Source organism: Bubalus kerabau, chromosome 17, assembly GCF_029407905.1.
Source record: "Bubalus kerabau isolate K-KA32 ecotype Philippines breed swamp buffalo chromosome 17, PCC_UOA_SB_1v2, whole genome shotgun sequence".
NCBI lineage: Eukaryota > Metazoa > Chordata > Mammalia > Artiodactyla > Bovidae > Bubalus > Bubalus kerabau.
The window spans coordinates 48,037,079-48,180,687 of NC_073640.1; the positions used below are offsets into that span (position 1 = coordinate 48,037,079).

The 143,609-nt window shown below is 43.2% G+C and overlaps 2 protein-coding genes and 2 pseudogenes across 5 annotated transcripts; 3 read left to right on the forward strand and 1 right to left on the reverse strand.

The window, feature by feature from the left end:
* Positions 1-1,003: 1,003 nt before the first annotated feature.
* UBA2 (ubiquitin like modifier activating enzyme 2) lies at positions 1,004-33,329 on the forward strand. 3 transcript variants are annotated; one of them, XR_008704601.1, is made up of 18 exons: positions 1,004-1,239; positions 3,135-3,218; positions 4,224-4,294; positions 5,404-5,468; positions 6,723-6,823; positions 9,649-9,770; positions 13,441-13,508; positions 13,975-14,096; positions 16,744-16,843; positions 17,760-17,926; positions 19,852-19,945; positions 20,043-20,155; positions 22,476-22,631; positions 24,224-24,320; positions 27,022-27,127; positions 28,596-28,732; positions 29,994-30,055; positions 30,420-30,477. XR_008704601.1 is itself a non-coding variant. In XM_055554405.1 (17 exons), exons 1-17 carry the CDS (start codon positions 1,102-1,104, stop codon positions 30,599-30,601), a joined length of 1,923 nt encoding a protein of 640 aa, XP_055410380.1. In that variant the 5' UTR covers positions 1,009-1,101; the 3' UTR covers positions 30,602-33,329. The 3 variants fall into 3 exon arrangements, 2 of the variants coding, with proteins under 2 accessions (XP_055410380.1, XP_055410381.1); XM_055554405.1 differs by lacking the exon at positions 29,994-30,055 and having other exon boundaries at positions 1,009-1,239; positions 30,420-33,329; XM_055554406.1 differs by lacking the exons at positions 1,004-1,239; positions 3,135-3,218; positions 5,404-5,468; positions 29,994-30,055 and having other exon boundaries at positions 4,276-4,294; positions 30,420-33,329.
* A 4,307-nt stretch (positions 33,330-37,636) lies between these two features.
* LOC129630625 (60S ribosomal protein L30-like) lies at positions 37,637-37,962 on the reverse strand (annotated as a pseudogene).
* A 2,013-nt stretch (positions 37,963-39,975) lies between these two features.
* Positions 39,976-65,432, forward strand: WTIP (WT1 interacting protein). 2 transcript variants are annotated; one of them, XM_055552486.1, is made up of 8 exons: positions 39,976-40,842; positions 46,700-46,801; positions 59,367-59,434; positions 59,592-59,654; positions 59,822-59,952; positions 60,732-60,783; positions 61,466-61,534; positions 64,976-65,432. In XM_055552486.1, the coding sequence occupies exons 1-8, from the start codon at positions 40,176-40,178 to the stop codon at positions 65,114-65,116; spliced, it is 1,293 nt and encodes a 430-aa protein (XP_055408461.1). In that variant the 5' UTR covers positions 39,976-40,175; the 3' UTR covers positions 65,117-65,432. The 2 variants fall into 2 exon arrangements, with proteins under 2 accessions (XP_055408461.1, XP_055408460.1); XM_055552485.1 differs by lacking the exon at positions 60,732-60,783.
* A 68,153-nt stretch (positions 65,433-133,585) lies between these two features.
* On the forward strand, positions 133,586-135,955 carry LOC129631389 (tumor susceptibility gene 101 protein-like; annotated as a pseudogene).
* Positions 135,956-143,609: the final 7,654 nt, after the last annotated feature.

Sequence of the window (143,609 nt, forward strand, 5' to 3'; positions counted from 1 at the left end):
CTTGGACGTGGGGTATCTCTTCACAGCTGCTCCAAAAAAGTGCAGCCGCTGCTCCTTATCTTGGACGAGGGGTATCTCCTCACGCGGCCCCTCCTGACCTTGAACTTGGAGTAGCTCCTCTCGGCCCAGCCTCCGCTCTTCGGGCGTGGGGTGGCTTGTCTACAAATTTCCACTTTCAGAGTTTGGCTTTTTTCGCTTGGGCACAAGAGGCCTTTACTCCATTACACATATGCTGCAAAGTATTTTTCAAAAAAAGAAAAGTATGCATCCAGCTCTTTATGTTATACAGCCACTTTCCACTATTTCACACGTGGTGGTGTGTATATGTCAATACTACGTTCTCAATTCATCCCACCCTCCCCTTCACCTGCTGAGTCCACAAGTCCATTCTTTACATCTGCCTCTCTATTCCAATTTAATTATTTTTTTAACCAGTGATAATTGCCATTGGATAAATTCCTCGAATTGGAAAGAATGAATCAAAAGCTATGCACAATTTTAGGGTTTTTTTTATATCAAATTGCCACAATACTCTCTAGAAAGCTTTGCCTTAGTATACCTGCAGTGTGTGGGAGTGCCTAACAAAAGTGTTACACTGTTTTTGCCGTTCAATGGGTGAAAAGCATTTGAAAACTATTTTGCATGTCTTTGATGAAATTTCAATATTGATCATATTGCCCACTCACGCACTTCGTGAGTGTCCTTCACATCTATTGTCTATATTTTTTGTGTGACATTCATTTTCTTGTTAATTTGTAAGAGCTCTTTACATAGAGGGACATCAGTTTTCTAATCTGTTAGAAGTTTTGGTCGGGAGTTCCAAATCACAGGCCAAACACCATCCTTAGGCTACTTAGGCCGAAGACCCGGCGGTGCGCGTCGCTGAGAAACACTACTAACAGAGGTGTGAAGCCCTTCGCTCACAGCCCAGCCCTATCCGGGGCCGGCGGACTGGCCACACCCTCGGGCTCCGCCCACTCGGCGCCGATAGGCGGCCGAAGTGCGCAGGAACGGAAGCTGGGCCGCCCCTCCCCCACCTGCTTCCGGCCGCGGCTCACTTCTCCCGCCTCCGCCTCCGCCGCGGCTCGTGGTCGTCCCGCCATGGCACTGTCGCGGGGGCTGCCCCGGGAACTGGCTGAGGCCGTGGCCGGGGGCCGGGTCCTGGTGGTGGGGGCGGGCGGCATCGGCTGCGAGCTCCTCAAAAACCTCGTGCTCACCGGCTTCTCCCACATCGACCTGGTGAGGGCCAGGCGTGCGCGCGGGCTGAATGGCGGGCCGTGGAGCCGGGGTCGGGGGGCTTGGGGCCCGGAGGTCGGGACTGGAGCTGAGAGCACGGGGCCAGACCCAGAGGCCCCAGGGTCGTGGCTGTCCACGGGGAGGGAGCTCTTCCACAGCGACGGGGCGGGCCTTGCCGCACGCCGGGCCCGCTCCGCACGCTGAGGCCGAGGGCCAGGGTCTTCCGGGCGTCTTGCGGCGGGCCTCCCACCACCCCCCCTACCCCTCCCACGCCCCGCCAATTTGTGGCGGCTCTGGGGTGTGGCGGAGCCCTCGTGCTTTCGCTTCAGAGCGGTACCCCAGTTTGAACGGGAGGCAGGAGATGGTTGTTTCCAGTCCCTTGAGGATGTTGCGAGTGTTCAATTCAAAGTCCCTCTTAACTCAATATCCAGAGCAGAGTATGGCGCGGTAATAACAATCAGGACCTACTGAGCGCTTGTCTCGAGCCCGATTCTCTCCTGAGGTTTTTACTCGCCTTAACGTATTTAATCTTCACTGCTATCATAGGCTTTGTAAACGCTGTTTTCATCCCATTTTATTTTTAACAAATAAGGAAAAGTGAGATGCAGTTTGGTAACTTACTTTGGGTCGCCTGGCAACTGGTAGGACTCCTTTGGGGCTTATGCTCCTCTCTTCTGGGTACAGACAATTTGCGTGACAATCATTTTTATCACCATAGATTATTTCGTTAAAGGTATTGGTTAGGATTTTAACTTTTGCATTGGTGTGCAGTGGCGAGAATCTATTGCAGTTTTGAGTCAGGTTATTTCTGTTATGTAAACTTAAGAGGTTTGGAGTTGTAACCTACAATTTGGTTGTGAGTTTATATAGCGTTTTAAGGTGTAGTGGAAACATGGAATTAGAGATGACTGACTGAACTAATAAATGAGTGACTGGAGGGAAAAGCATTTATGCATTTTCCTTTGGTTTTTATAGGGTTTGTCTTTGCATTCAGTTCTGTATCACAAATCCCAAATATAAATGTGGCATAGCTGATATTCCTTTAAAAGGTTCATTTTGTTACAGACATTGAGTTGGGGCACCTGAGAAATAAATGTTGATCTTTTTTTATTTGGTTTGATTTTTGTAGTAATTTAGAAAGCACGAATAAAAAAATGTTATGTGATTATATGTACTGGTAATTTTCACAAATTATAGCCAAAACCATGGATGTTATACAGAATATTTGATTACCTTTCATATAAATTTATTGAAATGGAATGAAAGTGGTTTTAGTTATAATTATTTATTCTTCCCTTGTATTTAACGTTTAAACAGCAATTAGGTAAGACTTAAAACATGAGACACTTAACCTTGTGTAGAAGGTTCCCTCCACAGGCCTAAGGTAATAATTGTAAATAAAATTGTGGATGGGTAAGGACTTCTGAATTAAAGAACATGGTAAAAATTCAATAAATCTGTTTGTCAAATATCATTTAAGAAAAAGAATAAGGCACAGTTTATTATATTGGGTTTGAAAGAGTAATTGCTGAGATTTATAGAGAAGTGATAGAAATTGAAAGGAAAAAAAGAAAAAAAATTGAATGCATTTTCAACATAATTCTGTGCCATCTGAGGAATTTCCTAATATATTTGCCAGGATGATTAAACAAGCAAATGAAGAAAAGAATCAGTTTTTTGAGGGGAGGGAGGATGTTATCTTTGAAATTAAACCTTGTGTTTTTTTTTTTTAATATGTATTAAATTATTTAATCAATTTAACACTTTGGTATTAAGAGCCTTTTCTCCACTAATGTAGCAAATACCAAAAGTTTTGGGTTATGGATGCAGAGAATAGTGATATTTATTGCTCAAACATACCAGGAAATTGGTGATTTATCTGGTCTATGTATTTGTAGATTGATCTGGATACTATTGATGTCAGCAACCTCAACAGGCAGTTTTTGTTTCAAAAGAAACATGTTGGAAGATCAAAGGCCCAGGTAATTGTTTTTCTCATATTGTTTCTATTTATCTGTTCATTATTATTTCTGCCCTTGGGGGATCTTCTATTTATGGCATTAGATTAACTTGGGGTTTCTAGTAGGAGGGAGAATATGGGGGAAGCCGTCTCTTTTTCAGCTGAGGGATTATGAAGAATAGAAAGATCTATCTAGTAAAGGACTGAAGGCTGTGCTCTCCTTTTTTTGTCTGCAGAGAAGATAAGTGCTTTTCCTGACCCTGTAAATGGTATCCCCTTCTTGCTTAAATTTTGGAGTGTTTACTTAGAGTGAGCCTTGTGTTCTACGTTCCCCAGAGGTTGGCTTCTCCTGTATTTTGAGCAGGTGAAGCTACAACTTAGGCCATTGTTCACTTTAGAAGAAGACAGCGTCCCCTGAGTTCTTGCCATTCTGACCTTTCTTTAGTTCCGTGAATGTTCCATCTTCATTCAAGGTTTTGAAATACCTTTTGCCTTTGCTTTTTTCTCAGCCTTTTGCGTGAACTTTCACTGTTTTCCTGTTTTCATTTTTCACATTTTCTCTAGTTCTTTCCTAAATCTCTAAATCAGATCTTCCTTTCATTACAATCTCTGCTTTTTCTCTGTATCATTATCATACTTTGTAGTTACGCTTATCTAGATGGTTATTTGATATATGTCACTTTTATTCACCAAGTGCCATATACAAATTCTGATATACGGAAGATATTTAGTAAATAGTTGTTGAATGGATGAATGATACTTGGTTAAAGCATTTGATACTTTTGCTGAAGCTGGCCATTCATGTACAAGGGTGTGTGAGAGGAGGCAGCTGTTCTGTTAGTTTATAAATAGGTGTATATAGCTTAATCTTGTTGAAATTTTCCTGTTACATTTTTGTATTTTATTTTTAATATAAATATTATATAAGGTGAAGTAGCAGTTGTCTGCCATAAATAGATTTTGTATATAATTAGAATTGTTATAGTAATTTAGTACATTAGTAATTTAGTGTTGTTTGTTTTTCCAGGTTGCCAAAGAGAGTGTACTGCAGTTTTACCCGAAAGCTAATATCGTAGCCTACCATGACAGCATCATGAAGTATGCTCTGATTATTATGTCACAAAATTGCATTTGCTGTGAATTTTTAATTAAACCTTCAAAGTATATTTTTATTAGCTAAATATATGAACTCAAAGTCATTCTCCTTTCTAAAAAAATGTTTTTCTGGAATAATGAAAATGCAGTAGGTTATGCCCACATAAGTTAAGTGGCATTCTTTTAGCAGTATATTTGTATATACATATGTATATATTCATACACAGACACATATGGTTTGAATGATTTAGATAAGTGAGATACTTTAATAAGAAAGATACTTTAATACTTTCAATAAATCATAAATAAGTTATGAAAACTTAAAAGGAACTTACACTCTTTATTAGGGCTGAGTTCTATAATATAACATTGGGGATTGTGATGGGCCAGTAATTCTGATGGTACATAAGTATTCTCTGATCTCTACTTAGAATAAATACATAATTTTGAAGGTGTTGGGGCAAAGGAACTCTGTGTCTAAAATATGCTTTATCTGTAGTTGTTGTCTGGCTAACAAGTATAAATGGTATTAAAAACAATGAATTCTTGTTTGAGGCCTGGAATTAAAGAAAGTCTTACGCTTTCTCAGGGAATTTATGTCTCCAGGTTCCTTTTAATTCTCTGGATGTTTGCTCTACAAGCTTGCTGATAGCCCTACAACCTTCTTACCCTGTGTTGCTTTCCCAGTGCTGCTAAAAGCAGGGACCCTAGGGGCCTGAACCCTGCTGATCTTGACCATGTGAGGTGAAGCCACAGGCTAGGCAGATCCTGGGAATGTATTCTTTGTATGTTCCCAGGCACTTGCTGCCCCAAGAAGGCCTGGTGGGACTCGTAAGTTGTGCCAGTTTGGGTTTTCTGCTCAGTGCCCAAGGTAACTGGCCAAAAAGGATGTGTAGTTATTCACAGGGATTAAGGGGAAATAATTTCTTTTAAATCTGTTGATGGTATTTGGGAATAGTCAGACCTATGTATATATGGTAGAGACCCCTAATACCAGTTATTTTTGCACTGTTATTAGTTTAATATGCTTTTTAGTACCCTGTTTTATTCTGTAAAGCTCATGTATAAGGCCAGTTGTTTTGGTGACTTTTTTTTGTTGTTTTACTTTGTAGCCCTGACTATAATGTGGAATTTTTTCGACAATTTATATTGGTTATGAATGCTTTAGATAACAGAGGTGAGATTATTTTAATAATTTTAAGTATTTCCTCTCTTCCGTAACAAGGTTGTTTATTCAGTTAGTGTTAATTAAAATATTTTCTTAAAAGTTAGATCTTAAAAGAGCTAAAGGGAAGTAAGATCAGGTTTAAAGATTGCCATTTGATTGTAATTTTAACTGGAACTGCTGTGAAATAGGGGAAGCTAAAATCACTAAAGAGGATGACTGTGAATGTTGTGTGCATGTTTGTTCCGCATTATCCCAGCACTTAAACACAGTGACTTCCTTTGTTTATGTGGAGATCTAAGAAATATCAGGGTCCAGATTTCACCTAAGGCCAATTAAATCAGACTCTGTAAGTGGGACCTAATGATCATATTTTTTTCATAGTTCCCCAGATGATCTAAAGGACAATTAGGGCTAAAAACCACTGATTTGAGAGTAAGGCAACAGGATGCCAAAGTTATAGAAGTCATGGCTCTTGAATTAGTTTAGGTATATCTGGTGCTGTGAGATACCAGACTGGCTCCTGTTGCATGTACACATTTTAGACCATTTAAGCTTGTAGAAGTTGGTGATATTTCATATATTAAATACTGTATAGCCAGTTACTGTTAACAGATCTGTGTGTCTGAAATATGGAATGAAAATACTTAGTCCTTTTCTGTAATTACTTCCACATGTAAAAGTACATCTATTAAGTGAGTTTGTAACAATTTCAGGTCAGGAATATCAAAAGAAAAGACATACAAAGTAGCTTAAGAAAGAGGCAGGATAACTCTTTTAACCAGGCTCATCTTTGTTCCCTTAATCTTGTTTTTTTTTTCCCCCAATCTTAAACTGCCTTAATTGTTCCAAGTTGATATTCCCTATTCTCCGTTCACTTCCATGTATTGTCTGATAATTTTAGTAGAATAAGACCAAGTTAAGGGCTTGTAAAAAAAACATTAAAACAATGTTTTAGCCAAGTTTAATAGAAGGTAGCCACAGCAGTAGAAGAGGAAGATGGCACTTTGGGATTAAAAAGTAGTATATAGGGGTGCTTCTCATATAGTAAATTTATAATACAAATTTCTTATGTTACAAATTTTACTGTTGCCTGTCTCTTAAATGTCTATAATAGTTGTATTATTCTGGTCATAGTTGTAAGAGAATTGTACATGAAATCAAAACAATAGAAAATGGTTTGGGTAAATTTGATTCTGATTACAGGTAACAATGTAATCTTTTTTTTTCCCTATGAACTCCTGTTAACTAGTATTTTTCTTCCAGCTGCCCGCAACCATGTTAATAGAATGTGTCTAGCAGCTGATGTCCCTCTTATTGAGAGTGGAACTGCTGGTTATCTTGGGCAAGTAACCACTATCAAAAAGGTAAAGAACATCTTTTGTTTAGTTTTGCTCCCCAAATATTTATTTGGGACCTTAAGGAGGGAATGCTTATTTATATTTATTTGGGGCCTTAAGGAGCCAAAGAATGCTCAAGCTGCTGCACAATTGCACTCATCTCACACGCTAGTAAAGTAATGCTCAAAATTCTCCAAGCCAGGCTTCAGCAATATGTGAATTGTGAACTTCCTGATGTTCAAGCTGGTTTTAGAAAAGGCAGAGGAATCAGAGATCAAATTGCCAACATCTGCTGGATCATGGAAAAAGCAAGAGTTCCAGAAAAGCATCTATTTCTGCTTTATTGACTATGCCAAAGCCTTTGACTGTGTGGATCACAATAAACTGTGGAAAATTCTGAAAGAGATAGGAATACCCAGACCACCTGATCTGCCTCTTGAGAAATCTGTATGCAGGTCAGGAAGCAACAGTTAGAACTGGACATGGAGCAACAGACTGGTTCCAAATAGGAAAAGGAGTATGTCAAGGCTGTATATTGTCACCCTGGTTATTGAACTTATATGCAGAGTACATCATGAGAAACGCTGGTCAGGAAGAAGCACAAGCTGGAATCAAGATTGCCGGGAGAAATATCAATAGCCTCAGATATGCAGATGACACCACCCTTATGGCAGAAAGTGAAGAGGAACTCAAAAGCCTCTTGATGAAAGTGAAAGTGGAGAGTGAAAAAGTTGGCTTAAAGCTCAACATTCAGAAAACGAAGATCATGGCATCCGGTCCCATCCGTTCATGGGAAGTAGATGGGGAAACAGTGGAAACAGTGTCAGCCTTTATTTTTCTGGGCTCCAAAATCACTGCAGATGGTGACTGCAGCCATGAAATTAAAAGACGCTTACTCCTTGGAAGGAAAGTTATGACCAACCTAGATAGCATATTCAAAAGCAGAGACATTACTTTGCCAACAAAGGTCCATCTGGTCAAGGCTATGGTTTTTCCTGTGGTCATGTATGGATGTGAGAGTTGTACTGTGAAGAAAGCTGAGCGCCGAAGAATTGATGCTTTTGAACTGTGGTGTTGGAGAAGATTCTTGAGAGTCCCTTGGACTGCAAGGAGATCCAGCCAGTCCATTCTGACGGAGATCAGCCCTGGGATTTCTTTGGAAGGAATGATGCTAAAGCTGAAACTCCAGTACTTTGGCCACCTCATGAGAAGAGTTGACTCATTGGAAAAGACTGATGCTGGGAGGGATTGGGGGCAAGAGGAGAAGGGGACAACAGAGGATGAGATGGCTGGATGGCATCACTGACTCGATGGACGTGAGTCTGAGTGAACTCCGGGAGTTGGTGATGGACAGGGAGGCCTGGCGTGCTGCGATTCATGGGGTCGCAAAGAGTCGGACACGACTGAGCGACTGATCTGATCTAAGGAGGGAAGAAGTAAACTTTGGCTATGTATTACATGGGTTTGTCAGCCTCCAGAATGTAAGGAATTTTTTTTGTGCTCCTCTAAAATTTAGGATGCTATGAAGGTACGAAAGAGTACAGGCAAAGATCTTATGTGTTAAAATCCTTGCATGTATTAAAATGTAGTTTGTGTCTTAAAATCCTTAGGTTGGCAAGCATAAGAGACTACATGATATGTTGATGTATGCTAAACCAGCTTCTAAAAAGTTAGTTTTGGCTAGAGTCCAGATTTATAGTCTAGAGTACTTTGAAAAAAATTTTTGGTCTATTTGTGAAGTATTTCAAGTATTTAGATAAAACTAAAGAGTAAGAACAAGTACCTGTATGTTCATAACTCAGTTTTCTATAATCTTAGTATTGTTGTTCATTTTCTGCTCAAATTTTTTTTCTCTTCTTTTAAGAAATTAAACAGATACATTGGAAGAATCATTTGCATGTTTTAAAACTAAAAGAAATTATATACTCTACTTGAAATTTGATACTTTTGTCTGTTCGGCAGTTTATCCAAACCAAAAATTGTGGCTCTGCTTCAGTTGTTTTTAGTGTTTAGTATTACTCTTTGGGAGCTTAATTCATATCATTCTACAAAGACTTGTAAATATTAATTTATGAGGGATGCACTGCTTGCTATATGCCTGGCCCCAAGAAAGCATGTTGGAAGAACACCAGAAATGGCATTATGGAGAAAACCCTGGATCTGCTGCAATTTTTATTAAAATGGTATTTGCAGGTTTGGGGTCTTTAACAATTATTGGGAGGACATTGCTCATTACCGTGATCCATCACTGAGACACTAGTATGTATTAAGGCTGAAATAGAGAACTGCCAGAATGAAGAATATTCATTTGAAGTTTTGAAAAATTATCACAGGTGTTGTAGACTTCATTCAGAGATTCCTTCCAGTGTAGATTTAAACATAACCCTTTAGCAATGAAATGAAGAGTATTTGGTTTAGCAATACCTAAGATTTTTTCCATGCATCTGATTAGCTCTAGAAATTAAATGCTTTAAATTCACTTAATCTTTAGGACCTTTTAAGGTAAAGCTATAAATAATATTTAAATAATAGAGTTTCACAACTTTGGAAGATAATTGGTTGGAAAGCTGTTATTTGTCTTTCCAGTAGTTTGTCTATTCACTATGATCGAGGTAAACTTGTGTTTTCTCCTCACTGGGCCAGGAATCAAGAGTCCTGGCTTAGTCTTAGCTGTGACTGGTAGATTCAGTTAGGTTTTATGTTAGAGTTTCTTATCTGTAAAGTAAGGATTTTGGGAGTCACTAATATTTTAAAATTTTCTTGATAGTTGGAATGTAAATGAAAGAATGAATTACAGTATTGAGAAGCCACTGTCATTGGTTAAATGTTTTTCTCACATCTTTACTTTGCAGGGTGTGACCGAGTGTTACGAATGCCATCCCAAACCAACCCAGAGAACTTTTCCTGGCTGTACAATTCGTAACACACCTTCAGAACCTATTCATTGCATTGTCTGGGCGAAATATTTGTTCAAGTAAGAGTATATATATTTCTGGGCATATTTAGTACTGGTGATGGACAGTGGAATTATTTATTTAAATACCATGGAGAAATTGTACTTAACAATAATGGAGCTTACTCTGACTGGAATAGGCATGTAATTAAATGAGTACAAATCTTTGTATTTGAAAACACTAAAACATACTTAGAAGTAACTCACTGGTTAAACAAGAAATAATGGAAGTTGAAAATAGTTTGTAATAATGCTGAAAATACTACATGTGGAACTTGTAGGATACGTTGAATGTGGTAGTTGAAAGAAGTTACAGGCTTACATAGATGAAGAGTGGTGAACATTAATCAGCAAAGGATCCAACTTATGTTGGAAAAAGAACAACATAAAGTCAGAAAAATTAGAAGAAGGATGTAATTGAGGTAAGAGTGAAAAATAAATTGGCAAGTTTGATCATAAAAAGGAAAGAGGGGGACTTCTCTGGTGGTCCAGTGATTGAGAGTCCACCTACTGATGGAGGGGACATGCGTTCGATCCCTGGTCCAGGAATACTCCACATGCCACGGAGCAGCTAAGCCTGGGCACCACAAGTGCTGAGGCCCGAGCAGCCTAGTGCCTGTGCTCCGCAGCAAGAGAGGCCACCACATCGCAACTGGAGGACCCAGCGCAGCCAAAAATAAATTAAAAAAAATCTAAATGGTATAAAACAAAAAGGATGCCCAGTTGTATTTATTCCAGGAATGCAAGCATGATTTAACACTGGAAAGATCTATAAATGCCATTTACTTCACTGAGAAAGAGAAACTGTATAATCTTCATAGATATAGGAAAAATGTTTGGTAAAATGTAGCAAACACCTTTTCATCTTCTTAGTAAAACTAAGAAGGGAATTTTATCAAGTTGATATCTTCTAGAAATCTGCAGCAAACAGAGTTTTATGTTTTGATTAAGGTATTACATACTCAGAAAAGTACATATATAATGACAAAATTTCATGAGAAATACACTTGCCGGTTTTATTTATTTGGGAAACTTTTTTTTTCTTTTTAATAGACTTTAGTTTTTAGAACAGTTTCAAATTTGAAAAGGATTGAGAAGGTAGCAAGTTTCCACATTAGGTTTCCTCTGTTGTCAACATCTTATGATGCTAATGTATGATGTGTAGGTAACAGTGGATCAGTATTGATGCATTCTTTATTAACCGAAGTCCAAAGATTATTTAAATCTCCTTGGTTTTTACCCAGTGTTTCTTTTCTATTCCAGGATACCACGTAATTACTTATCATATCTTTAGATCCCCCTTAAGGAGGCTGTGACAGTTTTTCAGACTTTCCTTGTTTTTGAGGACCTTGTTAATTTTGAAGAGTACTAGTCAGGAGGTGCCTGGAAGGCTGCAGTCCATGGGGTCGCGAAGAGTCGGACATGACTGAGCGACTTCACTTTCACTTTTCACTTTCATGCATTGGAGAAGGAAATGGCAACCCACTCCAGTGTTCTTGCCTGGAGAATCCCAGGGACAGCAGAGCCTGGTGGGCTGCCATCTATGGGGTCACACAGAGTTGGACACGGCTGAAGCGACTTAGCAGCAGCAGCAGTCAGGTATTTAGTAGGATGCCCCACTATTGGAATTTGTCTGATGTTTTTCTTAGTGTGGTTATAGGTTATTGGAAGGAAGACCTCAGAAAGACAATGTTGTTTTCCTCATATCATATGAGGGGTACATGTTATCAACATAATTTATGACTATTAATGTAGGCCTTGATCACTTAAGGTAGTGTTTGTTATCCATGTAGATTCATTGATACTGAATGTATTTTATGGTTACAATCTAATGGGTTTTTCCTCCCTGATAGCTCAGTTGGTAAAGAATCCACCTGCAATGTAGGAGACCCCGAATCTATTTCCTGGGTTAGGAAGATCCGCTGGCGAAGGGAAATGCTACCCACTCCAGTATTCTGGACTGGAGAATTCCATGGACTATATAGTCCATGGCGTGGCAAAGAGTCAGATGTGACTGAGCGACTTTCACTATAATCTAATATACTGTTTAATTTTGTTGCTCAGATTGTTCCATCTTTGGCCATTGGGAGCTCTTCAGTTGGCCTTGTGCTCTTTGATATGTAGCCATCAAAGTGTATTGGGTTTTTTTCTGGAGTAATTCCTTACTTTCTGGTACTGTAAGATGCTCCAGGTTCATCTTGTGTATTTCCTGCTTCAGCCCTAGAATTAGACGTTTCTTCAGGAACCCTGGTTTCTTTTATTGAAGAATGACATTAGAAGCCCGGATACAACTGCTTAGGCATAGATGTGGGTGCCATTTGTTTTAGACCTTCTTAGCTGACAGAGCAAAATATACATTTATTCTGGTTTGTGTATATAAAGTATTAATGATTCAGTACAGTTCTGATTAAAATTTTATCAGGGATTTTATTGGAACTTGTTCATCTGAGTATAAAATTTATATGGAAGACTAAAGTCTAAGTGGAACCAATGTGGAAAAAATTATATTCTCTACTTAAAACAATATGTGTAATTTAATAATGTATAGAAATTAAGTCCAAGTGGGTTAATTATTCAGATGTGAAAGGCAAAATTTTAAATTGTTCTGATACAGGAGAAAATCTTTATCTTTTGGGTTAAAGAACAATTTCTCAAGATATAAAAGTGGTAATTATTAAAAAGGATTGATACATTCAAATTCATTTAGTATTTCATAAGAGAGGTTCAGTGATGTATACACAATTAAGCTATTATATGGGATGAACTAACTGCAACATAAGGAACTAAAATTGTGGTCTGGAATATATCCCTGTAATAAGAAAGGGACAACCTGACAATACTAATAGACACTTTTTTTACTTAAAGGGAAATCTAGGCAATAAGCAAATAAAGATAATGTTCAACTGTATGATTAACTTGCAAAATCAAGAATAAAGCCACAGTAACATACTATTTATATTTTATACTTGCTAGTTTGGCAAAATGTTTTCTGGAGAGGAAATTAATCGGTAGGAACTCATGTATGCTATTTTGGGAGTGTACTTTGGGGGTACAACCAGTGTTGGAAAGAGATTGCCATTTTCTTGTAAAATGTATCAGGATCTTTGGGATTTTAATGTAAGTCCTATGCTTAATGAAAGGTTGAAAAGTTATTAAACAGTTTTTAGGATAGCTTGATTAATAAGAGGGAGTTTCAGCTTAATACTTTCCCGTTATTTCATATGACTTAAGTGGTAAAGATAGGTAAATATGCATACTGCTGTGATACAATGTCTTCCTGCTGAGTTTCCTGCAGCTTCAGCAGTGCCTCACACAATAGGTGTGTCAGTGTTTGTTTAATAGCTAGTTGCAGGTATACTTCACAGCTGTTATTCTAGAAGTGAAATATTGTCTGTGTTGGAATGTAAAGCCACTCACCTGTCTAATGATCAACAATTTTAACAGGAATTTGCAGAAGCTAGCCGACAGAAATGAATCTGGGTCTACTAAAATTTTGCCTTCTCTGTGTTGTGGTTCAAATGAGAATGCAAGCTGTTTTAAACAGATTGCTTAAATACTTTGAGGTTTCTGGAATATAATTTATCAATTACTTAATTTTCATTGCTTCTGAAGATTTCAGGAAGCTTGGAAAAGGTATCATTTGTTCAGAATATTTTGGTGTACATAAATATTTACTATTCTTAAATTATAGCCAGTTGTTTGGAGAAGAAGATGCTGATCAAGAAGTATCTCCTGACAGAGCTGACCCTGAAGCTTCCTGTGAGTAAACTAGTTGGGATATATTTTTTTTATTGACGACCACTGTCTTTATTTTGCTAATTTAATATTGGTAGCTTAAGGCAGGGGGAGGGGGAAATAATTGCTGTTATATGCTAGATAATGTATTATGTTCTTGTTTCATCTTTAAATGATGTTTTAAAAAATGAGTTGTGCCATTTTACTTGTGAAGAAACATGCTGCAGATAAATCTCACAAATCTAGTAAATAGAGCTGGGCAGGAGTTGTTCCCAGGTCTATACTTGGACTACTCTGCATGTGGCCTTCAGAAACTGAAATAGAAAAAAATGGTGATGAGCATGTTCTAATTCTTTCTCCTTGAATTCAGAATGTGTCACATGCTGGTGGCTTCCATGAGTGACCCCATGCCACCACACCCCTCAAAGGTGGATGAGAGATTCATTCTACACGAACTACAGTTGAAAATAAACTAGTGTTTGTTTTGTAGGGGAACCAATGGAAGCCGAAGCCAGAGCCAGAGCATCTAATGAGGATGGTGACATTAAACGTGTTTCCACCAAGGAATGGGCTAAATCAACTGGATATGATCCAGTTAAACTTTTTACCAAGGTTAGGATTACCGTTTTTATAACTGTGGATCAATTTTTATTACTCTGTTTTAAGGTAGTGTGTGATTTAATTGGGCTTCCCAGGTGGCACAGTGGTAAAGAATCCGCCTGCCAGTGCGGTAGACATAGGTTTGATCCCCGGACTGGGAAGATCCCCTGGAGAAGGAAATGGTAACCCACTCCAATGTTATTGACTGAGAAATCCCATGGACAGAGGAGCCTGGTGGGCTACAGTCCATGGGGTTGCAAAGAGTCGAAAACCACTCAGCACACACAGAGAACACAGCATTGTCTTAGTGAATTCATTGTGATGTAGTTGGGATAAACCGATTTGAAATCTTAACATGAATACTGAATCAGTATAGCATCTTTATAGAAGATAAATACAGAGGCTTATTTATGTACTCTTACTTATCTTTCCTTCCCTCACTTTCACTGATTTTCTTTATATTACTCACCTTTGGTTTCTGCTGTTCTCTTCTTAAATTCCTTTGCTGATTTTGATTATGCTTAAAATCAAATGTGCTTAACTCTGTTATGGATAGTGACAGTATTTTCTAAACTAGTGTCTACATACCTATTTCCATTCCAATTTGAGCAGTTGAACGCCAGAATAATCTGAAGTATGTCTCTAATCTGTTGTGCAACAGGTAACTTTAAGCATCTGCTGTGTGCCACACACTTAAAGTACAGAAGCTTTAACAGTGACGGAGACAGAAAATAGGGTCCCAGCTCTTTGTAGGGGAGAGAACTCAGAGTTTAGAAGGGAAGTCAAACATTGAACAAGCAGTTTTGAGTTCAGGGTGTAATGAGATTAAGTTCAAATGTATTGGAACCTGTAATAATAAGTAGACTTAACCCTCCTTGTTATTAAACATTATTACTGATTGGAATGATGGTACAGAAGAGGCTGTCCAGAGGAAATGACATTTCAACTCCAGATTTCAAAGAATAAGGGTGGGGATGAGAATGCAGCATGTAGAAAGTCAGTCTCAGGTTGAAGAACTGAAATAATTCCCATTAAAAGGGAGAGTGGAAGGAGGACTGTAAAGGTAAGCTGAGACTCTATCTGGCAGGATTTTCTAGGTCATGATAAGGATATTACACCAAGACAGTGGGAATCCATTGAAGGGTAGTCTGTAGGGTCAGTATAAGGTATAGGAAATATGCAGTGCACTCTTGTAGGACCTGGTGTTCCTCTTGTAACCAGTATGGGACAGTGCCTTCTGCAGTAATTGGAAGTAGAACCCATTTGCAATCCCATTGGAGTGTGGATTATCCATTTTATACAAACTGAACTTTGTATAACATGAGAAACCAAGAATACTTCCTGCTTTCCTGCTGGGCAGCAGGTGAATAGTGGTGCCATCTCTGAGGTAGGTAGGGAAACAGATGTGTGCATAGGGATCGGGGGAGTGTGGAAGGTGATAGACTTTGAGATTCCTCTATGGAACGTGAGCGAGATGACACATGGTTCTGTGGGTAGTTAACCATTTTAGAGATTTGGTTGAGTTAGGTTTATAGAAAGAGACAGAGTGTGAAGATCTTAGTATTTAATAATTGAACAGAGAAGGCTGTGGAGCTGGTGTTTGGAAATCCATGCTAATTCCCCACTACCTGGCAGGCTTTACAGCCAAGCACTAAGGTTCCTCTATAAAATGTCTCTAGCCAAATTTGTTATCCAAATCATACAGGACCCCTCATTTCCTTCCCTTTTTACCCATTTCAGATGTTACCAACTCTGTCCTTGTTCCTCAGGTAGAACAGAATAACTTAACAGTACTCAGCTGTGTGATTTTCACACTAAATTGTACTATTATTTGTATATTTGGCTGGTTTTCCAAAGATTAAGGATGTTTTATAGATACTCAGTTGAGTATATTTTGATAGAAATAGTTCTAACTTTTAGCCATATCTAAATTCATATCCGGTATATACAAAAAATGTGTGGAATAAATCAACAATAGGAAATACAGCTAAGGAAAATGTAAATCTATTAAAATCATCTGAAATTCCACCACATAGAAAGTGTGATTCGTGTGATAGTCTCAATCTATATGTGGTAATGTTTGGTTTTAGTTTTGAAATAGGAATTGTTTTGTGTGTTTGAGGTTCTTTGTGGGGGACAGGGGAGGCACATTTCAGAGGTGTTGCAGGTGGTTCTTAATTTCTGTTTGAGCACTTTTAAAATGTGTATGCTTTATTGGAAGTACCCACAAACTTGAAGATGTTGCTAACTGGTACCTGTAGGCTCACTTCTTGTGGAGTTGGTGTGTAGTTACTTAGTCCCTTGAATGGTATGATTGCGATTGCAGCTGATCTGAGGAGCCAATATGGGGAAGTGGTTTGGGAGGACGGGGTCAATCAGCACAGGTCAGAGCTCCCTTGCTCTGCTTTTCTCAGCATCTCTGATTTTAACCGTTTCAAGTGTAAGCGTTGTGTGTAAAATTTCTTTTTACACAAAGACTTTAGGTGCGCACCTCCCCCCACCCCCCCTTGAGAATTGTTAATCTACTGCTATATAGCATGTCCTCAGATCTTTAAATCAGATTTTATAATGTGAAGTCAGCAGGGTAATTTTGTTATATTTTTATCAGGATAGGGACAGTAGGGTTCGTGGAATTTATCTTTCTTCCTTTCTGTCTTAGCTTTTTAAAGATGATATCAGATATCTGTTGACGATGGACAAACTATGGCGGAAAAGGAAACCTCCAGTTCCATTGGATTGGGCTGAAGTGCAAAGTCAAGGTGAAGGGTACATTTTTCTCTTTGGGATTCCTAAGTTGGAAATTCTCTCACCTGAAGTCTTTACATAGCCTTGTTATTTCTTGGTATACAGTGGTTGTACACCCATGGTAAGAAATTGAAATAGTTCAGAAAAGTATGAAGAAGGAAAATCACTGGATGCCTCATCACCTGGAGAAATAATTACTACTAACGTTTTAAGGCTGTCTTGGTGATAACTGCACAGAGACACAGGCAGTTGTGTGGTCACTTTACGTAAATGGAATCATACTATTTACATACTCTGACTTGCTGTTCTCAGTCTTTTTTAACCTAGTCCCTTAACAGTTAACATTTAATTGTTTCATATTCTCCCTGATGTAAAGTGTTGTTCCTTAAACTTTGGGACATATTTGTAGCTTTGAGTGAGGAAAAACTAATGTAGTAGTGACTGCTTCCTTACCCGTCTCTTTCAACACATTGTGTCTCAACTTGCTTTGCATAGCATTGTTTAGCATATTGAAATTTAAAAGGTCCCAGGAGATTTAGGGTGTCAGTTTGAAGCAGTTTCCTGTAGTTATCTACAGTAACAAATACTTCCTTTTACAGCTCAATTCTAGTATTGCTGTGGTAGCTTCCACTTATTGATACTGTATTCTGGGCATAATGCTTATTACCTTGTCTACATTGTATTCTTGAATCCTCCAGTAATCTGTGAAATTCTGAGAGTCTCACAGCCTTCCCATGTCAATATTGACCATTTTCTTGCTTAGTTTTGCATAATATTGACCAGTTTCTTGCAAATGTATGCATAATTGTATCATAGTGATAATTACTTTAATGAAATTTGTTTCATATAATTTTTTTATTGTCAGGCATTGAATGTTAAACTGAGTAAAGGAAAGATGTTAGGAGTAAATTTCTAATACTTCTTTTCCAGGAGAAGAAACCAGTGCATCAGATCAACAAAACGAACCCCAGTTAGGTCTGAAAGACCAGCAGGTTCTAGATGTCAAGAGCTATGCATGTCTTTTTTCAAAGAGCATTGAGACTTTGAGAGTTCATTTAGCAGAAAAGGGGGATGGAGCTGAGCTCATATGGGACAAGGTTTGTGTCGAAAATGTGTGGCAGTTTCTTGTATATCAAATGTGTGTTTTAGTTCTTGAGCTATATCAGAACCTAGTAATGTTGGGATATTGTTTTATTCTACCAGATTTTGAGGACATTGTTTTGATGTTTTCACCTCTAATTACTACATTGAACTATGAATTTTCTATATGTGAATTTAAGCAATATCATAAAACCTCATTTTAGATTCTAATATGTTCATAGTTTGTAACTGTTGACTAGAAAAATAATGTGACTTTACTGTAGTAAAATATTTCTCTGACTTAAGAAAATAGCCTTAAGAGAGCTTCTTACGTAATAAAGATTTATTAATAGAAGTCATAATATCCTTTTGGAGACAACAGCTCATGGGCCTTATTTGGCCTTGAAAGTAATAAAATTGCCTTACTATTGAAATAGTTAATAATGCTTTGAGTTCTGAGAGACTTATCAGTACAATAAGGATATGTAATTATTTTTACAAGTTAAAACAATATTTAATAGATCTTGCAGTTAAATGTTGCATTTTGGGATTTAGTGAAATAATTTTACTTGTTTTTAATTGTACTCAATACTTTCTGTGACTATAAGTGATTAATCTGCTAAAGTTTGTATGTTCAGATTTTGGTAAAGATTTGCCATTAATTTCAAAGTAAGGAGAAAAGTTTGATCAATTTTAGAGACCTAAGATAACTTTTAGAGAAGGAAATGGCAACCCACTCCAGTATTCTTGCCTGGAGAATCCCTTGGACAGAGGAGTCTGGTGGGCTGCAGTCCATGGTATTGCAAAGAGTTGGACACAACTGAGCACAAGATAGCTTTATATGTGCAAATTTTGAAATGGGGGTTGAATCAGACATCTGAAATAAAGCTGGTAAATTTAGATTTTGGAGAGTTACAAACATTAGTCTTTAGGTTTTGTGTGCTGTAAGGGATCAGTATTAAAACTTTTTTTCATTGTATTTTTATAACTGGTGTAGTAGGTTTTCATCTGTATACAGGGACTCAATAACAAAACTTGGGACTGCAAATTGTTACTCTCTGTGAGTAAGATCTGTAACTAATGGATGTGATAAGCCAGCTGCCTGGGGAAGTACCTGATGGGCCCCGTTTTGGGTACTCTTAAGTAATCATACTTATCCTCACCACAGCCTTACAAGATGTTTATATAATTTTCCCCATTTAACACATTAAGCAATTTGGGGTCGGGGATTTATTTGCCTGTGGTTACTCAGCCAGCCAGATAAGTATGTGAAGAACCCACATCCTATCAGTGCTTTTTCTTTCATACTTGGGCGTTTCTGCATTATGGGCTAGGATAGTTTTTCTCAGTTCAAAGCACGAAACTTTTGGTGAAATCGAATTAAAGTAGGATATATGCTTAGAAATAATGGCAATTGTAAAGGGAAAACTTTCTTTGTCCTGCCGCATCTGAAAAGAATCAGCCAATATAGGACTGCAGTGTTTGTGAAGGGAATTGGGAGAAAGAAAGCAAAACGAGGTATTCTAGGTATTTCTGAGGCTTTAATGAAGTAGCTTTCTTAAACCAGTCTGTATCTTCATCCCTGAGTTCTGTACTCATCAGACAAGCTTATTGACGATATGGACCCAGGGAAGGTTTGCCACCATCAGTAAATAGAATCGGTGTTCTGATCTGTGTGCTCTTTGTCTCCAGTGCATTTGTGGACGCAGGAGTGAATTCCTAAAACCTGTTGGCTCTTGGCAGGCCACATTCCTGTATTCCTGGAGCTGATGATCCCAAGCAGGCCCTTGCTCACTTCTCATCCAGATCAGCCTTTCCCTGGAGGCCATTTCTTGTTCTAGTTGACGTGTTAGAAACTTGTGAAAGTGCTGTTCTGAAAGCAGTACTAGCCAAATTAGTAAATTTGTGGGGAGACTTGTTAAATTGTTTAAATTATTGACAGGATGACCCATCTGCAATGGATTTTGTCACCTCTGCTGCAAATCTCAGGATGCATATTTTCAGTATGAATATGAAAAGCAGATTCGATATCAAATGTAAGTTGTTTGTACTTCAGTTGTATCCTCTAAATTCTAAGTTTCTTTTTTTGTTTTTTTTTTTTTTAACAGCTAAACTTTTTTTTTTTTCTTCCAGCAATGGCAGGGAACATTATTCCTGCTATCGCTACTACTAATGCAGTGATTGCTGGGTTGATAGTATTGGAAGGATTGAAGATTTTATCAGGAAAAATAGACCAGTGTAGAACAGTGAGTGTTTCTATTTGCAATTTTAAAATTAAAACAATAACATTTGGTTTAGAGCAATGGGAAAGTAATTGTTCAAGTTACCTTGTGAGTTGCATGTTTAAGTAAGCTTCCTGGAAGTTACAAAAAGGAAAACACATTTGCTTCTCTTATTTTTGTCTAAAATGGAAGCAGAAGCTAGTTTGCTCTAACATTTCTAGTTTTATTGAACTCTTACAACTCATACTGTGGGTCCTTTGTATTAACTTTTCTTCACTGTTTTCCAATTCTAAGAGTATTTTGGTTTTAAAATTCTGTTTGGTCACTTTATAGTACCCTGTTCTTCAGGCATTTTTGTCAGTCTCCCTTTTTATTTTAAAGTTTGTTATTGTAACTTTATGTTATTTTTGGTTGTTTTAATGCCTGATGAGCTTATGTAATTTCTGTTAGATCTCTCTCATAGTGTTTGTTTGCTTATGTGATAGTGTATATATATATTTTTTTAAACAATTATATTTGTTAACACGGTATCTGTGGTAATTCTTTAAGGACCCACTGAAGGTGTATTTCTTCAAAGAGGATTTGTGTTTGTTTATGTCTGGGTGCCTGGGGTTCTACCAACTCGAGACCACTTTCACATTCTCAGTTTTAGTTTCTTAGCCCACATATATATTCAGACAGCAAATCTGCATGAACCCTATCTTACTGTAATGAATTATAAGGAAGATATTCTTCCCTCACGAAGCACCAAGGTTGAGATTTCTAGCTATTTCTGCAGGGAAGAAATTTTTCTCCTCTTTTTTTTATCCTCCCCTTTATGTGAACATCTTCTATCATGAGTTTCCTACATTAGTAGTGGTTGGACTGGGTTTATCTCTTAAGAATAAAGCCACTTGAATATTCCCTTTGGATTCCTGCTTTCTTCCTGAATTGAATTTGCATGTCTGAAGATACTTTGCTTTCATACCACTGAGGATTTAAAAAACTTCGTAAAAATATTGGAGCCAATATTTTGCTGTTGTTTTAGGTTCTCCTTTTTGCAGTAATGTTAAAATAAAAGGACCAGTTTACTTTCAGAAATGTCTTTTAAAAACAAAAGCAAAAAACCTAGTCTAGTCTATGATGGTACTCTTAACTTTTCAGTGTCATTATTAATGCATTCTTAAAATACTTTTTATTGTTTCCATAAAATTTCAGGGTAAGGGAATGTGGAATCATAAGGCCAGTCTGACATCTTGGTTCAGCTGTTTAAATTATTTTGGATATCATGTTTTTAATTTCTGAGAACTATATTTTTTTATGTCTTATCTTTTTATAGCAGCCTGAACAAGTGTCTTACTTTGTCCTGTAACATTTTTCTTATTTCTTTACTTGATCATCTCTGTTCCTCTCTTGGGCTAATGATACCCATATGTCTGGGCTTCCTTTGTTCCCATTTATAAATGAATCTCAGGATAGGTTAAAAGAAGTGTTAGCCTGAGTATTAGTAGTGTTAGCAGTTGTTTTTATTACTGTCGATTTCTCTTAGCGGAGTTACCCTCCCAGTGAAGATCAACCATTGTCCCCTATTCCAGCCCTGGCAGTACAAATGTATACGCCTAGTATTCATTGTGGGGAGAGGCTATAGGAGGCCTCTGCCTAGCACTTAATGCCTGTCAGGGGATTTACTTCTTTAAGTTGGGGGGAATCGATAGGGTTCTTCCTTAGAGATAATTCATCTTAACAGATACCATACTACATGGTAGTTCCATAGTAAGAATTTGTGTATTAGCGTCCGGTGTTCTCTTGACAATTGTAACTTCAGTGCAGTTTGTTTTTTATTTCCCTTGGTTCATGTAATTTTTTTTGTTTGTTTGTTTGGGTATTAGGAAAATGGTAATAGTGCCAGACATACATTATTTTTCCTTTAGTTATGTGAATGTTAATATCACAGTCATCAGAAAATTAGAAAAGAAATGCAGCTCATTTGGTCCTTGTATCTGTGCAAACATTAGAGAAATTAGTGCACTGGTCTTGTTAGAAATTGACTTAAAGTTGATAAGAATAACCACTAGGAAGGCACTCCAAACTGATTCAATGATGATACCACAGACAAGCCCTTATTCATGCTAAGTTAGTTTGCAGAATAGTCTAGTTTTCAGTACAATGAGATTTCAGTAAGCTCAGCCTTATTTACAAGGTGGCTAATTTGAAAAGGTTGGGAAAAAAGTCAGCCTTTTAAGGTCTTGATTTTCCTTATCCTTTGCCATCTGGAAGGGAATATTTAAGTGAATGTTCTATGGTATATAAAATTATAACTCAGATTCCTGATTTCTACTTGTGTTTTTTTTTTTTTTCGCCAAAGATTTTTTTGAATAAACAACCAAACCCAAGAAAGAAGCTTCTTGTGCCTTGTGCACTGGATGCTCCCAATCCTAACTGTTACGTATGTGCCAGCAAGCCAGAGGTGACTGTGCGGCTGAATGTTCATAAAGTGACTGTTCTCACCTTACAAGATAAGGTAAGTGCAGAGCCTGGTTCTCTTCCACAGGGTCACTGTTCGTAAGAAAAAAACAAGTCCCCTTTTGCCTTTTACAGTGTACTGTGATAAACTAAAAGCCAGATAATTACCCTGAATACTGAGGTGTGTTCCTTTGCCATCTGTGTCCTGTTGACTTTTCTCTCTGTGGTTCCAGAATGTGTGTTTCACATCCCAGAGAGGAATAGGTATATTTGGCTAGAATGTGGACCACAGGTGGCACATAGGTAGGTAGCATAGTATCTTTACAAGCAAATTCTGTGTTCCTTAGGTTTCTAGTGATGGTGTATTAAGCTAGTCCCTGAGGCGATGCATTGTTAGCACACCTGGATTCACCTGTTGAGCTTTGGTGTGAGAGATGGACGGTTAAGGTATGGTTTGGTACTATAGCCTGGTCCTACAGTTTCTCCTAGTATTTTTTTTTTTTTTTTTTAAATTAGGAAAGAGCAAGTGACCTGAATGGGTGTCACTTCTCACTTTGGAAATCACTTCACATAGTTCCTCTGATTGTGTACATTGTGATGTTTCATGTTTATATGCCTCCTGACATGAAGGACTAGACTTTGTGGCCCTCAAGGCTGCTTGAGAATGAATGGCCTTTCTCCCAGAACTGGTTACATTGGACAGGTTGATTTGACCTTATGTTTTGGATGGAGAGGGAGCTGGACTTGATATGTTGGCCAGCAGAGGGTGGTTGCCGCTTGTTCTTTCTTAGGAAAGAAATGATTATAATTGGTATCTACTCATTCTTGAGCTAAAGGTAATTCCACATATTTGGAGTGTAATTGGACCTTTAGAGAGTTATCTGTTGTTTGGTTTTTTGGCTGGTTTGTTTGTTTAGGATCAAGTAAGATTTAATAGTATTAATCACTCCTGATCCATCTTGGAATTTGCGAAGGGGGGTATGGAACTTGGGAAGAGATGGAGCTTGGGAAGGGGAAGACTATTTATCAGAGAATCAGATTGATGAGAAGTTTTTCATCTATAAAACATCTTCTAGTATGGAGTTGTAATAGAGACTAAGATAAAATATGTCAAGTGTCTAGCTTAGTACCTAATCTGCTGGGAAGGACAAAATACCAAGAGCCAGCCAAGAGTTCTTAGTCCCCATCTGGAGGAAGTGTTACCTGCTCTTTATCAGTGGTCAAACATGAGATAGAACGTGCTGCTGCTGCTGCAGCCAAGTTGCTTCGATCGTGACCAACTCTATGTGACCCCATAGATGGCAGCCCACCCAGCTCCCCCGTCCCTGGGATTCTCCAGGCAAGAACACTGGAGTGGGTTGCCATTTCCTTCTCCAATGCATGAAAGTAAAAAGTAAAAGTGAAGTCGCTCAGTTGTGTCCGACTCTTAGCGACCCCATGGACTGCAGCCTACCAGGCTCCTCCATCCATGGGATTTTCCAGGCAAGAGTACTAGAGTTGGGTGCCATTGCCTTCTCCGGATAGAACGTGGGCATGAGGTAATTGGGTGAATTCCAGTGGAAGGAGAGAGTTAAGAGCCATTATAAGAAGTCTAGGCTATTTGTGGTCTTTAATTCCATATGTTAACATTTTGAATTTTTTTCCTTACAGATTGTGAAAGAAAAATTTGCTATGGTAGCACCAGATGTCCAAATTGAAGATGGAAAAGGAACAATCCTAATATCTTCAGAAGAGGGAGAGACAGAAGGTATTATACATTGCCTTGTTCCTTCACCCTCACCCTGAGTGAAGGGGTGCACATTAGTTTTTCCATTTACTGTATACAGTACTGAGGATCACAGTGGTCAATCTGAATGGACTTTGAAGTTGCCATACCTCATCTGTCTTGTTGGAGAGCATCAGGATTCTTTTTGGCTATAGTTTCTTGCCCAGAAATTTGGGGATATTGGGTCATAAGTAATTGGAGGTCGTGCTTTGGCTGGCTAGTAGTCTGTTTTTTATTAAAATTCTAGTTAAATATGGTTTCACCAAAAAGAAAAAATGGCTAAATGTCCTCCCATTAGTTCTAGCCAGCTCTTTTAAAGGCTAGGACCTTAAAAATGGAAACTGGTCTAGAATCTCAGTGGCTTAAATGTGACCCTTTACCACAGAATACATGTGCTGTTGAGGGTGAGAGAGCATTTATTCCGAGCCTTTGAAGTGCTGTATTATAGGAGTAGTCATAGATATTTGTAATTCAAGGATAAATAAGATAATAGTCCCTGGCTATTTCACAGCCTAGAAGGAGATGAGAGATTAGCAACAAGTAGATTTAGTGTCATCTAATACCGTAGAGGGAAGGTGTACAAAGTTTGAATGAAGTTTTGTAAAGGGAAGGTTAACAGGGCAAGGGGGCATATCACAGGAGAGAGGACTCCTGGGCCAATTCTTGACGAAGAACTGAGAGGGGAGAGTCTGCATTTGGGCAGAATGAACAGCATCTGCAAAGGCGTGCACTTATAAAGCACTATAAAGGGCTTTAGGAATGACCAGCTGTTGGGTTTCCTGGAAGGTGGGTGCTGTGGGGTTGGCAGCAGTGGTGCAGCTTGAGGATTTTGTGTGTCATATGTGTAGTATATGGGTGTGTGTATCTTTCCCCCCGCCGATTCCCTGCTCCCTCTAGGGTTTAAGCAGGGGCGTAATGTGTAATCTGCAGAAGAGTAAGGCAAGGATGTGACAGTGGAGGTGGGGAGCCAGTTACAAAAAAACTGAGGGAAGTGAGGGATTTTTACTAACGCAAAAGCAAATGACAGTTTTGAGATTTGCAGAGTCTGAATGTAGAGCACTGGTGAGGAAGAGTAGCATTGTTAGGCTTGGACAGAACTATTGCCAAGACTCAGGCTTCAAAAGTCATGCTAATTCACCTGGATAGAATTGCTCAGAGACTGTTTCCCTTTTGAACATGTTGGGCTGTGGAATTTGAGTGAGTGTGAAAGAGCTTGGAAATGGAAGTCTGGGTAGGAATTAACTGTTCTGCAGAGACATTCCAGGTAGACCGAAAAGGTATAAAAGAAGAAGAAGAAGAAAAAGATAGTTGTGCTGTGCTTAGTTGCTCAGTCATGTCCGACTCTTTGTGACCCCATGGACTGTAGCCCACCATGCTCCTCTGTCCATGGATTCTTTAGGCAAGAATACTAGAGTGGGGAGCCCTGCCCTCCTCCAGGGGATCTTTCCAACCCAGGAATCAAACTGGGATCTCCTGCATTGCAGGTAGATTCTTTACCAGCTGACCTGCCAGGGAATCCATTGGATTATGTAGAAAACAACATAAATTTTAAAATTATAAGCAAAATTTAAGAATTTAAAATACATTTTACTTTGTTTGTGCCAGGCACTGTGACTATACAGATTCTATACAGTCCGTAGGCAAGAGCAAATTCTCAGTAAAGCAGACTGACTTTTGTGAGGAGACAGTGTAAATTGGGAGCTAAATGAGGAGGCGGTTTTGTAAATGAAACTTGAGCATTTGAACATGCAGCAGAGAAAGGATGGTTAAAGGCAGGAAGGCCCTAGAATAGGTAGGAGGAGATGGTAACACCAAAAGTTTGATTGGAGAGTTTATTCTTCACTGGAATATTTATAATCCATGTAGCAAAGGCTTACTGAGTGCTAGTGGATGCTTGGCATCATGTGCTCCATCCTGGGGCTATTCATATTTAGCAGAAATGACATGGAAGAGAGAATTGAGTTGGAGTGATTAGTTTTGGGGGACCTTTCTGGCTGTCCATTGAGAAATGCAGAAAATTTATGTTGAAAAAACTATTGAAATAAAGTTTACAATTCAATAACTGAATTGTAAAACTGGCGGATGGTTGATATTGTGGATAGCTTTTTTAGAAATAGTATATTTTGAACAATTCTAAAAGTTGTCATTGACTGCTGTAGGATTCCATATTAATTTGGTTTCAAAGGGAGAAGTTTCTCAGAACTTCTCAGTTTAGTTTCCTTGAAGTTTTGGTAGTTGAGTTTTCAGGGCTGAGTTCCTAAGTGCCTGATATTTTAGTGAACTAGATTACTAGGGCCATCACACCCAAACACACAGGGAAGTGACGTAAATAATACATTTTATCCTAGTTCCAGAAGCTAGAAGTCTTAATGAAAGGGTCCAGCGAGGGTGTTGGAGGGGTGGTTGACGGGTTTGGTTTCTCCTGAGGCCCCTCTCCTTGGCTTCTTCTAAGGATACCAATTAGATTGGATTAGGGTCCACCCCAACAGCCTCATTTTAACTTAACGCCTCTTTAAAAAAAAATACTGTCTCCAAGTACAGTCACATTCTGAGACATTTCAGCATGTGAATTTTGGGAAGATACAATTCAGCTTATAGCAGGGGGTTTATCTTGTAAAAACTAAGGTTGACTGCTTCATGGAGATATAACTAAAGCATCTAAATTTCTTTTAAAAACTTTTAGCTAATAATCACAAGAAATTGTCAGAATTTGGAATTAGAAATGGGAGCCGACTTCAAGCAGATGACTTCCTTCAGGACTACACTTTATTGATCAACATCCTTCATAGGTAGGAACTATTAATATTTTAAGTGTAAGAAGTTATTTGAATATATAAACTTAAAATTGGAGAGAAAATGTTTTCTTACCCTTAAATCCTACTTTTCATTTGAAACTGCACCATATATATGCTCAAGTTGGCCATTAAGTTCCCTGAGGTTTGACCTACAGAAAAATCTGAGAATCCAGAAAGAAATGTTTGAGGGTAACTCATCAGTGGTAGCTGATCAGAAAGACCTAGAGCGGGTAGAAATGCAGGTGTGTGAATAGTTATAATCAGGGGTACATTCCTTGTCATAGTTGAACTGAATAAAAAATTTGGAAGGAAGAAATATCTCTCCCCTAAAACAAATATTTCATTGTGATCTGGAACAGTAACAAGAGAGCATTAAAAATTACCATATATAGATTCCTGAGTCACATTTTTTTTCTTTTTACTTTATTTTATATCCTGCCCACTTTATTTTAAAAAGTATCCATACTGCTTGTATTACAGGATATTTGTACATATGTAGCACAGCTTAAATACAGATGGTTCTCCATTTGGTGTGCTTATCTGTTGAACAAGGTTGGTTCATGCTCATTGATACCTCTAAGCTGTACCCTGGCTCATTTCTTCAGGTTATATCTAACAAATGTGTTTTGCCAGTGTTGCCATCTATACCCAAATATACAGAACTTGTATAATTGTTCAAGAATATTACATTATATATACTTAGTTTATAAAAAGCAGGAAAGGGCAGGAAAAACTGAATGTGGGTTATTAATAATAGTATAAAATGAGACAGGTGAGTCAGAGATAGGTCTTGCTGGGGGTGATCTCTGGCCCCAATTACACACCAGTTGGATGTCAGTGGTGTGCTTGTGTTCAGTTGTGGAAGGACACGTACAATGAAATGGAAATATCAGTTGATGTCTAAAAGAGGAGGCATAACTATCATATCTTTTAGCTCTCTGTGAACAGAACCCCCCTTATAATATAAGTCTTTTGTTTGACTTTCATGCGTTAAATTTTTGTACATGTGTTTGGGAACTCATTACAAAAGCAGAGTGCTGCCTGTGAAGATGGAGGAAAATTGAGAAGCTGTGTAACTCTGCCCCCAAACACTAAATTACTGTGGTTAAGATCAGAAGAGCATGTATAGAATCTTTTCATATAGCTGAAGAAAGAATGCCTAAGAATTACACCAGGCCTCACAATTTTTGACTCAAGTTTTCTGCTTTAGGTATAAAAGTTAAAATTTTTTTCCCTGAACTGAAAGGACAGTGTTATTGACCATTTGAATTGAGCTTCGAATACATACAAATCTGTTATGTAGTCTTTTTTTTTAACTCTTTGAAAATCAGAAGCCAAATAAAAGGTGTGTATGTAGTATACACCTTTTGAGGTTTGAGGACAATTTCTCTTTGGTGCGCCTTTGCTTTTGTAAGTAGTCATAGCAGTGGTTCAGTGTTACAGTACGCAATTCTCCTTACAGTGAAGACCTAGGAAAGGATGTTGAATTTGAAGTTGTTGGTGATGCCCCAGAAAAAGTGGGGCCCAAGCAAGCTGAAGATGCTGCCAAAAGCATAACCAATGGCAGCGACGATGGAGCTCAGCCTTCCACATCCACAGGTGAGTCACAGCCCCAGCCAGCAGTCACCCACCAAGCAGGACTATTTACAACAAACTGATTGTCTTATGAACATGGACCATAAAATAGAACTACTCACAGGACTACTAAAGGTGTGTGTTGGTTCGGCATTGTTTTAATGGAACTTTGAATGTATAACCCATGAAGATATTTAAGACTGGGTAAAATTTTTATAGAAAATAGATACATTTTATTGTTTTTACAACTGGAAATGTCAGTTTACTAGCGCATAAAGATGGTTCATTCTGAGTAGTACTACTTTGGGATTTTATATGCATGTTTTTGCGGACAGTGAATCAGTGCATCTGACTATTTTGAGTGAACAGATGCTTGGTAAGTACAGCATTTCAGTTTTCTCAGAACCAGTGACTTTGGTAGACTGTATCAGAAGCTCTGTTTCCTGGGTTTTCAGTGTTGGTGCTTTACTGTACTCCAGTGTGAATGTTCACTACCTGCGCCACCCCCCACCCCCCCAAACACACACACACCTCTTCGTTCTTTAGTGTCAGGAAACCAAAAGTTACTCATTTTTTCCTTCTCTATTTTCATTTCTTTGACCCTGTGTCTTTGGTATTCTTTGGAATATCAGTGCTTCTTTGGTTCTGATGTTCTCCGAGCATTGTGAAAATGAATTTAGAGACGTCTAGAGCAGGGTTGCCCAACCTCTGGGCCATCAACCAGTACCCTGTTAGATCAGCAGTGGCACTAGATTTGAAATAAAGTGCACAATAAATGTAATGCACTTGAGTCATCTCCAAACCATCCCCCCATCCTCAATCTGTGGAAAAATTGTTTTCCATGAAGTTGGTTCCTGGTGGCAAAAAGGTTGAAGTCCAGACTGCTGGTCTAGAGTGTGTGGGCCATGGGTTCATGACCCTTCGCCCCTGCCACCGCCCCCCCCCCCCACCCCCCCCGAAAAATAGAAAGGTTCATCATCCTATTTTGAGGAAAGGACTGGTAGTTTACAACAATCATAATTTGCAGCGTGCATTTATTTTCCACTATGTGGCTAGGTTTTGGAGACTAGCAGTAAGGTAGGTACTGTGCCTTTGACTTAGTGGAATGTCGGGGGTGGGTGACACAGTTCCAACCATAGTGTAAGTTGAGAGCATGCACTGTAGAGCCCCACTTTGTGGGTTTGAATCGATCCCATCCTCTGCTGCTACTGTGTGACCTTGGGCAAGTCTCTGTACCTCCGTTTCCTCTTCTGGAAAATGGATAATAATGTTATCTTCTTTATAGGGTGGTTGTGATGATTAAATGAGTTGTATATGCAAAGTGCTCAGAACAGTTCCTGGCACATTGTAAGTGCTATGTATATGTTGTTATTGTTGTTGTTTATTACTATTATCACTGCTACGAATATTAGGATATGCACCCTCCCCTTTTCTGTTGGAGAAATAGAAACAAGGAACTGTAACAGTTCCTCTGAATTATATAATGCTTGTTAAAATTTTTTGTTTTGATTAGGAAAGAAATAGGTGCTTGTAACAAAACAGTGAAACAGTACAGAAATACGTAATGTATAAAGCAAGGGTTCCCTGAGGGTAGTCATTCTGAAGTTTGATGTATGTTAGAAGAGTAGTTTTTCATGTACATAAAATTGTAGTGAGCTTCTAGTCGCCCCCCACTTTTAACCATTTTCTTCCCCTTTTTTTCTGAAATAAGCACAAGAGCAAGATGATGTGCTCATAGTTGATTCGGATGAAGAAGGTCCCTCAAATAATGCTGATATCAGTGAAGAAGAAAGAAGTCGCAAGAGGAAGCTAGATGAGAAAGAGAGTGTCAGTGCGAAAAGGTCACGCATAGAGCAGGCAGAGGAGCTTGATGAGGTTATAGCATTAGATTGAACAGAAATGCCTCTGAACGGAACCTCTTACTCCATTAAGGCCTTCTGGGCAGAACCAGGTTATTTGTTACGTCCTTTGTTCCAAAGGGAAAATATTGACACCAGTGACTTGAAGATGATTCTGCTCCCTTTGAAAGCATTCATTTTGCTAGAACTATTAGAAACATTGCAGTATGCTGTATTGAAAGTAGGAATATAGTTTTAAAACCCTTTGAACAAAGTATGTGCATAACCAGTCCATGAGATGAAACAACACCGTGCATGTTGCCTTTTTAATGTAAATACCCTTCGGTATCATTTAACAGTTTTAAAATATTGTGGTTTAGTAAAGTTGATACCTGGTTATAAATATTATGCCTTTATTTTTGGTTAGAAGAAGAATTATTTTTAGCCTAGATCTAACCATTTTCATACTCTTAACTGACTGAAACAGATTCAAAGAAGTATCGAGTGCTATGCATTAAAACTTGTTTTTAAATGTTAACTGGCACTATGTATATTAATGTAAAACAGTTGTTAATTTACTCAAGTTTTCAGCTTGTACTGCCTGGTATGTCTGTGTAAGAAGCCAATTTTTGTGTATTGTTACAGTTTCAGGTTATTTATATTTGATGTTTTGTAAAACTCAAATACAACTATACTGTACTTATGGACCAAATAAATGACATCTGCATACTTGTTATACATGCCTGCACAGTTCATGTTTCTGCTGCCTTACTGGGTTTATACATTGTATTTGCTGCAGGCATACTATATTCTTTCCTTTTAGAAAATTAACTCAGAAATGGATTACCATAGATGAGTACTGTTTGCCACAGATGAGTACTTTTTAAAAGACAGCTTTTAAAGGCATGTTGCTTTTTAAATGATTGTAAACTTTTGGCCTTCTGTTAAGAACATTCAAGTGATCTTTGCTCAGCCCCAGTACCTTGGAGTCATGGATTTGAGATTCCACATGGCAAGTCTCCTCCACTCTGGGTGTCCCCAGGTCATCCAAGGCCCTTCTTGCATGTACCCTTCCGGGCCCAACTCGGACCAGCACCTGTGGCCAGGCCAGTCTGACGGATCAACACTCATATCTCCTGAACCTCCGAACGCCTTGGCCCCTAGGCTGCTCTCCTGCAGATGAGCCTGGAGTTTTCAAATAACAGAAACCCATGAAGCTGTTTTCCCCGTTCTGTACCTCTGCCTTGGTGTTTTTGGCCACAGTCAATGAAATTTCAACTTAGTAATTCATTATGTTGTTTGCCGTTGTGTAATTCTTACTCTGCCATCCAGCTTATGAAGGTTTCATTTTCCTCCAGAAAAAAAATTTTTTTGGAATTACAGAACTGTGTTACAGATAAAAATGGAATATCCTGAAATACCCTTTCAGAAGCAAATTTTGGTTAACTGGTTGGTCACTGATGGTCATCTCCTGTTTTGAAATTTTGAAATCTGAAGAGTTCTCGAGAAAATCTGAATTTTGGAAGGCTCTCCATTCCTTTAAACCTCATCCACCCTGCCTTTTTCAGCAGTTATCAACAGTGTATTTCTAGCATTTTGTTTATGTTCTATTTTCTTATGTGAATGTATAGTGGTATTAAATGCCAGTGTGATTTGCAGAGATGTGTTTCTCTCTTGGCAGACCAGCGGTTTTCAGTTTTGCAACAACTCTATTATTACTTTTCCAGCAGTTTCTGTTTTTATAAAATCTGGGTTTATCAGCAAAGCAGGCCTGACCGCAGTGGTCTTGTTTAACTAGACTAAGATCCAAACTGCCACTCAGTCCCTGGAGTGTGGAGGTACTTTAGATCTGGCCTTTGTATTCATGGTTTTCGCACCTGAGTCTTCTCAGTTTATGGAGCTGGAAGTGGGCTTGACAAGCATGTTTCCCCAGAAGCTTCAGTCTGACAAACCATATTCCAGCCTCATGGGGAGCAGTCTGGTGACTCAAGTCTACCTAGAGAGTCCATTGTCCTAAAGGTCATGCTGCGTACTTTGCGGGTACCATGAAAGGATTTGGTATTTTAATGAGAGCCTGAACCATTAACAGAATAACTGATCAGGCAAAGATCATCCATGGATGCAAAACCCAAATGGCTCCTAAGGAACAAAATCTTAGTGGAGTGCTCAAATGTTGCTATATAAACTTGCAAAAATGAAAAGCTCTCTGTCTTGACAATAGACTGATTTATTATCATTGTAATCAAGTGATCAAACCTGGCATCACTAATGGGACAGCCTGGTATGTGCTTCCTGATAGGAGATGATGATTTGAAGGATCCAACACCTAGGCCCCTCCCCACCCCAAAAAGGTAACTTGAATTTAGCATCTAGATTTCCAACTAACAGGAAGCAGAGGGAGTAGAGAAATGAGTTAAAGTTAAACATTAAGGGGGAATAATTGGATGAATATAGAATGTGTGACATTCTAGAACCCAAGTGTAAAATAAATGATTCTTGTGACAATTGGAAATTTGAAAATGGAACAAATTGGGTGATAATGGATTTATTTTATTAGCTATGGTATTGTTCTTATAGTTATGTAGGCCATTGTCCTTATTCTTGAGAGAGATTAGAGATGAAGCTCACAGTACCTACAACTTCTAAATGGCTCAGCAAAATACAAAATACAGGAAGAAAAACAACATTGGATCTCAATGGAGCCTATATATATTGTTTATTGTGTCATCTAACTTTTCTCTGAGAACTTTAATAATAAAAGTGGAGATATATTTTGTATTTTCCTTTAGTGCCTCTGTGACTTTTTCAAGTTTTGTACTGAGTATATATCCTGTGATTGGAATCAGAAAAATAATAAAGATTATTAAAAATGCCAGTTGGAATGAGAAAGTGTTACAGCAATTCCTGGGTTGGCATTGATGAACTCAGCTTTACTCATCCTTATTGCTAGGCTGTGACTTAGGAAGAAGTCTCTTTCATTTGATCCTCTAGTGAAGTCAAGAGAACCAGTTGCTTCCAGTAGATTAGTGGTCCACTTGGAAGCTGCCATAACACACTTGGTTCGTGATCGATGTTCCTGAAACTCGCCTGTTGGTGGCACATATGTCTGAGGTGGACTTGCTCTATGACCCAGTTCAGTCAGCCATCCAGCTGTCTCATCCTCTCTTGTGCCCTTCTGCCTTCAGTCTTTCCCAGAATCAAGATCTTTTCCAGTGAGTCAGTTCTTCTGCATCAGGTGGCCAAAGTATTGGAGTTTCAGCATCAGACCTTCCAATGAATATTCAGGGTTGATTTCCTTTAGGATTGACTGGTTTGACTTCGCAGTCCAAGGAACTCTCAAAGAGTCTTCTCCAGCACCAGAGTTCAAAAGCATCAATTCTTTGGTGCTCAACTTTCTTCATAGTCCAACTCTCACATCCATACACGATTGTTGGAAAAACCATAGCTTTGACTAGATGGGCCTTTGTTGGCAAAGTAATGTCTGCTTTTTAATATGCTGTCTACGTTGGTCATAGCTTTTCTTCCAAGGAACAAGCGTCTTTTAATTTCATGGCTGCAGTCAACCATCTGCGTGATTTTGGAGTCCAAAATAATAGTCTGTCACTGTTTCCATTGTTTTCCCCCATCATTGTTCCCATTGTTTCCTATGACCCAGGATCATGGGCAGATTTACACCTCTTGTAAAAAACAAAAAGCAAATCTTAAAAACCCAGAGAAATCAGGGAAGAAGAAACGTTGGCATGTGTTTCTAGTCATTGTGGCTTGCAGATGTGAAGATCTCCCACTTCCTTTGTAAAGTAATGTAGCTAAGGACCAGAATCCATTTGACTGTCTTGTAAGATATATTTAGCGAAGTATTTTTATAGACCCTTTCATGCTGGGAATACATTATTTGTATTCTGCATACAGAAGGGACTTTTTTTTTGTTTGTTTTTCCTGCATGTAATTTAAGTTCTAGCCAAAAATTTGAGAAATGTTTGAACTGCTTCACTAAATAAGCAACTGGGTTGAACTACAGGTTTCTGAGGCTACTGTGCACTTGCTTATATTTCTGAAGACAGTTATTTCCTGGTAACATTTTTTGGAAGTTTTACTAAATGTATCTCATAAAAGCTTTTTTTGTTTTTGTTTTGGCAACACCATGCAGCTTATGGCATCTTATTAGTTCCCCAACCATAGCCTGAACCCAGACCTTCAGCAGTTAAAGCGCAGAGTCCTCACCATTGGACTGCCAGGGGATTCCCTATAACAGTTTTAAAAACTTTAAATCTTGCAACAAATGATAACTTACTACATAGGGAAAGACTGAGGAAAGATTATATCAATATTAGAATATATAATGCTCCAAGAAGTTCCTCAGGATTTACTTTAGAAATCTTCGAGAGTTCCTTCTCAGAAGATCAGTCTCAGAAGACGTAGGCATTGTGCACACCATCGTTCACTCATTTTATAAACATATTGTTCAGTCACTCAGTTGTGTCCAACTGTTTGCGACCCCATGGACTGCATCACGCCAGGCTTCCCTGTCCCTCACCAGCTCAAACTCATGTCCATTGAGTCGGTGATGCCATCCAACCATCTTGTCCTCTGTTGTGCCTTTCTGCCTTCAGTCTTTCCCAGCATCAGGGTCTTTTACAATGAGTCTGCTCTTCGCATCATGTGGCCAAAGTATCAGAGCTTCAGATAGTAAACGTATCGCATCCCTACTTTGCACTATGCTTCATTTGGAAAACCTTGCCAAATTTGCCGGTCTGATAGAAGTCTTGAAAGTTGTAAGACACTAAGGGCTGGTGTACACAAAAACGTAACTTCTTACTGTAGCAGTAGGTAGTGGGAGGAGGATCTGATAACCCACATCCTTGGTTGGCAAGCTTTCCAGTTGGTCCCAGTGCGGCAGCTAGGAGTACTGCAAGTCATCAACACTAACCTCATGCTCAATGTGATTCCAAAAGCTGTAGCATCCCCAAATAGCTCCTCCCCATGGAGCTGCAGACTGACTGGGGGTTTTGCCCTGTAAAGTTAATGCATAAATTGCCATTCCTGAATGCAGGATAAGGTCCCAACCCTAATTCTTAGATTGGGAAACCAGCTGTCCATGGCTTTAGTTATCAATGCTTTGAAACTTCTGTGCCCCTGCTGCTGCTGCTGTTAAGTCGTGTCTGACTCTGTTGGACCCCACCAGCCTCCCCCATCCCTGGGGTTCTCCAGGCAAGAACACTGGAGTGGGTTGCCATTTCCTTCTCCAATGCATGAAAGTGAAAAGTGAAAGTGAAGTTGCTCAGTCATGTCCAACTCTTCGCGACCCCATGGACTGCAGCCTACCAGGCTCCTCTGCCCATGGGATTTTGCAGGCAAGAGTACTGGAGTGGGGTGCCATTGCCTTCTCCGTCTGTGCCCCTAGAGAGGCGTAAAGGGTGTCTAGGACCAAGGGAAGTTGGTAGACTCAATCTGGTAGGAAGAGTTGAACCTCAGAAAAGAGGGATGGAAAAATCCCTTTGGGCACAACTCCCAGTGGACAACCTCACAGTGGCTTAAGCAGAACATGCATGTTGGGTCTAGTGCAGTGTTTTAATAGGATTGGCACACAGGTGCTGAGCTGGGAAGGGTCCATATGTGCTTTAGGTGAAAGATTCTGCTCTCCCCAGGAAAACTTATTTTATAAAGGTAGACTGCAGCAAGCTCATGGGAGGGAGAGAAATGTGGATCTCAGCGATTCTTAGACGTGGTGTTTGATTGCATGCCATCCCCTTCCTTTGTAACCCAAGTTAGTCCACATTTGATTGACATCTGAGTGTGTCCCAAGACTGAGAAAACCCCTGAATTGTGATCATAATTGTGCCATTCTTAGTCCCTCAGTCATGTCCGACTCTTTGTGACCCCGTGGACTGTAGCCTGCCAGGCTCCTCTGTCCATGGGGATTCTCTAGGCAAAAATACTGGAGTAGGTTGCCATTTCCTTCTCCAGGGGATCTTCCCAACCCAGGGACTGAACCAAGTCTCCCGCATTGCAGGAGGATTCTTTACCATCTGAGCCACCAGGGAAGCCCTTGGGGTCCAGAAAATACAGACACTACAGACAGATAAGGGGGTCTTATGGAAGCTAGACTACAAGGAGAGACAATGGAATCTGTTAAAAAAAAAAAAAAAATCACTGTTGGTGTAGACAGTCTGGATAGGATCAGCCTTAGAAACAAAGATGGTGGCTCAGGATTTGGTGTGAGACTAGATTGAACATGTCCTGTTCTAGCCTTCTGAGTGTTGGTTTGTCTTGACAGAAGATTCTAGTTAACTTGAAAGAACCAGAAACCCAGCAGTTCTGTTGTGAAACTTTCCCAACAGTGGGATGCAGGCAGTAGTCATTGGAGCCATTTCTATTCTAGCTTTCAAGAGCCGATTATACCTATTTCTTTCCAACTCTGTTTAACAACACCATATTGGCAGTTTAAAGTTGATCATGGGGGGACTTCCCTCATGGTCCAGTGGTTAAGAATCTGCCTTAGAAGGCAGGAGACACAGGTTTGATCCCTGGTCAGGAAACTAAGATCCCTACATGCCATAGGGCAGCCAACACCCGATGCAGCCAAAAATAAATATTTAAAAAAATAAATAAAATTCACCCCAGTGAAGGACTTCCCTAGTGGTCTAGTGGACTCCTCACTTATACTGCAGGGGATGAGGGTTAGAACCCTGATTGGCAAATTAGAGCCCACATTCTGTGCAGTGCAGTGGAAAAAAATTTTTAAATAAAAACATAAAATTGACCATGGTGTTATTGGCAAATGCTATAAATCAGGGGCCCTTCACTTCTCAGGCAGAAAGAGCCAGCTAACAGATTAGACACACCTTTAGTGAGGAAACGAAGATGGGGTCTGGGACACTTATTAATGTATAAAGGAGAGTGTACAATTTCAAGTTCTACTATGTATCCACTTCGTGCTATGATGGTAGGCTTCCCCACAGCATTAAATATTTTAAAGGTATTTAAAATAATTAATGAGTTTCCCACTTCATGGAAGTACTTTAATGTTGAACAGTGAATATTTATTTAAACAGGTTCTGGCCGACTTTATTAAAGAATAATTTTGTGTGATTTACTTTTCACCAGTCTGTTTTGGTATGTTTCTAAACAGGATCGCGTAGAATAATGATAGCCAGTGTTGGAACTCTGTAATATTTTCTACCCGTTCTGCTCAATTCAGTATTATTGCCACTGCAGTAGTGATGGACACAAATTTTGGCCAACAGGTGTAGATCTCTATTTCAGATTTCCTCAAGGCTGGGCAGACTTTGTGGAGGATATCTGCTTTTGTTCTGCCTTGTCTGATCATTTTCAGAGTTGGCTTGTACCCCAGCAGTACTTTCCACTTTTCATAATGATTAGGAGCCTAGAGTGGACTGACTCCAGCAACTTTTTCATCTTTGCTGCCACCAGCTTCCTGTCTTAGATGTGGGATGTCCCCCAGCCAAGAACAGCTGCCAAGCCACGACTGCCAGAAAGCAAACATATTTTAGGTTGTTTCTGTTCCAGTGTGTCCGTGGTTATTGTCATCTGTCTATCTATATATTTGAGTAAGAAAGCCCTTTAGCTGACCCTGGACGCCAATATATTATTTAAATATTGAAAGCTCTAAGTGGGCAGATAAGGGTGGAACTTAAGTTACATTGGAGGGCAGAGAGCTGCCTCTGAGCTCCAAAGGCTGGAGATTCTAGGACTGTATGGATTACGTAAATAACGTGATAAACAGTTGTGCCTACACTGTCATCTGCGTTGGGATTACTTGCCCGGAATAGATTCTTGGAGCATTACTGCTTTCAAGAATGTTTTTGTTTGTGAGGATGTTAACACCAAATTGCTCTTTCTGACAGGAGGTACCAGCTTACACTCATTACCAGTAAAATGCACACATTTCCCCACAGTCTTGCCAGTATTTCCATTTTTAGGTGGTAGATAATGTGATCAGTGGAATAGATACCTTATTGTTGACAATTTATTTTCCTTTCGTGGAGTGGAAGATCATTTTTCACCAGAAGGAGCCTCTGGATTTTTTGCTCCCCACAAAGGGCTTGCCCCTACCTGTGCCTCCCTGCCACCCAGCCTGGGGAGTAGGGGTTGGAATTCTCCCAGCTCTGAAAGGTGGAAGGAGGGAGGAGTAGCTGGGTCAGACACTGCTCCCCTGCTAGCTGAGAATGGGCCACAGCCAGCTCCTCCTCAACGTTGAGGCCAGATGCCCTGGTCAGCCTGCACCGGGACCTTTCCCTACCCAGGCTCCCTGTTCCCCGAGGCACTGTAGTTGCCTTCCTTGAATTCTCTGAGGATTGAAGCGCCTGGAAGTAAGAGAACTCTTTCACTCAAGGTTGTTTTCTGGGATCCATCAGGTCCTGACAGATATTGGTTTGCTTTTCTTCCCTACAAGCTGTTTCAAATGTGTGACAACTACTTTGTAGCTTGTGTTTTGGGGGACAAAGCCCTAGTCATCTTTCCTTCCCCTCCCCCACCATCTCTCCCCACTTTCCCACAAAGGCCCCATCCGGTCCCAGGATGTGCTTTCAGAAGTAGCATCTCCTTGGTGTCTCACCTAAGCCCCTGTGGGCAGGTGTTGGATAAAGGAGGACTCTTCACATCCCTTGGTGACTGAACCTTGGGTCACAACTGAGGCTTCCCCGCCCACTGGCTTAGCCTGAGGCCTGTTTCCGGCCTCGTCTGGCCTTGGGCGCTTGTGCCCAGTGACCAGGTTTGGAGACCAGTCTCCATCCAGCCGCAACTCCTAGTACAAGGCGCCTTCCCTACCACGCAGGTGGGGACACCCGCGGAACCAGTGCGCAGCAGCATGGCCCTGGGAGGGGCTGGGGTCTCGGGGTCAAGTCAGGCGAGATGCTGCGGCGCAAATGTCAAGAGACGCGCAGTGGTCTCCAGTGTCCTGGGGTGGGCGGGTGCTGTGCTTCTGCCCAAGGCCAAACTTGTCCGGCCCAGCGCTTGAAACCGTGGCGGCGGCGCAGGAAAGTAAGATGGGGGAGGATGTGGGAAACGTCTGTCAGCTGCTCATATTTCTCTGGCCTGGACTGGGGGAGCCGCCTCTTGCTCAGCCCGCTGGAATACGGGACCTTTCCAGCGGCCCGACGGTCGGGGCGCACGACGGAGGCCGGGCCCTCACCGGGCGCCACACACAGTTGGCCGCTCCTCCACTCGAGGGCCAGCTCCAAGCCGCACGGCCCGGCGGCCCAGCCCAGCCCCCGCGCCCCTCCGAGCTCCGGGCGAAGCGCGGACAACGCGGCTCCGCCGCCGCCACTCCCCCCACATTCCAGAGGCCGCAGCGCCGTCTCCTTCCTCGCATTCCTGCCCCCACAAAGGAGTCCCTCCGCCCCCCGCACGGCCGCGGGGAGGAGGGGAGGCGGCCCGGCGCCTCCGAGCGCACATTCCTCCGCCGCGCGCGCCACCGAGCGAAGCGCCGCGGCCCCCGGACCGCGCGTGGCCGGCGGAGCGACCCCGGGCCCGGCGCCGGCCCCGCCCCGCCCCGCGCCCAGGGGTCCCGGGGCGGGCTCCGGGCTTCGGGCGGACGATGCGGCGGCGCGGCCGGAGCGGCGGCGGGAAGCGGAGGCGGAGGTGACGCGCCGGGGCCGGCGGGCCGGGCCATGCAGCGCTCCCGGGCGGCCGCGGACGAGGCGGCTCTGCTCCTGGCTGGGCTGGCCCTGCGGGAGCTGGAGCCGGGCGGCGACTCTCCGGGCCGGGGTCGGCGGGGGCCGCGGCCCGGGCCGGCAGACGAGACGGCCCAGGCGTTGGGCCGCAGGGGGCAGGGCGGCGGCGGCCCCGAGGCCGGGGTGGACGGACTGAGCCGCGGGGAGCGAGGCCCGCGGCGCGCGGCGGCCCCAGAGCTCAGCGCGCAGCCGGCGGGCAGCCCACGGGCCAGCCTGGCTGGCTCCGACGGCGGCGGCGGCAGCGGCAGCGCCCGCTCCAGCGGCATCAGTCTCGGCTACGACCAGCGCCACGGCAGCCCGCGCTCGGGCCGCTCGGACCCGCGCGCGGGCCCCGGGCCGCCGTCGGTGGGCAGCGCCCGCTCCAGCGTGTCCAGCCTCGGCTCCCGCGGCTCGGCTGGCGCCTACCCGGACCTGCTCTTGCCCGGCGCCTGCCCCGCGCCGGCTCGCTCCCCGGAGCCCGCCGGGCCGGCCCCTTTCGCTCTGCCTTCGCTCCAGCTGCCCCCGGGCCGGGAGGGCGGCCCGAGCGCGGCGGAGCGGCGGCTGGAGGCGCTGACCCGAGAGCTGGAGCGGGCGCTGGAGGCGCGCACGGCGCGGGACTACTTCGGTGAGCGAGCTTGGCCGCGCCTCCCGCGCGCCTGGGCACCGGGCCTCCGCTCTCCTCGTCGGGGGTCGAGGACGGCCTCCGGGTAGGCGGCCGGCTCGGTCGAGGAGAGCGCGGGGTCGGCCGGGATGCGAAAAGCGCGTCTCCTTCCCGAGGGCTTGGGAGCCGGCGACGTTTGTTCCCGCAGACTGTGTGTGCGTGTGCGTGTGTGTATGTATGTGTGAACCACCAGTTCTGGGGCTTGTGTAGGACAGTGGCTTAGCGTGTACAGTGTGTGTGTGAACCACCAGGTCTGGGGCTTGTGCAGGACAGTGGCTTAGCCTCTGGGTCTCCGGGCCCGGAGTTCTGGCACTATTAGGGGTGTGTTGCTCCTGAGAGAAAAAGTCATGTTAATAGGCAGAATAAGCTATTTTTGAATAATTTCTTCTTAACCCTCGGTACTTGGCTTCAGCTCATCGTACTCGGTGCTTTGTGATCAGCCGAAGCTGTTTTAGGGGCCCGCGGTCCCGGTGTCTTCCTTCCCTCAGCAGTACGGGCTCTGAACAGGGCAGGGAGGCACAGGGCAGGGAGGCACAGGACAGGGAGGGAGGCGGCCGGCCAGATACCACCGGAGCCCACCTGACCTGAGGCTTTGATAATGGTAGTGGCTGGAGGTAGAGGCCGAGGGACGGGAAGTCCTCCCTGAGTGGGAGGGAACTGAGCTGGTCACACTGGGCTAGGCTGTGTATATGGGATGTTTCCCAAGGGAATCCTACTTCACATCATTTGCAAAGATCATCAATCTCTGACAGCCTCCCTTGCCCAGACTGACCTTGGCCCTTTGATCCCATCCTTTGGACAACTCTTGGGACTCTTAGGCTTGAGGTTCTGAGAAGAGGCTTGGGGAGGGGCTTCCGTCTCTCCTTCACTGATAAGCAGGCACCTGGCTTTGGAGGGGGTGGTGGTTATCATGTCTGGGAATGAGGCCCCTCCTGGGGTTTGTCTTTAATGTATTCATTCCAGCTGGCAGCTCCGGACTGCCCTGAACTGGATCTTGAGAGAGAAGGAGGTTGTAGACGACTAGTCAGTAGGAGCATTCCAGCCAGAAGGAAGAATGTGGGCAGAAGGAAGCAAGTAAGGAAGTGGACGGTTCAATTAAGCTCCCAGGGTTTCAGCCCAAGAGGGGTCAGGTGGTCAAGGGAGTGTGTAGCCCACAGGGATATTCTGCCTTTGGGAGGGGACCTGTTCATCTTTGAGCATCATGGTGCGAATTTGTGGTCGGGTAGGTCCCGTGGCTGCTGTCAGACGGCCTGGGAGCAGGGTGGTGACTTAGGAAGCTGTTGTCTGTCATACCAGGTAGGTGCTAGGAGCAGAAGCGGAGTGCGTTCTGAAGAGAACAAGTTTCCAGCACTCTCTACCGGAGAAGCTACCCCTTTTCCTGTCCTCACTCACTGCAGGGCCTGGGCAGGGGTGTGTTCTCTGGGCCTCTGAAGGTACTACTGAGCTTTTTAATTTCTTAATTCTATCTTTTTTATTTTTAATTGGAGGATAATTGCTTTACAGTGTTGTGTTGGTTTTTGCCGTACAACATTGTGAGTCAGCCTTAGGTATACACGCCCCTTCCTCCTGAACCTCCTTCCCACCCCCACACCTTCGCGTGCCTCTAGGTTGTCACAGAGCACCAGGTTGAGCTCCCTGTGTTATGCGGCAGCTTCCCATTATCTATTTGTTCTACGTGTAGTAATGTACATGTTTTGGTGCTACTCTCTCAATTTGTTCTACCCTCTCCTTCCCTGGCTGGGTCCATAGGTCTGTGCTCTGTGTCTGCGTCTCTATTCCTGCCCTTCTAATAGGTTCATCAGTGCCATTTTTCTAGATTCCATATATATGCGTTAATATATGATACTTGTTTTTCTCTTTTGACTTACTTCACTCTGTATAACAGCCTCTAGGTCCATTTACCTCACTGGAACTAGCTCAAATCCATTCCTTTTTATGACTGAGTAATATTCCATTGTATATATGTACCACAGTTCTCTATCCATTCATCTGTCGATGGACGTCTAGGTAGCTTCCAGGTCCTGGCTATTGGAAACAGTGCTGCAGTGAGCATCACTCCTGAGTTTTTGTGTGAAACTAAGGTGGCCAGGCCTGGGCAGGTAGCGGGAGAAGTGAAGGGGCTAATGGATCGTCCTTTCTGAGGGGAACTGCTGTCACATGGGAGAGGGAGGTGACTGATGATATAGATGCAGGTTTTTTTTTGCACCACGTGGCATGGAGGAGTCTTAATTCCCTGAGCAAAGATTGAACGCACACCCTCTGCATTGGAAGCACCGAGTCTTAACTACCAGACTGCTGGGGAAGTCCTGCTCTTCTGTGTGTTTTTTTGAGAGAAGTCAGATCTAGGTTACATTTTCCTGATTTTTAAAAATATGAGCAGCTATTTACTTGAACTGCTAGTATCTTACTGTCTTTATTCCACCTTTTAGAGCTATAAATGTGGTAGTTTCATACATGTCAACTTGTATGAAAATAATGTAACATTTTACAACAGGAAGTCTGCAGGTAGCATAGCTCAAGTGACCTCTGATAAACGTCACCCTCAGTGTGTTTCTTCCTCTCTGTCCATCCCTTTTTCTTGGCCCTAGAACCCACTCACCTCTTGGCCCTTCTCTGTATTTTATGAGCATCTCTTCTGACCAGGTTCTGCTGTCGTGAGCCAGCTAGCAGCTTCAGGATTTGCCTGAGGGTAAATCCTGGGTTTACTCCACACCCTGAATCTGCCTCAGCTCAGCTGTCTTCAGTTCTGACTGCAGCCTGCATCTCACCAGTACCTCTGATTCCTCTAATCTCTGCTCTGCAGAACCCTGGCTCCGTTCAGTGCCGCAGCCCCCTTTTCAGTTGCTGTACCAGGCAACAGAGTCGTGGTCTTCAACCTCTTCAGGGTACCGCCTATCACCCTAAGCCTTGGTCAGCTCCCTCTTTTAGTCCCTGAACAGCCTGCCTCTGTCCTCAGTGTATTTTTATTAAAGTGGTGCAAGCTCATATTAATAAAAAAATCAAAACAGAACCAAAAAGCAAATAATAATAAGGTTATAATTTCCCCTCTTGCCCATCCTTCTACTTTCCAGGGGCAGCTGACTTCTGTCCCTTTCACTGTATATTTTGGTAACTTAGACAAAAACAAGGTCAGGTTTTCAGAGTTGATTGACAAGGATGAAGGTGTGAAGGTGGGTCATTTTCACTTTAGAAAGATAAGTCTGGCTGCAGTTTTGGAGATGGATTATTGGGGGCCAGGATGGGATGCTGTAAGGAGACTGTTGAAACAGCAAGTGGAATGAGAATTGATGATGCTGAATCAGACCAGTGGGAGCAAGGGGAGGGAATGAAGTCTATAGTAGCAAACACAAACTGGATTCAGAGTTGGAGGTGAGAAAGACAGGGTAGATCTGGATACTTCCCTAAACCTGGCTACACAAAAGTGCCATTTCCTGACCAGGAACCCAGAACTCTGTTCTGGGCCTGCGGTGGTCTGGGAGGTGGATCGGTGGCTCGGGAAAGGAATCTGGGCTGGGCAGAGTGCCAGGAGCCTTGGCAGGAGTGAGCAGTTGGGAGCAGATGGGACTTCCCCGGGGAGACTGGGTAAAGCCACGTGTGGAGACCTGCAGACATGGTGTGTTTGGCTTCCAAATTCTCAAAACATGGAAGTTGATGATTTATTTCTGCATGGAAAGTTTTCATATATAAATCCAGATTTCTAGCTTTTCTGGAAAAATCAGACTCTCTAGCAGGGCTGGCCCTGCCTTCCCACCTGGTAGCCGTCAGTGGAGCCAATGGCTGTGACTTCCCCCGGCAATGGCTCTCTCCTCCATTCACCTGGGGCCTCATAGCTACTTTTACATTCCTGCCTGGTTTGAGAGCATCTGCACTGACTGGCCCTTTCCTGGGGAGACTTAGGCATGGGAGGTCCAGGATGGAGCAAGGGAATGCCCAGTAGAGTTGGGAAGAGAGAAGAACCAGAAAGCCAGGCAGGTGTAGGTCATATCCTGGGGACCCGAGAGGAGGGGAGGGCCCCTGCTGGCAAGATCAGAAGAGGAAGTCCGTAGAGCTCACCGTTAGGAAATGAGGGGGTGTGTACTGAGCTTGCTTTCTTGACTGAAGGGAGAGGGAGAATGGTGTGGCTGATGGAGGTTTTTTCATCTGAAAGAGGTGGGAGAGGCTCAACCATGCTAAATGTTAAGCAGATAGATGTGATGGAAAGCAGGGGGGAAGGGGTGAGGGCAGTGTGTCCTGAAACTGCCAGAGGACTTAGGATTCAGGGGGCCCATCTTAGGCCCTTTATGGCCTGGGAGACCTTGGGTGAGTCTGAGAGAGAAGCTCTGGTGTCTGGGTTGGCCACCTTCAGTCCAGGTCTCCAGGTGGGCTGGCCAGAGAGTCCCTGAAGCTCATCCTGGCCTTCGCCCTGGCACTGCTGGTCACCCTTCTCTTTACCATCCCTCCCTTGCCTGCTTAGCAACGCACACTGGAGTGGTCCCCAAGTCCACCTAGTTTTCCCTGCAGAGCAGCTTCCCTCCATTTTTTCCTTTAAACCTTTGCTCAGATATCACCTTATCACTAGGGCCTTTTCTGACACCCTTTTTAAACTTTAAAAATCACACACTCAGACATATTCCTGTTTGTTTTGGCCACACTGCAAGACATGTGGGATCTTAATTCATCGACTGACGATCAAACCTGTGCCCCCTGCATAACAAGTGCAGTCTTAACCACTGGACAGTCAGGGAAGTCCCTTGATATATATATTTTTTTCTTTTAATGTGGACCATTTTCAAAGTCTTTATTAAATTTTTACAGTGTTGCTTCTGTTTTATTTTTAGTTTATGTTTTACTTTTTTGGCGCAAAGCATGTGGGATCTTAGCTCCCCCACTAGGAATCGAATCCACACCCCCCCGCACTTGAAGGCGAAGTCCCAACCACTGGACCGCCAGGGACGTGCCCCCAGACATACTCTTAATCAGCCTTCTTTTCCTCCAAAGCACTTTTTTCCACCTGAGATGTGACTTACCTGTTGTTGTCTATCTCCCTCCACAGGCTCCTTGGCGGGTGGGAATTTGGTGCCTCGCAGAATCTCTGGCACCTAAACTATGCGGGGCATCAGTATCCAGGTGTGGACTGAACAAGAGATTAAACTGACATTATCATTCAGTGAGGGAGGTGTGGCTGGGAGGGTCAGGGCTCTGCCCTTTTTGTGTCTGTGTGGTCTTCATTCTTTTTGGTTCATAGACAGCAGAAAGAAATTTCCCCCAGTCTGATAGCAGGTCAAGACGAAGGGGCTTAGAACAACTTCTAGTCATAAATGTGTCCTTGTAATTTTGATGGCACAGACAGTGCCACTTAGCTCTGACTTGCCAGGTGCGCTGCTAAACTCTATGAATCCTCAGACAACAGCAGCAAACCCTAAGTAGTGGTACCCGTGTGTGTGTGTGTGTGTGTGTGTGTGTTAGTTGCTCAGTCATGTCTGACTCTATGTGACCCCATGGACTGTAGCCTGCTAGGTTCCTCTGTCCATGGAATTTTCCAGGCAAGAATGCTGGAGTGGGTAGCCATTCCCTTCTCCAGGGGATCTTCCAGACCCAGGGATTGATTGGGTCTCCTGGATTGCAGGCAGATTCTTTACCATCTGAGCCACCAGGGAAGCCCTAATGGTACCCTTACTATCCCCACGTTAGCCACTAGTAATGGAGCCACGGAGGACTCTGGAATTTCCTTTGCCCAAGATCACATGACTGGGCAGCACTGGGACTGGGAGTCAGATGCATAGCTGTTCAAGTCCACAGTCATGGTGCTAACCGCTGCTCTTTCCTGCCTCTTCTTCCATAGGCATTTGCATCAAGTGTGGGCTTGGCATCTATGGAGCAAGGCAGGCGTGCCAGGCGATGGGGAGCCTGTATCATACTGATTGCTTCACCTGCAACTCCTGTGGTAGGTAACATCTCCGTTTCCATCCCTCTTGCACTGTGAACCCCCTTGTGCCTAAGCTCCAGGCAGATGGATCACCCAGCTCTGGCCCAGGCTGGAGTGTGGAGGAGGCTGAGTCATGATGCCTTTCCTTCTGGCTTGGTCTGTTTGAGGGCCCTAGGCTCCTGGGAGATCTGCTGGACCCTGGGGTGGGGTATGTGGGGCCAGGGAAGAGCCTTTTGCTGGTCATAGGGAAAAGCTGCCCCTCTAACCCTTGTTTTTTGTCTTTTTTTTTAAACTGTTTATTTTTTGCTGCTTCAGTTCTCAGTTGTAGCGTGTGGGGTCTTCATTGTGGTGGGTGGGCTCTTTGTTGTGGTGCGTGTGGTGCATGCGCTTCTCTTTGGTTGTGGCTTTTGGGCTCCAGAGCAGCAGGCTCAGTAGTCGCAGCACATGGGCTTAGTTTCCCCGAGGCATGTGGGATCTTAGTTCCCAGACCAGGGATCGAACTCGAGTCCTCTGCATTGGAAGGCAGATTCTTAACCACTGGACCACCAGCAACGTCCTAAGATTTTTTTTTTTTTTTTTTTGATGTGGACAGTTTTTAAAGTCTTTATTGAATTTGTTACAATATTGCTTCTGTTTTATGTTTTGGTTTTTTTTGGCCACAATGCATGTGAGATCTTGGCTCCCCAACCAGGGATTGAACCCACATCTCCTGTGATGGAAGGGGAAGTCTTAACCACTGGACCACCAGGGAAGTCCCTGAGCCTTGGCTTTGGAACCTCTGTCCTGAGCAGTGTACTGATGTCTCCTGGCTGCCTGGGTGGGGCTTGTGGAGCCAGTGATGTGCCTTTTGCCTGCCTATATACGGGGCTAGTATTTTTTTCCCTACAGTTTAATTTTTGTCCTGATTTTACACATGGTATAAAATATAAACATCATTTAACTTAAACAAAGTTATAAAAAGTAACTATAATCCAACCAACCTAATAAATCTACATTCTTGATGTTCTTATTGTTCTTTCATACTTTGCCCCTGAGCAGACATCTTTTATTTATTTACACAAAACATTTTAGTATTTTATATTATAAAAGTGTAATATGTGCCTAGTCTTAAGTCAAATAGTCCTGAGAAGCAATGTTTGCAATAGCAAAAAACCACTTATCTTCCTACCCCTGATATCTTTCACTTGGTATTTTTTAGCAACTTCTAGTAGAAACCTCCATGTTCTAACAGTGTACACTGCTGTTTCTTGATGTATCAGTTTTAGAAATGATTTACTTGAGTTTTTTAACCATGTTTTACTTGAGTTTGCTGTCGTAAATGAGGAATAGATTCTTTTTTTATAATTTTATGTATTTCTTTAGTTTTGGCTGTGCTGGGTCTTTGTTGCTGCATGGGCTTATCTCCAGTTGAGCACGCAGGGGCTGCTCTCTCGTTGCAGTGTGCAGACTTCTCATGGCGATGACTTCTCTTGTTGTGGAGCTTGAGCTCTAGGGCGTGTGGGCTTCACTAGTAGCAACTCCCAGGCTCTAGGGCACAGGCTTAGTTGTTCTGTGGCATGTGGGATCTTTCTGGATCAGAGATTGAACCTGTGTCTCCTGCATTGGCAGGTGGATTCTTTACCACTGAGCCACCAGGGAAGCCCTCAGAATAGGGGGTGTTCTTATACTGACTGTTCCCCCTTCTCTCCTCCCATCTTCTCAGTATAGTCATCATACTGCTACTGCTGCTGCTAAGTCACTTCAGTCGTGTCCGACTCTGTGCGACCCCATAGACGGCAGCCCACCAGGCTATCAATAAACCAGGTTTATATTACTATATTATGTGACTTTATAAATGTTATTTACTGCAGAGCTAAGAATTACACTGTGATTATATCTCCTTTGTTCTGTAGTCATTTACTTTTCTTGGAGTTTTTTCTTCTTTAAACTTTTTTTCTCCTTGCATTTGTCTTGGCTTTTATCTTCAGTTCTTTCCCAACCCCCCCGAGATGTTCCATTGTAGCAGGCATTCTTTTGAGTTCCCCTCTTGGGAGTCCCTGGCATCTCTGTAGTCTGAGCCAGTGGTCCTCTGAACCCCTGTGGAGTGTTCATTCTGTTCCTTCACGTTCCCATGTATACACTTTGGATTGAATCCACAGTCTCCATAAAGCTTTCAGCTGCAGGTAACAGGAAAACTGCTGAGGAGGCTTGAACTCTTAAGAGTATTTCTTTAAAAAAAAAAACAAAAAACAAAAAAGTTTTTTTTTAAATTTTTTATTAAGCAAAAGTTTTAATTAACCAAGAGTTCATGTCTTATCATTTTTATCCACCATTGTATTACTTTATAAATGGCTTGAGAATTATCCTTTCTTTGGTATATTCTATGTGTCTCTTTCATTTGAGTAATCAAGATGTGTCTGCATCTGAAAATAAGCTTGTATGAATTTCTTTTTTTTACTTTACAATATCTTAACTCAGTTTTAGGCTGGGAAGGATCTAGAGGCTTAGGCCCTAAGAAAAGCTTGGTTGGGTTTCCCTCGTGCTTGGCTTTATCCTTAGGGCAACTTCTCTTATGAAATGTCTGAGGTAGCTTGAGACTTCCATTGCCACACCACTGGTCTAAAGAAAGAGTGGGCATTTCTTCTGGTCATGTTTTTGGGGTAGAGACACTTCTTTTCCAGAAAACACCTACCAACAATCTTCTTGCATGTCCCTGGCCAGATCATCTCACACATGGATTCCTGAACCAATCCCTGTGGCTGGGGGGAGTGCTGTGATTTGATTGACTTTACTTGCCTGAGTATGGGAACCAATATAAGGGAAGAAGAATTAGCTTTATACTAATCAGGCCCACCTGTGGATAAGGGGGGTGAATTCAAGTTTCCCTTAAACACAGCAAGCTGCCTGAGCTAAGGCTGGATACTGAAGACAACTTGGATAAGTAGGGAAGACTCGAAGCTCTGAAACCACCCAAAGAGTGTCTAGTGTTTTGCTTTAGTTCTCTAAAAAAGGGCATGTGGGAGGTACATTTTCCGAATTCTGGTGTGTCTAAAATGCCTTTATTCTACCCTCACAATTTATAGTTGACCAAGAATAGGCTTCCAAATTGGAAATAATTTTCACTAAGCATTTTGTTTAGCGTGTTTTTTTGTTTTTGTTTTTCCTTTGGGCTGCCCCACATGACGTGTGGGATCTTAATTCCTCCACCAGGAGTGGAGTCCATGGCCCACTGCGGTGGAAGTGTGGGGTCTTCACCACTGGACCACCATGGAAGTCCCTCCCTAAGCATTTTGAAATTGTAGATTTATCTTCCAGAAGCCATGGCTCCTAAATTTTGATGCCATTCTGAGTCTTATTCTTGTGTGTGTGATCTGTTTTTTTCCTTTTGAGAGTCTTAGGAAGATGGCTGTCACTGCTCTGGCTCTAATAGCCTGTGGAAAGGGCCGTGAGCTGCACAGTTCAAGGGAGTGCCATTTATGTAGAAGCAAGAGGAATGGTGCTCTTGGAATTGTGCAGTGCAGCAGCTGAGCTTAGGGTACTTTATTTATGTTTGGTGTAGGCTTTGTGCCATTGGTTGTGCTGGGCGTACACACAGAGTCCCATTAGACTGGAGACTTGCCCTTCAGTTCTTGGAATTTTTTCTTGTACTATTTATTTTATTTACTCCTTTTTTTTCCCCTCTTGAATTAAATTCAGCAGTGTATGAATCAAGATAATATATTATGACCAAGTTGAGCTTATCTGAAGAATACTTGAGTATTCTTATACAGTATACAGTAGAAAACTCATTAATGTAATTCACCTCATTAACAAATTAAAGAAGAAAAACTTTATGATCGTCTCAACAGGAGTAGAACAAGAGGTCAGTAAAATCTGACATTCACATTTTTCAAAGTAATTTTTGTTTATTTATTTTTGGCTGTGCTGGGTTTCATTGCTGCGTGGTTGCTCTCGTTGCGGTAAGTGGGGGCTACTCTAGTTGCAGCGTGGGCTTCTCGTTGTGGATGCTTCTCTTACTGTGGAGCACAGGCTCTAGGGCATATGGGCTTCAGTAGTTGTGGCTCCTGGGCTCTAGAGCACAGGCTTAATAGTTGTGGTACACGGGCTTAATTGCTTCTTGGCGTGTGGGATCTTCCTGGATCAGGGATAGAACCCATGTCTCCTGCTTTGGCAGGTGGATTCTTTACCACTGAGCCACCTGGGAAGCCCTGACATTCAGTTTTTTTAAAGAGTTTGTATATTTGTTTTATTTTGACTGTCTCAGGTTTCAGTTGCAGCAGCAGGATCTTTCGTTGGCAGTGCATGGACTATCTAGCTGTGGTTCGAGGGCTTAGTTGCTCTGTGACATGTGAGATCTTAGTTCCCCTATCAGGGATTGAACCCACGTCCCCTGCGTTGCAAGGCAGATTCTTAACCACTGGATCACCAGGGAAATTCCTGACATTCAGATTTTAGCAAGTTAGAAATAAAAAGGAACTTTCTGAACCTGGTGAGAGTTGGTTACTAAAAATCTATGCAAACATCATACTCAGTGGTGAAATATAAGAAAAATGGACCTTTAAAAGAGGAAAGGACAAAGCCTACAATCATATCTTCTGTTCAGCATTGTACTGAAAGTCCTAGTCATTGCACTAAGATAAGAAAAATAAATATACCATATTCATGTAAATATTCATGAATATATCCATATTCATGTACTATTGAACATGGGTCTATTCAATGCCAGTTTTTAAAAATTGATCTATAATGCATTGTAATTCCACTTAAGCAGGTTTTCATGAATTTGCCAGGCTAATTCTATAATTTAAATACAAGAACAAAAGGCTAAGAATAGTCAAGATGATCTTGACAAAGAGTAAATTGGGCAAGCTTCTACTACCAGGTGTCAATATATACTGTATAGTTGTATTAGTAATTTCATGTGGTACTGGGGCTAGGATAGACAAATAGACCACTGGAACAGAGTGGAGGGTTTAGAAACAGACCCATGTCTGTGTGAAAACTTAATTGATGATAGAGATGGCATTGCAGATGGTTCTGGGAAAAGTGGTTATCCATATAAAATAATGAAATTAAACCCAAGTGGATCAAATACTAAAATGTGTAAAGAAAAACATGATAATTTTAGAAATAAATATAGAAAATTACCTCTATCAATATTTTGGTTAAGAAAGTTTTTTTTTTTTTCCCCACTCACTAAAATCACCAAACTTAAGAAGAAGGGATTGACAAATTTGGCTACATTAGAGTTAAAAAACTGGATTTGTTAAAAAGAGACTGACTGTGAAGCATGTGGGAAAACAAACCATATACTGCCACAATCATAACTTCCAAGGATCATTTTCCAGAGTATTTAAAATATTTGACATATCAATTAGGAAAAAAGTACAGATAATTTAAAGTGTTCTTTTTATAGCTTGATGTAGGTATGAGTTTTACTTGTCTGGGATTCATTTTGACTCCTGAATCTGAAAACTGTCAATATGAGAACAATCTTAGCTATTTTCAAAAATTTCCTTCTTTCCCATTGTTTCTATTATTTACTTATAAAATTCAAATTAGAAATATTAGTGTTTGTCATTCTGTTCTACTTTTCTCTTAGCCACTCCTTCATATTATCCATGTCTCCTCTCCCTTTGCTGTGTTGTTTCATTTCTTCAGATCTGTCTTCCAGAATCGGGAGTCTAGATCAGTGAACTTTCTTGTCAGCTGTGTGTAGCTTTAGTATGTGTGGGTGGTTACCACAGGAGACAAACCCATTTATAATCCCACGGGCAGTATACGAGAATTCCAGTTTTTCCTTATTCCTGCAAACACTTGGCATTGTCTTTTTAGCCATTCTGGTAGAGGTAGAGTGATATCTTTCTCTTTTTTAATTAATTTTTTACTTGGAGAATGATTGCTTTTCTTTTTTTTTATTATTATTTTTTTAATTTTATTTTATTTTTAAACTTTACAATATTGTATTAGTTTTGCCAAACATCGAAATGAATCCGCCACAGGTATACCTGTGCTCCCCATCCTGAACCCTCCTCCCTCCCCATACCCTCCCTCTGGGTCATCCCAGCGCACCAGCCCCAAGCATCCAGTATCGTGCATCGAACCTGGACTGGCGACTCGTTTCATACATGATATTATACCTGTTTCAATGCCATTCTCCCAAATCTCCCCACCCTCTCCCTCTCTCACAGAGTCCATAAGACTGATCTATACATCAGTGTCTCTTTTGCTGTCTCGTACACAGGGTTATTGTTACCATCTTTCTAAATTCCATATATATGCGTTAGTATATTGTATTGGTTTCTGCCATACTGGAGTGATACGTTGATGTGATTTTACTTTGAATTTCTCTGATGAATACTGATGACTCATATACTTTTTCATGTATTTGTCGGTCATTTGAATGCCCTTCTGTGTAAAGTACCTGTTGAGTCTTTTACCCATTTTATAAACAATTAATTTCTGGCCGTACTGGGTTTTCACTGCTGCGTGGGCTTTCTCTAGTTGTGGCAAGTGCAGGCTACTTGTCATTGTGCTGCGTGGCTTCTCATGCAGTGGCTTCTCTTGTTGCGGAGCACAGGCTCTAGGACACTTGGGTTCAGTAGCTGCGGCTCTGGGGCTATAGAGCACAGGCTCAGTAGCTGCGGTGCCCAGGCTTAATTGCTCCATGCTGTGTTGGATTTTTTCAGGGGTCAAACCCCTGTCTCCTGCATTGGGAAGTGGATTCTTTACCACTCAGCAACCAAGGAAGCCCCTTTTTGCCCATTTTTAAATTGGGTTGTTTGACTTTTTCTTAATGATTTCTAGGAGTTCTTTATGCATCTTGGATAAAAGTTTTTTGTTGGTTATATGTGTTGTAAATTCTTTTTCTCACCTATTCTTGCTTCATTATTTTCTTCTTTTTTGGCTGCACCTCTCTGCTTTTGGGATCTTAGTACCCCAGCCAGGGATTGAACTTGGGCCCTAGGTAGTGAAAGTGCAATTTTAAACACTGGACTACCAGAGTTTTCTAGTTTGTGATTGTGGAAGTCTGTCTGTGGGAATTCATTGAGGTGTCTGTTGAAGGTGCATTCTCCTAGGGAATTTTTTTTTTTCCCACTTACCAATAGGACCAATTTTATGAGGGAATAATTCTCCAATAAAGTTGATACAGTTCTAAATTATAAGATGTTTTCCAGAAAACTTAAGGAATGTTTGAAAATGTATGAGCAGGGGCAAATATATATTTTCTGAGAATTCTTATTACTTATGGATTTATATTCATGTAACGTATTGCAGTACCATCATTATTCTTTTGATGCACCAATTGTCTCAAATTTGGCCAGAGAAGTCCCTTCCCACTGGCACCTATGCCTCTTTGACATGTACCCACTTTGTTCTTTGAACACTTCTTTACTCTGGCACAAGATATACTCGGTTTATCTTTGTTTTCATTTTTAATTGAGTACAATTTACACATTGCTTAGCAAACAGATCTTAAGTATATAGTTCAAAGATTTTGCATAAGTATGTACATTTATACAACTTACACCCCTAACAAAGATACAGGAAAAAAAACCCCGCAAGGAACTTCTGTCTTCCCTTTTCTCCAGTTGATCTCCATATGATTCCCCCATCACATCCTTTCAACCAGTGTTCTAATTTCTACCACCATACATTAGTTTTGTCTGTTCTAGAACTTCATTTAAATGCAGTTAATAGGTACTATTTTCTTTCTTTTTTTACAGTGGTTCCCCCCCTTTTTTTTTGCTAAGCATTTTTGTTTTAATTCCATGTTGTTACACGTATCAGTAGTTCCCTCCTTTGTGTCACGAAGATTCTGTTGTATGAATATATACCACACTTTGTTTTTCCATTTAACTCTTGGTAGATACTAGGTTGTGCTATGAACATTCTAGTACAGGTCATTTGTGGACAAATGTTTTCATTTCTCTTGGGTAAATTCCAGGGAATGGAATTTCTGGGTCATAGGCTAAGTGTATGTTTCATTTCATAAGAGACTGCCAAACTATTTTCCAAAGGGGCTGTATCATTTTAAACTCCTACTCGAAATGGGTCATTCTACATATTAGCCAACAGCTGGTATTTTAGTCTGTTTAATTTTAGCCGTTCTAATGGGTGTGAAGTGGTAGCTCACTGTGGTTTTAATATATATTTCCCTGAGAACTAATGAGGATTAAGCATCTTTTTTTCCTGTTTCTTGGCCATTTTTTTCTTGTTTTGTGAAGTCTATTCAAGTCTTTTGCCCTGTTGTTTTTTCTTTAAATAATTTTTAATTTTGTTTTTACTCCCTTTTTATTTTGTTTTTAAAATTTTGGCCTTGCCGTGTACCATATAGGATCTTAGTTCCCCACCCAGGGATTGAATCTGCAACCCCTTCACTAGAAGTTCGGCGTTTCAACCACTGGGCTGCCAGGGAAGCCCCTCTTTGGCTCAGTTTTTAAATTGGGAGTTGTCTTTTATTGTTTAGTTTAGTTCTAGGAATATGTATGGTAAAATTTCTTTTTAGATGTTTTGTGAATATTTTCTTCAGGGTTTTTTTGTTTGTTTGTTTTATGGTTATTATTTTTGTGACTTAAATTTTTCTGTCTCCCTTTAAGTCATGAAGATAGTCTCCTTTGTTTTTTTCTAGAAGTTTTAGGTCTCTCATTTTTATGTTTAGGTTGATGACTGTTTCATCTTCTGTGTGGTGTGAGGTAAGGAATTGAGTCTTATTTTTTTTTTTTAACATATGACTGTCTGGTTGTTTCAGTACCATGTGCTGGAAAGACTTTTGCTTTCCCACTTGCATGTTTCTTGAAATATTTATGGGTCTATTTTTGGACTCCATTCTGTTCCACTGATCTTTTTGTCTCTCCTTACCAGAATATTACACTGTCTTGACTTCTGTAAATCTTAAAATAGATAATGTTAGTCTTCTTGTTTTGTTGATCTTTTCCAAGATTATTTTGGCTATTCTAGGTTCTCTATTTCTATATAAATTAAGACATTGGAAATCAGTTTACACAAAAGAAAGAGTGCTGGGAACTTGATTGGGTGGCACTGAATGTGCAGATCAATTGGGGCAGAATCAGTGTGAGAACATTTGAAGCATGAAGATGGTTGTCAGGAACTGTGCAGGGTCTGAGATTTTTCCCCATGTGCAAGCTGACAAGTTAGCTTGCTAGTGTTTCATGGGTGCTGGCTGGACACGACCCTCCTGGGGCAGACACTCACGGTACTGCAGGCAGTGAGCGTCACGTTTGCACTGGTTCTGTGTGCCCTCCTTAGTCCCACAGTGGTGATGTGGATACCAGGTGTGCGCTGCACGTGCAGTGGGTCTGTATGTCATGGCTGAGGAACCCTGAGCTTCGGGAACCCCAGGAGTTTATAACGGGCTGCCAGCAAACCTGTCAGATTCTTCTCCCAGAGAAGCCCATTATCTTTAATAGATTGAACAGCAAACAGACTTGCCCTCTGCTTCAGAGGGAGATGCTGTCTCTGTCTTCTAAGCAGTTTGCTCCACAGATATCCTTGGAAAGATAATCCAGAATGAAAGCTGCCAGCCCTGTGTTTGAAAGATGTGTTAAGAATGGAATCGGTCCAATGGAGAACTGTCTTCCAACAGTGGTATATCTATTTATTAGCTCTTTTACAGTTTTTTCCAGTAAGCTTTGGTTTTACTGAGTCAAATCAGACACATCTTTCATTAAACTTATTCCTTAGTATTTTATGGTTTTTCTTCAGATGCTATTATAAATGTATTTTTAAAATTGTATGTTTATTTTCCAATTACTTGCTGCTAGATTATAAAAATATTTTTGGTTTTCATATACTGACCACCTTTACCACAACTTTCTAAACATACTGATTAGTTTTAGTAGGTTTTTTTTGTATATTTCTAATGATTTTCTATATAACAAAATTGTCATCTGTGTTTAAAGACTTTTTTTTAAGCAATAATTTTCAGTTCACTAGATGAAACAGACTTGCAACATCATCAGCAGGAATGCAAAATAAGCCATCTATAGCAAATGATAAGGATAATGGGCAAAAAGGAAAAAGCATCCATTGGAAAAGAAGCTTCTCTTGAAATAAAAAATCAAACCATTATTATAAAGGAATTTACCAAGAACTGCTTTATTTCCCCCATCCCATTTGCTGGAAGTCAACAAGAGCATCTAGCACTTTATGTCCCTGTCAGAAAAGGCAGATCAGAGCATCCTAATGCAAAAAACAGACAAAAAAGAAAATCCCTAACCCCTCCCCTACACCACAGAACTATAACTCCAGAGTTCAGATTCAAAAAGGAGAGTTCACTATCTAGCACTTTTAGTATACTGTTGAATCCTAAGGGTAAAAGTGGAAAAAAAAAATTAACTGTTAACATCTGATGTTAGCTGTGGGGCTTTCCTAGATGTGGTTCATCAGGGGGAGGAGGTTCCCTCTTGTTCCCGGTTAGGGGTTGTCATCTCCTGACTAATGGGAATGCCTCTCATAGCTGCTGGCAGGTCTGCTGGGGCTGTAGTTTGGATTTGACAAGTGTGCCTTTTTCTTTTAAAGTTTTTTTTTTTTCAATTTATTTAAACTAAAAAAATACCACATCACTCATTTTTCTCATCCCTAACCCCCTGCATCTTGGAACAGCCAAACTTTTCTCTGTATCTATGTTCTTGTGTGTGTGTGCATGTTTTATTTTTTATTTTTTTTGTGTGAGTGTTTTAAAGATTTGTGTTTCTTTGAGTTAATCTCACTTAGTATATAATACCTTCCAGGTGCATCCATGTTGTTGCAAATGACAAGATTTCATTTTCATTCTTTGTCATGGCTGAATAATGATATTCCATTTCTTTATCCATTGCATCCATCAGTGGATGCTTAGATTGTGTTCATATCTTACTTACTATAAATAATGCTGTAGTGAACATAGAGATGCAGATATCTTTTTGAATTAGTTTTCATTTTCTTTAGATAAATTCCCAGAAGGGGAATTGCTGGATCATACGTTCTATTTTTAATTTTTTGAGGAACCTCCATATTGTTTTCCACAGTGGTTGTACCAATTTACATTATATTCCCACCAACAGTGTATAAGAGTTCCCTTTTTTCTACATATGAACCAACACTTATTATTTCTTGTCTTATTGATAATAGCCATTCTAATGGACGTGAGGTCCTTTGTTGTAAATTGATTGACTATATATATGTGTGTTTATTTCTGGGCTTGCTATTCTGATTCATTGATCACTGTCTGTTTTTATGCCAATAGCATACTTTTTAATTACTACAGCTTTGTAATACACTTTGAAATCAGGGAGCATGATACTTCTAGCTCTGTTCTTTTTTCTCAAGGTTGCTTTGGCTATTTGGGATCTTTTGTGTTTCCATATAAGTTTAAGGATTATTTGTTCTATTTCTGTGGAAAATACCATTGGAATTTTGACAGGGATTGTATTGAATTGATAGATTGCTTTGGGTAGTATGGACATTTTAATAATACTGATCTTGCAATCCATGAGCATAGAATATCTTTCCATTTGTTTGTGTCTTCTTCAGTTTCTTTTATTAATATCTTATAGTTTTCAGTATACAGGTCTTTTACCTCCTTGGTTAAGTTTATTCCTAGATATTTTGTTCTTTTTGATACAATTATAAGTGGACTGTTCTCTTATTTTCTCTTCCTGATAGTTCATTATTAGTTAAAGCAACACAAACAACACATTGTTATGTATTGATTTTGTATTCTGCAACTTTACTGAATTCATTTATTCTAACAGTTTTTGATGGAGTCTTTAGGATTTTCTGTATGTTTCATCTGCAAATAGTGATAGTCTTACTTTGTCCTTTCCAATTTGGATGCCTTTTATTTCTTTTTCTTGCCTAATTGCCCGGGCTAGGACTTCCAATAATGTGTTGAATTAAAGTGGTAAAAGTGGACATCCTTGTCTTGTTTTTGATCCTAGAGAAAAAACTTTTTACTTTTCACCATTGTATATGACATTAGCATGGGCTTCTTATATATATGTCCTTTATTATGTTGAGGTATGTTCCCTCTGTACCCATTTTATTGGGAGTTCTTGTTATGAAAGGATATTAAATTCCATCAGATGCTTTTTCTGTATCTATTGAGATGATCACAGGATTTTTATCCTTTGTTAATATGACATATCACACTGATTTGTGAATGTTGAACTATCCTGGCATCCTTGCAATAAAGGATACCTTTTTTTTATATATATTAGGCTCCTTTACCTGGTGAGAGTTGTAGTTCTAATGTTTTTAGATTAAGAAATTCATTCTGTGACGTCTGCTCTGAATTCAGAATTATCAGAACTTAAAGCAGATGGTTTTTAAAATTATCAGAACTTCAATTTACATTTGATAAACAGGTCTTCATATATTTGTATGACAACTTCTTACGACAGTTTTGTCAACAACATATTCTTAATTTTTAAAAACTATTAATTAGTGTAATGATAATAACATAACATTAGAGGGACATTTAAAAATTTGTCTGAAGTCCATTTCTCATCTATTGGAGGAGGGTGCTGAGAAATGGCAGCAGAGGCATCATCCCTGGTTCCAGTGGTCCAGGGACCCCCCTTCTCTACCCTCATCCTTGCAGGGAGACGACTTCGTGGGAAGGCATTCTACAACGTGGGTGAGAAAGTGTACTGCCAGGAGGACTTCCTGGTGAGTGAAAGCTGTGCCCTGGCTGGTGCTGTGGGTGGGAGCAGGGGCGGGGACCCTCCTGAGTCTCATGGAGACCCGAGGCCAGGAAGCAGATGCTGGCTGGGCAGTGAGTGCCCCTTTGTCATATAACATCCTGGATCCTGTGTCCCCCTCCCAGTACTCCGGGTTCCAGCAAACGGCTGACAAGTGTAGCGTGTGTGGACACCTCATCATGGAGATGGTGAGAACCTCCCCCAGGCTCCTGGAGCCCCTCTGACATGCGTGGAGTCTGAGGACTCCACCCTTTCACCTGTTGGAGACCTGCCAGGGGCTCAGAGCCAGCGTGTCTTCTGGGGGCTGTGCTGAGCCTTCCACCTGCACTGACCCTTCAGTGCCTCCTGCCCCCAGATTCTGCAGGCCCTTGGGAAGTCCTACCACCCAGGCTGCTTCCGATGCTCGGTATGCAACGAGTGCCTGGATGGGGTACCCTTCACTGTGGATGTGGAGAACAACATCTACTGTGTCAGAGATTATCACACGTGAGTAGCTGGCGCTGTGGAGCAGTGTGACTTCCGTGGTTCCTCTACCCGCCCTGGGAGCATTTTTCCAGCCTGCCTGTCTGTGTTCTCCATTCTTGGCCTGTTCACTTCCTGCCTCCACTGTGTGCTCAGTGGTTGAGGTGTTAATATGGCTCTGCCTGGAGCCATCTGTCTCGATCCTCTCCTCCCCTTGCCTTTGCCTACAGCCCCTTCCTCCTAGGGGTGGGAACTCTCAGATGCCCCACCTCGTGTCTGTCTGCTCCAATGACCAGGCCAGGACTTTTCTGCCTGGAATGGGAACTTGGGATCTCTGTAGAGTCTTTTCCTGCTTGTCTGGTACCCATGTGACTAGGCAATCCATACTTCCTTGCTGTGGCTCCAGGCTCCGCTCTCAGACCTCTGGCCCTGTGCTGCTGCCTTGTATGGGGGTGGTGCTAGGCATTGGTTCCTGCTACTTGGCGTGGAGCCAGGCTTTGCAGGGTCTGAGCTAGGAGAGACCCAAACGTGGACATTAGGGGGCAGATACTCAGGAAGCATGAGGGAGAGGCCAGGGGAGAAGCCATCTGGAGGAGGTGATGGGGTGGAGGTGAATTGGGGAGCCACAGAAAAGGCCAGTGCTGAGAAAGCATGGCAGAGAATGCTCCTACCTCACTCTGTCCACACAAGGAGAGGGGGCCTGTTGTTTGGCCACATCATGGGCTACTATGGGTGGACCTGTCCTCGTGCCCTTGACCTCCAGTCATTCAGCTGGTCACTTCTGGTTTCCTTTATTCCTCCAGGGTTTTTGCACCAAAATGTGCCTCCTGTGCCCGTCCTATCCTCCCTGCACAGGTAGGAACCACTCACCTGGAGATGATCAGGTGCCTGGCCTTGCTGGTCCTGCCTGGGTGGGCCCCAGGTCTTGGGCCACGGTGGGAGGGACAAGCAGGTGCTCCTGCCCCATTGCCCTCTGGGCAGAAGGATGTGTACAGGACGGGGACCACCCAGGGCACACAGGGTGCACATGTTCCTGCATGAGTTAGAGGGACATGGTGGCCCCTGCTTCTCAGCTGCCCCCCCTGCCCCAACTCCATTGCCCATCCATGTCAGGACTGTCCCCCAAGTTCGTGAGCTCACAGCTGAGATGGTGGGTGGAGCAGATGAAGAGAAGGGTGCAGTCTGCAGGAAACAACCTTCGGGGGTGCAGCTCTCGGCACTGGGTTTTCCTTGCATGCTGGCTCTGTCCCAGCCTACTGTGTCTGGGGAAGCAGGACTGGTCTTTGCTGACTCCAAAGAACTGATGCCCATGTGGTGGCTCTCATCAGCAAGCGTGCATGCTGTCAGCTGCAGGTGTGGGAGGAGGCCTCCAGCACACGCACATCCATTTGTGTGCACCAACCGATGCCTGTTCTGGCCCCATGGAAGCACCCATGTCAGTGCTCACACGGGTGTGAATGCACAGCCCCCATGACAGGAGCATGTGTAGGTATGTGCCCATCACACAGTTCGCTTCACACCCTGTTTCTTCTTCCAGGGTTGCGAGACAACCATCCGTGTGGTGTCCATGGACAGAGATTACCATGTGGAGTGCTACCACTGTGAGGTGAGCCCGGGCCCCCCAGAGGGCTGGTGGCTGGGGCAGCCCCCCTCCTACATAGACCTCATCCTCCCTAGGTGTTCTGTGGGCCTACCTCTTTTTAATATTTCTTTGGCTGCACTGGGTCTTAGTTGCAGCAATGTCTAGTTCCCTGAACAGGGATCAGGTCCCCTGCATTGGGATCACAGAGTCTTAGCCACTGGACCACCAGGGAAATCCCCTACTTCCTCTTTTATGGTTCTACCCCATGATGCCTGCTGCTGCTGCTAAGTCGCTTCAGTCGTGTCCGACTCTGTGTGACCCCATAGACGGCAGCCCACCAAGCTCCCCCATCCCTGGGATTGTCCAGGCAAGAACGCTGGAGTGGGTTGCCATTTCGTTCTCCTATGCATGAAAGTGAAAAGTGAAAGTGAAGTCGCTCAGTCATGTCCAGCGACCCCATATGCCTGTCCTCCCCTTAGTGAGCTCTCCTCCTCCGCACTGCTCTCCCCCCGACCCCTACCCCATCCCCCTGCCCAGGATATAGTCTCTCTCAGCCCATTTCTCAGTCAATCAATCAAATTATTTCCTCAGGATGTACAGTGTCAGGGTGTTGTGGATGTAGAGAATAAAGACAGTCTGGAATAGCACCCCACTCCAGTACTCTTGCCTGGAGACTCCCATGGACAGAGGAGCCTGGTAGGCTGCAGTCCATGGGGTCGCTCAGAGTTGGACACAGACTTAGCAGCAGCAGCAGCAGCAGCAGTGCCCTCCAGAGAGACAAGTACTCAGGCAGTATTTAACAGGGTCATCACTGCTATCAAGGGGAGTTTTCAGAGCACCTAGGATGCCTTGGAAAATCAAGGAAGACTTTCTGGGGGAGGTGACACTCAAGCTAAGATTTGAAAGACAAACCAGAGCTAGCCAAGGAGGCAAGGAGAAGGGCATTTCCAGGGAATGGAAGCAGAATTGCTAAGGTGTGAAGGTGTGTTGTTTTGTGTCACTGGAGAAGTTGGCAGGATGATGAAAGGTCACTTGACCTGAGGAGCCTGCAGTTATCCTGAGGACAGTAGAGAAGGATTGAAAAGGGATGACATGATGGCATTGGGATTTTAGAAAGGGCACTCACCCTGCCATGCAGAGAATGAATGGAGAAGGAGGGGGAAGGGGCTGGGGTTCCCTGAGGACGCTGGTGGAGTGAAGGTTGTGACCCTGGGTTCTGGGAAGTAGATGGAGTGTTGGTTAGATAGTACAAGAGACTGGATTTGGTCAGTGACTGGATGTGGGAATTTAGGGGTTGGAAGGTGAGAGTGAGGACCCCAGGAGAATGAGTGAAGGTGAGAAGAGGAAGGCATAAGATGTTCTTGCTTTTGGTAGCTAGAGACATCTGAATGGAGATATCCAGGAAGCAGGTGGATGTGCTGGAGTGTGAAGACTCTGGTACAGGGGTAGGAGTTTGGGAGTCATTGGCATATATAGCTCTTTCCTCTCTGATACTCTGTCCTGTGGTTTCTAGTTGCATTTACCTCCCCAAATTCTCAATTAAAGGAGGCCAGTAGGCTCTCTTTGAGTACGCTGGAAAATCTTTCCAAGTAGTATAGTAACTTGGGGCAGTTGTGGGGCTTACTTTATTAGTTTCCCTTCCATCACTGGCCTGCCTTGTTTGGTGTTCTGAGTCTGAGAATCATTGTTTCGTATTTTTTTGCCCAGCCTTTTTCATTGTTAAGGGCAGAATGGGAATCCCGGTCCTTGCTACTGTCAGGGCCGTAAGCAAGAGTCCCATCAGTCCCATCATGGTCAGGTACATGGCTACTGAAGCCAGGGGAATAAGTGGTCTTCCAGGGAGAACTGTAGAGGAAGGAGTTGGGGCTCAGGATAGCCCCAGGAGCTCCTAACATTCCAGGGATGCATACAGCCACACAGGAGGCCTAGAATGAGTGACCTGATCTGACCAGAGAGGTAGGAGAAAAACCAAGTGTTGGGTTTCAGAGTCCCAGGGAAGAGCAGGTGTGTCAGTGAGAAATCTTCTGTAGGAATCTAGGGTCCATTTGGAACCAGGTTGTGTTGGTGGGGCCAAGTGGCCCAAAGGGAATAGGAATCCTGTTGGGAGGATCAAGGAAGGTGGACTGGGAGCAGGCATGGCCTGCAGAGGGCCCCCGATCCTCTAGCAACAGTAGGAGGGCATCCTGCTCTTCTGTCGGGGGACTTGCCAGGTCCCCTTGGGATCGCTAAGGACAGTCCTTAGGGGAAGCCTGATACTGAGAGTCCAGGAGCAGGTTAAGCTGTGGGCAGATCACAGCCAGTGCCTCACGGCTGGGAGATGTGGTGCTGCTGTCCCTCTGGGGAGACCCCTGGATGGGAACTGGGGTCTCCAGGCCCCCTTCTCGTCCCGTCTCTCTGGTGTGTAGTGGTCAGTAGCAGGCCCAGTCAGGGGGCTGTGGCCAGGCAGGACACAGAGGACATCTGGGATCTGAGCTGTTTGGGACATGAGGCTCCATGGCAGCAGTCCAGCTTTGTAATCTGTTAGGGGTGGGCCAGGTATTAGTCTCAGGGCCTTTGGGTAACAAGTGTCAAACCTGCCAGGCTGGAGTTCAGCCCTGAGTGCAGTGAGTGTGACCAAAGGGGCCTCTTTGGGGTAGGGGGCAAAAGGAAGGAAGAAGTTGCTCACCTGGTCCCTCACTGTAGCTCCCAGCACACTGTCTTCCATGTCTGACCTCCACATTTCCTGTCTGTTATTTATTTAAACACGAATCACGTGGCTTGTTAAACAGAGAAAATTAGCCCATAATATATCCTGCAGTGGTAAAATGGTAAGATAAGGGACATAAAACAAAACTCCTTGTTTACTTGATGTTTTCAGTTCTGTTCCATTATCTCTTAAGGCCACTCAAGTCAGCCATTTGACCTTCCCCGTTTCCCAAGGTCACCAATGACCCCCATGTGGGGATCCAGGAGACGATTCTCAGTTGTCACTGCCCTAAGCTTGGAGTAACTGTCCTAGACTCTCCTCTCCTAGTCGCCCTCTTCACTGTGCCCTTAGGACAGGCTGTTTTTGGTTTGCCTCTTCTATTTCCCCCTGAAATCTGGGCTCTGGTTCTCTTCTTTCCTGTCTTAAAGTTGGAGCTTCCACAGCTCAGCTGTTCTCTTCTCTTTCCTAGTTATCTGCACTCCCTGTGAGAAACTCCCGTGGCTTTGTAAGAACTGTCACATTTTTATGCTGATGCCCGCATTTACTGTCCAGCCCTTACTCCCAGACTCTAGGCTACTGTCCAACTACCTCCCTCCTGACTTGCTCCTTTGGATGTGTAGGAAGTTCTCCAAGTCGGGGTGTCCTAACACTGGGCTCCTGACCGCCTCTCTCCCAAAAGAGTAAAGGCCAAAGTCCTCTGAAGGGTGGGCAGGGTCCTACAGATCGCAGATGGACCTCTCCTTTGCTTACCCTGGAGCCCGGGGTGTGTTCTTCCCTAGGACTGCGGGCTGCAGCTCAGCGGGGAGGATGGACGCCGCTGCTACCCCCTGGAAGGCCACCTGCTGTGTCGCCGATGCCACCTGCGGCGCCTCCGGCCTGGGCCAGTTCCCTCACCTGCTGTGCATGTCACGGAGCTCTGAGCCGGGGCTGAGAGCCCGACCCTGGGGTCGTGTTTGCACGAGCCTGCGGTTTTGCGTGCGTGCCCGTGCGTGCGTAGTTTTGCGTTGAAGCGCGCATGTTTTTCTGCGCAGGCGCGTGTTTTCTGCTTTCGCGCGTGTTTTTTTGCGTAGGCGCATTTTTGCGTGTGCGCTGGCGACGCGCGACCCAGGTCAGTGCCAGAGCGTTGTGTCAGGGTGGGCGCGGCGGCGGGCTCCCACCCTACCCCTATCCCCATCAGCCACCGAGCTGCTGTCCGAGGGGCCGGCCCCGCGGCGAAGCTATTAATATTTATTCACCGTCTGTGCCTCCTCAAGCCGCTTTTTTTCTTCCGGGCCCTGCCTGCTTCCCGCCCTTCCCCCCACCAGCGGCTTTCCCTTTCGGGATCCCCTGTGCCCGGTAGCCTTGTGGTGGGGGAGGCTCCCAGACCGGCTCTGGGTCGCGTAGCTGAAGATTGCCATTACCACGTGCAGGGGTGCGGGATACACGGCCGCCGTCCTCCGACTGGCCTTGGGGCAGGAGTCAGTTTCCCTGAAGCGAAGGGGTCTGGGATCCCCTTCTAGAGCGCCCCGGGGCTGGGTGTGGCTTGGCAGGCGGGGGTTTGGGGAAGGGCACGTGTATTTGTCTCTTAAGCACCTTGCCTGCTGGTTGGGTGGGAAGGGTTCGTTGTTTGGGTGGGGTCACTGGAGGGGGTGAGGAATGACCCCCCTCAGGGAATGGGGCCTGCAAAGGACCCCTGCCTTTGGGCTTTGGTCACTGCGGGTTTTGGTCACCCGGATTCCGATGGGTGTTTTCAGCAGTCATCTCGCCCTGGGCTCCTTCCCAAACCCTCCCATCCTCAGCCTCGCGAAAAGAACGCCTTCTCACTCAGAATTCCAGTCACAGGTCTCGGTCAAGAGAGACCGCGAGGGGGCGCCCTGCCCACTTGTTGCAGGAAAGCACTGTGTATTAGGCTCCACGACAAAAAGCATATGAATTGACTTAAATTAAGTTTTTCTTTTGAGAATATTTTCATTTTCTTTAAAAGAATATAGTTTTCTTTTAAAACCTTGGTCCACGGTTGTTATTTCTTAGGAGAATCACAAGCTCAAAAATGTCAATTTGTGTAGCATACAGCTAGTGTTCAAGTGGTAAAAGCATTGTAGTTTGACTATGTTTTTGTATAAATTCCTCTGAAATCTCAGGCTTTTGACTACCGTGGGGTTTTGTTTGTGTCAGTGTCTTGAAAGCGGTGACCTAATGAAATGTTGTATGTGGAAATGTAGATTTTTCTTTTTCCCTTTGAAAGACACATCAGGATTGGGAAGCCTGGACTTCTCATTCATTCCTAATGTTGGATTTGCACTAGTAGGTTGCCCGGGCAGGCCCCTGCGGCTGAGAGACCCCCCTAATCAGGATAACCATCACAGTGATTTTCATGGAATACTTGAAGTCCACTTGTTCCTATGAGAACTGAACCACCTCCTCTTGACTACTGTTCTTATCCATGTGTGAGATGTGGGATCTCTCTTGTAGGATTATTCATCTGGGGGAGCCCTGCTATAGGAAGTGAAGGTTGTCAGGAGTGCCCATGGGGATAGGTAGGAGGGGAAGTGGCAGCCATCAGGGTCCAGCTAGTCTGAGAACTGGAGCCGGGAGGCCCCCTAGTGGGCGGAGGGCGCAAGTACATGGTGAGTTTGGGGATTGTTATTTTAACACAGAGGTTGTCCTGAGATGGGGAAAGCGTGTGTCTCCTGAGGAAGGGGCTTCTGAAGGATCAAAGTGGCTTCTTGGAGGAGATGATCCCAGTGGGGCAGGTGAGAGTAAATTCCTGGGACGGGTGGCTGTTTCTGGCTTTCTCTTCCTTCTGAGCTGGGCTGCTTTGCTTTGTAGCCCATTATTGCAAAGCTTTTTTCTGACTGCTTCCAGCGTCAAAGCTGCTTTGCCCTGGGTTTCTCCTTATTGCAAATGCAGCTTGTATCTTTTCTCTTCTTTTGTGTCTGCTGTGGAGGTGACCCCCACCATTGCTTTCCTCACCTGCTCTATCCTGGTTACTACGCTCCCCCACACAGATGAACCAAGTCATCACAGCATGGAGCCCTCTTCGAGTTCATGTGCCAGACTTTATCAAAAGTCAGAGCCAAGGGAATGCATCTCTGGCTGCTTTTTCTCTTTGGGCTCCAAATACAGAAGCCCTGTATTGGCTTTTCCCATGGCTGGTGACTGCCACCATCCCTCTAGCCCCAGAGCCTTTGCACATGCAGTTCACTCTGCCTGGACCCACTCCCTGCCCATAACTTTAATTCCTGATCAGAACCTTCCAATCTCAGCTACACAAATAAGCCAACCTCCCAGGTATTAACATTGCACCAAACACCCAGAATTTAGGGCCCTGGTCTGTAAGCTGTTTTTAGGGAGAAACATCTTCTAGTTCATTGTGAGGAGTTATGCTGACCTGATGGCTGTGGAACTGAGGAAGCAGTGTGAGAGTCAGACTCTGAGGCAGGTAGATCACCCATGATCGTATAAGGCAGGGTGCCAAACCAGCCTGCCCTTAGAATGTCGCTTTTGTTAACTGCTGAACTTTTATGTACTGAGAGAATAAGAATTCTCTTGATGGTACATCTCCTTACTAGAGGGTGGAGACACTCTCCAGGCCAGGGTCTGTCTGAGTTGTTTATTCTTGTCTTCACAGTGACTGGCCTGTGGTTACTGCAGCTTGAGCCAGGCCCTATCCTGACCTTTAGAGTCTCAATTTGGGACCTTTCTCCCTCACTGATTTGCACCAAGTACAACCTGAGTTGCCAGATGAAGGAGTCACAGGTGGGATAAAAGCACAAAAACAGATTTCCACAAATACTATGCATGCTGCACATCAAGTATGTGTCCTAGGAAGTACACACACAGATGTGCCTTTGTGGCTGGAGACTCTTGAGTGCTAGGTCCACTGCTATGTGTGTGTGTGAGAGAGAGAGAGAGGTAGGGAGGTCGGTTGAGGTGAGTGAGAAGGGGAGGAAGGGAGAGGAGAGGAAGACATGGAGATTGGGAGGGAGATAAGAGAGGGGGTGTGAGATTGTGAGAGACACTGAGAGAACTAGATACTGTGAGGGATAGAGATGTTGAGAATACATTGTGAAAGAGATTGAATGTTTGAGAGTGACAGCGAGATGGTGAGAGAGGAACATTGTGAGAGTTTGAGAGGGAGGTTCACTGTTTTGAGAGGATGAGAGAATGGTGGAGAGAAAGATTAAGAAAGACATTGAGAGATGGAGTGAGCCAGAGGGGGAGAGAGATTGATTTAACCGAGGCGAACAGAACCTAGGGTATTTTTCCCACAAGGCAGGGCCCCCCCAGGGCCTGGTGATTTGGAAATATTTGGCTGACTTGGCCCACAAATAGATTCACCTTCTCTAAGTGACAAAGGCTGTGGTGTGTATGTACGTGATGTTGGGCTGGGCTGGTCTCTTGGAGGTGGGTCTTGACCATGGGGTGCCTACATGGCAGAATAGGAGGAAATGGTGCTCACCCTTCCTGGTCAGTGCTCCCTGTCTCTCTTTGGCCAGGAAACAAAGATGAGATCTTGCTGAACTGTAGATAGACTTTTGAGTGCCTCCTGTAGGCTTGTTCTGGAGGGGCCTAGAAGGGAATAATAGGCAGTTGGGGTAATTACTTATGGGACCTGGGAGGGTCTGGCATAGGAATCCACAGTGACAGAGGTCTGGAGTGCAAGGTGGGAGGAGGAATGACTTGGAGTCAGTAGGCAGATCCTGGTGGTGATGGACAGTTGAGTGGGGTGATGAGTGGGGCTGTGCTCAACCACCTTCTACCGCCTCAACTCCATCCCTAAGGCTGGTCTTCTATAGCTGATGCCCCCTGGGAGAAGGGCAAAAAGGTGAGAGTAGACTCAGGAGGGCCTTGGGTTGGGATTGAGGACAGGTCTTGGGGTAGGGGCAGCAACCACATTGTTGATGACCTTCCAGCCAGCAGCTCTGGAGGACCTGCCCCTGTGTGGTGTGTGGACTTCAGGCCTGCATGTGCCTGAAGTGGGTGTGTGGGTACCTGGCTGGGAGAGGGGTGTGCATGCTCTTGGGACTGAGTGACTTCTGGGAGCAGGCCTGGGTTGGGGGTTCTGAAATGGAAGTGTGCATATGACCTGGGGTGCACAGGAGGAGGCTCTTCCTCAGGTATCCCAAGAGTAATTCTGTGTGGCACCGTGTCCTGGAGTAGCAGACTGGTCTGAGGCTACAAGTGTTTATGAGGCCCCTGGTTCCTGGAGACAGAGCCCATGAAGTGTCTGGAAGTTTGGAGAACTGGGGGAACATAGCTGGAGTGGCAGATGCTTCTCCCTCCCGTCTTCCTGCTCTGGCCCTGAGGACGCAGCTGGGCTTCCTTCTCTAACCCTGGGGGAGTGTGTTACAGGTGGGCCCTTTGCTGTCCTGCAGTTAGGGTCACCACAGAGGGCAGAGCAGGTCTGGGTGTCTCCCCAGGGACACCAGGGCCCTCAGGTCTCCCTGGGCCGCAGAGACTATGGCCCTGAAAAATCTTGCACTTAGATGGGAAGCACTCAGCACTGGTGTTGCTGTGCCTGTCACATACACATTTGTCCGTCACTATTTGCTCACCTGTTGCTCCCAACATTCCACACTAGTGCACACCCTCCTCCACCTGTGCTGTGCAGGTGTACCTGCTCATGTCTCACACACACCTGTGCTGCCCACTGGTTACATGATGGTCCCACAAACTCTACCTTATCTTCCTGAAGTTACCTGCCACACACTTGTCACCGGCACCTGTGTGACCCAGCTGACTCACTCCTCTGTGACAGTGTCTGGGCCATCAGTGCTCCATCCACGGTTGGCCTTGTGGACACCAATGGTGGGGCTCAAACCCAGGAAGAGGCATTTCACTGGCCTGATGTTTACCCACCCTCCTTCAACCCCCGATTGATATGGGAACTTCCTCTTCCGTCTGAGCAATAGTACCAGAGGATTTCCAGGCCTCTTCAGCTGGGCTCTGCCTGGCCTGTGGTCTGGTGTGGCCACGTTCCTGAGCTGTGTGGTCTCAGCCAGAGGCTACTATCCTTGCAGACATGTGGGGCCTTTTGAGGCTTAATCTCTTCCAAGCCACCCCTCCTTGTCTCCCTGCCCAGCTGGGCTCAGCTCTTTCCTTTCACATATGCGCCCTCTGGTCCCCTGCCACACCTGAGTCACCTCTGACCCTGGAAATGGGGAAATCACTGACCCTGGTGAGAAGGGTTCCCTCCAGCGTGGGAACAAGCTTTCATGGAGATGAAGGGAGTCTTGCTGCCAAACTGGGGGCAGTCTTCAAAGAGGCAGAGGGTTGTGTCCATGATGGACGAGATCAAACTCATGAGGCCTGTACCATGCAGACTGGGACCCTGTCTCTGGCGGGGTTAGGAGCCTCTCATGTGGGTGAGGAAAGTCCTAAGGGAAGAACATGGAGCCCTGGGTGGGGGTCGGGGTATCTCACTGCAACATGTCAGCGGGAAGATTGCATTTAGCTCATGTGAACTGATCCACCCTCCCTTCGTCTCCTTTCTTCCTCCCTTCTTTTTAAAAAAATATTTAAAGCCTTTATTATACTTCATCTGATTAGAGAAAAAATACCTTGTTGGCTTTGGGACTGAGCAACTGGGTGTATGTTTTCCATTTTCCTAAAGCTTAGGACAGGCTTGTGTGGGAGTGTAAAGAGAAAATTCTGTTTTACTCTTTAGAGATGTCTGCTGTGTGGAGCAAGCTGGTGGAGTTTGGAGCTCAGGGAAGATGAAGTCAGGGCAGGAGATACACATTTTGTAACTATGTGTTTATAGAGATATTTAAAGTTGTGGATGAGATCATGTAGAAGGGGGCTGAGAGTAGAAAGGAGAGGAGGCCCAAATCTGAGCTATGGGCTCATTTTTCCCTCAGCAAAGGGGATAGAGCAGAGGGTGCTAGTGATGTGGGTGGGCATGGAGAAGGGGTGGTTGAAGGTGGCATCAGAGAAGCCATGGAGGAAAAGGGCAGAGAGAGGAGGTCAGGAGGGTGCTGAAGGTGTTCAGACCTTGAACAAAGCTGTTTCAGAGTTGCAGTGGGGGAGACATAGATCTGAGCTCCTAGAGATGAAGAAAGGGAAGGGAAAGGAGGCAGCGAGCTCTCCCAGGTAAATGGGGCAGAGGTGCAGCAGCGGGAGGAGTTGGGTCAGGGTGGGTTCTTGTAGGATGCTGAGGCCTGTTTGAGGCTCCCTGCCCACATCTCTTAAGAGCATGTACACTCCATATGGGCATTCCCAGGGTTGTCTTCCCCACCGGGCCCTGGGCCACATGGGAGCAGGGTCTGTGACTGCAGTGGTCACAGCTGTGTCCACTAGGAGCCCAGCATCCAGCTCCTAACGTGCTGGTGAATGTTGGTTAAGGGCCAATACTTGTAAAGCACTCAGGATGCTAACAGGTGAGTAATAAATACTCAGTAAAAGTGCATAGCATATTAAAAAGCAGAGACATTTGCCAACAAAGGTCCATCTAGTCAAGGCTGTGGTTTTTCCAGTGGTCATGTATGGATGTGAGAGTTGGACTGTGAAGAAAGCTGAGTACTGAAGAATTGATGCTTTTGAACTGTGGTGTTTGAGGAGACTCTTGAGAGTCCCTTGGACTGCAAGGAGAGCCAACCAGTCCGTCCTAAAGGAGATCAGTCCTGGGTGTTCATTGGAAGGACTGATGCTGAAGCTGAAACTCCAATACTTTGGCCACCTCATGCAAAGATTTGATTCATTGGAAAAGACCCTGATGGTGGGAGGGATTGAGGACAGGAGGAGAAGGGGACGACAGAGGATGAGATGGCTGGATGGCATCACCGACTCGATGGACGTGAGTTTGGGTGGACTCTGGGAGTTGGTGATGGACAGGGAGGCCTGGCATGCTGCAATTCATCACAAAGAGTTGGACACAACTGAGCAACTGAACTGAACTGAACTGAAAAGTGCATAACTGTTGTCTGGAGACCAGGAAGTAGCTGAAGACTGAGTGGTTTTGGAGGTCTTACTCCAGATCCTGAGGGGTAGAACAGTTAGAGATGCCCAGTGGCACCATGCAGGCCAGCTTTGTGTGCCAGCACTGTAGCCAGCCCCTGAAACTGGACTGTGTCACCATCCAGGAATCTACTGCTCCATCACTACCCCCAGCCAGGTCAAACCAGGAGAGAAGTAGGAAGGGACTAACTCAGAGAGGAGCCATTTATCAACCCCCATCAGGATGTGTTTCACACATTCATCTCCCAGCCTGGTTGATGTCTGTGGAAAGTGCCAACAGCTTCACTCTGATTGGGAAGTGTCTGACGCAGCCCCAGGGAGAACCTTAGCTAAAAAGTAAAATCACTGGAGGCTTTCTGACTTCCTGTCGGGGCAAACAGTTGTGGATCCTCAGTGGGTGAGCAAGGCACAGACTCTGTTTTAGGCCAGCTGGACACTCAGCTCAATCTCCCTGAAGACGAGTGATAGAGCTGCAAACGCTGTTTGGAGATCTCAGAGCGATTGAATGAAGATGATGGTGAACAGCTTCACATGGAGCTAAAGGAACTGGCCTTGGGGGAGCAAAGGCTGATTAGAAGCTGAAAGAAAAGAACTTCAAGATAGTGGCAGGCTATCTTGAGTGTGTTCAGGATGAAGCTGAGACTAGACCAGGGGAAGCTCAGTATCAGAGGGAACACACTGAACTTAAACAATGACAGCTGGAAGGTGATGATGAGCTGAAGGGTGTAGAAAACCAGATGCCTTATATTCCTGGGGAATGAAACAAGCTGAATGCTGCTGGGAGCTGGACGGTTTGCTACCAGTGCCCTGGCCAATAGGATGGATTTGAAGTTTTAGAGGTTTTGGCGTGTTCCCTGTGGAGTCTGAAGTCTCAGACAAATGTAAGGAGCTGCTGGTACACTCGTCTGGGGTCTGTGTTTTATCTGGAACAGCAGGTTTCCTGGGCTGTGTGCAGCAGTTCGCAGAAGAGGCTGAGAAAGAGGACTTCCTTAAAGGCTGGATGTGAGAGGGCAAGATGGAAGACAGAGGAGGCAGTGGTGGCTCCAATTCCTTCAAACCCAGTTCAACTCTGAGGAACAGTGGACGGAAACTCTCAAGTTCAAACTGTTGAATGTTAAGTAGGACCTTGCTTGGGTATCCTCACAGTTTCATAATAAATGAACTCATTTTTTTTCCTTATGAAGATACTTGCCTTAAAGATGTAAGTTTTTTGTTTTGTTTGCAAAAAAAGTTCTAAATTCAGGTCATATCAAACAGCACATGTTTACAGTACAAAAAAAAAAATACAGGAAAAGCCACTCTTGTTTTAAAATATCCTTTGATAGTTTGCAGAATTACAACAGGTCATGTATCGTGACCAGCCCATGTCATAATTTTGACTCATAACCCCATGCCTTCCTTTTCAAACTGTTATCTTCCAAGTGTCCAGTTTAAGTTTGCTTGTATATTTTTTTTTAGGCCTCAGTTGAATTGAGATTGCTGTGTTTTCACTGAATTTTATCTCTCTCAACTTCCTGTACTCAAAATACCAAATAGAAATTTGTATCTCCACTGAGATAATGAAATGTGTAAGCTACACAGTTGGGTAATGTGAGAAAATGACAACATATAAGCTTTGTCTGGTCACCATATGATGTGATCGAAAGTTTGTGCTGTAACATGTCTCTCTTGGTACTAGGTTCTAGTACCGAATGGCCGCTCTGCTCTGTGTTAGAGATATGAAATGGTGTTGGATACTATTTCCCACCCTGAGTCACGTGGCCATTTTGAGTCTTTTTCCCCTCCTTTTTTCTGCTGCTGGGCCTCATATCACCCCACAGTGCTGCTCTGAACCTGCTTGCCTTTTCCAGTTGTCTCCCCACTCTGCTCAGGGCTGGGTATGACCCTCCCCCACCCTTCATCAAGAGGAAGTGTGGGCTCAGTTCCTACTCCTCCAACGGAAACTCATTGGCTTGTAGCACCCCTGGCCACCTCCTTGCCAGGGTCATAGGGAGCATGGCTTGAAAGCTTGTTCATGCTGTCCCCACCCTAAAGATGCTCCCTAGACCTAGAGCCCTTTCCTTTTTTTCTTCTCCTTTTAAATATTTTATATCAAGACATATATGTACAGTGAAGCTAGAAAACATGTTCAATTTGAAGGAAAGAAGAACACGCGCCAGCGGATCTGTTTCCTAGTGAAAGGTTGCTGCTGTGAGTCATGAGTTTCGTCAGGATTCGTGACCTCTGGAGGAGAGGATTTCGTCTCAGGGTCTGAGACAAGGCTTGACTGCTGCTGCTGCTAAGTCACTTCAGTCGTGTCCGATTCTGTGCGACCCCATAGACGGCAGCCCACCAGGCTCCCCCGTCCCTGGGATTCCCCAGGCAAGAACACTGGAGTGGGTTGCCATTTGCTTCTCCAATGCATGAAAGTGAAAAGTGAAAGTGAGGTCGCTCAGTTGTGTCTGACCCTCAGCGACCCCATGGACTGTAGCCTTCCAGGCTCCTCTGTCCATGGGATTTTCCAGGCAAGAGTAGTGGAGTGGGGTGCCATTGCCGGCTTGACTACTTGGAGTTTTTTGTGTAGCAAAGTTCTGTTAAAGTATAATAGAGATAGGGAAAGCTTCTGGCATAGACATCAGAAGGGGACAGAAAGAGTGCCCCCTTGCTAGTTTTTAGCAAAAGCGTCTGCCTGCAATGCAGGAGACCCAGGTTCGATCCCTGGGTTGGGGAGATCCCCTGGAGAAGGAAATGGCAACCCACTCCAGTATTCTTGCCTGGAGAATCCCATGGACAGAGGAGCCTAGCGGGCTACAGTCCACAGAGTCGCAGAGTCGGACACGACTGAGCGACTTCACTTTCACTTTATGTCTCTTAGAAAGCTGTTAATCAGATAAGAGAGACACCTCAAAGCTGAGGGAGTTTTACCAGGCCCCTGTCCCACAATATGCATTTTTGAGGTGGGATGGCACAAGGTGTGTCATCCCTTGGCCATCAAACAATTGACAGAATACTGGTTTGTTGAGCCATTATCAGCCCAAGGTTTGAAGAAGGAAAAAGTCTCAGGTGGAACCATTTTGAAGAAAGGCCGATTCCAAAGTAAATACATAGTTTCATCAGCATAGCTTGGGAAAAATGTTTCTGTAAGAAAAACACATTGGTTAGCTCAAGAAAGATCCAGGTGGAAGCCTCTTTTAATTTTGTATAGAGAAGGAAAAAAACGTTTGCCACTTGCAGTTTATTTCCTCCTGCTGCTTGGGGACCTCTGGCCTTACTGCCTGTTACCCTCTCATTCCCCCCTTTTCTTTTAGAAGAATTATATTGCTTAGGGAAAGGGGCGACATTCTCATTCCATAACTGCTTCTGAGCTGACAAGGGGCGTCGTCCCTAAATTGGTGAGGCAGCATATTGTCCTAACCTTCCTATTGAGGGTCTCTGATCCAGAGTTCCCAAGTAGTAGTTGGAGGAAGCTGTGGCACTCATAGGAGTTTGGACAACCATTTGTAACTTAAGAGCCTTCATGCGGCTAGAAACAAATCCAGCTACGCAGTTGCAGATGTAGGGGGCAAACAGCAAAAACAGAACAATCAGAATTACTACAATTAAGATAGTTTTCCACCATGGGCAACTAGTTAACATCTCCCAAAGTGAAGCAACTGAGGCTTCAGAGTACGCATAGCCTGAATCATCTTGTTCATGTATTTAATAAAGTGAGTGACATTAGTGCTAATTGTAAATATTGGCACAAGTTTCTCCTTGTGTGACTGTTAGAATATCTGAGGCCAATCTGTTGTTCAGCATTAAGGGCTGAAATAGCTTTTTGAGAATCTTGTAAGGCTTGCTGAGTAAAGTTAGAGCATCAACTCATAGCATAATGTCTGTAGTTCCCAGAGAGGGAACGAATATTGCAGCCAAATCATACCAATGAAATACAGACCTTGTCCAACAATTCTAAGGTGTGGCAAATTAGCAGACTTCTCTGGAAGCTCTGAAAATATGAAGTCATGAATAAAAGCTAGACCTAGGTTGCTTCTCCCTATGCAGCCAGGGGGAAGCCACGCCCATAGGTAAGAGCCATATATTCATTAGGTCCCATTTGGAGGAAACCAGTGTGACAGGGATCCAGTCTCAATCAGCGCCTGGCCAGGCAAAAGGAGGACCTGTATAGGGGTTGGAAAACACAGGGATGATTACATGCGTATTTCTTGAGGCAAAAACCCCAGTTGTTTCCAATCATTATAGTTGTTCTAACTTTTGGGGATGGCTCTATTTGTTCCCAGCATATGAGAGCACTAGACATTAGGCGTCCCTTTTCAGGAGTTAGCCATATGACCTCATCCCATATTTTATAAATATCAGGTAAAAATCCATCAGATCTAGACCCATTTGTCTTCTTAGGTGCACCAAAATCGTCATTAAACCAAGTTAAAACAATCGATATTAAAAGTCACATTATGTCTGTAGTTAAGATGCAAAGTGTTAACACCAGTCCATTTCAGGATTGTTAGATGTCATCAGATTAATAAGAGGCATCACATGTGATTGTTGTTGTCGAAGGTAGTCACAGACTAGGAGAAAGTCCTTTACTTGAAGTGGAGACACCCGCCACAGGAAGTCTTCCACTGATGAGGAGGGGCATGCTCTGCAGATCCAGCAATTAGACTGATTGTGGAATATGGCTTAGGAATGAGCCCAGGACAGGAAGGCATTATCTTGAGAGTTAAACAGCAGAATCAGGATTTTGGAGTCAGCAGAAGCAGACCCATATATAGATTATCCGGCCCATTTGAAAAGTGAAAAAGTAAAAGCATAGAGAATAAAGATAAAATGATTGGCTTAGCCTGAGGGGTCAGGATGCCACTTTTAACTCTTGTGGTGCACCCATGAATCATTCCTGGCACCTTGACAGTTGTGGGGGAAGAAAGAATAACCTGGTTAGGGCCTTCCCAGAGGGCCTCAAGAGATGGCCCCCCAGGCCCCAATGTCTTTATCAGGACCTTGGTTCCTGGCTTAAACCACGGCTTGTTTGACTCAAAGGCTGGGTCATGTGTCACCTCCTGGAGTTCTTGTGATGCTTGTTGAAAAGCTGAAATCTGCCACAAACTTTAAACTTAGTTATTGGTTCTTCCAACAACAATGACTGACAAACAAATTAAACTCTGACCCTGTGGGCAAGCTCAAAGCAGGAGCTTGCAGAAGAGCAGTGCACTGGGACGACCCAGAGGGATGGAATGGGGAGGGAGGAGGGAGGAGGGTTCAGGATGGGGAACACATGTATACCTGTGGCGGATTCATTTTGATATTTGGCAAAACGTATAATACAATTATGTAAAGTTTAAAAAATAAAATTAAAAAAAAAAGAAGAAGAGCAGTTTGTAGAGCCTTCAAAGCCTTTTGAATATCTAGAGACCAAACCAGTTTGTTGGTTTGGGCTTGTTGAGTTTCAGTTATAAGTTTATATAAAGGCCGGGCAAGTTCCCCATAACCCGGAATCCAAATGCAGCAGTAGCCTGTGATGCCCCCAAATCTTCTTAGATGTCTTAAAGTCATAGGTAGGTAGGGGATGATTTAGTATAGGCTTAATTCTCTCAGGGCCTATGGCCGTCGTCCCTTTGGATATGATTAGGCCCAGATATTTAACAGATTGTTGACAAAGCTGAGCCTTTTCCCTTGAGGCCTTATAACCACAGCCAGCCAAAAGGTTTAGGAAGCCTTCTGAGGCTTGCGAACAAGCTTCTTCTGTCTCAGAACAGAGCAGAATATCATCTATGTATTGTAACACCAGTAGCCCCACTGCCTCAGAGCTATTAAAGTTTTGTAGGTCCCGTGACAAACTCTGTCCGAATATGTGAGGGCTGTCATGGAACCGCTGGGGCAAAACTGTCCAGGTTAACTGAGAAGCTGGCTGGGTAGGGTCTTCAAAGGCAAATAAAAATTGACTTTCCTCTGCTAATGGTATAGAATTGAAGGCCTCTTTTAAATGAGTTACTGAAAAATATTTAGCTCTTCAGGAATTTCAGACAATAGAGTTTAAGGATTAGGCACCATGGGGTGTAAAGGAACCACAGACTCATTTATTATTCATGAATCTTGAATTAGTCACCATTTATCATTTGACTTTTTCACACCCAAAGTAGGAGTGTTGCGTGGACTGTTACAGGGAATTAATAGCCCCTGCTCCTTTAAATTTTCAATGATATCTTCTAACCCTTACTTAACCTCGGATTTTAGGGGATACTGCTTTTGATGTGGAAAAATGTGTAGGTCTTTGAGTTTGACAGTGACAGGAACAGCATTTTGTGCTCGACCCACAGTTTTTCCATCAGCCCACACTCTAGGATTTATATTTTGTTCAATTAATGGGGAGAAAGTGAGGGCTCCATATTCATGAAAACAGAGGCATGGATCTTGGTCAGTATATCCATCCCCAAAAGGGGTGAGGAGACTCTGGCACGATCAGAAACTCATGTGAAAACAGCACAGAGTCCTAGTTGCAGCTTAGAGGACAACTGAAATAATAACGTTTGGCTTGTCCAGACATTGCAGTTTCAGTAGTGGATTGGGGAGAAAGTGGGCCAGGGGCTTCAGTAAGCACAGAGTAAGTTGCCCTGGTGTCCAAAAGAAAATCAACTGATTGGCCCCCACAGTTATTAATACCTGAGGTTTCTCAGGTGTAATTAGAATCGGAACTTGTGTGGGGACCCCTGGGCACCTTTAGTCCTGATTGTCTTGAGAGTTCAACCCCTGGGTCCTATGCCTCTGGGGGCAGTCTCTCCTCCAGTGTGGTCCTTTGCAGATCAGACATGGACCTGGGGGCAGCTTAGAAGCCTGAGGGCAATCCTACTTGAGATACCCCTTCTTTTCACAGTAATCACAAATCTGTCCCTTTCCACCTGGGTCCCTCTGGGCACTTTTCTCAGGCTGTCTCTGAATGGTTCTGACCACCATTATTAGGGCTTCAGTCTGTTCCTTGGTCTTTCTCTGCCTTTCCTTCCTCTCCTCATATTCCTTGCCACAATAAACTGTCTAAGCCAGTTGTAACATTATCTAAAGACTGATTTGGTTCATATCCCTGTTTTAGTAGCTTATAGTGGCTATTAGGAGCCGACTGAGTGAGAAATCTATCCTTGAAGATCATTCTTCACTCTTCACTTTTGGGATCAATCTCCGTGAATCTGTGAAGGGCTTCTCACAGTCTGTCTAGAAATTTACTGGGTGCTTCCTTCTTTTCCTGTTCTATATTTGCCAGTTTGGCATAGTTTAAAGTCTTAGCATGTACTCGCCTGAGTCCTTCAAGAATACATCTGACAAAATGACTCTGATTCCATTTTCCTTTAGCCGTGATATAGTCCCAGTCTGGTTCTTTAGTTGAGACTGTCGGATTCCCAATAGGGAGGATGGCTATCTCGTCCTCCCTCTTTCCTGCTGATTCATTACCAAGCCATTCATCTCTATAGGTGATAGCTTTCTCCAAAACTGGACTTTTTGAGTCAGAAGTTAGCGTTTGCCCCAGGATATGACTGCGTGGATCACAATAAACTGTGGAAAATTCTGAAAGAGATAGGAATAGAAGACCTCCTGACCTGCTTCTTGAGAAATCTGTATGCAGGTCAGGAAGCAACAGTTAGAACTGGACATGGAACAACAGACTGGTTCCAGATAGGAAAAGGAGTACATCAAGGCTGTATATTGTCACCCTGCTTATTTAACTTATATGCAGAGTTCAGTTCAATTCAGTCACTCAGTTGTGTCTGACTCTTTGCTACTATGCAATATTTGGACAGAAAGGCACAAAAAGATAAAATTTAAATATTTCTTGTGCCAATCTTAGAAAAAATAATTTAAATCAACAGAACAGACAAAAAGTACATCTACATAAATGAGGAAAGCAGAAAAGATACCTTACATTCATTTATCTCAGATTTCACAAAGTGGCTTCAATGCTAAAGTAAATGTGTTAACATTTGGAAAATTACAAGACTTTTTTTTTTTTTTTCCTTCAATTTTTTCAGTTCTAATGATTACAACATAAGACGGAAAAAAAAAAAAAAAAAAAAAAAGGAGGGGTGGGGGGCGGTGGATATTTCAGGACTTGTTTTATGAGTGTCCAAAGAGCCAAGAACTGGTTCCCATAACAGAGAAACAAGCATCAAAAGTTAAGGCAGTAAAACCTCCAACACAAAGCCTTAAGACTGCAGATGACAATTTGATAGCAGGTGATCCTCAGAGAAGTGTATGTAGCAATCAATGAGAGAATGCTACAGCATCTGCAGGTCAAAGAGTGAGAGTTCAAAAAGACACTTCAAGGTCGTTAGGTGGATGACTGTAACTTTTACCTTGTCTTACGTGTGACAGCTCACTCTATTTTTAAGAGTGGCTGCATCTATGCCACTAAATGATTGCATATTCACTTTAGTAAGGAGGCACTGCTTTTACCGATTTAGAGTCAGCCGAATGGAATTTTTGATGACACATGTTATTTGCTGGAACTGGAGATGATGAATCTGGTTCTCATGAACCACAGCACGCCAGGCCTCCCTGTCCATCACCAACTCCCAGAGTCCACCTAAATTCATGTCCATTGTGTCGGTGATGCCACCCAACCATCTCAGCCTGTGTTGTTCCCTTCTCCTCCTGCCCTCAATCTTTCCCAGCATCAGGGTGTTTTCAAATGAGTCAGCTCTTCGCATCAGGTGGCCAAAGTATTGGAGTTTCAGCTTCAACATCAGTCCCACCAATGAACACCCAGGACTGATCTTTAGTTAGGATGGACTGGTTGGATCTCATTGCAGTCCAAGGGACTCTCAAGAGTCTTCTCCAACACCACAGTTCAAAAGCATTAATTCTTTGGTGCTCAGCTTTATAGTTCAACTCTCACATCCATACATGACTACTGGAAAAACCATAGCCTTGACTAGACGGACCTTTGTTGGCAAAGTGATGTCTCTGCTTTTTAATATGCTATCTAGGTTGGTCATAACTTTCCTTCCAAGGAGCAGGCATCTTTTAACTTCTTGGCTGCAATCACCATCCACAGTGATTTTCGAGCCCAGAAAAATAAAGTCAGCCACTGTTTCCCCATCTATTTGCCATGAAGTGATGGGACCGGATGCCATGATCTTAGTTTTCTGAATGTTGAGCTTTAAGTCAACTTTTTCACTCTCCTCTTTCACGTTCATCAAGAGGCTCTTTAGTTCTTCTTCACTTTCTGCCATAAGGGTGGTGTTACCTGCATATCTGAGGTTATTGATATTTCTCCCAGCAATCTTGATTCCAGCTTGTGCTTCTTCCAGCCCAGCGTTTCTCATGATGTACACTGCAGATAAGTTAAATAAGCAGGGTGACAATATACAGCCTTGACGTACTCCTTTTCCTATTTGGAACCAGTCTGTTGTTCCATGTCCAGTTCTAACTATTGCTTCTTGACATCATGAGAAATGCTGGGCTGGATGAAGCACAAGCTGGAATCAAGATTGCCAGGAGAAATATCAATAACCTCAGATATGCAGATGACACTACCCTTATGGCAGAAAGTGAAGAACTAAAGAGCCTCTTGATGAAAGTGAAAGAGGAGAGTGAAAAAGTTGACTTAAAGCTCAACATTCAGAAAACTAAGATCATGGCATCCAGTCCCATCACTTCATGGCAAATAGATGGAGAAACAATGGAAACAGTGGCAAACTTTATTTTCTTGGGCTCCAAAATCACTGCAGATGTTGAGTGCAGCCGTGGAATTAAAAGACGCTTACTCCTTGGAAGGAAAGTTATGACCAACCTAGACAGCATATTAAAAAGCAGAGACATTACTTTGCCAACAAAGGTCTGTCTAGTTAAGGCTGTGATTTTTCCAGTAGTCATGTATGGATGTGAGATTTGGACTATAAAGAAAGCTGAACTCTGAAGAATTAATGCTTTTGAACTGTGGTGTTGGAGAAGACTCATGAGAGTTCTTTGGACTGCAAGGAGATCCAACCAGTCCATCCTAAAGGAGATCAGTCCTGAGTATTCATTGGAAGGACTGATGTTGAAGCTGAAACTCCAGTGCTTCGGCTACCTGACTTGAAGAGCTAACTCATTTGGAAAGACCCTGATGCTGGGAAAGATTGAGGGCAGGAGGAGAAGGGGACAACAGAGGATGAGATGGTTGAATAGCATCACCAACTCAGGGGACATGAGTTTGCGTGGACTCTGTGATTTGGTAATGGATAGGGAGGCCTGGTGTGCTGTGGTCCATGGGGTTGCAGAGAGTCAGACACGACTGAGTGACTGAACCGAACTGATACATCACATCCTTCCAAGTAAGATCATAAAGCAGAGTAACACCCTTAAGGCTCTAACATATTTTTCTGGGTCCTCCAAATAGTCTCCCAGTTCTTCCTTGATTCTTTGTATTTCTTGATAAGAAAAGGGATTATTAACTGTCATAGATGGGTTATTTTTCTCGGTGGGTGCTTCATGGAGAGGCAACAGCTTGTATGGCTGTTCCTCAGCCTTTCTGACTGCCCTTTGCATATGATCCCAGAGGATGAACATAAAATCAAAGGTGTCTGTTCTGAGTGTCACTACACCAGTATGTGTGATAGCATAAGAGGTGGTGAAGGGCTAGCTAGCGAGGATAAAGTGATTTTTGTCCTCGAGCTATTAAGCCAATCCTTCCAAAGCCACTAGCGAGCCTTCTCTGGCCTGCTAAGAGCTAGCTTTACCAAAGGAAGAAGCCCATTGCACTTCCAATCTGACCAGATCCTGGGATTCCCGATCTGTGTCCTCAAAAGCCTCATGGTCACCAGCGGTGCTACTATCCATATAGATCAGAGGCATAGCTGTCATAAAGACTTACTTTCAGATTGCTACCCTCTGAGGCAGGCAGCTAAGAGAGCAACTTCTAGCCTGAGAGACATTCTGGGAGATAGAGCTCCATCCAGCTACCGAACGTGCTCTTGTCTGTAGTGCACGATACAACAACCAACCTTGTGGATTGCAAGTCCCTTGAAAGTCTGTGATCCAACAGGTTTGGCTAGTAGTTCTAATTAGGACTTCCCTGGTGGCTCAGGCGGTAAAGTGTCTGTCTACAATGAGGGAGACCTGGGTTCGATCCCTGGGTCAGGAGGATTCCCCTGGAGAAGGAAATGGCAATCCACTCCAGTACTCTTGCCTGGAAAATCCATGGACAGAGGAGCCTGGTAGGCTACAGTCCATGGGGTCGCAAGGAGTCGGACACGACTGAGCGACTTCACTTTCACTTTCTAATTCCTCAGGTAGTTACAAAATGGTCAAAAAGACCAGGAAAAGGTAACCGAGAAAGGAATGTTTGGTCCACATGCTTCACCCATTTCTGGCCACTTCCCTCGCAGGAATGTTGGGTGCCTCTTGGCATTGGCAAGTCAATATAAACCCCCGACAACACTCCCCTTCTTGGGGCTGCCTTCAGTCATTACAAGGCACCATGAAACCACAGAGCAGGGCTCAATGCTTGCTTCGTGGCTAAATCCACGTCTCTTTCATGCTGCTTTCACACACATAGGCACACCGTAGAGTTAGTAAAGTACAGCAGAAAATGTGTTTACTAGGAGGGCAAAGAACTAGAGCTCCAAGCATCTTTACCTTGTCTTGAAGATCTCAGATGAGCCCTCAGGATGAAAGTTTGCTGCTGTGAGCTGTGTGTTACGTGACTGTGTGTTATGTGTGTGGGATTTGTGACCTCCGGAGGAGAGGATTTTGATCTGGGATCAGAGACAAGACTTGGCTACTTGGAACTTTTTGTGTAGCAAAGTTCTATTAAAGTATAATAGAGATAGGGAAAGCTTCTGACATAGATATCAGAAGGGGACAGGAAGAGGGCCTGCTTGCTAGTTTTTAGCAAAGTGTTTTATGTCTGTTAGCTATTAATTGGATAAGAGAGACACCTCAAAGCTGAGGGAGTTTTACCAGGCCCCTGTCCCACAATATGCATTTTTGAGGTGGGATGGCACAAGGTGTGTCATCCCCTGGCCATCAAACAATTGACAGAATACTGGTTTGTTGAGCCATTATCAGCCCAAGTTTTGAGAAAAGAAAAAGTTAGGAACCATTGTGAAGAAAGGCAGATTCCAAGGTAAATACATAGTTTCATCAACATAGCTTAAAAAAAAATTTCCATAAGAAAAATATGTTGGTTAGCTCAAGGCAGAACCAGATACCGTCAATACAGAATCAAAAGAAGCCTCTCTTAATTTTGTGTAGAGAAAGAAAAAAACGTTTGCCACTTGCTGTTTATTTCCTCCTGCTGCTTACCCTCTCACTAGCTGGAGAGATGAAACATAACCAGCACCACCCTCCATGTGCCCTGCTCTGAATACACCCCCTTTAGTTACCCTCTCATGCTAAATCGTGTGTTGATCCCTCCTTTACTTCTCTGTGTAGTTCTTCCACGTATTTATGTATCCTTAAACAATTTACTGTTAAGTATTGAATGCTTTGGGGTTTTATATTAATTGACTCATCTAAATGTTATCTTCTGTGTTTACTTCCTCTGCTCAACCTTGCATTTTAGGGATTCATCCAGGATTACATGTTGGTGTAGTCATTGGTTTTGATTGCTGGGTAATATTCCACTGATGAAGACAACATAAGTGATTTAACCATCATATTGTTAAATATGGGTATTTTGGGTAGTTTCTCTTTTGTAGAGAACATATATATGCATGTTATTATACATTATTTTGTTTCACATATTCAAGAGTTTCTCTAGGATATATACCAATGAATCCTAGAGTATATGTAATATTTCACTTTTCTAGATATTATGAAATCATTTTTCAAAATGGTGGTTGTAATAATTTCCATCCAATCCAAATTTAAGATTACAGCATTTTTACTTCTATTTCTCCCATATTACATCTAATCCATATTATATATACAGTCACGTGATTGCATGTGTCAATCATGCTGATACTTCCAATTCAAATTCAGGACTACAGCATTTTTACTTAACCTCTTTTCTCTCTTCTATGCCACAGATCAAGTGTTCTGTAATATCTTATGTTTTCTTCTGGAAGTTTTACAGTTTTGGCCTTACCTTTAAGTCTTTAACCCCTTTTGAGTTAATTTTTGTGACTGGTATACGATAGGTGTCTGATTTCATTCTTTTGCATATAAATATCCAGTTTTTCTAAGACCATCTATAATAATAGAAGTATCTATCTTTTCCCCATTGAGTATTCATGACTTCTTTGCCAAATGTTAGTTGATCTTATGTGCATAGGTTTGTTTCTGGGCTCTTGATTCTATTCCATTAGTCTGTGTGTCTGTTTCTATGTCAGTACCATAGTGTTTTTGGTGGCTATAGCTTGGTAGTATAGTTTGAAATCAGGAAGTGAGATGCTTCCAACTCTTTTCCTCTTTCTCAAGATTGCATTGGCTCTTCATGATCTTTTGTGGCTCCATATGAATTTTAGGGTTACTTTTTCTGTTTTTGTGAGAAATGCCATTGGAATTTTGATAGGGATTGGGATTAAATTTATAGTTAGCTTTGGGTGATATTTTTATTTGGGTGATAATTTTAACAATATTAATTCTTCTGACCCATGAACACAAAATATCTGTTTATTTGTGTCTTCAATTTATTTCATCAATGGCTTATAGTATTTCATTTCTTTGGTTAGATTTTATTCCTAATTATTGTGTTTTCAGTGCTATTATAAATGGGATTGTGCGCTTTTGTTTTCAGATAGGTCATTATTAGTATGTAGAAATGCAACTGATTTTGTATGTTGTTTTTTTACTTTGCAACTTTACTGAATTGATTAGTTCTAACAGCTTTTTGGTGGAGTCTTAAGGATTTTCTAGAGATAAGATCATATCATCTGCCAAGAGAGACAGTTGTACTTCTTCCTTTCTAAATTGGATGTTTTTTTCTGACGTCATTGCTCTAGTTAGTATTTCCACTACTGTGTTGAATAGGAGTGGTATGTCTAAGCAACTTGTTGTGTTCCTCGTCTTAGTGGAAAAGCTTTCATTTTTTTCCACCATTGAGTTGATGTTAACTGTGGGCTTGTCATGTATGACCTTTGTTATGATAAGGTACCCTTTCTGTATACTTAATTTGCTGAGAGTTTTTAATCATGAAAGGATATTGAAGTTCATCAAATCCTCTTTCTGCATCTGTTGAGATGATCATATGATTTTTATCTTTTATTAATTGGGGAAATTATTTGCATTATATTGAATCATCCTTGTATTCTAGAGATAAATACTACAGTTTATGGCATATAATTCACTTAATGTACTGTTGAATTTGGCTTGTTAATATTGTATTGAAAATTTTGCATCTATGTCAGGGATATTGGCCTGTAGTTTTCTTGTGTCTTTATAAGGGTAATGTTGGCCTATAGAATGTTTTTGGAAGCATTCCCTCCACTTCAATTTTTGAGAAGAATCTGAGAAGGATTAGTGTTAATTCTTTAAATGTTTGGTAGAATTCACCAATGAATCTAGCTGATCCTTGGATTTTCTGTGTTGAAAGATTTTTGATTACTTATTCAATCTCCTTAGCTATTTATATTTTCTCTTTCTTCATAATTCAGTTTTGGTAGGTTGTATGTTACTAGGAATTTGCCCATTTTGTTGGTTATTTTTCCTTCCATCAATTTAAATACATTATTCCAGTCTCTCCTGGCCTGCTGATACCTTATGTGGGTTCCCTCGTATGTGATGATTCTAAATTCTTATCATTTGCTTAATAGAACCCTTCCTGGTTGTCACCTTAACAAATTTGACTTTGGTGGTTAAGTCAAACTGTCCCCTTCACTTTTAATATCTCCACAACCCAAGTGATAACTTTCGTCCATCTGTTTAGTATAGTTGATTCTGAGGCATAACGGGGTTTATTGTGCTATAATATTTTAAAATTTCATATTTCCCTGATGCCTCAGCATCATCACAAGCAGACTATAGAATGATAAAGCTGGTCTACTCCATAAGTTTCCCTTCCTGCCCTTCCATGACTGTAACCTAGAAACATTCAAATGCATCACTGAAATCTGCTCAAACCTTTTGCTTGTGTACTCTTCCCTGACCCCCCAGTTATGGCACTTATCCATTGGTCCTCGGTCATGCTTGGTGGAACCTGTTCTCCTGGTGCTCCTCCCATGTGGCCCCCTAGGAGGTATGCTGTTCTCACTCTGAGACCTATGAGTACAACATTAATAAATCCTTTGATTTCATATGCTTCTTTGAGTATAATTTTTGCAGCCTTGTTGAAATGGTCCTTAAAGACCCCACATTTACAACACACTCATCCCCTGTGGCAGTCTGTGGGAGCAGATCAGCTATGTCCCTGTCCTTCCCCATGTTTGGAGCACTTTATCTTTTTTGAGTCATGCTAAGCTCTCCCAGGCCTTCCCTGGTGGCTCAGTGGTAAAGAATCTGCCTGCCAATGCAGGAGATGTGGGTTCAGTCACTGGGTCAGGAAGATCCCCTGGAGAAGGAAATGGCAACCCACTCCAGTATTCTTGCCTGGGAGATCCCATGGACAGAGGAGCCTGTTGGGTTACAATCTATGAAGTCGCAGAGTCAGACACCACTTATTGACTAAAGAATAATAAGCTTTCCCTTCAACATCCTCCTCCCACTCTTCTTCGTCATTTGGTTGAAATTTCAAGTCCTGTAATGAACGCCTTCGCATTGTCTTTGCTATTGTGAGGTTGTCAGTTTTAGTATTCCTTTATCCTCTGGTTTGGTCATTGGTGGAAGAGAACATGAATGAAGGTGTTCAGCCCATCCTCTGTAACTGGAAGTCTATATGATTTTGCTTTTAGTGGTATGTTGACATGCTGCCATGGGTGCCCTTGCATGTACATGCTTCCATTTTGGGCTGCCTTCCTATTGGCCTGGTGTGGCCAGGACCCTGGAGATGAATCCAGGATGATTGACTCTGAGAGTTGTTGCCTGGCACTGTGGAGACAAGAAGCTCAACCTGGGAAACAGTAAGTGAAACCCACCCCTCCCCCCATCACTGTGCCTTCCAGGACTAACAATTCCTGAGGGTCCTGAAGATTTGGACTGAATAGGAGTATGTACTGCCCCAGCACATACCCTTGTACTTCCAGTCTACAGTGGCATATTATCTAGAGAAATGCTTCTATAAAATCGACACTCTGGCAGTGGTTCCCAAACTTTTTCCAAGTAAGGACCTTGGCATACTTTTTAAAACAATTAAATAGGATTCTCACTTTATGATTGTCTTCCTATCAGATTAGTCAGAAAGTTCCTTGGGGTTTTTCCATAACAGCTTATGAAAAAAACCTGAATGAACTTTTTGGCCCACCCATTACAAAGTAACATGTATTTATGCAGCCCATTAGGAAAATTTAAATAATTTACTTCTTATAAAAACACTCTCTGCTTTTCTACTGGGTATTTAAAACATTGTTTTGTAAATCAGTAGTGATAAATGATATGGAACCTAAGGTTTGTTTCTAGTCTTAATTATTTCTCTGGGATAAAGTCCTAAAGGTGGAAATGGTAGTTTGAAGAGTTTTCAGATTTGTGATGATTTTGAGGCACACTGCCACTTTACCCGCCAGATCATTTGTGCCTGTTCTCATTTCCATCAGCAGTATGATAATAACCATATTTTTCCTGGCACCCTCACTTATCCCTGGGTGGTGGTGGTGGTGGTGGTGGTTATGTCTAGTCATGTCTGACTCTTTGTGACCACATGGATTGTAGCCTGCTAGGCTCCTCTGCCCATGGGATTTCCCAGACAGGAATACTGGAATGGGTTGTCATTTCCTTCTCCAGGGGATCTTTCTGACCCAGGGATTGAACACACACTTCCTTCATCTCCCACATTGACAGGGTGAGGATTCTGTACGTAACACTGAGCCACCTGGAAAGTCCTCTTAAGCATTTACTCTTTTTTTTTTTTTTTAAATTATATTTTATTTTTAAACTTTACATAATTGTATTAGTTTTGCCAAATATCAAAATGAATCCGCCACAGGTATACATGTGTTCCCCATCCTGAACCTTCCTCCCTCCTCCCTCCCCATACCATCCCTCTGGGTCGTCCCAGTGCACCAGCCCCAAGCATCCAGTATCGTGCATCGAACCTGGACTGGCAACTCGTTTCATACATGATATTTTACATGTGTCAATGCAATTCTCCCAAATCTTCCCACCCTCTCCCTCTCCCACAGAGTCCATAAGACTGTTCTATACATCAGTGTCTCTTTTGCTGTCTCGTATACAGGGTTATTGTTACCATCTTTCTAAATTCCATATATATGCGTTAGTATACTGTATTGGTGTTTTTCTTTCTGGCTTACTTCACTCTGTATAATAGGCTCCAGTTTCATCCACCTCATTAAAACTGATTCAAATGTATTCTTTCTAATGGCTGAGTAATACTCCATTGTGTATATGTACCACAGCTTTCTTATCCATTCATCTGCTGATGGACATCTAGGTTGCTTCCATGTCCTGGCTATTATAAACAGTGCTGCGATGAACATTGGGGTACACGTGTCTCTTTCCCTTCTGGTTTCCTCAGTGTGTATGCCCAGCAGTGGGATTGCTGGATCATAAGGCAGTTCTATTTCCAGTTTTTTAAGGAATCTCCACACTGTTCTCCATAGTGGCTGTACCAGTTTGCATTCCCACCAACAGTGTAAGAGGGTTCCCTTTTCTCCACACCCTCTCCAGCATTTATTACTTGTAGACTTTTGGATCACAGCCATTCTTACTGGTGTGAAATGGTACCTCATAGTGGTTTTGATTTGCATTTCTCTGATAATGAGTGATGTTGAGCATCTTTTCATGTGTTTGTTAGCCATCTGTATGTCTTCTTTGGAGAAATGTCTATTTAGTTCTTTGGCCCATTTTTTGATTGGGTCATTTATTTTTCTGGAGTTGAGCTGTAGGAGTTGCTTGTATATTCTCGAGATTAGTTGTTTGTAAGTTGCTTCATTTGCTATTATCTTCTCCCATTCTGAAGGCTGTCTTTTCACCTTGCTAATAGTTTCCTTTGATGTGCAGAAGTTTTTAAGGTTAATTAGGTCCCATTTGTTTATTTTTGCTTTTATTTCCAATATTCTGGGAGGTGGGTCATAGAGGATCCTGCTGTGATGTATGTCAGAGAGTGTTTTGCCTATGTTCTCCTCTAGGAGTTTTATAGTTTCTGGTCTTATATTTAGATCTTTAATCCATTTTGAGTTTATTTTTGTGTATGGTGTTAGAAAGCGTTCTAGTTTCATTCTTTTACAAGTGGTTGACCAGATTTCCCAGCACCACTTGTTAAAGAGATTGTCTTTAATCCATTGTATATTCTTGCCTCCTTTGTCAAAGATAAGGTGTCCATATGTGTGTGGATTTATCTCTGGGCTTTCTATTTTGTTCCATTGATCTATATTTCTGTCTTTGTGCCAGTACCATACTGTCTTGATAACTGTGGCTTTGTAGTAGAGCCTGAAGTCAGGTAGGTTGATTCCTCCAGTTCCATTCTTCTTTCTCAAGATCGCTTTGGCTATTTGAGGTTTTTTGTATTTTCATACAAATTGTGAAATTATTTGTTCTAGGTCTGTGAAGAATACTGTTGGTAGCTTGATAGGGATTGCATTGAATCTATAGATTGCTTTGGGTAGTATACTCATTTTCACTATATTGATTCTTCCAATCCATGAACATGGTATATTTCTCCATCTGTTAGTGTCCTCTTTGATTTCTTTCACCAGTGTTTTATAGTTTTCTATATATAGGTCTTTAGTTTCTTTAGGTAGATATATTCCTAAGTATTTTATTCTTTCCATTGCAATGGTGAATGGAATTGTTTCCTTAATTTCTCTTTCTGTTTTCTCATTATGAGTGTATAGGAATGCAAGGGATTTCTGGGTGTTGATTTTATATCCTGCAACTTTACTATAGTCATTGATTAGTTCTAGTAATTTTCTGGTGGAGTCTTTAGGGTTTTCTATGTAGAGGATCATGTCATCTGCAAACAGTGAGAGTTTTACTTCTTCTTTTCCAATTTGGATTCCTTTTATTTCTTTTTCTGCTCTGATTGCTGTGGCCAAAACTTCCAAAACTATGTTGAATAGTAATGGTGAAAGTGGGCACCCTTGTCTTGTTCCTGACTTTAGAGGAAATGCTTTCAATTTTTCACCATTGAGGATAATGTTTGCTGTGGGTTTGTCATATATAGCTTTTATTATGTTGAGGTATGTTCCTTCTATTCCTGCTTTCTGGAGAGTTTTTATCATAAATGGATGTTGAATTTTGTCAAAGGCTTTCTCTGCATCTATTGAGATAATCATATGGTTTTTATTTTTCAATTTGTTAACGTGGTGTATTACATTGATTGATTTGCGGATATTGAAGAATCCTCACATCCCTGGGATAAAGCCCACTTGGTCATGGTGTATGATCTTTTTAATGTGTTGTTGGATTCTGATTGCTAGAATTTTGTTAAGGATTTTTGCATCTATGTTCATCAGTGATATTGGCCTGTAGTTTTCTTTTTTTGTGGGATCTTTGTCAGGTTTTGGTATTAGGGTGATGGTGGCCTCATAGAATGAGTTTGGAAGTTTACCATCCTCTGCAATTTTCTGGAAGAGTTTGAGCAGGATAGGCATTAGCTCTTCTCTAAATTTTTGGTAGAATTCAGCTGTGAAGCCGTCTGGACCCGGGCTTTTGTTTGCTGGAAGATTTTTGATTACAGTTTCAATTTCCGTGCTTGTGATGGGTCTGTTAAGATTTTATATTTCTTCCTGGTCGAGTTTTGGAAAGTTGTACTTTTCTAAGAATTTGTCCATTTCTTGCACGTTGTCCATTTTATTGGCATATAACTGTTGATAGCAGTCTCTTATGATCCTTTGTATTTCTGTGTTGTCTGTTGTGATCTCTCCACTTTCATTTCTAATTCTATTGATTTGATTTTTCTCCCTTTGTTTCTTGATGAGTCTGGCTAATGGTTTGTCAATTTTATTTATCCTTTCAAAAAACCAGCTTTTGGTTTTGTTGATTTTTGCTATGATCTCTTTTGTTTCTTTTGCATTTATTTATGCTCTAAGTTTTAAGATTTCTTTCCTTCTACTAACCCTGGGGTTCTTCATTTCTTCCTTTTCTAGTTGCTTTAGGTGTAGAGTTAGGTTATTTATTTGACTTTTTTCTAGTTTCTTGAGGTGTGCCTGTATTGCTATGAACTTTCCCCTCAGGACTGCTTTTACCATGTCCCACAGGTTTTGGGTTGTTGTGTTTTCATTTTCATTCGTTTCTATGCAAATTTTGATTTCTTTTTTGATTTCTTCTGTGATTTGTTGGTTATTCAGCAGCGTGTTGTTCAGCCTCCATATGTTGGAATTTTTAATAGTTTTTCTCTTGTAATTGAGATCTAATCTTACTGCATTGTGGTCAGAAAAGATGCTTGGAATGATTTCTATTTTTTTGAATTTTCCAAGGCTAGCTTTATGGCCCAGGATGTGATCTATCCTGGAGAAGGTTCCATGTGCGCTTGAGAAAAAGGTGAAATTCATTGTTTTGGGATGAAATGTCCTATAGATATCAATTAGGTCTAACTGGTCTATTGTATCATTTAAAGTTTGTGTTTCCTTGTTAATTTTCTGTTTAGTTGATCTATCCATAGGTGTGAGTGGGGTATTAAAGTCTCCCACTATTATTGTGCTATTGTTAATTTCTCCTTTCATACTTGTTAGCATTTGTCTTACATACTGCGGTGCTCCCGTGTTGGGTGCATATATATTTATAATTGTTATATCTTCTTCTTGGATTGATCCTTTGATCATTATGTAGTGACCATCTTTGTCTCTTTTCACAGCCTTTGTTTTAAAGTCTATTTTATCTGATATGAGTATTGCTACTCCTGCTTTCTTTTGGTCCCTATTTGCATGGAAAATTTTTTTCCAGCCCTTCACTTTCAGTCTGTATGTGTCCCCTGTTTTGAGGTGGGTCTCTTGTAGACAACATATGTAGGGGTCTTGTTTTTGTATCCATTCATCCAGTCTTTGTCTTTTGGTTGGGGCATTCAACCCATTTACGTTTAAGGTAATTACTGATAAGTATGATCCCGTTGCCATTTACTTTATTGTTTTGGGTTCGAATTTATACACCATTTTTGTGTTTCCTGTCTAGAGAATATCCTTTAGTATTTGTTGGAGAGCTGGTGTGGTGGTGCAGAATTCTCTCAGCTTTTGCTTGTCTGAAAAGCTTTTGATTTCTCCTTCATACTTGAATGAGATCCTTGCTGGGTACAATAATCTGGGCTGTAGGTTATTTTCTTTCATCACTTTAAGTATGTCTTGCCATTCCCTCCTGGCTTGAAGAGTTTCTATTGAAAGATCAGCTGTTATCCTTATGGGTATTCCCTTGTGTGTTATTTGTTGTTTTTCCCTTGCTGCTTTTAATATTTGTTCTTTGTGTTTGATCTTTGTTAATTTGATTAATATGTGTCTTGGGGTGTTTCACCTTGAGTTTATCCTGCTTGGGACTCTCTGGGTTTCTTGGACTTGGGTGATTATTTCCTTCCCCATTTTAGGGAAGTTTTCAACTATTATCTCCTCAAGTATTTTCTCATGGTCTTTCTTTTTGTCTTCTTCTTCTGGGACCCCTATGATTCGAATGTTGTAGTGTTTAATATTGTCCTGGAGGTCTCTGAGATTGTCCTCATTTTTTTAAATTCGTTTTTCTTTTATCCTCTCTGATTCATTTATTTCTACCATTCTATCTTCTAATTCACTAATCCTATCTTCTGCCTCTGTTATTCTACTATTTGTTGCCTCCAGAGTGTTTTTAATTTCACTTATTGCATTATTCATTATATATTGACTCTTTTTTATTTCTTCTAAGTCCTTGTTAAACCTTTCTTGCATCTTCTCAATCCTTGCCTCCAGGCTATTTATCTGTGATTCCATTTTAATTTCAAGATTTTGGATCAATTTCACTATCATTATTCAGAATTCTTTATCAGGTAGATTCCCTATCTCTTCCTCTTTTGTTTGGTTTGGTGGGCATTTATTCTGTTCCTTTATCTGCTGAGTATTCCTTTGTCTCTTCATCTTGTTTAAATTGCTGAGTTTGGGGTGTCCTTTCTGTATTCTGGCAGTTTGTGGCGTTCTCTTTATTGTGGCGTTTCCTCGCTGTGTGTGGGTTTGTACAGGTGGCTTGTCAAGGTTTCCTGGTCAGGGAAGCTTGTGTCGATGTTCTGGTGGGTGGAGCTGTATTTCTTCTCTCTGGAGTGTAATGAAATGTCCAGTAATGAGTTATGAGATGTCTGTGGTTTTGGGGTGACTTTGGGCAGCCTGTATCTTGAAGCTCAGGGCTGTGTTCCTTTGTTGCTGGAGAATTTGCTTGGTATGTCTTGCCCTGGAACTTGTTGGCCCTTGTGTGGTGCTTGGTTTCAGTGTTGGTATGGAGGCGTTTGATGAGCTCCTGCCAATTAATGTTCCTTGGAGTCAGGAGTTCCCTGGAGTCAGGGTTTGGACTTAAGCCTCCTACTTCCAGTTATCAGTCTTATTTTTAGAGTAGTTTCAAAACTTCTCCTTCTATACAGCACCATTGATAAAACATCTACGTTAAAGATGAAAAGTTTCTCTACTGTGAGGGTCACTCAGAGAGGTTCACAGCATTACATGGAGAAGAGAAGAGGGAGGAGGGAGTTAGAGGTGACCCAAATGAGATGAGGTGGAATCAATAGTGGAGACAGTGGGCTAGCCAGTAGTCAGTTCCTTATGTGAGCTCCACAACTGGACCACTCAGAGATGTTCACGAAGTTATACACAGAAGAGAAGAAGGAGGCAGGAGACAGAGGTGGCCAGAAGGATAAAAGGTGGAAATGAAAAGGAGGGAGACAGATCCAGCCAGTAATCAGTTCCCTAAGTGTTCTCCACTGTCTGGAACACACAAAAATTCACAGAGTTGGGTAGAGTAGAGAGGGGTTAGGGAGGAGATATAGGCGACCTGGTGGAGAAAACGGAGAGTCCAAAGGGAGAGAGAGCAGTCAAGCCAGTAATCTCATTCCCTAGTGAAAAATGGGTCCTGAAGGTTGGGTTCTTAAAGGTACAAAATTGGTAACAAATACATAAGAGCATAAATTAAAAATCTAGAGTAGAGTTTGGAATTTCAAAAATATGATGTTAAAGAAAAGAAGAAGGAAAAGAAAGAGAGAAAAAACGAACAAAGAAAAACAAACAAGGTCGTGAAAATTATAAAGAAACTACAGGTACAAAATTGATAAGTAATACCAAAAAGCAAAAATTAAAAATCTAGAGTAGAGTTTGGAATTTCAAAAATATAATGTTAAAAAAAAGAAAGAAGAAGAAAAATAAAGAGAGAAAACAAACAAACCAACAAAAACAATGTCGCAAAAATTATAAAGAAAATACAGGTACAAAATTGATATCAAATACCAAAAAGCATAAATTAAACATCTTGAGTAGAGTTTGGAATTGCAGATATATGATGTTATGTAAAATAAGAAGAGAAAGAAACAGAGGAAAGAAAAAAAAAAGTCACAGAAATTATAAAAAAAAACTATAGGTACAAAATTGATAACATATACCAAAAAGCTAAAATTAAAAATCTAGAGTAGAGTTTGGAATTTCAAAAATACAATGTTAAAGAAAAGAAGAAAAAGAAAAAAAAAAAAACAAAACACGGTCAAAAAATTATAAAATATATATATGAAGTTTGCTGAAGAAGAAAAAAAAAGGGTCTTTTTTTTTTTTTTTCAAAGTAATAGGTTATAAAAGTGAAAATTAAAGGACAATAGAGGACTTAAAAATTTTTTTAAAAAAAAATTAAAAAAGAAAGATTGATCGTAAAAATAGTAAAAATATATCTAGGTCTTTCTCTGGTTTTGTTGTGAGTATTGTGGGTTCAGTTCATTTTTGGCTAGTTCCTTGGTCCGACTTATAGTTCTCAAGATCTATAGGCCCCTTCCTATGTAGTCTGTAGTAACCACAGGGTTTTAATCTATGGCCTGTAGCTTCCAAGGTGTTTCCCTCTGTTATAGCTTCTTCTGTTTGCTGGTCTCTTCAGTGTCTGGTTTCCGCCCTGACACAAAGGGGACGGTGGAGGACACTTTTTTTGTTGTTTTTATTTAGGCTCACTTGTTCAGTCGCGCTGTGTGGAGGGAGGGAGGGATGCTGCAAACAGATAACACTGGCGTGCGCTCGCAGTGCCTCAGCCACACTGGGTCTGCCCCTGCTCACGGCGCGTGTATCCTTTCGGCCCACACTGCTTGGGCTCTAGGTTGTTCCGCCGGGAACAATCAGAGGCCGGCCCTGGGCTGAGCTCCCAGGTCCAAGCCGCTCAGGTTCAGGCACTCGGGTAGTCCTCAGAGGCGCAGACTCGGTTGGGCCTGCGTTTTGTGCTCTTCCCAGGTCCGAGCTGCTCAGGTGATGTGTTTGGCGGGCGCCAATGCTGCGACTTATCGCCTCCCCGCCACTCGGTTATCTGGGTGTAAAACCGGCGCACCTTCTCAGGCAGATGTTGACCGTCCAGACCCCCAAGAAGTTTTAGTTAGCAAAGAAGCCTGCTTACAGTTTTATAGATAGTGTCTCTCTGGGGCTGCGACTGCCCCCTTACGGCTCTGGCTGCCTGTCACCGGAGGGGGAAGGTCTGCAGCCGGCTATCTCTGTTCAGTCCTTTGTTCCGAGCGCGGGCCTGGCGGTGTCTTAGGTTAGGGCTGGCTTTTCGAGTGGTAGATATCCCACAGTCTGGTTTGCTAGCCCAAATTATTTCGCTCAGATAGCGCTCAGGACATTCGGGCCGATTCTTACTCTAAGGGACACAGCCCGCGCCGCGCTTCCCTGCCCAGCCCCCGCTTGCTAATGGCGTGTGCAGGCGTCTGCGCTGCTTCTCCGCTGGGGGAGTTACCGTAGGGCTCACAATCTGCTATTTTTAATTGTTTATTTATTTTTTTTCTCCCTTTTATGTTGCCCTCTGTGTTTCCAAAGCTCGGCACAGATTCGGCAGTGAGAAGGTTTCCTGGTGTTTGGAAACTTCTCTCTTTTTAAGACTCCCTTCCCGGGACGGAACTCCGTCCCTCCCTCTTTTGTCCCTTTTTTTGTCTTTTATATTTTTTCCTACCTCCTTTCGAAGAGTTGGGTTGCTTTTCTGGGTGCCTGATGTTCTCTGCTGGCATTCAGAAGTTGTTTTGTGGAATTTACTCGACATTTAAATGCTCTTTTGATGAATTTGTGGGGGAGAAAGTGTTCTCCCCATCCTACTCCTCCGCCATCTTGGCTCCTCCTCCAGCATTTACTCTTGAAGAACTTTCAAAATCAGTTCATCACATTCAGTTCAGTTCAGTTTAGTCACTCAGTCATGTCTGACTCTTTGCGACTCCATGAACTGCAGCACACCAGGCCTCCCTGTCCATCACCAACTCCCGGAGTCCATCCAAACCCATGTCCATTGAGCCGGTGAGGCCATCCAACCATCTCATCCTCTGTTGTCCCCTTCTCCTCCTGCCCTCAATCTTTCCCAACATCAGGGTCTTTTCAAATGAGTCAGCTCTTTGCCTCAGGTGGCCAAAGTATTGAAGTTTCAGCTTCAACATTAGTCCTTCCAATGAACACCCAGGACTGATCTCCTTTAGGATGGACTGGTTGGATCTCCTTGCAGTCCAAGGGACTCTCAAGAGTCTTCTCCAACACCATAGTTCAAAACCATCAATTCTTTGGCACTCAGCTCTCTTTATAGTCCAACTCTTACATCCATACATGACCACTGGGAAAACTATAGCCTTGGCTAGACAGACCTTTGTTGGCAAAGTGATGTCTCTGCTTTTTAATATGCTGTCTCAAAAGAGAAAAAAAAAGTATAAGAATTTTGGTTTGAAATACTTTCCAATTTTAAATTACTCTTAGAATAATTTTAATCCTTTTAATCCCTAGTAATTCCTTCTAGAATGCAGTTAATATTTGTCATTTATGAAAACTATTTGATATCACTAGTCTTTTATGGTTTGGATCTTACTTCACTTCTTTTTCTGACCCTGTTTTATTGGTTAGAACTCCAGAACGATAAACAATAATGGGGTGATGGTTTGTTTGCTTTTCTCCTGGTTTGCATGGGAAGGCTGTGGAGGCAGGTCAAGTTTTGCCTTCACTGTCAATCTGGTTTTGGCTGTTGATTTCATGATGAACCCATGAGCTGCACTTTAATAAGGTAAATAAGATAAGAAGAAACCTACTCCAAATTCAAGAATGTTTTATGCATTGTGTTTATCATCTACCTACATTTGACAAGAACTGCATAGATGTGTGAAGTTCTGGCATGCATATGATTTCAGGACAACTTGTTTAATATAAAAATTACCGGAAAACATTACATTTAATTTAAATACTTTTTTTCTGAGATGTTAGTTGTTCCAAAAATAACGACTTTAAAGAGAGGCAGGGGCATCCTTGGTCTTGCGTGGCTCAGGAACCTGAATCATGACTGTTGCTCTTATAGAATAGGACTCAAGGGTTAGTGCCTTGCTGGTTCTCCCTAGCTTCCTGTAGTTGCACCATTGTGGCCTTTTATCCATTCCAGATGTCAGGGCCAATGCTGAAGATGGGGATAGAAGATCAAGTTACAGAAGGAGGGAGGTGGGGTTGGGGGCAGCAGATTAGGCTGCCAGATGCCTGTCTTGACAGTAGGCTAGCCACTCCCACTTTTCCTTCTGAGGTTAGTACCCACCACTTCCCACTTTAACTAAAACACACAAGCCAAAATTTGATGAATGACATGCAAAGTGTGTCAGCCAGCCTTGCCCTGCAGAGGTATAGGTCTTGGCGGGAGGGGGTGGTCAGTGACTCACTGGGCCTGGCCCTGAATTGGCACAGCCTGCAGGAAGGAAGGAGCAGCAGCAGAGCAGCAGCCAGAGAAGGACTGGGGCTGCCCCGGGGGCCAATTCGGACACTTGCCAGTCTGGATAGGCAGCCTGGGCAGCAACCAGGGTTCTAGTTGGAGCCCATGTCATTGATGTGTACCTGAGGGAAGGGTTGGGAAGCTGATGGGAGGGATCTCACAGGAAGGAAAAAAGGAATACAGGGGTATCAGAGAGGGAAGACTAAGCAAGACTAAGAGACCTAGCACCCCATGGTCACCATCCTGGGCAGCTATGCATCTACCCTGACACTTCTTGATGAGAGATGGATGATTGTTTGAGTTAAACAGGGGCTGTGCTGGCCACACAGTCCTGGAGTTGTGAGGCTGTGCTGACTCCCAGCTTCATGGGCTGTTTTCACCAGCGGGCTGCATGTAGTTGTCCGTGCCCTTGATGAGAAATTTGTTCTTGACATCCATGGGTTGGTGAGAGCTTTAGATGGCCTCTGAGGGGAGGGAGGAGCACGGCAGCTGGGTGTGCCCCCTCCAATGAGGGCTGCAGGTCGCAGGGTCCAGCTGGGGACCTGCAAACTCCTCTTGCCTGTGGGTGGTGTGTTCCTTAAATTCCTGGTCCTGGGGCTTAGCTGGGAACATGACCTGAGCTACCCGCAGTGGGTGTTGGGCCTGAATTGTGGGTTCGGGGGTCCTGTTGGCCAGGCTTGGGGATTCCTCTCCCCATGCCTCCAGTGTCTCAGGGGCCACTAAGGAATTCAGGCCACTAAGAATGGGAGAGGGAAGGGCATTGCAGACTGATGCCCTAAGGGTCTAGGGGAGTATAGTGAATGAAAGGGACATTATGTTGGGGTGTGTGTATCTACAGGTGTTAGTGTGTTTGTGGGGCTTCTGACTGGTAGAGTGCATGGGTCTCATGTGACAGACATAAGACTTGAGATGTGAGAATTTAATTGTGTGTGTGTGTGTGTGTGTGTGTTGAATCCTCTGTTGGGAGTATGGGAGTGTGTGTTTGTGGGGGCATATGAGACTTGGAGTGTGTGTGACTATGTGAGTGAAAGAGCCCATCTGTCTCAGAATTTGTGTGTGTGTCTACAAGTGTGTTTGAGATCATGTGTGTGTGTGTGACAGGATGCATGTGATTATATGCACATGACTATGGGGTTGTGATAGGGTGTGTCCAGCTGACTCTGCCACGTGTGTCTGAGAGAGACATGGTGTGGGGACTGTGGGATGGGCTGGAGGCTCAAGGGAAATGCACTATGAACAGACTGCTGGGGTAACAGAGCAAGGTCTGAGGGCTGTGCTGTATGCTGTGCTTAGTCGCTCAGTCATGTCAGACTCTTTGTGCCCCCGTGGACTGTATCCTGCCAGGCTCTTCTGTCCATGGGGATTCTCCAGGCAGGAATACTGGACCTAAGGCCAGAGTGCTCTTTTAAGAGAGTTTCTTCCTAGAGACAGAGACACAAGGATGATGGCAGCTGATAGATGTGGGCCTAGGGAACTGGACCTCTGCTTTTCTCCTTCCATCTTCCTTCCTTCTCTGGCCCTGAGCACTCTGCTGCACTGCCCTCCCTCAGCTGAGGAGGTGGTGACATCTGGAGGGTCCTTTCGAACCAGGAGGGTCACTCTGTAGGGCAGAGAGGGCTGGGTGCACTCCCTGAGGATGTGAGGCCACTCTGGACTGTCCAACTGGGTGATTGTTGCCCTGACACACTCTGGCAGCTCAGAAGGAAGTGCTCAGGGGTGGTGTTTGTGTACCTGCCACCCTCACCTGTTTGTTCAACCCCTCACCCATCACCCCCATCAGCCCATGCCCAGTATGCATGCTTGTCCATGACTGCTGTGCAGGGGGTGTACCTCCAGTGTCTCAGGCATCTGTCACATGCCTGCCCTACCACAGGCTGCGTGATGGCCTCATGAACCTCACCACACATGCCTGAGGTTAACAGCCACACACATAACTTCACTTTGATGACGCAGACAGGTAAAACACTTTTCTATGACAGTGCCTGGCCCAGGGGAAGGATTGTACCCCAGCCCTGAGGACACTGCAGGAGTGGCGGTGGCTGGAGGCCAGGGACATCACCCTGCTTGAGACATTTGCCTTACCTGCCTTTTATCCCACAGAACCTGATGACCTCTGAGTTGAGCCAAGAGAGTGAATAAAGCGTTCCAAATTCCCAGCCAGGCTTCTTCCCTCTTTTGACCCAGTCCTGTTCTCAGTCTGAGCCTGGATGTGGGGCCTGAGTGTTGGCCTTATTCCTGAGCTGTGTGGGTCTCCACCAGGAACCATTATCCTTGAGGCCAGACCAGGGCATGGAAATTTCCTCATTCAGAAACGATACCCTCATCCCTCCATTCACAACTTCCTCTCTGTGCCCTGCTATGTCAGGCTCCCCTTTCACACCTCCATTTCTTTGCCTGTTGTCTAGTCCTAGTATGGAAGAGTCATGCTGACCCTGGGGGGAAAATCTGCCTTAACTTGGGGGAGATGGTGTGATTGAGGGTGTTTGGGTATTTTGTGTAGGGATGATGAGGCCGAGGGCTAACTTTGGGAACAGTCTCAGTGATCCTGAGAGCAGAGTGGGACGCTGATGCCTCCCCGCCCCTGGGGTGGGGGTGGCAATTGTACTGACCTTATTTCCCTTCACAGCAAAACTCCCTAGAAGACTTGACTACTCTCTCTGTCTCCACTTTCACATCTTCCCCCTTGGTCCTCAGGCTTCATCACTTGGCTTTTGTTCCCACATCTGCGCTGAAGTGGTTATTGGGGAGGTCATGCAGATGGGCATTGCCTTGTCCTCCTCTGGGGAGAGATTTCTCCACCAAGGTCATGGTGGAGTATCCTGAGAGAAGACACTAGAGATAAGATAGGCTTTAGATACAGATTTTATAGGAAATCTGGTGGATTTGATGTGGATGGTAAGGGAAAGGGGGAAATCTAGGTTCTGGGATACTATTTGTTGAGATGAAGAAGACTTTCTCATGGTTAGGAGGATACAGGTTATTTTGGGGGAAATTAGGAGTTACATTTTGGACTTTGGACAAACTATTAATAGATGAGAAGTATTGAAAACATCCAATGGGAGATTTCAAGTAGGCAGTTAGTTAGGAGTTTGGAGCTCATAGACTGAAGGTACAAACTTGAGAGTTCATACCATAAAGACAGTGTTTCAGCTTAATAATATCCATGAGATGATCTGGGGAGGAGAAAGAGGAAAGAGAAAAAGGTGGGTACCAAACATCTCTCATATGCCACTTTATTTTTTAATTTTAATTGGAGGATAATTGCTTTACTATACTATGTTGATTTCTGCCATACATCAGCAAGAATCAGTCGTAGGTATGCATATGTCTCCTCTCCCTTGAACCTCCCTCCCACCTCCCACCCTATCCCACCTCTCTAGTTTGTCACGGAGCCCTGGATTTGAGCTCCCTGAGTCATACAGCTAATTCTCACTGGCTATCTGTTTTACATATGGTAATATATATGTTTCAGTGTTACTCTCTCAATTGGTCTCACCTGCTCCTTCCCCACTGTGTCCACTTTGTGCGCCACTTTGAATCATGTCAGCCTCACCTGTTACTCTGGCCACTGCTGGGACTACCGGTTGCATGAAGGTTTAGACCATCTTAGGTTAGGAAGTGCTTTACTTGACATCAGTGGTATCCTAGCCGGCATCCCCTCTGACCAAGGACTCACTTTACAGCAGATGTAGTGTGCTAGTTGTCTCATGCTCATTGACATTACTGGTATTTCCATGTTTCCCCTCAACCAGAAGCAGCTGAGAGTATTTTGCATAGCCTTTTGAAGACTCAGACATACATGGTGCTGGCTGGGTAAGAGCACCTTGTGGGGCTGGCGCAGTGGCCTCCAGGATGCGGTGTGTGCTCTAAGTCAGCAATCAATGTCTGAATAACCCATCCCCTGGCTGGAGGAGGCATATCACCACTTCTTGGGTCTTCTTGCAGATTTTTTCCCATACAACCTGGATTCATGAGTCTTAACAATTGAGGGTTGTCTTCTCTATTACCCCCAGTGATCCAATAGCAAGACTTTTTTTTTTTTTTTTTCTTTCTGTCCCTGAAACATTGGGATTTGGAAGTTTTAGTTTTCAATGGAGGAATACTTTCACTGGGGGACACAACTGATTTGAGACTGCTTCTTGGCCAATGTGGTCTCCGATCCCACTGACCAGGCCAAGAAGAGGTTATTGTGGTGACTGGGGTGATTGGTTTTAATTATAGAGGGAAAAGTCTGTTCCTATTATGTAACGAGAGTGAGGAGAAGTATGTCTGGAACACAGGAGATCTCCTGTGGCATCTCTTAGTTCTCCCTTATATTGTATATTATTGTATTAGGTGTACCTTACATATGTGGTAAAATTAATGGAAAACTACAACTCCCCACTATAGACAGAACTACTAATGTCCCAGACCCTTCAGAAATGAAAGTCTGTGTCACTCTGCAGGGAAAGAAGAATGACAAGCCAAGGTGTTTTCTGAGAGCAAAAGGCATATGGAGTAGGGTAGTGGAAATGTAGTTAGAAACAGAATTATAAATACTAGCTATGATCACATGGTTTGCCTTGGAAACAAACAGAGATCACTCTGTTGTCTTTGAGATTGCATCCAAGTACTGCATTTCAGACTCTCTTGTTTGTGATGGCTACTCCTTTTCTTCTAAGGGATTCCTGTCCACAGTAGTAGATACAATGGTCATCTGAGTTAAATTCACCCATTCCAGCCCATTTTAGTTCACTGATTCCTAAAATGTCAATGTTCACTCTTGCCATCTCTTGTTTGATCACTTACATTTTGCTTTGATTCATGAACCTAACATTCCAGGTTCCTATGCAGTATTGCTCTTTACAGCATCGGACTTTACTTCCATCACCAGTCACATTTACAACTGACTGTTGTTTTTGATTTGGTTCTGTCTCTTCATTCTTTCTGGAGTTATTTCTCCACTGATCTCCCATAGTATACTGGGCACATACCAACCTGGGGAGTTCATGTTTCAGTGTCCTATCTTTTTGCCTTTTCATGCTGTCATGGGGTTCTCAAGGCAAGAATATTGAAGTGGTTTGCCATTCCCTTCTCCAGTGGGCCATGTTTTGTCAGAACTCTCCACCATGACCCATCCATCTTGGGTGGCCTTACAAGGCATGGCTCATAGTTACATTGAATTAGACAAAGCTGTGGTCCACGTGATCAGTTTGGTTAGTTTTCTGTGATTATGGTTTTCAGTCTGTCTGCCCTCTGATGGATCAAGATAAGAGGCTTATGGAAGCTTCCTGATGGGAGAGACTGACTGAGGGGGAAACTGGGTCTTGTTCTGGTGGGCAGGGCCATGCTCAGTAAATCTTTAATCCAATTTTCTGTTGATGGGTGGGGCTGTGTTCCCTCCCTGTTGTTTGACCTGAGGCCAAACTATGGTGGAGGTAATGAAGATAATGGTGACCTCCTTCAAAAGGTCCTGTGCATGCACTGCCTCACTCATTGCCCCTGACCCTGCAACAGGGCACTGCCGACCCACACCTCCGCTGGAGATTCTGGGTCAGTCTCTTGTGGGGTCGCTGCTCCTTTCTCCTGGGTCCTGGTGCACACAAGGTTCTGTTTGTGCCCTCCAACAGTCTGTTTCCCCAGTCCTGTGGATGTTCTGGCGGCTCTATGGTGGGGTTAATGGCGACCTCCTCTAAAAGGGCTTATGCCATACCCAGGTCTGCTGCACCCAGAGCCCTTACCCCTGCAGCAGGCCACTGATGCTGAAGCTGAAACTCCAATACTTTGGTCACCTGATGTGAAGAACTGACTTATTGGAAAGGACCCTGATGCTGGGCAAGATTGAAGGTGGGGGAGAAGGGGACTACAGAAGATGAGATGGTTGGATAGCATCAGCAACTCGATGGACATGAGTTTGAGCAAGCTCCGGGAGTTGGTGATGGACAGGGAAGCTGTGTGCTGCAGTCTATGTGGTCGCAAAGAGTCAGACATGACTGAGCGATTGAACTGAACTGATGATCACATGAGCAGTTGCAGAAATAATTACTGTAATAGTTACAAGTATTTCTTCCTTATTTTGATTATGCACATCTTTGTGTGAACATACCTGCCTTAATATGGCAAGTTTACTTATCAAAAGAGAGTGAAGGGAACATTCTGAGAAGAAGCTAGAGGATAGTTTGCTGATAGCAACCTGAGTTTTAGAGAAAGAAGAAATGGGCTTTGAGGGGTTTGGAAAGGGTAGTTCAGACTGGCAGTGAGAACTCAGGTAAAGTTTGGGGTCGAGAAACTGAACCACAGCGGGTTGGCCCTGAAAGTCTCTAGGCCGAGGGAGGACACGTGGGAATACGGTGATGAAGATGGGCTAGGAAAGGCATACCAGCACTGCTTGGGGTGCAGCTCTCTGTAGATGGGTAACAGGGTAGGTTTTCTTTTATAAACTCCCTCCAGCTTTCTCCAGGTAAAAGTGTATGGTGGGGAATAAGGATGCCAAGAAAAGAAACAAAGCTTGGTCTCCCCTGTACCACCATAGCTGGTGTCAGAGCTGAGATCGTAGGGGAAGGGTGGTGAGTTTTTATTCCTGCCTGTGCCTAGCAGCAAAGAGAGGTCCAGAACAAACCCAGGACCAGAGAGGCAGCATGTGCTATAGTAAAGAGGCCACCAGGTGAGGATACTCAAGAGCAAGTGTGAACCATTCTCTATGCCAAGTATCTGGGCAGAAGGTGGCCCTGAGGCCTGGGGGTGGATTGAGTCAGGAGTTAATCTGACACCTGGTTGCTGTTAGAGATGTCTGTGCTGGAGGATGGAGGGGAGGGAACACTTGGGGAGATCTCCATGGTGAGCTAGCTTCAGAGAGGGGGATGATCAATGGTAGGTGAGCAGCAGAGGGGTCAGCGTGAGGACAAGCAGAATGAGCCAGGGAACAGAGGCATAGGGGAAACAGGCCTTTCCTGAGGGCCAAGTAGGGCCTGGGGGCTTCTCATAGTTGAGACCTTAGAGGTACCTGGACAGGGAGTTTTCACACCACAGTGAAACACAACAGGACATGACACAATGAAACACATCAGAGTAGTGCATAGTTCTACTCAACTGTAGCAGAGCAGAGAAGGAGGGTTGCAGGGGCCAGAGGAAATATGGGGTAGACTGACTGCAGTAGGGTCCATTGTGATTACTGCAGAACCTGGAACTTGATGCTGAGCATGGGAGTTAGCAGTGGAGTATAGTGTGAGTTCTGGCATTGATCTCCTTGCCTCTTAGCCAGGTCATTTTGGGAACTGGATGGCCTTCCAGCTGAGCCAACAGTGCTAATGGTATTTCTGGGTTTCCTCAGCCAGGCTTCCTGCCTCTCCAGCCAGACTGGCTCCCACATGAGCCTGGTCATGGGACTGAGCACCCTCTGTTTACGGAGCTGTGTGATTTTTCAGCCAGGGACTGTTGGTCCTGTGGCCAGGCTGGGCTATGGAAAAGAGCCTTGTCCCCAAACAATGCATTCCTCACACAGCTCACTTCCTTTGCCTTTCTGTGGCCCCCAGGGTGGGGAGTCATGTGGACTTTGAGGGATGCTGGGGCAGGAGTTGGATAGAGACTGTCAGGCAGAGACTTCAGTCTGAGACTGGCACCTGCTGACCAAGGAATGAGCACAACAGTACAGGAATCCAATCCCGCACCCCCGCGACCTTCCCCACCCACTCTCGCCAAGGGGGCGGGATGGAAGGGGACCCTGGTGAAACCCTGAAGAGGCTGACCCTGGGAGCAGTTTGTTTTGAAGTTTGGGCCTCAGCCGTCTTGCCAGTCTTTGACTGTATCTATAGCATTTGCAAGAAGCAGCAGAATAGGGACTTTGTTGTTCTGGCTTCTTGCTTCAGTCTCCTGAGGGGATCCAAGAGTGTAATCTCATACACATACAAGTTCAACACACAAAGTATACCTTTTTTAAGAGATGTCGTGTCAAAGGCTTTTACACACCCAGCTCAAACCCTGCCTGGATGAGAACACCAGGCAGAGTGTGGTCATGAGGAATTCTATGGCAGTGACTGAGAGGAGCACAAGACCATCAGGAACCTGTTGAAGAGTGAACTTCAGCTTTTCCCTTCCAGAAAAGCTGGAGCCAGCACCTCTGTCGTCCCTGCTGAACTCCACAAGTGATCATAAAGTTGGCTGATCCAAGCTGCTGGTCTGTTGGCTGGGTACTATCTTGATCTCTGTGGTTCGCTCCAGCTGCTAGTTTCCATAAGCAGCTCTTTATCCCTTCTCAGCCCAGATTTTGATGTAGGCAAGTTGACATTCTTCCTTCCCTTCCCAACTTTTGTGTGATCTTCTAGAAAAACATTTTTAACTTTAAAATAGAAAAGTTATTGCATCAGTGTAGATCCCTAGTAGCAGTGTGTTAATTCCTGCTTGCTCTATAGCACCAAGAAATAGCTGGTATTATAACTCTTTCTGATATTAGTCAGAATATCAGACAGCGAGGGAGAATATCACTGGTAGGGAGATGTGCAATATCTCATTGTGCTTTCAATTTGCTTTTACTGATGTATTGAGCACTTCATACATTTATTGATAATTTTGTGCAATACCAGTGGAAGCATTTTCTCCATTTATGTATTGCATTTTCTTACTTTCTCCCCTCTAATTGACTAATTAGAACCAGTTGTTCTTTTTATATTTTGGATAAGAGATTATTTGTTGAAAATATCTTTCCCAACACAATGAATTATTTGGTTGATTATTTGTTGAAAATATCTTTCCCAACACAATGAATTACCTTTTTTACTTTCTTAATGGTATTTTAATAAGCCCAAGTTTAAAATTTAATATAATTAAATTTATCATGGCTATCCTTTAAGGTCAGTGTTGTGTGTATGTGTGTGTGTTAAAGACTTTAATTGTTTTGCCTTTCCCATTGAGGTCTATAATACGTATAGTATTAAATTTTGTGTGTGGTTGTGAGGTAGGAGTCCAATTACTTTTTCATGTAGAAATATTATTTTCCTGGTACCAATAGGAAAATTTCATCACTTTCCCACTGCTTTTCAAGTGCTGTCTTTGTCAAAACTGAGAGTTCTGGGACTTCTCTTGTGGTACAGTGGTTAAGAATCTGCCTTTCCATTTTTCACAGAACTAGAAAAAAAAAATTCAATTTGTACAGAAACAAAAAAGCTAAAGCAATCTTGAGAAGGAAGAACAGAGCTGGAGGAATCAATCTCCCTGACTTCAGACTGCTGCTGCTGCTGCTGCTAAGTTGCAGCAACCTTCAGTCGTGTCCGACTCTGTGCAACCCCATAGATGGCAGCCCACCAGGCTCCACCGCCCCTGGGATTCTCCAGGCAAGAACACTGGAGTGGGTTGCCATTTCCTTCTCCAGTGCATGAAAGTGAAGTCGCTCAGTCGTGTCTGACTCTTAGCGACCCCATGGACTGCAGCCCACCAGGCTCCTCCATCCATGGGGTTTTCCAGGCAAGAGTACTGGAGTGGGTTGCCATTGCCTTCTTTGACTTCAGACTATACTACTACAAAGCTACAGTCATCAAGACAGTATGGTATTGTTACAAAACAGAAATATAGACCAATGGAACAAGATAGACAGCCCAGAGATAAACCCATGCACCTATGGGCACCTTATCTTTGACAAAGGAGGCAAGAATATACACTGGAGAAAAGATAGTCTCTTCAATAAGTGGTGCTGGGAAAACTGGACTGCTACGTGTAAAAGAAGGAAATTAGAACACTTCCTAACACCATTAACAAAGATAAACTCAAAATGGATTAAAGACCTAAATGTAAGACCAGAAATTATAAAACTCTTAGAGGAAAACCTAGGCAGAACACGCTTAGACATATATCATAGGAAGGTCCTCTGTGACCCACCTTGTAGAGTAATGGAAACAAAAACAAAAATCAGTGCAGTTCAGTCACTCAGTCATGTCCGACTTTTGGCAACCCCATGGACTGCAGCATGCCAGGCTTCCCTGTCCATCACCAACTCCCGAAGCTTGCTCAAACTCATGTCCATTGAGTCGCTGATGCCATCCAACCATGTCATCCTCTGTCATCCCATTCTTCTCCTGCTTTCAATCTTGCCCAGCATAGGGTCTTTTCCAGTGAGTCAGTTCTTCACATCAGGTGGCCAAAGTATTGGAGTTTCAGCTTCAGCATCAGTCCTTCCAATGAATATTCAGGACTGATTTCCTTTAGGATTAACTGATTTGATCTCCTTGCAGTCCAAGGGACTCTCAATAGTCTTCTCCAACACCACAGTTCAAAAGCATCCATTCTTCAGTGCTCAGCTTTCTTTATAGTCCAACTCTCACATCCATACATGACTACTGGGAAAAACCATAGCTTTGACTAGATGGACCTCTGTCAGCAAAGTAATGTCTCTACTTCTTAATATGCTATCTAGGTTGGTCATAGCTTTTCTTCCATGGAGCAAGTGTCTTTTAATCACATGGCTGCAGTCACCATCTGCAGCCCCCCCCCCCAATTTTGGAGGTAATTTGGAGCCCCCCCCCAAATAAAGTCTGTCACTGTTTCCACTGTTTCCCCATCTATTTGCCATGGAGTGATAGGACCGGGTTCCAAGAACTTTGTTTTTTGAATGTCGAGTTTTAACTCAAATGGACTGGATGGGCGAATTTAATTCAAATGACCATTATATCTACTACTGTGGGCAAGAATCCTTTAGAAGAAATGGAGTACCCCTCATAGTCATCAGAGGAGTCCGAAATGCAGTACTTGGGTGCAATCTCATAAAGGACAGAATGATCTTGGTTTGTTTCCAAGGCAAATCATTCAACATCACAGTAATGCAAGTCTGTGCCCCAGCAAGTGATGCTGAAGAAGCTGAAGTTGAATGGTTCTATGAAGACCTACGAGACCTTCTAGAACTAACACCCAGAAAAGTTGTCCTTTTCATCATAGGGTGCTGGTGCCAGCCGGCAAAGTCGATCAGGTCCCGAGAACGTGCACGGCGGGGCTGAGAAAGGAAACTAAGGCAAGAGAAATCTACAACAAAGATGGGGTCGAGAGGTTCAGACACGTCTCCACGAAGGGACGCAGTCTGACACCAACTTTATTCAGCATCTCATATTTATACAGAAGAGCGTGAGAAAGACAAGACAGTTAACATTTTCTTTGTTTGACCTACACATCTTACAAACAGTCACAAGAAATCTTGAGAGCATGGGAATGGCACCCTGTTATTATTTCTTACACCAGATAACATTTCTCTGTGCATGAGAAGTTTGCACAGAACTCCAGGTGCCTGCAGTAAATAAGCGCCTAATCTCTGGGGGTGGCGGGACAGAGAGCTATGTTTGCAAGCAAACCCTCAAGGACTGAGGCAGCTCCCAGAGCTGTGTCCTTCGGACAAAGGACCCCGTTCTCACAGGCAGCTCCCCGCAATAGGGGACTGGAATGGAAAAGCAGGAAGTCAAGAGATACCTGGAGTAACAGGCAAATTTGGCCTTGGAGGACAAAACGAAGCAGGGTAAAATTTACCAATTTTGCCAAGAGAATGCACTCGTCATAGCAAATACCCTCTTCCAACAGCACAAGAGAAGACTGTACACATGGACATCACCAGACGGTCAACACTGATCAGATTGATTATATTCTTTGTAGCCAAAGATGGAGAAGTTCTATACAGTCAGCAAAAACAAGACCGGGAACTGACTGTGGCTCAGATCATGAACTCCTTATTGCCAAATTCAGATTTAAATTGAAGAAAGTAGGAAAAACCACTAGACCATTCAGGTATGACCTAAATCAAATCCCTTATGATTATACAGTGGAAGTGACAAATAGATTCAAGGGATTAGATCTAATAGAGTGCCTGAAGAACTACGGACGGAGGTTCATGACATTATACAGGAGACAGTGATCAAAAAAACAAAAATAAGTGGGACTTAAACTCCAAAGCTTTTGCATAGCAAAGGAAACTATAAACAAGGTGAAAAGACAACCTTTAGAATGGGGGAAAATAATAGCAAATGAAACAACTGACAGAGGATTAATCTCCAGAATACACAAGCAGCTCACGCAGCTCAGTATCAGAAAAACAAACAACCCAGTCAAAAAATGGGCAGAAAACACTGCCACTCTCCTCAGTGATCCTCTCTGCCCCCATCAGCTTTTCTCTGTCCTCATAAGACACAGGGAAAGCATTGGATGTAAATTTTGAAAAGCAGCTTTTACTAAAGTCCCATAAGGATGTCTGAATTGTTTCTGTCACACAACTGAATGACCTTTTTCTTGCTCAAATTGATATTCTTATTTTAGGCTAGTTTTGATTTTCAGCTCGTTTTTATTATTTCTAATTCAGATATCTATAATAACTTTTCAGAAATCTTTTCGACAATAAAATTTGTACCCCAGGTTAAAAAAAAAAAAAAAGTGAGCAGGCAGAATACCTGAACAGACATTTCTCCAATGAAGACATCCCGATGGCTAATAAACACATGAAAATATGCTCAACATTGCTCATTAGAGAAATGCGAATCAAAACTACAATGAGCTATCACCTCATTCTGGTCAGAATGTCTATCATCAAAAAAAATCTGTAAACAATAAATGCTGGAGAGGGTGTGGAGAGAAGGGAACTCTCTTGCAGTGTTGGTGGGACTGTAAATTGATTCAGCCACTATGGAGAACAGTATAGAGATTCCTTAAAAAACCAAGAATAAATCTACCAAATGACCCAGCAACCCCACTGCTAGGCATGTATTCCGAGGAAACCATAACTGAAAAATACACATGTACTCCAGTGTTCATTGCAGCACTATTTACCATAGCCAGGACATGGAAGCAACCTAGATGTCCATTGACAGATGAATGGATAAAGACGTTGTGGTACATATATACAATGGAATACTGCTCCTGCTGCTGCTAAGTTGCTTCAGTCATGTCCAACCCTGTGTGACCCTATAGACGGCAGCCCACCAGGCTCCCCCGTCCCTGGGATTCTCCAGGCAAGAACACTGGAGTGGGTTGCCATTTCCTTCTCCAATGCATGAAAGTGAAAAGTGAAAGTGAAGTCGCTCAGCAACCATAAAAAGGAATATATTTGAGTGAGTTCTAATGAGTTGGATGAACCTAGAGCCTGTTACATAGAGTAAAGTGTCAAAAAGAGAAAAATAAATATCATACATTAACACATATATATGGAATATAGAAAGACAGTACCGATGGACCTATTTGCAGGGCAGCAGTGAAGACGCAGACATAGAAAACAGACTTGTGGACACGGTAGGGGAAGGAGAGGGTAAGACAAATGGAAAGAGTAGCATGGAAACGTACATTACCATATGTAATAGCCAGTGGGAATTTGCTGAATGACTCTTAGCTCAAACTGGTAATCTCTGACAACCTAGAGGAGTGGGATGGGGTGGGAGGTGGGAGAAAGGTTTAGGAGGGAGGGGACATATGTATAACTATGGCTGATTCATGTATGGCAAAAATTAACACAGTATTGTAAAGCAATTATCCTCCAATTAAAAATAAATAAAAGAAAAAAAAGAATCGGCTTTCCAATGCAGGGGATATGGGTTCTATCCCTCGTCAGGGAAAAAAGATCCCACATGTCGCAGGGCAGCTAAGCCCGCATGCTGCAATTACTGACTGCATGAGCTCCAGAGCCCATGCTCTGCAACTATAGAAAGCCCACGTATCACAATGAAGACCCAGCACAGCCAAAATTTTTAACTTTTATATTAAAATATTTTATCTGTAGATTCTTTTGGACTTATATAAATATATCTAAAACCAGTTTGTTTTTTCCTTTCCAATCTGCATAGATTATTTCTTCTCTTGCTTTACTGCCTCTGTAGGATCTCTCTGTGTGTGTGTTAGTTGCTTAGTCGTGTCTGATTCTTTGTGACGCCATGGACTGTAGCCCGCCAGGCTCCTCTGTCCATGGGGTTTTTCAGGCAAGGATAACTGGAGTGGGTTGCCATTTCTTCCTCCAGGGGATCTTAACCAACCCAGGAATCGAAACTGCATCTCCTGTGTCTTCTGCATTGGCAGGCAGATTCTTGACCACTGTGCCACCTGGGAACCCCCTGAGAATACTGGAGTGGGTTGCCATTTCCTTCTCCAGAGGATAAGGATCGAACCCAGGTTTCCTACATTGTAGGCAGATTCTTTACTGACTGAGCTACCAACCTAATTTGTATACCTTTTATTTATTTTTCTTGTCTGTTTGCTGTGGCTAAGACTTCCAATACTATGCTGAATTAAAGTGGTGAGACTGGACTTTCTTGTCTTGTTCCTGAATTTAGTGGGAATGCTTTCAGCTTTTCAACATTGATTATGATGTTGGGTGTTGATTTGTTATAAATGGTTTTTATTATTGTTGGGCTATGTTACCTTTATCGGAGAAGGCAATGACACCCCACTCCAGTACTCTTGCCTGGAAAATCCCATGGACGGAGGAGCCTGGTAGGCTGCAGTCCATGGGGTCGCTAAGAGTCGGACACGACTGAGCGACTTCACTTTCACTTTTCACTTTCATGCACTGGAGAAGGAAATGGCAACCCACTCCAGTGTTCTTGCCTGGAGAATCCCAGGGACGGGGGAGTCTGGTGGGCTGCCGTCTGTGGGGTCGCACAGAGTCGGACACGACTGAAGTGACTTAGCATGTTAACCTTTATACCCACTTTTTGTTGTTTAGTTGGTAAGTCATGTCTGACTGTTTACCCACTTTGGTGAGGTTTTTTTTTTTTTTTTTAATTGTGAATGGATGTTGAATTTTGTCATATACTTTCTGTCTACTAAGATTATAATATTTTTGTCTTTCCTTTTGTTACTATGATATATTGATTGATTTGCATGTGTTGACTTTTTAAAAATTTATTTGTTTATTTTTGGCTGTTCTGCATCTTCATTACTGCATGCAGGTTTTCTTAGTTGTAGCAAGTGGGGGCTACTCTTTGTTGCAGTGTGCAGGCTTCTCATTGTGGTGGCTTCTGTAGTTGCACAGCACAGACTCTAGGTGTGCAGGTTTCAGTAGCTGCAGCACATGGGCTTAGTAGTTGTGGCTCACAGGCTCTGGAGCTTGCAGCCGTGAATTGTTGTGGGATACCGGCTCAGTAGTCGTGGCTTTTGGGCTCTAGGGCACAAGTTCAGTAGTTAGAGCGCATAGGCTCTAAACTAAAGAGTTGCTCCGTGGCATGTGGGGAATCTTCCCGGACCAGGAATTGAACCCGGGTCCCCTGTATTGGCAGACAGATTCTTATCCGCTATCTTCTTATCCACCAAGGAAGTCCTGATTTGCATATGCTGACTTTCTTTGTGATCCTAGAATGAATCAAACTTGATTGTGGTATATGATTTTTTTTTTTTAATGTATCATTGGATTCAGTTTGCTAATATTTTGTTGAGGATTTTTACATCTATATTCATCAAAGATACTGGCCTGTAATTTTCTTCTTCTGTAGTGTCTTTGTGTGGTTTTGGTATTAGAGTGATGGTGACTTCAAAGGATAAATTTGAAATTTGGATAAATTTCCCTCCTCTTCAGTTTTTTGGAATAGTTGGAGAAGGATGAGTATAAGTTATTTTTGTAATGTTTGGTAGATTTCCCCAGCAAATCCATCCAGTCCTGGCCTTTTGTATGCAGGGACTTCTTTTTTTAAAAAAATTACAGATTCTATTTTACTTCTGCTGATTTATCTGTTCAAATTATCAGTTTCTTCTTGACTCACTCTTGGCAGACTGTATGCTCCTAGAAACTTGTCCGTTTCTTCTAGATTGTCCAATTTGTTGGCGTATAGTAGTCTCATGATTTTTTGTATTTCTGTGGTATCAGGTATTTTTTTTTCTCTTTCATTCCTTATTTTGTGTATTTGGATCCGTTCTCTTTTCTTCTTGGTGATCTTGGCTAGAGATTTGTTGATTTTGTTTATCTTTTAAAAAAAACAACTCTTGGTTTTATTGACCTTTTCTATTTTTTAAAAAATTTCTATTTTATTTGTTTCCTGTCTGATCTTTATTATTTTCATCTTTATGTTGACTTTAGGTTTTGTTTGTTCTTATTTGTCTAATTTTTGTAGGTGGTAGGTTGTTTACTTCAGACTTTTCTTGTTTGTTTAGGACAACTTGATTACTGTGAACTTCTGTCTTAGAACTGTTACAGCTGCCACAGTTTTCATACTGTTGTGGTCAGAAAAGATGCCTGACATAATTCCTATCCTTTAAAATTTGTTGAGGCTAGTTTTGTGAACTAGTATGTCGTCTGACCTAGAGAATGTTCCATACTTGAGGAGAATGTATACTTTGGCATCTTTGGCATATTTGGATATAGTGTCTTGTAGATATCAATTAAGTCCAACTGGTCTGTTGTGTCATTTAGGATTTCTGTTGCTTTTATCTATGTTAGTGTTTGTTTTGTATATTTAGGTACTCATATACTGGGTGCATATACAGCAACAAGTACAATATCCTGTTCTTGTATTGATCCCTTTATCATTCTACAATGTCCTTTGTCTTTTTTTATAGCCATTGTGTTAAAATTTATTTTGTCTACTATGAGTATCACTACCTTTGTTTTCTCGTCAGTTTCATTTGTATGAAGTATCTTTTTCATTCCCTTAGTTTAAGTCCTTGTGTGTCTTTCCCCTGCATTGAGTCTCTTGTAGACAGCATATTATAGGTTCTTGTTTTTTAATTCAGTCTGACATTCTATGTTTTTTGATTGGAACATTTAGACCACTGATGTTTAAAGCAGTTATTGATGAACGTGTACTTATTGCCATTTTAAATCTGTTTCCAGTTGTTTTTGTAGTTCTTCTTTGTTCATTTCTCCTTTTTTTTTTTTCCTTTTGTGATTTGATGATGATCTTCTGTTATATGCTTGAGTTCTTTTTGGTTTTTGTGAATCTGTTGTATGTTTTTGATTTGCAGTTACCATGGAATTCAAGTATGTTGACCCATAGCTATATCCACTTGCTTTAAACTGATAGTCCTATAAGGTCAAACATACTCTAAAAGATCTACATTTTTATTCTCCCCTTCCCCATATTTTTTGTCTTTTATGTTCTATTTTACATGTTCATGCTTACCCTTTTACTACAGATTATAGCTATAATCACTTATATGAATTTTTTATTTTTTATTTTTTTTGGCCATGCAGCTTGTGAGATCTTATTTCCCCAACCAGTGATTGAACCCAGGCCATGGCAGTGAAACTGCCGAATTTTACTGGCTTGTGTAAGTAATCTTCAGTCCTTCTGTGTATTTGCCTTTCGTATTGTGATTTTCCATTTCCTGGAAATTCTAGCCTCTTTTCTATTTGTAGACAATTTGTCATTGTTTCAGTGTAAGTTTAGTATTGCTGAATTCTTTTAGTTTTTGCTTGTTTGAGAAATTCTTGATCTCTCCTTCTATTCTAAATGATAATCTTGCTGGGCACAGTATCTTAGGTTGTAGGTTTCTCCCTTTCAGGACTTTAAATGTATCACGCTACTTCCTTCAGACTGCAAGGTTTCTGTAGAGATATCAGCTAATAGCCTTTATGGGGTTTCTCTTAAAATTGATTTTTTATTTTTCTCTTCATTGTTGTTGTTTAGTTGCTAAGTCATATCTGACTGTTTGCAGCCCTATGGTCTATAGCCTGCCAGGCTCCTCTGTCCATGGATTTCCCAGGCAAGAGGACTGGAGTACATTGCTATTTCCTTCTCCAGGGATCGAACCTGTATCTCCTGCTTTGTCAGGCAGATTCTTTACTGCTGAGCCACCAGGGAAGCCCCTAGCTTACATTTGTGCCATTCAAATTACTTACCTTTAGAATACAGCCACTTTTGAACCATGAAATCCTGCAGGGTCCCTAATCTTACCGTTACATCATGCTGCCTCTCTAGTTTGTTTCTTGAAGGATGCAGGTGTTCTATGAATAAAAGAGGTGGGGAAGAGGGTTAGAGATTTCAGTGATTCCACATAGAAATTTCACACCAGTGGCCTCTTTTCAGCTCTGCAACTTTGTTTACTCTTATCCACTGCACTGCCCAGTGCCTCCGAAGCGCAAAGCTCTTTGAAATTAAAGAAAAATTGACTCTGTCTGATTTGTTAGATACAGCTTTCTCTGCCTGCGCTCACATCTTTCTCTGCTTTCTGTTCTCTGAAGATGTGTTAAATTTAGTCATCTGGTGATAACCCCATATTGTTCTCTTTGTCTTAGAATTATACTTTTAAATTCTTACTTTTATATTTAAAATTATATTAAAAAATTCCTAATACTTTCTTTTTCATGTTTTGAGACGGAAAGAGAAACTAGATATTTATTTTTCACATTTTTTCCAAATTGAAGCGTTCAGTCAGTATGCAGGTAGAATGTTTTGTAAGCCTGTATTGCATACCACACAGCTGTGTACCATATTGCACCATTGTGCAAAGTTTCCCTGGACATTTAACCAGCGAGAAGTCTGCCTTGGTTTATTATTCCTGGCCTCTCCTCAGGATCTCTCTTAGTTTGAGGCTTCCTCAGTAATCTTGGGCTTTTCTCTCATTTTTACCCCTGGACAACTAGACCAAAATGATTCAGGTATCTCTCTGATTTATTATTATTCCTTCCATGCCTCTCCTGAAACAGTGCAGAATGGGCTAGCTCCTCATGGATTGGGCATAGAAGATGCTCCAGAGTCTGGGCCAGCCCGGTGTGTCTTCTCAGAGCTGCCTTTGTGGTAGAAGCAGTGATGATTTGAATCTGGGCTTGTCCTGCTATCATCAGCAGGGCCTCTTCACCTGACTGTGATATGTTGCCCAGGCCAGTTTCTGTGCCCCTGCTGCCCAAATACATGGGGCTATGTGCATCTCTGCAGGCTTTACAAGTGGGGCCCATTTGTCTAGCCAAGTAGTCAATTTGCAGTTAGCTCAGTCATCTGGGAATGGACATGATGCATCCATGTGTGTGTTTTCTATGGTGTCCTTCACAGTGGAAATTGTATTTCTGTCAACTCTTTGCTGTGCTGAGCACCCCTAAGGATCTGCTGAGCTGTGTGCCTTCCTCAGGTACCCTCTTGGGGCACATAGAACATCTGAGCCTTCCAGATGTGAACCCCTTCAGATGTCTGGATTTCAAGCCCTGGCAGGATATCCTGTGTTCTGAGTCCATGAGCATGGCCAGCCTGAGGATGAGAGTAGATATGTCATAGCTTTAGAAGAGTAGTCAAGTGTTATACAATATTTTTAAAAAGGAATTGGATATAAACTTCCAGGTTAGATGGTAACAGTTAAACAGTGCATTTATCCATGCAGCTCTTCATTGCATTCATGTCCTCCACTATTGCTTGATTTTGGGCTTTTCCTTGTTGGGAGCTTGTCTCAGTCCTGTTATTTCTATCCTGGCACCCAGAGCTTGCTCCCATCTCTCTCTGATTTTCTGGCTCCCAGGACTTAATCATGGAGAAGGCAATGGCACCCCACTCCAGTACTCTTGCCTGGAAAATCCCATGGGCGGAGGAGCCTGGTGGGCTGCAGTCCGTGGGGTTGCGAAGAGTCGGACATGACTGAGTGACTTCACTTTCACTTTTCACTTTCATGCATTGGAGAAGGAAGCACTGGAAACTCCAGTGTTCTTGCCTGGAGAATCCCAGGGACGGGGGAGCCTGGTGGGCTGCCATCTATAGGGTCGCACAGAGTCGGACATGACTGAAGTGACTTAGCAGGACTTAATCAGTGGGGCAATGTGTGCTTCTGCCTGGATTCCCACATGGATTCCTATGGGCTGGGATAGGGGTGCACCCTCAAAACACCTTGTCAGGACAGTTTGGGAATATCTCAGTGCAAGGTCCATAGAGAAATACACGGACAAAGAGCATCTCCCTCCCCGATCCAGGTTCCTGTTCTCTGTGTAGGGTGGTGATGCCTCTGAAGCGTCAACTATGGTATCCCTCTGCCTTCCTCCTGCTGCCTTCACTGAGCATCCTCCTCTTGAATTCTTGTCCTTCCTGATCAGGCAGATGGACATAGGACACTAGAAGACTTTGTGTTCCCAATAAAGGAGACCCATACACAGGAACTTGGGGGCAGTAGGTAATTAGGGAGGTGATATCAGGTGCTTAAGAGAGGAACTAAGGACAGTGAACACCAAAGTGAGAAAGGCCAAGGAAGTGGGCAGGTGGGGCCCTAGGCCATTGGGTGCCTTGAGAGAGAGCGTGGAGCTCACCTCTGAGGAGACCTACCAGCAATCAAGGAAGCTGGGGTCTGTAGTGTCTGAGGGTTGCCCTGTGGGCTTGAATCCCCACACTTTCCACTGAGTGGTTCAGCAAGCTCCCAGGTGCTGGAGAAATCCACCAAGCAGGTAGGGGAGTTGCAGATGTTTGAGAAGGGGAGTATCTGCAGTGGGGGATTATCCCACAGCTGCAGGTGAACTCAGGTTGGCCTAGGTGGCAGCAAGATGGGGCTTCTATGATCTCAGAGGGAGATTCATGTGAGAATCAGAGATCAAAAGCTACAGGTTTTTGACAGTTACCTTCCCACCCATCTGAAGTCTGGGATGTCAGACAGAAAAGGATTTGGGAGAAATCAGATACTGCCTTTTCTTCTAACCCCAGATTAGATAAGGGTGCTGTGGATCAGAGGAAGGCAGGGAGAGGGGAGGGGGCAGGTGGACAGTATGGAGGTGTCTCCTCAGCAGCCTCAGGGAATTCTCTGCAGCTGAGCACAAGCCAAGAGATGGTTTGTGTCTGTCCCAGGAGGACCAACTGCCCCTCACTTGTATTCGCCATATCCTTGTATGGGTCCCCGTCAAACCTGTACACTCACTGCAGAGCAAGCTACATCTTTATCCAAGATATTGTAAGATGCACTCAACTCATCTGGGTGGCAACTGTCCTTTCAGAAGGCCTGGAGCTTTTGTGTCAGTTGGGTGGGGGTGGGGTGGAATACACATCCTGGGTCAGATGAGGAGAAGGGTCCCTGCCCCAGGACCTGCTTACACCCTGTCAACTCACCTTAGCTCCCACAGAGGCAGGTCTCCATCTTAGAAGAGCTGGGGTGGAGTGGTGGGCAGAGACAAGAGCCTGGTTTCACTCTGGGCAAGGAGACCTCCCCCGTGTTGCCCATGGTCCCCTCCACAGGGAGAAGCAGCTGCTCTGGATCACCTTAGGGACCTGTCCTAAGCCTCCTCACCATGAAGACCTTAGAGATTCCCTGTCCTAGATCCAGTCCTGTGGGGTAAGCCCAGCAGACTCTTTTTCTGGAGGGGAGCTGTTGGGTGGGAAGGAGCTCTTAGAGATGGGGTGGGGTCAGGTGAAGAAGAATCAGACAAGGTGAGCATGGGGCCCAGTTTGTGGGCAGGCAGCAGAGAAACAGGAGGAGCAAGAAACCCCAGGCCCCTGGACGTCCACTCTGAGTGTGAGACCCAACTCAGTGTGTTTATGTGGAAGCAGCATTATGAGTCAACAACTGGTGGGTTGGATTTAGGGTAAACTGAGGCCCAGGGAGTGATGGATTTCAGCATGTGAACCTTGACCCTTTGTTCTTCCTCTCTTGTCAGGTGCTTAGGACAGGGCTCTTTCTCAACCATTATTTTACTTTGGTCTCACTCCAGCCTTGGAGAATGGAGTTAGTTTGATTTTGTTAATGGGAACCAGAGGCCCAAAGAAGGGCTGGAATATATGCACAGTCACAGGATGAGTTAGCCCAGCTTGTCTCCCCAGCGTGGACGGCTGGGGGAAGCTGTGTCTTTTTTAGCAGATGCTTCATCCGCTCTGAGCTTCAAATTTTTCCTTTAAGATGATCATGATTACTCCTAACTCTCAAGGTTGCTGGGAGGCCTAAATTTGGTGGATGACGCTCATGACCTCGGTCCTGGTGAAAGAAGTGATCAGACACTCTGACTGATATATGATCACCAACACTACCCCCATGTGTTGAATTTGTGGAGAAGCATCAGTACTGAAATCCAGCTGCAGTGGGGAGGCACACTGGTGGTCTCCACTGTGGTCATGTCCTCCCTCCCCCCCACATCCAAAGCGCAATATCCATTGAGTAAGCACTCGCTTGTGAATTGCAAGGCTTTTTATTGCTGGAATCCTTTAATAGACACCTGGATGTGGCAGGTTGCTGACATGACTTAGGGATCAGGCAAGAGGCTTCCTTGGGTTCCTGGCAGGGACAGTTCCATCAGCAGAGAGAACTTGAGTATATCTTATTCTGTAAAAGAAGGTGCAGAAACCTGGTGAGGCCTCGGGTGGACATGACAGTTAACTGCACTGAACTCAGGGGCCTGGTGGCTTGTTTGGAGGGAGGCCTCTGGATGTGAGCAAGTAAGGGTGGATATATCCCAGTGAGGCTTCCTCCAATGGAACAGAGGTTGTGGGGTCTCCCTGAAGGGCTGAGGGCAGTCTTTTGTGATAGAAAGGGGAACATTGCTGAGGACCATCTGGCAGGGCTCTGGAGTGACTCCTGGAAGTCTTCAGGGGTGAGTTGATCCCAGTCTGCTTCTTCCCTCTGGCCCTTGGAGACATAGAGCTTAAATAGCTGCTTGTCCCACCACCTCTAGGGCAGCAGAGAAAGGATTCACCCTGATCCTCGACTCTGGGCATCCCAGGCCTGGGGAGGGCAGGAGGGCAGCTTTTGGAAGCAGCCTCCTCTTAGGGCATATGTGGCATAATGGCCCTTTGGAATTCAGGGAACAAAGACAAATGTGGGGTTTAGGTGAGATGGAGTAGGGACTTGAAACACCTGATGTTTGGAGAGAGGAAGGACTCAATGGGAATGGACTGCAGCAGATTCAGGTTCGTGTGCTGAAGAGGGTGGAGTCAGGGAGGCCACTGGTGAGGGCCTTACTCGAAAGGCAGGTGGTGTCCCAGAGTCAGGAGGGCCTGGAGAGTCCCAGGCCTGTGACCAGGCAGAGCTGAGCAGTCAGGGCCAGCTCAAGAACTCCAGGCTGGATTGAGTCTTCCTGCAGGATCCTTTTCCACACTGTGGGTGTCGGCCTCTTCCTCTCTACCTCCTCATTTATGAGGTTCTTTCTGCTCCCAGGTCCCCAGGGAAGGGCCAGGGTGGAGGAAATGATCTCCCCCACTTTCAAGTGCCCTGAGCAGACCCCTGACACATCCCTCTGTGCCCCCCCATCCCCCCGCCATAGGCCCCACAGGCACATTCACAGACAACCTGACCCACCAGAGCACTGAGAGCATCCTGTTTATCCTCCGGTGTCAACTTCTCATCAACACAGCTCTTCAGGGTATCAGCGGTTTCCAGTACATCAGAGTTTTGGTTATACTTTTCAACCTGTTCAATATAGGCCTCATGGCTTCCCGATATGAACAGGTCAACAGTGTCCTTCAAGGCTGGGCAGATGTCATCACACTCTGAAACAGAACGATAAGGGGAAACTCCCTGAAAGATACTTACCAGAACACACTGTTCCCTTCCCTTTCTGACATGCTTATTGCTGCCCTGGGAAGGTGTCAGAACCCTTGGGGAGCCCAGATCGCAGCTACTCACTAACACCCTCAATGAGGAGCAAGGCAGTGCAGAGCAGCAGGAGAGCTCCAGCCCGCGTCATGGTGCCAGTGGCAGGTGCTCGCTACTCACCTGGAGCCCTTTTATGCCTGTGCTTGTCCTCACCCCAGGGGATTGTGTCACATGCTTCCTTTTTTCAGGAGATATGCCAGGCCACAGTGTAAAGGTGCCCGGGGCTGCACAGGAGGAGCTGTGTGTGTTGGCAAGATGCTAGTCCTTGAGTCCACAGAGGGCACTGGCTCAGCCTCCTCCCCACTGGAGGGCTCTGTGGGAGGGGCAGCTGACTCAGGAATATTAACAACTGAAAATCCCCAGGTTGACCAAAAAGTGAAAAAGTGCTCCCAGATCAGGCCTCCTGAATGATGGGCAGTGACAGGCTGTCAGAACAACTGTGACCTTGAAGAGAGGCTGGTGTGGACCTTATGGGTCCTCACGAAGCTCAGTGCTTAGCACATGGTCTCACAGGGAGTAAATTCCAGGCAAAGCCCTGAGCCCCTGGTCAGGGTCTCTGGTGGCTCCTGCCCTGCTGCTATCACCGTGTCCTTGATCTTGTCAGTCTTGTCAGTGGCCTTTGTTGGGCTACTTCCCTGAATAAGTATCTGGAAACTGGAAAGCTCTTCTATGTGCTGGCCCAGAAATTTCGTTTTCTCTTGACCAGTCCTGCCAACTGGTGACTTTGATAGAACATCATTATATACAGGATTATTCTTTACAACGTCTTTTTTTTTTTTTTTTTTTAACTTTTTCTTTTGTATTGAAGTTTAGTGGATTAACTGTTTTATGGTAGTTTCAGGTGGACAACAAAGAGACTCACCCATAAAAATACATACATGTATCTATTCTTTCCCAAACTGCCCTCCCATCCAGGCTGCTGCATAACATTGAGCAAAGTTCCCTGTGCTGTACAATTGGTCCTTATTGATAATCCATTTTAAATATAGCACTGGGGACCTGTCCATGCTGAAATTCCTAATTATCACTTCCCCTCATCCTTACTCAAGGCAACCATAAGTTCATTCCCTGTCAATCTGTTTCTGTTTTGTAAGTTAGTCCATCTGTATCATGTCTTTTTAGATTCCTCATATAAAAGATATTGTAAGATATTTCTGCTTCTTAGTCTGACATTCTTCACTTAGTATGACGGTCTTTAGGTACATCCATTTTCTGCAACTCTTTCTACTCTTGAGTGTCTCTGTACTGTTCCCCCCCATCTCCTCTTGAGGAAAAGCCAGGCCCACTCTAGGCCACAATCTCTGGGCCAATTGCACAACCAGCCCCGCACTGCTGCTGCCTCTGTGAGCTTATCCCTGCCTTTCTCTCCTCCCTCAGTGCCTCCTGTCTGCTTCTTGACCTGACTAAGTGTGCTCCTGCAGCAGGGCCTCTGCACGTGGAGTCCTCCCAGCCTGGAAGGCTCTTCCTCCAGTGGCTGCATGATTCATTCCCTCATCCTCAGGTGTCTTCAAGTATCACAGGGCAGATTTCTCCAGACTTTTGAGCCCGCCTATCAAAGTGTCCTGCCTCCATCCTCCCCCAACAGCCCTCTGTCTTCTCCCCCTGCTTCATCTTCGCCCAGAGTGCCTCTTCCCATGGGGTCACTGTCTTTCACTCCCTCTTAGGTGATGAAGAGCTGCAGGAGAGCAAGAGCTGTGCTGTGTGCTGCTGCATCCCCAGGATTGGAGAGGGCCCAGCATTCGGTGGATGTTGCTCAGTGTTTGTTAGAATAATGGCAGGAATATTCCATTTCTTGAGGTGATAAGCAAGAATATCTTTAATTCTACCTACTCTAGATGGCTTTATGAATATTACCTGGAAGTAATTACATATGGTAAAGGTTTAAAATGTTCAATGAGTCATAATCAAGTAGTTTTTTGCTGGAGGCATCTGACTGGCCTTTGCCTGAGTCACCTGTGGCAGATTAAGGTTTCCTGAATGCCTGATCTGAATTTGGGACACAAAGGTGTGACCACACTCAGAACCCTATGCCAAATAGGATTCACATCTGGTAACTACTCTTGGTAAAGAGTCACCAAGTACTGAGCTGCAGTGTCAGCTGACTTCCATGCAGCCCCTCCTCGCCATGGCTCCTGCTGCCAGAGGACCATCCCTCCGAAGGTCACCCCACAAACAGCTCAGGTGGTTGCAGAAGTGCCTCAGAGGTTCCTGGGCAGGAAGATGAACACCACAAGGCCCAGGCTGCACATGCTGGCTCTTTGTCTGTGGCAGCAGAACTTCCATGATGTGGGACCCCTGCCCATGCATCCTGTGCCTTCTGTCCTTCAGAAGACACTGCCCCCAGTGCTCTCCCCAACTCTGTGAGGAGAGGAGCCAGGGCCTGGAGTGCTGAGTAACACAGGTGGCTGCTATGGATCCAGCCCAGTGCCCTTCGGAGGGTGCCACAGGATCCTCTGAGACGTCCCCAGATCATGGGGATATTTGATGACATCAGGATGAAGAGCTGGTCAGGGTCAATGGAGGAATGCCACTGATGTGGCCCTTTACTTGTGCAATTTTTTTTAAATTAATTTTTAATTGGAGAACTTTTTATTTATTGAAAAGTTGCAAATATTTCTCAAAACTGAGAAACAACATTAGAAAATTACTACTAACTAACATCATACTTTATTTGGATTTCACCTGGTTGTCCATTAATGTCTCCTGCATTGCAGGATAAAATCCACAACCTATACTCACTGCATTCACTGTCCTGTGTCCCCAGTGTCCTCTGCTATGTGGATTACTCATTCTCTCCTAGTCTGTCATGGCCTTGACAGTCATAAGGAGGATTGGCCAGGGATGGTAGGAGGCCTCCAAGCTGAGTTTGTCTGCTGCTGGTCTCATAATATCCCATGGGGTTCAGACTTTCTGGTTTGAGGAAGACACCACACAGGTGAAGTGCCTTTCCTGTCACCTCACATCAGGGTACACATGACAGCTGTGTGTCTTACCAGTGGGAATATCAGCCTTGATTAGTTGATTAATATTGTTTTTGTCTGGTTTCTGCACTGTTTTTCCCCTTCCCCTCTTGCTTCCTTTGGAGGTGAGTTAATAAGTCAAGCCCACACTTGAGGGGGCAGAACAATTAAGTTTGCCTCCTAGAGGGGATAATCTACCTGTGATATTCAGGATGTTTCTGTATGGAATTTTTGTCTCCTCTCCCACATTTATTTAGTTTCATTTATTTTAGTTTATTAATGGTTTAAGTGTGCTAGGTCTTGGTTGCGACTTGTGGATTTTTTTCTTTGCAGAGCACAGGCTTTCTAGTTGCAGTGGGATGCTTCTAGTTGCCCCAGGGCATGTGGGATCTTAGTTCCCCAACCGGGGATTGAACCAGCTTCCATTGCACAGGAGGGCATCTAAGGAAATCCCTATTTATTTATTTAATCATTTCTTCATATCAGTTGAACTCACAGGTATTAATTTATACTTTGGGTTAGCGTCTAATACTCTGATTTATTTTGTCTGTCTAACTGTTGCCAGTTTGGCCATTGGGAGCTTCTCAGACTTCCTTCAAGAGTTTTCAAGGTCAATCTCATTTTGTTTGTACCAACAAACTGCTTTCCTAGCCTGGAAGGTTGAGTTTGGCTCTTGAGGGTTTTCACATGTGGAGTTCCACCTCTGGTGGACCCAGCAGTCTGGGCCTTAGAGCTCCCATCCCCTGTGTCCTGTACGGCTGTGAATCTCATAGAGTCTTCAGATACAGGAGACAAACCACACCCCACAGCTGCTCACTGATGTTTCTGGATAGACTGCCATCCAAACACCTCTTGAGACCAGGTTCACAGATGGAAGAGGGTGGGACAGCCAGGAGAAGGGGCAAAGCTGGAGCCACTAGAGGTCCAGAACGTGCCAGGACTTGCTCTCTTAATGCCCAGAGGAAAGCTGGTAGAGTTATGCAATATTACAGAATTACCAGCGCCTGGGAAAACCCACATGTCTTCAGGTTATGAGTTCCCAGGTTGGAATGATTTGGAGCCCAAGGCTCCAGTACTGGTACTGTCTATTAGTACTCAGGGCCCAGTGTAGAGACTGAAGCTGTTAAGATATTGAGAGGCTGCAGGAAGGCCCAGCTCTTCATTCTTATCTCCAGGACTTGGGGGGGTGGGGTAAGGAAGGATTCTGGATTACCTTTTTCTACCCGACAGTGGTGTAGACCTGTCCTTGACCCTCTTGTGATTCCAACTGCTCAATTTGGGAGAGTGCTGCCCCTGGGAACCAGGATGGGCTGGGGGAAGGATGACCAGGAAAACTGGTGATGGTTGGGCCTGGGACATCAACGCACTTGGCTCCAAATGGAGTCTCTTAGAAATGTCAGCTCCACTTGATCTTTGGCAAAGATGCTACCACATCTTCTCCAGGAGCTCTGCTCTCAGAGTAGGAAGGGCTTCCACCGTAAACACCCCAAGGGCCTAGGGAGCCACCTGTGCCAGGAGCCTTGCCAAAGCCCCTTCCTCCTGGGAGGGGCATAGGCTGGGCTCAGGGAGCTAGTTGTTTATAAAGTGACAGAAACCCTGCCCTTAGCAGAGTACTCCAGCCACCACCATGATGAAGGGAGCACTGCTTGTGCTGGCCTTGCTGGTGACCAGAGAGCTGACCTTTGAGATGCATGAGGGTAGGAAGGAGGGTCCAGATCCTTGCCCAGTTCCTTCTCACTGCATCCTTCCCAGTCCTGTCCAAGCTGCTTCTAGGGGCAGATTCTGAGGGCAGCTCTCTGATAGTACCCAGGAGTCCTGCACAAACTTCTTGAGGCTTTAAGTCTTTGAATGGAGGGGGTGGTGTGGAGTTGGAAGGGTCATTAGCTGTGCACACTGTAGGGGATGGTTTTTTGGGTGTAGTGGTGCTCACTGGAAGGGTGGAAGCTGGCTGATATGCCTGGGGATGGTGGTCAAGGGCAGAGGAGTCTCCAGACCTCGCCCTTCTTGCTGCTCCCTCTGCTGGGAGTGCCTCATAGGGAAGGTTTTCTGTCTGGGATGTAAGCAGTCCTGGGTGAGGGTGGGTCTGGAAGCTTTGGGAAGTGAGTCTGGAAGCTTTGGATGTGTGAGTTCCTATCAAGTGGTGGGAAACAGGAACCTCCTACTCTGGTTATTCTTTTGATGAGGTGTTTTCTGTCTGTGCCTTCAGCCAAAGCCTGCCCTATGTTTAGTGCAGCGTTTAGCTCAATGGCCCTTGGAAGCAAAACATTGTTGAACTCAACGCTCAGTTTGGTCAATGCTACTGATGCAGAAAATGAAGCTATAGGAAGAATCCAGGATTGCTTCAATGAGGCGGGATTTGATGACAAACTGTTGAATATAAAAAGCATGGCAATTTACTCCCCTCACCCCTACCCTGCTCTGCCCACTAACATGCATAGTGCAGTATGTCACATGGTAATAGATCATGCAGTCATGGGATATGTGGCAGACAAGAGCTATAAACAAAGAAGCACATAAACCTTTGCTCCACCCTGCAGCACCTGTAATATGCAAGGACAGTCCACCTGCATGCCCAGCCTCTTCTGCTACTGAATATGCCTGTGTTATGCCAGTCAGCTTGCACACAATAGGGGACTGACATCAGTGCCGTAGGTCAAGTATGTTAACTCATGTTTTTTTCCTCAGTGTGAGGAGCTAGCATTGGAGGAGTAGAAAATTTTATTCTTGGCAGGAAAGGAAGCATTCAGCTCCCACATCATCTTCCTTTTAGGAATATTGTAAAGGATCCCCTACAGTAAGAGTCTCTTCCCAGGATGAGATTCTCTAGGTTTGTAAGGTTTATGACTTATCTCCACTTCCCTTCATCTTTTCCCCGCTCTGATGGCCATTGCTCTGGCTCAGAATCCCATTTCCACCGAGATGGTCTCAGTGCCTACAAGCCTGATTTTCCACTGTGGTATTTTGGTGCCTGAAACTACTGAGGAGACTTCTAGGTCTTTGTGGCTGCTCACCTGAGCTAGCAATGTTTCTCCTCAAGTATTCTTTTTTCCCCTCTTTGTTCTTTTCATAAGTATTGGAGATTTTAAATAGTCTGTCTCAGCATATTTTCCTCAAGTTGTTGATTTTTTAAAATGAGAGGTTTTCCAGGAACAGAGTTTCATGTACTAACATGAGCACACAGGGCACATGGGGTTGTTTATGACACCTGCATGCACAGTCCGTCCACCCAGCACACCTGACAGAAGAGGATCAGGTGCCGGAGGTGTGACCCAAACCCAGACTCTAGCACCTTGCTCCTCCTCAGAACCAGCCCCTGCTGTGCCCTGCTGACCTTTGTTATCTCCTCCCCTCCCTGGCATGGTTGGTGGCTCTGTCTCCCTCCTGACACCTGTGCCTGGGCTATTAGGGAGCCATTCTCCCCCTGGTGCCTGCTGGCAGTCTCCTCTCCAGTAGTGGGTCTATGGGCAGAGGTCCTTGCTGGGGATGGGGCTGAATCTCTGAGGGTAAGGCATCAGGTGATCCTGGGGAGACAGGATAGCCAAACTGTGGGCTCAGGTCCTGTCTTTCCTCCTTCTCCTTCCTCCTAGATTTCCATCATCTTGAGTGAGGATTGCAATGGCTATGTATTGTCCTCAGTGGTGGATACTGTTTTAGGATTAGTTCTCAGTGTGACATCTTTGGCGAGATAATCTTTGCCAGGGATGCCTGGTCGGTGCTTGATCTACCTGCCTTATTCTCCTTCTCAACGAAAGCTGGAATCCAGACACATGTTTCACATAATATGGTCTCTGTCAGGCTGACTCTAATAAAATAACTGCAGCTTTGCTCAGTGTGCCCAGTGTGTGTGTGCTGTGGGAACGATGTGAGGCAGGAGATCTTGGGAGATGGTGAGAAGTGGTCATTGAGAGCATGGGGACCAGGATCAGACAGAACGAGGATAAACCTGGGACTGTGGACAAGTTTGTGTGGCACATAGCGTGGGCGGCTGCAACTGGCGCACATAGCGCGACCGAGAGGAGCTACCCCACTTCCGAGGTCTGGGGCAGAACCTGGGAGGACCCCATGCCTGAGGGGCAGCAGCCAAGAGGAGTTACCCCACGTCCGAGGTCAGGGGCAGCGGCCTAGAGTGCCAGGCTGCCACGGCGCAGGAATGGCCGAGAGGAGCTACCCCACGTCTGAGGTCAGGGGCAGTGGCCGAGAGTGCCAGGCTGCGATGGTGCAGGAATGGCCGAGAGGAGCTACCCCACGTCCAAGGTCGGGGGTGACGGCCGAGAGTGCCAGGCTGCGACAGCGCAGGAGCAGCCAAGAGGAGCTACCCCATGTCGGAGGCCAGGGGTGGTGGCTGGGAGGAGCTACCCCACACTTGAGGCCAGGGGCAGCGGCTGGGAGGAGCAACCCCACATCCAAGGAGCGGTGGCTGCGCGGGCGCAGGAGGGCCTAGAGGAGCTATCCCACGTTCAAGGTCAGGAGGGGCATTGGTGAGGAGATACTCCTTGTCCAAGGTGTAAGGAGCAGCGGCTTCACTTTGCTGGAGCAGCTGTGAAGAGATACCCAATGTCCAAGGTAAGAGATACGGAAGTAAGATGGTAGGTGTTGCAAGAGGGCATCAGAGGGCAGACACACTGAAACCATAATCACAGAAAATTAGTCAGTCTAATCACACTAGGACCACAGCCTTGTCTAACTCAACGAAACTAAGCCATGCTCGTGAGGCCACCCAAGACAGGTGGGTCATGGTGGAGAGGTCTGACAGAATGTGGCCCACTGGAGAAGGGAATGGCAAACTACTTCAGTATTCTTGCCTTGAGAACCCCATGAACAGTATGAAAAGGCAAAATGATAGGATACTGAAAGAGGAACTCCCCAAGTCAGTAGGTGCCCAATATGATACTGGAGACCAGTGGAGAAATAACTCCAGAACAAAGGAAGGGATGGAGCCAAAGCAAAAACAATACCCAGTTGTGGATGTGACTGGTGATAGAAGCAAGGTCTGATGCTGTAAAGAGCAATATTGCATAGGAACCTGGAATGTTAGGTCCATGAATCAAGGCAAATTGGAAGTGGTCAAACAAGAAATGGCAAGAGTGAACGTCGACATTCTAGGAATCAGCAAACTAAAATGGACTGGAATGTGTGAATTTAACTCAGATGACCATTGTATTTACTACTTCGGGCAGGAATCCCTTAGAAGAAATGGAGTGGCCATCATGGTCAACAAAAGAGTCCGAAATGCAGTACTTGGATGCAATCTCAAAAACGACAGAATGATCTCTGTTCATTTCCAAGGCAAACCATTCAGTATCACAGTAATCCAAGTCTATGCCCCAACCAGGAACGCTGAAGAAGCTGAAGTTGAACGGTTCTATGAAGACTACAAGACCTTTTAGAACTAACACCCAAAAAAGATGTCCTTTTCATTATAGGGGACTGGAATGCAAAAGTAGGAAGCCAAGAAACACCTGGAGTAACAGGCAAATTTGGCCTTGGAATACGGAATGAAGCAGGGCAAAGACTAATAGAGTTTTGCCAAGAAAATGCGCTGGTCATAACAAACATCCTCTTCCAACAACACAAGAGAAGACTCTACACATGACATCACCAGATGGTCAACACCGAAATCAGATTGATTATATTCTTTCCAGCCAAAGATGGAGAAGCTCTATACAGTCAGCAAAAACAAGACCAGGAGCTGACTGTGGCTCAGACCATGAACTCCTTATTGCCAAATTCAGACTTAAATTGAAGAAAGTAGGGAAAACCACTAGACCATTCAGGTATGACCTAAATCAAATCCCTTATGATTATACAGTAGAAATGAGAAATAGATTTAAGGTACCAGACTGATAGATAGAGTGCCTGATGAACTATGGACTGAGGTTCGTGACATTGTACAGGAGACAGGGATCAAGACCATCCCCATGGAAAAGAAATGCAAAAAAGCAAAATGGCTGTCTGGGGAGGCCTTACAAATAGCGTGAAAAGAAGAGAAGCGAAAAGCAAAGGAGAAAAGAAAAGATATAAGCATCTGAATGTAGAGTTCCAAAGAATAGCAAGAAGAGATAAGAAAGCCTTCCTCAGTGATCAATGCAAAGACATAGAGGAAAACAACAGAATGGGAAAGACTAGAGATCTCTTCAAGAAAATTAGAGATACCAAGGGAACATTTCATGCAAAGATGGGCTTGATAAAGGACAGAAATGGTATGGACCTAACAGAAGCAGAAGATATTAAGAAGAGGTGGCAAGAATACACAGAAGAACTGTACAAAAAAGATCTTCATGACCCAGATAATCACGATGGTGTGATCACTCACCTAAAGCCAGACATCCTGGAATGTGAAGTCAAGTGGGCCTTAGAAAGCATCAGTATGAACAAAGCTAGTGGAGGTGATGGAATTCCATTTGAGCTATTTCAAATCCTGAAAGATGATGCTGTGAAAGTGCTGCACTCAATATGCCAGCAAATTTGAAAAACTCAGCAGTGGCCACAGGACTGGAAAAGATCAGTTTTCATTCCAATCCCAAAGAAAGGCAATGCCAAAGAATGCTCAAACTACCACACAATTGCAGTCATCTCAGACGCTAGTAAAGCAATGCTCAAAATTCTCCAAGCCAGTCTTCAGCAATATGTGAACTGTGAACTTTCTGATGTTCAAGCTGGTTTTAGAAAAGGCAGGGGAACCAGAGATAAAATTGCCAACATCTGCTGGATCATCGAAAAAGCAAGAGAGTTCCAGAAAAACATTTATTTCTGCTTTATTGACTATGCCAAAGCCTTTGACTGTGTGGACCACAATAAACTGTGGAAAATTCTTCAAGAGATGGGAATACCAGACCACCTGATCTGCCTCTTGAGAAATTTGTATGCAGGTCAGGAAGCAACAGTTAGAACTGGACATGGAACAACAGACTGGTTCCAAATAGGAAAAGGAGTACGTCAAGGCTGTATATTGTCACCCTGTTTATTTAACTTATATGCAGAGTACATCATGAGAAACGCTGGACTGGAAGAAGCACAAGCGGGAATCAAGATTGCCGGGAGAAATACCAATAACCTCAGATATGCAGATGACACCACCCTTATGGCAGAAAGTGAAGAAGAACTAAAGAGGCTCTTGATGAAAGTGAAAGTGGAGAGTGAAAAAGTTGGCTTAAAACTCAACATTCAGAAAACGAAGAGCATGGCATCTGGTCCCATCACTTCATGGGAAATAGATGGGGAAACAGTGGAAACAGTGTCAGCCTTTATTTTTCTGGGCTCCAAAATCACTGCAGATGGTGACTGCAGCCATGAAATTAAAGGATGCTTACTCCTTGGAAGAAAAGTTATAACCAACATAGACAGCATATTGAAAAGCAGAGATATTGCTTTGCCAACAAAGGTCCATCTAGTCAAGGCTATGTTTTTTCCAGTGATCATGTATGGATGTGAGAGTTGGACTGTGAAGAAAGCTGAGCACCAAAGAATTGATGCTTTTGAACTGTGGTGTTGGAGAAGACTCTTGAGAGTCCCTTGGACTGCAAAGAGATCCAACCAGTCCATCCTAAAGGAGATCAGTCCTGGGTGTTCATTGGAAGGACTGATGCTGAGGCTGAAACTCCAATACTTTGGCCACGTCATGCGAAGAGTTGACTCATTGGAAAAGACCCTGATCCAGGGAGGGATTGGGGGCATGAGGAGAAGGGACGACAGAAGATGAGATGGCTGGATGGCATCATTGACTCCATGGACGTGAGTCTGGGTGAACTCTGGGAGTTGGTGATGGACAGGGAGGCCTGGCATGCTGTGATGCATGGGGTCGCAAAGAGTCGGACACGACTGAGCAACTGAACTGAACTGAAGTGAACTGAACAGTGCTTAAAGGAAGCTTCAAATGGATCAATCTATTTCAAAATAAAAGAAAGAGTTCAAGAGTATCTGTAGAACTGCAGAGGTACTTAACACCTAAAATTTTAAGTTTTAGAATATTTCTCATTGAAGAATTAGCAGGCAAGCAAAGCAGAAAATTATGAACTATGATCAGAAGTAGTCAATATAAATGAATCAATAAAAACAAAGATATCAATATAAACAATTGAAGACTTGAAGAACAGAATCAATATAAAGAATTGAAGAATAGAATCAATATACTTCAATATTTACAAATCAATCAATGTGATATACCACATTAACAAATTGAAAGAGAAAAACCATATGATTTTCTCAATAGATGCAGAGAAAACCTTTGGAAAAATTCAACATCCATTTATGATAAAAACTCTCCAGGGGTCTGAGGGGCTGGCTCATCCGTGTGCAGTTGTGTGGGGCGGCCTGGGGCAGCCCCAGAGTGGCTGACCCTCTGCCTGCAGGGACCGGAGTCGTGAGGCGGCCACCATGGTGAAGTCGGAGAGCCAGCTCAAGAAAATGGTGTCCAAGTACAAATACAGAGACCTAACTGTACGTGAAACTGTTAACGTTATTACTTTATACAAAGATCTCAAACCTGTATTGGATTCATATGTTTTTAATGATGGCAGTTCCAGGAAACTAATGAACCTTACTGGAACAATTTCTGTGGCTTATAGAGGTCATACATACAATATTTCAATCTGCCTGTGGCTGTTGGACACATATACGTATAATCCCCCTATCTGTTTCATTAAGCCTACTAGCTCAATGACTATTAAAATAGGAAAGCATGTGGATGCTAATGGGAAGATGTATCTTCCTTATCTACATGAATGGGAGCACCCCAGTCAGACTTGTTGGGGCTTATTCAAGTCATGATTGTGGTGTTTGGAGATGAACCTCCAGTTTTCTCTCATCCTATTGTTTCAGCATCCTATCCACCATACCAGGCAACAGGGCAACCAAATAATTCCTACATGCCAGGCATGCCAAGTAGGATTTCTGCATACCCATCTGGGTACCCTCCCAATCCCAGTGGTTACCCACCTGGTGGTCAGTATCCTGCCACAACAAGTTCCCAGTACCCTTCCCAGCCTCCTGTGACCGATGTTGGTCCCAGTAGGGGTGGCACAATCAGCGAGGACACTATCCGAGCCTCTCTCATCTCAGCGGTCAGTGACAAACTGAGATGTCAGATGAAGGAGGAAATGGATCGTGCCCAGGCAGAGCTCAATGCCTTGAAATGAACAGAGGAAGACCTGAAAAAAGGTCACCAGAAACGAAGAGATGGTTAACTATTTAGATCAAGAAGTAGCTGAGGTCGATAGAAACATAGAACTTTTGAGAAAGAAGGATGAAGAACTCAGTTCTGCTCTGGAGAAAATGGAAAATCAATCTGAAAACAATGATATTGATGAAGTTATCATTCCCACAGCCCCACTATACAAACAGATCCTAAATCTGTATGCAGAGGAAAATGCTATTGAAGACACTGTTTTTTACCTGGGAGAAGCCTTGAGGCAGGGAGTAATAGATCTAGATGTCTTCCTAAAGCATGTACGTCTTCTGTCCCATAATCAGTTCCAGCTGAGGGCACTAAAGCAGAAAGCAAGAAAGACTGCTGGTCTCAGTGACTTCTACTGACTTCTCTGATAACAGATGGAGACTGAACTCTTCTAAAGTATTCTTTTCTTCTCTTCCTTTCTCTTATATCAGTAGATGCCCAAAATAAGTTATTGCAGTTTATCATTCAAGTGTAAAATATTTTGAATCAATGATATATTTTCTATTTTCTTTTGGTAAAGACTGGCTTTTATTAATGCACTTTGTATCCTCTGTAAACTCTTTTTGTGCTGAATGTTGGGACTGACTATGCTAAATAAAATTTGTTGCATAAAAAAAAAAAAAAAAAAAAAAAAAACCTCTCCAAAAAGCAGGCATAGAATGAACATACCTTGACCTAATAAAAGCCATATATGATAAACCCACAGCAAACATTATCCTCAGTGGTGAAAAATTGAAAGCATTTCCCCTAAAGTCAGGAACAAGACAAGAGTCTCCACTCTCACCACCACTATAAACATAGTTTTGGAAATTTTAGCCACAGCAGTCAGAGAAGAAAAAGAAATAAATCCAGACTGGAAAAGAAGAAGTAAAACTCACTGTTTGCAGATGACATAATCCTATACATAGAAAACTAAATACACCACCGGAAAATTACTAGAGCTAATCAATGAATATAGTAAAGTTGCAGGATATAAATTTAATACACAGAAATCCCTTGCATTCCTATACACTAACAATGAGAAAACAGAGAAATTAATGTCACAATCCCATTCACCATTGCAACAAAAATAATAAAATACTTAGGGATAAATCTACCTAAAGAAACAAAAGACCTATATATAGAAAACTAGAAAACACTGATGAAAGAAATCAAAGATTACACAAATAGATGGAGAAATATACCATGTTCATGGATTGGAAGAATCAATATAGTGAAAATGAATATACTACCCAAAGCAATCTACAGATTCAATGCAATCCCTATCAAGCTACCAACAGTATTTTTCACACAACTAGAACAAATAATTTCACAGTTTGTATGGAAATACAAAAAACCTCGAATAGCCAAAGCAATCTTGAGAAAGAAGAATGGAAATGGAGGAATCAACCTGCCTGACTGCAGACCTATACTACAAATCTACAGTCATCAAGACAGTATGGTACTGGCACAAAGACAGAAATATAGACCAATGGAATAAAATAGAAAGCCCAGAGATAAATCCACACACATCTGGATGCCTTATCTTTGACAAAAGAGGAAAAAATATACAGTGGAGCAAAGACAATCTCTTTAACAAGTGGTGCTGGGAAAACTGGTCAACCACTTGTAAAAGAATGAAACTAGAACACTGTCTAACACCATACACAAAAATAAACTCAAAATGGATTAAAGACCTAAATATAAGACCAGAAACTATAAAACTCCTAGAGGAAAACATAGGCAAAACACTCTCTGACATAAATCACAGCAAGATCTTCTATGACCCACCTCCCAGAGTAATGAAAATAAAAGCAAAAATAAACAAATGGGACCTAATTAAACTTAAAAGCTTTTGCACAATGAAGGAAAGTATAAGCAAGGTGAAAAGATGGCCTTCAGAATGGGAGAAAATAATAGCAAACGAAGTAACTGACAAAGAATTAATCTAAAAAATATACAAGCAGCTCATGCAGTTCAATACCAGAAAAATAAATGACCCAATCAAAAAATGGGCCAAAGAACTAAACAGACATTTCTCCAAAGAAGACATACAGATGGCTAACAAACACATGAAAAGATGCTCAACATCACTCATTATCAGAGAAATGCAAATCAAAACCACTATGAGGTACCATCTCACGACCCTCAGAATGGCTGCTATCAAAAAGTCTACCAACAATAAATGCTGGAGAGGGTGTGGAGAAAAGGGAACCCTCTTACCCTGTTGGTGGGAATGCAAACTAGTACAGCCACTATAGAGAACAGTGTGGAGACTCCTTAAAAAACTGGAAATAGAACTGCCATATGACCCAGCAATCCCACTGCTGGGCATACACACCGAGGAAACCAGAATTGCAAGAGACATGTGTACCCTAGCATTCATTGCAGCACTGTTTACAATAGCTAGGACATGGAAGCAATCTAGATGTCCATTGGCAGGCAAATGGATAAGAAAGCTGTGGTACATATACACAATGGACTATTACTGAGCTATTAAAAAGAATGCATTTGAATCAGTTCTAATGAGGTGGGTGAAACTGGAACCTATTATACAGAGTAAAGTAAGTCAGTCAGAAAGGAAAACACCAGTATATTAATGTATATATATGGAATTTAGAAAGATGGTAGTGATGACCCTATATGCAAGACTGCAAAAGAGACAGAGATAAAGAACAGACTTCTGGACTCTGGGAGGGTGGGATGATTTGAGAGAATAGCATTGAAACATGTATATTACCATATGTGAAATAGATGATCAGTCCAAGTTCGATGCACAAAACGGCACTCAAAGCTGGTGCACTGGGACAACCCAGAAGGATGGGATGGGGAGGGAGGTGGGAGGGGGATTTGGGATGTGGGACACATGTACACCCATGGCTGATTCATGTCAATGTATGGAAAAATCCACCACAATATTGTAAAGTAATTTGCCTCCAATTAAAATAACTAAATAAAAAAAGAAAACAATAGCATCAATATAAACAATTGAAGAAGAAATCAATGTAAACAAACCCAGAAAGCACAAACATGATACAGTTTGTAAACCAAATTTTAAAAGTTATTAAAATTTTGTGTTCCAAATATTTAAGAGGTGAGAGGACCACTCACACATGGAAGCTGGAAGCATAGGTATATTTAGAAAAACAAACTTGAATAGAAAAAAGTATTCTATTGGATAGAATTACTGTGGATTAGGCACTGCGTGTGTGTGCTTAGTCGCTCAGTTGTATCCAGCTGTTTGCAATTCTTGTGATCCTTTGGACTGTAGCCCGCCAGGTTCCTCTGTCCATGGGATTTCCCAGGCAAGAATACTGGAGTGGGTTGCCATTTCCTTCTCCAGGGGATCTTCCTGCATCTACTGTGTCTTCTGCACTGAAGGTGGATTGTTTACCCACTGAGCCATCCAGGAAGCCCGAATTAGATGCAAGACAATATTAGTGAGTTGGAAATAGAAACAATGCCAGAAACTATCCAAAATGTAAAACAAAAAAAATCGAAAAATGATCAGGAGAAGATCAGTGAGCTGTGAGACAACCCGTGGGAGGGATAATATGTGATTAATGAACTCTCTTAGGGAATAATGGCCAAAATATTTCTGTATTTGATGAAAACCATCAAACCTTCAGATCTACAACACTTAGTTAAATTTAAGCATGAGAAACATGAAGAAAACTACACTTGGCACATTGTAATCAGATTTCTTAAATGTGGTGATGAAGAAAATTTCAAAGCAGCCAGAGAAACAGATGAACAAAGAGAAGAACGACAGAACACTACTCTTAGGAAGCAATGAAATTTTGAAGTACTGAAAGTATTAAAAGAAAAGATATTGTGACTCTCTGATTCTCCACCTGGTGAAACCATCTTTTATAAAAAAGTAAGAAGAAAAACTTTTTCACATATGCAAAACCTTAAAGGATTCATTAGCAGCATGCCTTCACTATAGGAGACGTTAGAAGAAGGCCTGAGAAAGGGCGGATGAGGTGCAGGGTGCAAAACTATACCAGGGGAGAGAGAGCATGGAGGATTGTCAGTCTGAGGAGATCTGTTTCTCTATCTCCATCCCTAATATGGAGCGATTTAATACATTCACAGTGGATTTTTTTGGACTAAAGTATTCAAATACTTTTTCTAAATTTAAGAGTAGATTAGGTACAGCTGTTGAGAAAATTAGTAAACAGTAATTTAGTAACATCCAAATTAAAACAGACAAAAAATTTCATAAAATGTGGGAAAGTGTGTAAGAGATAATATGGGACACAGTGAAAAGACTCTCAGTATGTAGATACTGAAATTACTGGTAGGAGTCCTGTCTCCTGCCTAGAGCTGACTGGCAGGAGGACTCCCAGGGAGCAGAAGCTGCAGTGTGTGAGCCCCCAGCTGTGGGCGTGGAGTAGGTCAGCGGGGATGCTGGCCTCAGTACACTGGGTGGCCAGTGCTGCTCCTTGTATTGCTTTCTGCCATACTTGTCTCAAGGATGGCTCTGGCTGGAGGGACCTAAGAGACATGGGCCAAAACAAAGGACCCTCAGAGAGCTCCTTGGAAGGTAAAAGGGCAATCCTCTGGCAATACCTAGATTGGGATGTGCCAGTAAAGCTGCATGGGGTTGCCTGGGAGAAATATTAGCCAGGCTCTTGGGCATCAAGAGAACTCCTTAGCGTGCCAGGAGAGGGTGTCTTTTTTTTTCTCTCCTTCATTGGATTATAGTTACTTTACAATGTTGTGTTAGTTTCTGCTGTATCTAGAAAATGTACAGCAAAGTGAATCAGCTGTATGTTTACACATATCCGCCCCCTCCCCCCCCGCCATTTTGAATTTCCTTCCCATTTAGGTCCCCACAGAGTTTTGAGTGGGCTTCCCATGTGGTGCTCATGGTAAAGAACACACCTACCAATTCAAGAGATCCTGGTTCAATCCCTGGGTCAGGAAGATCCCCTAGAGAAGGGGATGGTCACTCATTCCAGTATTCTTGCCTTGAGAATCCCATGGGCAGAGGAACCTGGTGGGCTACAGTCCACAGAGTTGGGCACAACTAAAGCGTGTCGGCACGCTCATGCAGAGTGAATAGAGTTCCTTGTGCTATAGTAGGTTCTCATTATCCACTAAAATGGATAGTTATCCATTTTATACATAGTATCAATAGTGTATATATGTCAATCTAAATCTCCCAATTCATCCTGCCCCCCTGCGTTAATTAGTATGTATATATTTATTCTCTATGTCAGTGTGTCTATTTCTGCTTTGTAAAGAAGGTCATCTATACTAAACCATTTTTCTAGATTCCACATGTATGTTAATGTACAGTATTAATTTTTCTCTTTCCGCCTTACCTCACCCTGTATGACATTCTATAGGTACATCCACATCTCTGCAAATGGCATAGTTTTGGTCCTTTTTATGGCTGTATAACATTCCATTTTATATATGTATTGCATCTTTTTTTTTTTTTAATATTTGGCTGTGTCATTTCTTAGTTGTTATGCAGGATTTTTATTGGGGCATGCAGAATCTTTCCTGTGGTGTGAGGGCTTTTCGTTGTGTTGCAGAGACTTAGTTGTCCTGCGGTGGATGGGTTCATTGTTCTCTCATCAGGGATTGAACCCAAGTGCCCTGCTTTGGAAGGCAGATTCTTAACCATTCACTGGACTACCAGGAAAGTCCCTATATCACATCCTCTTTATAGGAGAGGTTGTTTTAAGGGACTTAGCAGACCAAGTAGTGATAAAACTACAGTCAGCTGTTGCAGAGTCCTTGAAACCACCCCCTAGGTTTTACTTGTTAAAAGTTTAGCTGAGGGCTTTCCTGGCGGCTCAGTGGTAAAGAATCCGCCTACCAATACGGGAGACATGGGTTGGATCAGTGATCTGTGAAGATCCCACGTGCCCTAGAACAGCTGAGTCTGTGTGCCACTGCTGTCAAGCCTGTGTTCCAGAGCCTGGGAGGTGCATCTACTGAAGCCCACACCCTAGAGTTTGTGCTCTGGAACAAGAGAAGCTAGTGCACAGCAATGCGGAGTAGCCCCCACTTGCCACAACTACAGAAAACCCATGCAGCAATGAAGAACCAGCAGAGCCAAAAATAAATAAAATATAGTAAAAAAAAAAAAAAAGTTTAGTTGAGTAGTCAACAGTTGAAGTCACAGAAGGCATAGAACTAGGATACCTGAGATGGTGGTGGTGGTGAGACTCTTGGAACACTTAGAACCGCAATTATTAGTCAAAAATGTACCAGATTCAGCATTTTGCATACCAAAACATACATGCTGAAAGGAACCAGCTGAATGTCAGCTCTCCCTGGAACCTATTCCTGTTTATACATGATCCTGTCTTTGCTGACATCATTCATCTCCCTATCTAGACTATATTCTTTGGGAAGCCATATGCTCATGAGTACCTGTTCCTTATACACTTATAACACTTTCTTGGAACTTCTTCATTTCATGAGGATGAAATATTTCAGTTGAGCTAGGAACATAGTTAGGGAAACTCAAACAACTGGGTTGAATGGCTCCTCTACATATTCATGACCCCTAATCTCAGCTTACTTCACATTTCTCCTCAATCATCTCTTTTAACTTTAATATTTATTCTCATTTAACTCCATTTTTTTGGTCCCCAATATTTCCCATTCTTCCTTTAGCCTCCAAACAGATACATTTTGACCAAAGAGATGGAAGCTTTGGGGCCCCTCACCTTCCTGGCACACCTTTAGTTACTAGAAAGGGACATAGTAATGTGTTGACATGGTCATATATTTTTAAATAAAATTAGAAAAAAGTAAGGTATTTTAAACACAGTTAAAAGTAGCTATTCTTTTTATTCTCGATTTGCCCTCCTTTACATTTTTGGAGAGTTTGCAGTTATTTCTTTTTGTTTTATGAGTTTTGTCTTTGATAATAGGACTCAAGTCTTTTAAAAATAATTTATTCACAAAAAATTCACGTATAATAAATGCAGTTAATTTTAGCATACATTTTGATGAGTTGTGAAATTGTCTTATGCAGATAAATACATATATTCAAGATATTAAACATTTCCATTATTTTGTCCATATAAATAGAGTCATGCAAGATACCATCTTTTCTGTCTAGTCCTTTTGTTGATTTATGTTGTGGGCAGCAGTAGTTACATTTTTTTGCAAAGTAATATTTCATTAATATAATGAAATTCATTAATCCAACTACATATGGTAGACGTTTCTGTTCTTTTTTCAGAAGAATATGCTTATTTTGATTGTAATGGAAAGCCACATGAAATCTTTACTTTTTTCTTTTTAATTCTTTATTTAGATTTCTATTAAATATATATATGTTAATATGAATCTTAAACACACAGCCATGGAAGATCCTCTGAGATCACTATTATTACACGGGAAACAGGCCTGAGGAACTTGGCGACTTTCAAGAACACCTCCAACAATGACTCCTTTATTGACATATTTATTGACCACATAGCATGTGCTAGGTCTTTTGTCTCTTGGCTTGCTCACTTCTGTCTTCATAACTAAATGACCAAAATAGCCTGATGAATCAGGCAGATTTAAATTTCTTTCAATGGCAAATGAAATAGACAGTCACACAGCACAGATACCAAGCAGGTATTCTTGGTTCATGTAATATCATTAGCTAAGTGAACTCAAACCTTGGAAACCACACCTTTAGAAAACTCAGACACACTAGTATACCAAGTAGGAAAATTACAAACATCATCCCCAAAAGGGCAAGGAGTATGAAGCTTCTTTATTTTCCTCTAAGTGGGACAATCCCAGTTTACACCTGTTGTGCCAGAGTCTCAACTGCCTTTACTTTTTTCTCAGGAAATCTATATTCTTAATGACTTTTAAAATATTGTTAGCTGACTTTTAAAATATTATTAGCTGTAAGCACAATATTGTACATTAGTTTTCTAGAATTTTTCATTTTGCATATTGAATAAACTTGTCAACAGAAATTCCCATTTTCCAACTACCTTCAGTTCTTGGTAACCACCATTCTACTTTCTGCTTCAAAGAGTTTAACCGCCCCCCCCCCTTTAAAAATAAAAAATGCTTAATTTTTCATAATCTTTTGACCACAACATGCAGCTCATGCAGCTGGTGGGATCTTAGTTCTCCACCAGGAATTGAACCCAGACCCTCTGCAATGAGAGCATGGAGTCCTAACCACTGGACTGGGAGTGAATCCCCAGGTTTAACTACTTTAGATACCACCTCATTTAAGGGGATCATGCAGAATTTGTCTTTCTGTGACTGACACATTTCACTTGGAATAATGTCCTTAAAGATTCATCCATGTTGTTGCATATAGTAAGATTTCCTTCTTTTTAAAGACTGAATAATATTCCACTGTGTGTGTGTGTGTGTGTGTGTGCATAGCACATTTTCTTTATCTATATATCTGTTGATGAATATCTGGCTTATCCCATGTCTTGGCTCATGTGAATGTCACAGTGAACATGAGAGTAAAAATATCTCTTTGAGATCCTGATTTTCATTCTTTTGGATTAATACCCAGAAGTTGGGTTGCTGGATCATATGGCAATTGTATTTTTCAATTTTTGAGGACCCTCCATACTATTATCCATAATGGTTCTGCTGGCATACATTTTCAGCTTCTCAATACCCATGCCAGTTGTTGTTGTTCAGTTGCTAAGTCGTGTCCGACTTTTTGTGAGCCCGTGGACTGCAGCACACTGGGCCTCCCTGTCCCTCTCTGTCTCCCAGAGTTTGCCCAAGTTCATGTCTGTTGAATTGGTGATGCTATATAACCATCTTGTCCTCATGTATCTCATGTACCCATGCCCACAAGTACCCATGCCAGTACTTGTGTTTTTTTTAAAATGGCTTTCATACCAGGTATGAGGTGACGTCTCTCTATGGTTTTTCCTTTGTATTTCCATGACAGTGATTGATATTAAGTGCCTTTCATATACCTATCAGCCTATTTTTATATCTTCTTTGGAGAATTTTCTGTTTAGGTCCTTTGCTTGTTTTTAATTGGGATATTTGTTTTTTACATGGGGGTATAGGAAATCCTTACATATTTTAGATATTAACTTGTGATCAAATATGTGGTTTGAAAATATTTTCTTATTCTATATATGGTCTTTTCACTCCGTTGATAATTTTCTTTGCTATGAA

Bases quoted from the DNA above. Each gene is read 5' to 3' on its own strand.
- WTIP (XM_055552485.1), top strand. From the start codon at position 40,176: ATGCAGCGCTCCCGGGCGGCCGCGGACGAGGCGGCTCTGCTCCTGGCT. The intron at 46,802-59,366 runs GTAGGTAACATC...TCATCCTTGCAG, and splicing joins CTTCACCTGCAACTCCTGTG to GGAGACGACTTCGTGGGAAG. The intron at 59,655-59,821 runs GTGAGAACCTCC...TCCTGCCCCCAG, and splicing joins GACACCTCATCATGGAGATG to ATTCTGCAGGCCCTTGGGAA.
- UBA2 (XM_055554405.1), top strand. From the start codon at position 1,102: ATGGCACTGTCGCGGGGGCTGCCCCGGGAACTGGCTGAGGCCGTGGCC. The intron at 3,219-4,223 runs GTAATTGTTTTT...TTGTTTTTCCAG, and splicing joins TTGGAAGATCAAAGGCCCAG to GTTGCCAAAGAGAGTGTACT. The intron at 19,946-20,042 runs GTAAGTTGTTTG...TTTTTCTTCCAG, and splicing joins AAGCAGATTCGATATCAAAT to CAATGGCAGGGAACATTATT.